The 144,179-nt window shown below is 44.9% G+C and overlaps 1 long non-coding RNA gene across 1 annotated transcript; it reads right to left on the bottom strand.

Moving 5' to 3' along the window:
• Positions 1-41,551: 41,551 nt before the first annotated feature.
• LOC138516652 (uncharacterized) lies at positions 41,552-100,869 on the bottom strand. The gene is made up of 2 exons (XR_011282295.1): positions 100,720-100,869; positions 41,552-43,502 (listed from the first exon to the last, which is right to left on the bottom strand). It is a non-coding gene; the product is annotated as an uncharacterized lncRNA (long non-coding RNA).
• Positions 100,870-144,179: the final 43,310 nt, after the last annotated feature.

Genomic DNA, 144,179 nt, shown 5'->3' with positions numbered 1-144,179 from the left:
TCCCTGTGTGCTTCTTTGTTCCCCACTTACCATTGAAACCCATGATCAGGACGGTTTGCTTAATTAATGTTTTTACTGCTCAATCCACTCAGTTCACCTCATAATTTAAATCTATGCAAACTCAATACAGAGGTTTGTTTTTACCACCGGAACGGGCATCCTTATGAATTCCACCATACACCCTTAGCTGCCCTACCGCCCCTCTCTGTGCACCATCTCCAGGGGCATACCAGACCCTGAGACTCACTTCAACTATATATCCTACACTTTGTGCAGGACCCAATCCCGCACAGCAGACGCAAGATACATGCTCTGCGGTCTCTGACATGAGACTTGTGACTTTGTCACACCAATGATTGGGACTGGCACTCACCTCAGGGGTGAAAGACATTAAGCAGAAATCCCTAAACTACATACAGACCCAATCTCCATTTGGGGTCAGCCACACAACACTGGTGACCTCACCTTACACATTCATTAGCACGGCCCAAACAGCCCCATATCTCTGTCTGAGACATACCCATCCCAAGCATGCCTGGTAATTGACACAAGGCAATTGCCCAGATATCAATGACCACAGGGACTCACAGGCATACGGCACCTGACCAACTGCATATGTTGTAACGATTAAATCGGCTCCGCACTCAGGCATCCCTTAAACTTAGCTGCTTCCACCTACAGGCTATACAGCAACAACCAACTCCATGGGATAACCACTTCTCAAATAAATAGGGACTTCCCCAAGCACAGTACATGTATGCATGTGCAGTGACATCATTAATCGGTAAGTATCACCCTCCATGTTCAATTTAAGACCAATTGGTTGCCTCCATCCGGGTAGCCATATCAACCAAGTAATATTACTTATGCTCTCACTCTCCCTCTTCCCTCCCTTCTTTCCCTCAAAACAACCTTAAAACAACCTATCATTGTAACTATATGAATGACTATGGTTTTGATATGTACCATTTTTACACAACTGACTGGAATTACTCTGACTTGAAATGCATGTAACACACGACTTGCCAATAATGACCAATCTTCATTGGTATATCCATCACAACGTAATCACTAATGGGAAACAACACACTTTTGGGTTATTCACTCTATAACAAAATGTCTGTAATTGTCAATGTTTAGTCTTGAAAATTACCCCTGAGGGTCAAAACACGTTCGACTACACAATTAAACATGTGTTACACACCTCAACCAATGATTTCCGACTGATTAATAAGTGCTCCTCAGTGCCCACCCACTACCGCCCCACCATCACAGTCCCCTTTCTGTTGAAAATAATAGACATAATTGTGTATACACAAATCTAAGCACATCTGGAAGTTAATAACTTACTAGGAACCAGACAGTCTGGCTTCCAGGCCCAATCATAGCACGGAAACAGCATTACTGGATCTTAAAATCCAAATGGATACCATCAAGGATTCAGGCTACCTCTGTATTCTACTTCTATTAAACCTGCCTTTGACTTGGTGGACCATGTCAAGCTATGCACCACACTGGCAGAAGCTTCCATCTCTCTCATGATGCTACAGCATGGGTGAAGTCAGCAGACCGAACATCCAGAGTCACAATAGGCAAAGTTTCAGCAGATCCAATCCCAGTTCCTATCACAGTTCCACAAGGCTCTTGCCTGTCACCCACACTATACAACACCTATACCAAACTTCTCTTTGCTGCCCTGGACACAATGGGTGTCATCTATACAAACTTTGCTGAGGACACCCAGATCCTAATGCCTATCTCAGGGAACCACGAGCAAGACACAATCTTAGTAAACAAAATCTATGATATAATACTTAAGTGGATGGATATCAACAGTCTCAGCCTCAATGATGAATAGACGGAGATCCTCATTATTGGCTCTCCCTCCAAAATCAACTCACTCCCCACTGAATACTCCGCCATTACCATTGACGGCACTCCCATCCCCATCCTCAACCAGACCAAAACCCTGGGGGTGTACCTCGACTCAAACATTACTATGACAAAAGACATTAATGCACTCTCCTCATCTACTGCCTACACAACTAAGCTAATTTCACTTAGTCGACAATTTCTGCCCCCTCAAAATTGCAATACCCTCACCTGTGCACTAATTCTGCCTTAACTGGATTAGTGTAATGTACTAGTCCTAGGCGTGTCCAAAGCCAATCTGGATAAATTACAACTTCTACAAAATAAAAATCACAATCATATCTCAAAAACCAGAAAGGAAGACCACTGGCTACCTATGAAATTGAGAATCCTATTCAAAATGAGGTGCATCACGCATAAATGCCTATCTCAAACTGCACCTATCTACCTAACTAACTCAGTGACTGCCAAGAAGTCGACAAGAACACTAAGATCGAATTGCAATTCCCAACTTCATGTCCCATGTTTCAAACTCTCTAAAGTGGGAGGATCAAGCTTTCAGGTCCCAGCACCGAAAACATAGAACTCCCCCCCACCCCCCAGTGCCACTGAGAGGGAACTGTGCACTCAAGCTTTAAAAAATCACTAAAGACATGGCTCTTTAACAAAGAGTAGGATTAAATCGCTCCCCTATCCGACACTGATGCAGATATTGATGCAGATATAACCAATTGCCATCAACATTTAGGGTAGAGCTCTAAATAATAATTCTCCCCAGAACACTGCCCTTGATCAATATATATGTATCCCTGCCTAGTCTTGTAAACTGTTCTTGAATATCCATAGCTGTAGTTTTGATCTCATGTGTGTAACTTTTCCTCCAATGTAACCAGAAATGTTATTTTCAAATGTAGTTTACGTCGTGGTACCCAAAGGTTTGGGCGTATAATACATGTTAATAAATAAAGGAGCAATACACTGCTTGCAAAATTAAACCTTGCATTCGTGAAAAATAGGCATATTCTATGAACATTTATGGCTGAGGGTAACCGGTTGTATGCACTAAATACTGTACATGATCGTGTGTCTACACATGTTTTTACAGATATTGGTGCACGTTCTTCTATCTTTAAAAATTCATTATTTGAACAAAGAAATATTACGCCTGCCATCAGAACTCCAATTTATACTAAAACTAGTTCAGAAGCAGATGTTTAATTATAGATCTGATGGTTCCCAAGTACGCATTGGTGGAATTACTGAGGTCAACATTCAGATTGGCATTCACATAATAAAACAATGAGTGTTAGTCGGTGCTGTGAATAGCATTAGAGAACGAATTTTGGAATATTGTAATTTGTGATTTATAACAATCTGATTGTGTGCTGGTTAGTGAAGAAATCACTCAAGCTGAAAGCCTTTTGCATTGACAAGAACACACAGTATTGCCATATGATTGACAAAAGAAATAGACACCATAGAAACAATGTATATTCCCAAAATGTACAACGTTCAGACATGGCCTCCACAAAGTTTTCAATGAAAGTGTGTAACACAAGTGGACCAGAAGACAGTTTGAATTCAACATTATTTTGATGAACTTGAAGGTGCTTCAGAGTTAGTTAAAACAATAAATCATAGCTCAAATTAAGGATAATCACCTAGACCTGTCAATTTAAACACATATAAATGTTACTAAAGAACACACATTCATAATAAAATCAATAGTTTTTCCGCAGAAATCCACCATTCGAGAAATCCAAACTAACTACTCAAGGATAAGTGGGTTACCTCTCACAATTAATCAAACTGAAGACTCCCCCTCATATGGAGTTGCATGTTAACACATTAACACTGTTAAACAGTTCCTCTTCATTAGGAAAACATGCCCATGGTTCATTATGATATGATATGAGTGTTTCAAGGTGCGACGAGGCAAGCGAGGGGGATCAGAGGGAAGATAGACAATGATCCTACTAGGCCAGGTGTCATTCAGATCGGGCAAGTGCATGGGAAGGGGGAAAAGGGGAAAGTTCGGAGGGGAGGGAACAGTGCAGTACATGGGATACAAGAATAAATAACAATAAGTAGAAGTACTGACAGAAGGTGGCAAGTGCAAGGGTAAGTGCAGGCATCAGGTGTAAGTGCAGGTAGTGGGACTGTATGGATCGAGAAACAGTCCCCAAGTTAGGGGTTTGCCAGGAAGGCAGTGCGGGTGTTTGACTGGAGGGTGAGGGTACTTGGGCCCGCGATCAGAGGGTGGCCTGGTAACCAGTCCAGTTTCAGTTTCAGCCAGGAGGTCAACAGGGGAGAGGAGGAGAACAAGCAAAAGCAAAGCAAAAGGTTTTGAGGTGTTTCGGGAATCGGGGATGATTCTCCTCAAGTTTAAGGGAGGCAGGGAAGCTGTTCCAGAGGGAGGCACCAGCCGAGGAAAGAGATCTACCACCAACTCGTTGCTTGTAGAAGAGACTGACACTGAGGGATTGGAGGCAGATGAGCGAAGAGCTTGAGAAGGAAGATATTTAGGAAGAGAGAGTTGGAGGTATTGAGGCCCTAGGCCCCAGAAGGCCTTGTGGAGGATGCAGAGGGTTTTGAATTTAATCCTCGCAGCCCCTGGGAGACATTGCAGAGATTTCAGTCCTGGAGAGATACGATCCCTGGGCTTGAGGCCAAGGACAAGTCTTGCAGTCCTGTTCTGGATGAGTTGCAAAGGGCGAAGAGTAGAGGCAGGCAGATTTAGAAAGAGGCTGTTGCAGTAATCCAGCCTTGAGAGATGCAGGGCTCTGGAGACAGTGAGCTTCTGGGGGAGGGAGAGAAAAGGAAGAATACCTCTGAGGAGGTGCAGTTGGTAGTGTGACTTCTTAGAGACGTCAGAGATGTGAAGAGAGAAGGAGAGTGTGGATTCGAAGATGACCCCAAGGTTTTTAGCCTTGCAGGTGGGAGCAGGAAGAGGGCCAAGAGAGGCCGGCCAGAGAGCTACAGGAAAGGAGGGAGCGGGTGTGCCGATGAGGAGAATCACAGCCTTACTGGCATTAAGGCAGAGGTCATTGGCAGCACACTACTCCTGGATAGCAGACAGACAGTCAGAGATGAGGGAAGTAGAGGTGGAGGCTGAGGGTAGCCTGAAAATGAGCTGGGTGTCATTCGCATAGCATTGAAATTTTGGGCAGAGAGCGGTGATGTAGTGGGCAAGGAGTGCCAGGTATTGGTTGAACAGCCAGGGAAAGAGGTTGGACCCCTCGGGGACGCCACAGGTAGAGAAAAAGATATAGGAGAGGAAGGACCCAAGTTGGACCTGAGAGGGATGTCAGAGAGGAAAGAAGTCAGCCACGCCGAAGCCTGACCGGTGATACCCAGAATATCACGTTGATGGTTGAGCAGGATGGCATGGTTGACAGTGTCAAGGGCAGAAGAGAGATGAAGTAGGATGAGGACGCAAGGGGCATTAGAGTCAAGGTTGGAGAGCAGGTCTTCATGAATGTTCAGGAGAGCAGTTTCCGTGCTTCTGGCAGCTCAGAAGCCAGACTGATGGTCATGAAGACAACCAACAGATTCAGTGTGGAGATTAACCCGGGAGATGGCCAGTTTCTCCAGGAGCTTGCCCAGGAAGGGAGTGATCGAGATTGGGCGATAGGTAGCCGGGCAGGAGGGGTTGGCAGAGGGTTTCTTAATAAGAGGGTAGACAAGGGAGTGCTTTAGTGGGATGGGAAGACTCCAGTTGCGAAGGAGTGATTGCAGAAATCAGCCAGGGCAGGAGCCAGGGAGTCGATGTGGTCCTTGATAGTTTTGGAGGAACAGGGTTGAGCCAGTTTTGACAAGACTTTCATAGATCGGACTTGTCTAGAAACCTCATATGCAGAGAACAGGGGAGGAGAGGTAGCTGTAGAAGGGCCAGAGGAAGAGCAGGAGTAGAGGGAGGGATGGGATAGGAGGAGAGTGAGGACAGGCTGTCCTGAGTTTTAGAGATGAAGTGAGAAGCCAGTGCCGTGCAGAGGGCCTGGGAAAGGACAGGAGAGGTAAAGACGGCAGCAGGATTGGCTAGTTCCTTGTAGATTTTAAAGAGTTCAGCTGAGTTGTTAGATGCCACAGATATGCAGGCTTGGGTATGAGCTCTCTTCTTGGTTAGGACAGAGAGCCAGTATTGCCTTTGGAGCAGGCGGTAGGCCAGTTTGTCAGAGGATATACATGAAGCACGCCATTTCCTCTCGGCCACCCTGCACTTGCGTTTTATGGTGACGAGGTCTGAGTCGTACCAGGAGTTGCACTTGGCTTTGGGCTTCAAGCGGATTCTCATGACAAGGGCAATGATATCAAGAGTATCAGATATAGCAGAGTGGAGCCTGGAGAGGGCTTTGTCAGGGTGAGAGTCAGCCAGAGGAGGAGGAGGGGTGATAAGGTGGCGGCGAAAGCATCAACTGACAAGTGCTTCATAGGACGGATGAACGAGAAGGTGGGTGGCAGTGATGGAAGTGGCTTGGCCTGAGGGGTAGGGAGGGTGAGGTGGGTGGAGAGGAGAAAGTGATCACTCCAGGAGAGAGGTATGGAGAGAGGGAAAGAAGGGGGAAGGTCTGAGGAGATCAGAACATCCAGAGTGGGCCCTGCAAGTGAGTCAGACCAGAGGGGAGAATAGTGAGTGAGAGAGAGTCACAGGGGTCGCAAAAGAGTCCAGTCCAGAATACTCCAATAGGGCAAAATATATGAACTTTGAAAGATGCCAAGTAGGCAAAGTAAAGAGAATAAGAAACTACCAGTACCAAGAAGCATTGGTGTTGTGAGGTAATGAAGATTGTTGATTGATAAATGGTTTAAAGAAAGGTCGAAGTGTTCATGCAGAGGTCTACGTAAAATTCTTGCAGTTTCAAAAGTCTTTGATTGTAAAAAGCTGGATAAAAGAAGCATTGGGAAGGGAACCCCCACAAATAGAAAAGACAGGTTAAAGCCCGGTTAGGTAAGCCTGTGGTGAAGTGAAAGTTAAGTGTGAAAAGAAAGATAGGCTTGAGCCCGGCAGAGGGATGCCTGTTCTGAACTGTGGTAAAGTGAATATTAAAATATGAAAAGAATGACAGGCTCGAGCACAGCATAGAGACGCCTATGTTGAATGTGATAAAGTAAAAGTCACGAGTAGAACTGTGCCTTTGTGGCAAGGAAGACAAAGCCTAAACACATATTGAACTGTCAAAACCCTTAAGCGCAAGCCTGAACTGTTGAATTGTACCATTAAGCCAAAGTGTACAAGACTGATAGAACTTTGCCATTCACCTATACTTTTAAGAAACTCTGGAGACCGAATGCTTCTGAACGTGGGGAAGGGAGTTGTTACCTAAGCCATTCTGGTATTTCTTTTAAGACACTATTTTTCCTTTTTATATCCCCTTTGCACATTTGTCATTTGAGAAGGCGGGCAAGGTTATGTTTTTTTAGCATAGGACTTTTTTCTTTTGACTAGACTGACTTAGACTTGTTTGTTATTTGTTTCATTGTTGAGATTACTCCCATTCTAGAGTTAGGGTGTGTTAGAAATTCTCCCAATCTTACTTAAATCCAAAGTAAAGGTTTTTAAAACTTGCATCTATTGCGTCTGTGTCTACTGTTGATACCGTGCCTTCCGTACACAGTATCAACTCCTCAAAACTGCCTAAAATCTTTAAACCATGCTCCTGTTTATTCCATTATGCCTAGCCCTGCATCCAGACCCTCCTTGCAAACATCCATGTCTATGATAAGCCTGTTCTTGTAGACTTACAGGGCAGCAATGTGATTGTGTTTCTGTGGGCCGCGGGCTGGAGGCAGGAAGACGTTCTATCGGAGTGTGAAGGGGGACTTACAGTATGTCCTTTTCCTTTCCTCTAACAATGACAGAGCATAGTGCGTGACCACACAGGGAGGTCCTTTCCTTCAACCCACCCGTCGCGCACTGGATTAACGTTGTGGGATGGAATAGAACTTTGTGTATAAAAAGAAGGAGAAGAAACAGGTGGTTTTTCTTGCACCGGTCCTATTTCGCAAGTGCTGGGAACTTGATTTATTCAGTTCAGTCTTTCCTTATCACGCTTTAGGTACTTATGAACATTGATCTCTAGGGGCTAGGCTATTGCTCCCCTGTGCCCATGTGATTCCGACCATTATCTCCATGGATCTGTTACCTACGTCCCCCTTGCAAGGGTTCTGATCGTACAGGTAAGAACATTTTTTACCACACAGTATATGTTCTAGGGTATATCACTAGTGTTCATGCTGTGTCTCTCTACTTCTTGAGGCAGATCCTGATCCTGCTATTCAATATATTAGGGTGTGTGTTTCGTAGCACACCTGCCTTGGGGGACCTGGCACACAGAGTTGTTAGTTTCAGCCTGTGGGGCTTTTCTTTTGGGGTTTGGCGCATAGTGCATCTTTGTCTCCCGAGGTCTTGTGCTCGTCTGCAAACACCAAGAAGCTACCAGCTTCAAAGGATCAAAATCCAGACAAACACCCTGCAAGTATGAGCCTCTTTTGTGAACTAGGAGATCCTAGGAAACAGATTGTCTAAGTTAATTTGAAGCGACATGACAAATTGGGCCAAAAAGGATCTGATTGTCTGAGCGATGGTGACAAACCAATGACTGGGCCTGAGATCCGAGACTCCAGAAACACGAATGAATCCATGCCCACAACCTGAAAGTCTGCTACGAGTTCAACCCAGGATTCATTGGTAATAAAACCTGTCCCATTCCCACACAGGCCCACTCATTTTTTAAAGCTCATCCAGGCCTCCAAATCATTTTGGGCCTATCTATCTTCATTAGTTGATGGTGAACATTTGATTTTCCTTTCTTCATAATGAAATATCCTATAGAACTAAGAAAGCTGAATAGCTAACAATACAACATGCCAAGACGTATAACTACGAGCTATGTATCTCTTGAGCTGAGAAGGAATTCTTAAATACTATAAAACCAATAAAGAATGTAAAATTATTAAAAGAAAATTGATAAAACTCGAGTATGGACAAGATTAATTCCACTCCAAGGTAACACCATATAAAGGCCTACTTACACAAATAACGTAAATGGACAATTAAGAAACATATACAGATATTAGGCCTGTCGCTTGGATTTCTAGACTATCCTAACGCATTGTTGTGATCAAATAAAGGTGATATATCTGAGGAATTTGGGGATATTAATTAAATTACTAATCAAATGCCACCTAAAGTTTGCACTTAACATTACAAATGCAATTTGAAAACGAACATTGTATTTATAATGCTCACGTTAACGTACTTGCACCATGTTCACTAATCAGACACTTGAAACCATACTAATGTTTAGTGAAACTTAATTCAAAGGCAGACTTCTGAATGGTGAAATGTAAAGAAATGCTGCGCACCGACTGATACATATCAACGCAATCTTTTCACAGCTCATGCCTGGGACGTCTGTTTTAATCTTGCCAGGAGGGCGTGGACACCTGCCTTCTGCACCGTCCAAAGGAACGGAGAGGTCATGCCAAGCTGATGACATATCAGAAATGCATGCGTGGGACTTGTCCGGAAAATTCTTTATTCTGCAGCGAATGGTGCTATGTGCGAGTGAGAAAACCGTTTTTTTTTTAATTTTTTTTACAAATTAGCATTGGCAAACCTTGCTCGAGATGGATCTTCAGAGCCAGACTCCATTTTGTGGACATGCTTACAAACTGGATTGAAATTGCATAACAGAAGAAACGCTAACAGTGTTCTCATTTACAGGGACGTCATTTGGGGGTCGCCAGAGGTCTCCACTGCGACCTCTGTGGTCTCCCTTGCTCCTGGGCTGTGGCCAGCACCGTGTGGCTCTTTAATTCTGGAGTGGCTAGCTTTCTTGTTCAGGCCCCTTAAAAAAGAAGAAAAATAAGAACAGGAGTGCCACAAGTCTAACACTTTCAGCACTGAACCTAAATAAGAAAGAATAGGAATACCAAATACCAGATAATGTGTCTTTCTGGAATTCTATACAATAATTGCTAGACTCAATAAAGGTTTATTTCAGGCACACTTCAGGGGGTGAGTCACTGATTTAGTGTGTTCTCAAACGCCTCAAATCAGCCTTTCATCCTTCTGAGGTGATAAATGGGAACCAACACAGGTTGGGTGATATTGGGTGTATATTTCTTCTATGTGAAGCGCTTAAGCGTAAGTGCTATATAATAACACGTCATTATCATTTGGTCATGGACGTCTGCTTGCAATCACAGTAATTTAGTAATATGGGCCTATACAGACTGATGTTAACAATACATATGGCGTTTCATTCAGGTATGAAATTTACATCACATTATAGTGATATTGTAACCATATGTTTCCTAGTGTACAATGCTATGCGATACCACTTCCTGTTTTGTCAACGGGTGAAAGGTTGTGTTCCATCGCTTCCCACGATATCACTTTGGGTGGGGTCAAATGACATCACTTCCTGTGATGTCATCAGGGGGTCAAGGGTCGTGTGATGTCACTTCCACTACCCTTGGCATTTTGGTGAAATGATGTCCCTGCTCATTTACAATATTTAATGCATTGATTTTGAGCTGGGCACCATTGTATGTTGCACAGGAACTGAACAAAGTTTGAAATGAGCCATGGCATGCTATGAAACACGCAGTATGCGCGCATCATCACAAGCTCAGGATTTAAGACATTCCTCGCAGAGAAACTTTAATTGCAACGCCTTAAACTTCCCATTTTATTTGAGAAAAAAGCTCATTTTTCAACATGTGTATTGTCATCCGTCTCTAACATCTGCATGGCATACTGCCGATTAACAAGCCATCCTCTTAGTGCTGATGCTTTAAAGATTAGGGCACTTGGAAAACATTTTTACTAACATGCAGCATGGGCAGCACCATTTTTATTTTTAAAGTATCGATCAAGGGATGACCTCACGTGTCAAAGGACATACTATCCACCTTCGATCAGGACTGGATATGAATATCGAGGACTATAAGAAATGAATTAGAGGCAGATTAAAGGCTCGGACAGTCTGTATCTGAAACAAAGGCGCCAACGAACCCAACAAAGATGTTCACAGGTCAATATTTCTATAATCCATGAGACTCGTTTCTATCTAGTTAGTGACATCTCACAGCTTCCTGAGGTGCCACTCTCAAATAAGGATAAAACAAATGTTTCACAATGAAAACAAAGCGGATTAATTAAAATGTACATCTTTGGGGGTTTGGACCGGGCAATTGATCTTATTTTCACTGGAGGATTTCAGAGATTAGGACCCAAAGTGAGTCAGTGGGCCTCATTACACGGTAGGCGGTAGGGGATTACCGGCACCGGTAAGGGCACCGGTGCCGGTAATCCCTTACCGCCCTACTATGAGGTACCTCAGCGGTTCCCGTCCTTAACGTGTGGTCAGATCACACGTTAAGGAAGGGACCAGCTGAGGGACTTCAGAGCAAATAACGGTACCGCTAAAAGCGGTACCGTTATTAGTTCTTTCCCGATTCCCATTGAGCCCTATGGGGGCTCGAATGGGAATGGGGAATCGTAATTGGCATGGGGATTTACCGGGTCCTCAAGGGTCTGAATGACCCGGTAAGTCCCCATACCGCCTACCCGGACCCAGAAGGCAGTAGGGGGTAGCCATGGCGCTAATTGCGCCATGGTTATCTCCTACCGTGTAATGAGGGCCAGTGTGTAGTACTACATTGTCGGAATTGGGCTTGAAAACACACCCACCAGTGCCAGAATCGCTGACTAGGAATAACAACTTGCCAACGCGTCGCCATTGGCAGACAGCCGTCTATTTCACCCCGCTTCCGCAACATGCATGACATCACAGTTCTGGCGTGTGGTACACTGGCACGGATTTCAAACCACTCGCCATGGAACGCACACTCAACAAATGACAGATATCCTGTGTTTTACAATGAAAAAACTGAACGTCTATGAAGTGCAATAATCAATATTGACGGTGCCGACGGGCATAGACTTTACTGAAACTTGGCCTATGTTTGGCAAGGAACAGATGAATACAATGCGCAATGTGTAGTACAGCTGGCACATGGCGTGCATCAAACAAATTCTTATACCCCGATATGCCCATATCATGCCGATATGATGATTTGTTCATAGGATGCACAACGACCTCTTTGCAAGATGCTGACACCGACCTGCCCAACATCCTGTTTGCATTATGACCACACACCAACGTTCTCACAGGATACCCACACACCAACCTGATCGCAACACAGCGACACAGTGATCTGCTCAGAAGATACCCATCCACGCCCTATTCACTGGATGCCTTCATGCTGACCTGTTGCCAGGATACCCACACACTGACCTGCTTATTGGATTGTGAAAACATAAAAATTGATATGAGGCTGGGAAGCCCAAAAGAAACACACCAACACAGGTTACAAAGGACATACAACAGTTACCAAAGTCAATTGACGAACGGATAGCTATTCGGCTCTCAGAGTAACGTAACAAACTTCAACGAGGGTTCGATGCATTAGTAGAGAGACCGTACATTTGGAATACTTGGGCTTTTATATCCTTTATCGAGCCCTTGGCCAACCCCCTCGCGGATTAATCATTCTTGGGATCAGGCCTAGGGTTCCTTGCCAGGTCAATCCTATAATGTATGCATTTTGATCAGTTCCGCTGATACAGTTGTTCATTTACACATAGGTCAGTAATAGGACAAGGTCTCAGTTCACGACCCCGACAAGTGGCCTGCAGGCATATTAATTATTCGTGTGTGCGGAGTTCACAACGGCCAGAATCTCACTCAGAATGTCATTCAGCCTTCATTTTGATGTTCAGGGTGACTTCCACATTACAAGAGAACCTAAAATGGCGGCTGAATCCAAGATGGCGACATACATTACTTTTCGTTAAGGTCAAGACCTTACCGCGGAGTCTATTTACATGATATTTTAGACAACTTGTCGTAGGCCAATTCACATTCAATTACTGCAATAGGAGGCATAATATTATTTTGATTCCAACAGGATGCCAACACATCAACCTGCTCTGAAGATGCCCACGCACTGACCTGCACACAGTATACCCACACACCTACCTGCAAACAAAATACCAACACACTGAAAGCTCTCAGGGTGCCCACACACTGACCTACTAACAGGATGCCAACACACCAGCCTGCACTGGAGAGGCACACACTGGCCTGAACACAGGATAACCACAAGCTGACCTGCTCATATGACACCAACATACTGACTTGCTCTTCAGATGCCAACACGCCAAACTGCCTGTGCGACACCCACTTCAGACTCGCTCGTATGGTGCCAAGGCAGCATTACAGGACCTTTTCAATAGTGAGTGAGGTTTTGTCTGGTATTAGCACTAGTACAAAAAATACACTAGTTAATAATTCGTATGTTTTCAATGTATGTTTGCACTATGACAAGCATTTCCCTTTTGCAAAGCTGCCCTGAAAAAATAGCTTCCTCGCACTACGGAAGTTTTTGCGTTGGTGCAAATATCGAGTAAAATTGCACCAGTACAGTGTTTCTGTAATCTGGCCCCTGGTCATAAGGCCCCCATCTGCTGGTTTGCTCGCAACACGTGAGCACACCAACCGGCTGGCATGGCACCTCATGCTGGCTTGCTTATTGATGTTCTTGCACCAATAGGCAAAGGCTTTACGTTTCCTCTATGTTTAAATAAATGTTTTGAAAAAAAAATAATCATAAATAAATCGCATCAATTTATCAATTTCGATGAGACGTCTGAAATGCGCTCTGAAGAAGTTTGCTATGTTTATCTACACACGTATGCCACTTTCTCGGTTACTTTCTCATCAAACGTCATGGACAGTTTGACAGAAGATTAAGAGCGGGACTCCCTCTGGATTCACGTCAGCATCCGAATGGTTCCAAGGTTTTGCAAGCTGAACAAGCACTTATGTCAAAACATCCGTCAGTTCATGTACATATTATAATAAACCCTGCTCTTTGAGGACCAGGGTCATGCAACATTAGAATATCTGGCACCATGTCGCCCTGTATAACTCCAGTAGGATTATGTGGAGTCAGTGTGAAGTGTGAGGTGGGGGCGACAATGAACACTATACAGGGCCATACGTCCTAGAATAGAGAGTGCAATGGGTACTCGAGATAATCAGCCTAAGAATCTGTCCCAACTCCGAGAAGCACCATTGTCTACCCTGACGGAGACAATTAAATCGCGGCCCTGCTGAGACTGCACATTTGCAAGTCACCCTGTGTTTTCTATGACTCGATGTTTTCTCTGCTATCATTTGTTGCCGTCTGTATGTTAACAGATTAGGAAAGAGTCAATGATTGTGCATTTAAATTGCTTAAAATACCCAGTAAATGTATGTGTAGGAATAAGTCATGTTTGTGTGGGTTTGACAGCAAATTGCACTTTCTTTCTTTCTTTCTTTCTTTCTTTCTTTCTTTCTTTCTTTCTTTCTTTCTTTCTTTCTTTCTTTCTTTCTTTCTTTCTTTCTTTCTTTCTTTCTTTCTTTCTTTCTTTCTTTCTTTCCGTTATTTTATAAGGCTTCAGCAGCAAACATAGTTACTTCATAGCACCTAATGGGAATAGTTTGGGAGAAGACATGGGGGAGTTTGAAAGGAGGGAAGTGAACGTTGAAACCCTTGGACCATTCAGCAACAGTTAAGTGCCACGGGTGAGAGGACATGTAGAATACAAAACAGTGAACATACCATTATATATTTGTACATGCAAATAAGCGCAGCATGTGTGGCAAGAGTCCTCATTGAAATCCAGTGGATCATGAGGAAAGGGAGATATTAAAGAGGAATAGCATTAGCTCTTCCCAACACTTTCAATTTGATAGGGAAGTCATTCCATTATTGACCAGTTAGTCGGATTAGTAATGATGGAGCAGACACGAATTGGGTAAGAGGGGAAGCTTATTTTTATTCATTAATGAATTACTTTTACTTTAAATCTAAGGATATGCCAAGGGAGCCCTGCTTTCAACAGTGGTGGTCTTCTTCGCCCCTTTCAATAGTCTCTAGGCAAACACTATCAAATACTCTGTACCACCTTCCAGCTGGGTCATTGCAGCCACAAAACCCACAGTGTTCACATCATTCATGATGACTGTGGCTCTTATAGCTCTGCAACGTGGGGGCTTTAACTAAAGCGTCTTTTATGAGTGTGAACTCCTCCTTGCAGGCATCAATCCACACAAATCCTTCTTTGCTTTTGAGTAACTCTCTCATGTTAACAAAATTGTTAATGAATTATGGATAATATTTGGCCATTCCCAAGAATGGCTACAACTGTTCTTGGCCAGTTGGTGCAGACATTCCTTCAATAGCATCGGACAAATTCGTCTGAGGACAAATGCGTTCCTTCGAAATTACATGGCCAAGATATTCAATTTCACTTCTCTTCATTTTGCACTTCTCCCTACTGAGGATCATTCCTGTCTTCTGCAAATTTTGTAACACAACCTCAAGTTTCTTGCTGTGTCCTTCTAGACTGACCGCATAGACCAGTTTGTCATCCTGTAAGAAGAGGACACCTGGATCTCTATCCTAATTTTGATACATGATATTCTGAAAGACAGAGGCTTCAGAGATGAGCTCAGAAGGTTTTTGCTCATACTGATTTAGACCCTCCAGCGTTATGAAAGCAGTCAAATGTCTAGACTTTCTACATCATTTCACTTGGTGATAGGACGATGATAGGACGAAGTGAGGTCTAATGTGGAGAAAAAACCTGCTGACTCCATTGTGGTGATTATTTCTTGGATGTTGGGCAGTGATTGTCTTTCGGGCACATTGCATTTGTTCATTTCTCTCATATTTACACAAATCTGTATCTTCCCTTAACATTTCCTCACCAGGACCAATGGAGAGACCTATTCTGAAGCATCAATACTTTAAATTATGTCCTGTTCCACAAACTTCTTCAAGTCCAACTTGACTTCATCTCTCTTTGAGAGAGGTATGTCACGATTTCTTTGCACGACTGGTGTCCAGTTATCTCTGGGTCTGATTTAGTGTAGAAACTCCTGTAAACATCCAACCTTGTCCTGTGAAATGACTTCCATTATATGTGTTCCTTTTGATGACCTGCCCACTTACAGGACTACATCCTCTGCATTAAGGTCAAGATTGACCAAAAGCTTATTTTGGTGTGTCCCGCTTAGTAGTGGCATAGCTCCCTTCTTTAAAACATAAACCTTTCCAGTAGTATTCCTTCCTTTGAAAGTCAGCATTGCATTGAACCAACCCACTAAGTCGATGGTCGCTCCACCATAGGCCCTGGGGCATATGTCGACTTCATTTAGATACGCGGGTCCCCTCTTTTCCCAGAATTTTTTGGGACATTAGTGTGTACTTGGCACCTGAGTCAAACATCCACATTGTAGAGACTCCATTTAGGAAAAGAGTTGCCGCCGTCTATCCAGCTCTTTGTCTTAATCAACTAGCAAATGAACACACTCTTCCTCTCTTCCTTCACTGTGATCACTTCCAATCCAACTGTTGTTTTATTTGACCCGGCAGCATCTCGCTAAGTGACCTTTCCCTTTTCAAATCCTGTAAATGATCCTTAGAGCAGAGCATTCTGGGTCTTTCACCCAGTGAGATGCGCCATCACACCTGAAACATCTCCTCATGTCACCACTGCCCCTTCCTCGGTAGCTGAACCTTCCTTTCCCTCTTAAGTTTCTTCTTCCTCTGTACGGTCTCTCATTGAGGAACCTTGTCCTCTGTGCAGAAATGCTACCACTCATAGTAGCAATTGCATCTGTCGAAATCACTGGAGTGGTTGCCTGTTTGGGTGTCTCGGATTTCACGGCTGACTCGTCCAATCCGGTCACCAGCACCTTAACACACTGTTCAGGGTGCTTTACTTCTTTCACAATTTGTTTTTCCAAATGTGTAGCGTTCCAAGATAGTACTTACATTTTTTTCTATTTTCTTGACAGATTTCTCATACTTATTTCTCCTGCCCTGCCAAACCCAGACAATGTAGAAGAAGTGACTTCCCGCTCACCACAATAAAATATACACCACACACCACATTGGCGAAATGCTCAAAAAATATAATTCACCTTCTCCATGGTACAGCCGGTTCCGCAACTTCAGGTAAAAAGAAAGGAGGTGGCACAACACTGTTGAAAGCCATGTCTCCTGCCGCCCTCAACAACAGTCTATTTGCAGGCTTATGGGAATGATGTACGTGGGTTAGTAATATTCTTTAAGCTTCCATACATGTTCTTTAACTGGTAATATGCCTTATTTTTCTTCAACTGTTCTTTAACTGTGTAAGAGTTGCACATGTGAAATGATTTATTCTTGTGGTCAAGGTCAAGGCAATGCCCATTAGCAAGTAACCTGGCTGGTTCAAACACTTCTGCAATGCAACCTGGTACTGGGATGAAGCAGATCTGCATGGCAGCAGCCCTACTGTGAGCATGTAAGTCCTTTCCTCTAATGCGGACCTGGGGCTGAGATACGCGCGCATACACGGGCTGCTGCTTCTAGGCTGGAACACAACATAGCACAATGTAGCCGCAATATGGATAATTGGCAAAAGCAGTGCTCATGGAAGAATCAGGGTGTGGGAGCACACACCTGAAAAAGCTGCTCCTAGAGTCACACGACGATGCAGGGCTCCCACGACCAGGTTGCTCATCACCAATTTGTAATGCCGGAAAGTGGAAATGGATCGGGTAAGAGGGGAAGTTTATTTGTATTTATTAAAGAATTACTTTTTCCTTAAAATTTAAAGAGACCTCAATGGAGCCCTGCTGGCACCAGCCACACAGTCTCTTTTCAAGCGTCGACCACCAGCGTTCCAACCGCAAGCCTCACGACTCTTGCAGGGCTCACGAGACCTCAGGAGTAGCTCACAAGGAAGCCATCTCTTCAGATTACTGGTGAGAGACTAGGCAATCCATCATAGGCTACAGAAGATGGTGGCTAGAGAACGTGGATGCTGATCAGAGGAATGAAATCCTGTGCTACACCGTTAAGGACAGAACCTTTTGAGGACCACCAGTAAAACCTGTGCAAACAATGAAAGCTAACTATATAATTTAAATCTAGAGAAAACTAACCTCACTTGATCTTGAAACATGATTAAACCGTGTATGCCCTAATCCGTTGTGTTCTGCTTTGTCCAGGAAAATAGGAAGATTCATCCAAATGGGATCGCTGCATACACATGTATTTCAGAGTGATCATTCTGGCGTTTAGTTGACAAGAATATAGGTCAGATTCGGATTATACGTATACGAAGAATAAATAATTTTTTTTCTTATGAAAGTGATTTTTTCTTAATTTGCAACTTTTTTTCCTAATGGAAAGTATTTACTATAGCATATTAACATTTAGAATCCAATATCGAATTGAAATGTCATGTTTTCATCGGGCATGCTATATGATTTTACAATTATAAATATATACTTCATTAAAACACAATGGCTATATTTTCAATACAATATGTTTCTGATGCATTGTTCAAGGTACTTGAGAGAATATTTACTATAGTGTGGAGTAAGGACTCCACTGGGGATGTATGTGTTCAGTATTTCCATGAATTTCAATGCATTTCCAGTTGACCAAAACCTGCAATGGTTATACCCCTCAATAAGAGCTTCCCATTTCTGTTCCTCTTTTAACTAAAGTCCTTTAACATACGTCTCCAAACAAATATTGACTTGTCTAAAGGTTCATAACTTCCGTGTTGCCAAAAACATTTTATTAAAATAGATTTTCCGAATCCAAGTGCCAATGTTTAACCATTCTTAGGTTTTTCCGTTGCGTATAAACAATATTAGATAGGTTTTAATTTGAATAAAGTACAGTTATTTTGGAAACAAAGCAGGGCGTGAGTGGATGTGTTTCTTCCACTTTGATGGACTGCCTCCATTTGACTCATAGGCAGTACTTGTGTCTGAAGTTACTAAGGAAGGCACTGAGAACTAAAGATTAATTGGAATGTGTAGATTATTCATTGTGAGGAATAATAGTACAAATTACTTACACATTACTTAAAGACATTCCGTTGGGTGTTGGACACACCTAAAATCTTTGAGTAACACTAATCATAGCCCACACTTTTAGGCAAATACATTTGACATTTTCTTTGTGGAGGACTTGTCTCAGATTTATTTTACTCAGCAATTCAATAAAGGTGATGGCTGGAAGTTTTACAATTAATTTTAACCTCTGGCATAGCTCTGAGCAACGTTTCACGCCATTGTTTACAGCCTGCAATGCCATTACAGAAAAGTGAAATAGCATATGTAATTCATGCATTGTCCCACCCCACAGGGGCCATCTAGCCCATGCTCCTTGTTCACGTCAATTCTGCATTGGACTACAATCAACCTCTGACATGTTTCAGCCTCATTGAGTGTCATCATTGAGGTGTAGCTTGGGTCTTTAGGCTCAGCAGGGACCCACCTCTGCACATACCGATTCTACTCTGGATGACATCAATAAAACAAAATTGTTGATGTCTGGAAGGTTTAGAATTAATATTGCGCTCCGGTACAGCTCTGATCCCTCCAGGCCATTCTTCTTCCGCCTGCAAAGGCATTATAGAAAGGGGAAGACCATATTCAAATTAGGTTTGGTCCCACACCAAAGGGGCAGTCCAGCCAGAGCTGCCTGATCACATCCCTTCTGCATGAGACCACAAGAAACCCAGACATGGACATCATCAGTGAGGTGTAGCTCCGTTCTTATCCTTCTGGTTTCGACACAGTCAATAATGCCACCTCGAGTAATCGCCTCTGTGACACCCTTGGCATCACAGGCCTTGTACTGGATTGGTGGATGTCCTTCCTCTCCTAATGTCCCTCTCAGGTTCAACTGGGCCCTTTAATTTTCCCTATCACCCTCCCACCCTTGGATTTTCCCCAAGGCTCTGTCATTTCACCTTGCCTTTTCAAGATCTACATTGGCCCTTTCCTCCTTCTCTCTTCACTTCCAGTGTTATTCAGATTATACGCAGCTCTCCTTCAAGCTTCCTTCTACTGCCTCCTTTTCCTCCTCTCTCATCCCTGACTGTTGGACTGCTTTTAGGTCATGGTGTGTTTCCAATGATCTCTGCCTTAATACCAGTAAGATTGAGATCCTTCTCATCGGGACACCAGCACCCACCTTCCCTCCCACCCTCGGGCAAACCCTCTATGGCTCCCTTCCACTCACCTTCTTGTGATCCAAAAATCATTGATGTCATCTTTGTTTCCTCTTTCGCCTTCTCTCCTCACATCGTGGACCTTGCCAAGAAGACCTACTATCAGTTTCACCTCATCAAAGGCACTCTCTCTTTCCTCACCTTCATCCCAGAAACTCAATGTCTCAAGAGCTGTGGTCCTCTATATGCCTGACTATTGCAACAACCTCTTCAATTATCTTATATCCTCCCCTCGCCCCCTTCAACTAATTCAGAATAGAACTGCAAGACTTATCCCTGGCCTCAGGCCCAGGGACCATATCTCTCCAGGCCTAATGTCTCTCCACTGGCTCCTGGCTGCTGATAGGATCAAATTCAAGACCCTCTGCATCATCCACTAGGCGATCCTCTAGGATTCATGGGGCCTGGGACCCCGCTACATCCAACTCTCTCTCCCTAAATACCTTCCTACTAGAGCCCTTCGGTCTGCTTGCTCCAACTATCTGCAGATCAGACAATTCTCTAAGCAGAGAGTGAGGGGTAGATCTCTCCTTCACAGGAACCTCCCCTGGAACGGTCTCCCTGCCCCCCTCAGGCTTGAGCTGGATCTCCTCAATTTCCAGAAGTTCCTCAAGACCCAGCTTTTCTCCTCTTATTTCCCTCTCCCCTTATAACTCCTCCTCTGCCGCAATGACTGGCTGCTTGGTTCCCTCTGAGTTCTAAAGGGCTACATGCCCCCCTGCCCAGTCTACCCCCTTACTCGCACTTAGCATGTGAGCCCAACCACTGCAATCCCCGGCACTTCCTTCCTAGCCTACCCTGAGGACTTGCAACTGCTCCTCTTTGCTCTGCCTTTCTGTCCTACCTTTGTACTTTGTGTATTGCGCAGACTGGCTCTCCTGCCACCCCCTCCCTCACTCTTGTTCTGCACTTGCATGATGCAAATGTCACAAGGCCTAGTCGGACCATTAGTGTATCTTTATCCCTTGTCACCCCACTCCTTTTTGTCTTGTGGCTCCTTGAAACACCATTTGTTGTATAGGCACCTTCACATAGCCAATACAATAAACAAATAAAATAAAATAGCTTAGGTCTCTAGGCTGAGTAGGCTTGGAGTCCACATCTGGGCATGCCAGACCCAGTCAGAGTGGTATCAGCAAACCAAAAGAGGTGATGGCTGGAATATTTAGAATGAATCTTAACCCCATGCAACGCTCTGGGAAACCCTCTTCGTTGCCAAAATCTACTTATAGGTACTGGTCAACAGGCAGGAGCTACTGGCAAAAACTTCTGGTGTGGGGATGTCCAGGAGTATGATAATTTGTGCCAATAATGTTTTGGGTGTTTTCTTTGCTCTTTATATGAAAGAAAAATGAATTTTCCATGATATTAACAACTTCAAAATAATCTTTATTTAATTATATTTTATTTCTAGCTGTCTCCTAAAAATTGTCAAGCATGTCAGAATGTAGGGAACCAATTGCGAAATTCAATGTGAAGGATGGCACTGCATGTTAGCAACCAGTGCTCAGTATTCTGGTGTGTAGCTTGAAACAGGAACAGCACTTAGGTGCTGTCAATCAGGATCAATGTTTTGTTTGTTTGTTTGTTTAATTTATTTGTAGGGTGCACCGAACCCAGAGGTAACTGGGCACAACAAATGCATAAGTACATTTATAACTTAGTCACAGGCAAAGGCAGGTTACTTATAAGTACAACCTATAGTCAATGTGCATCTTAGTTGTAGGCAAATGCAAGTTACATTTAAGTACAAGGAATCAGTGACAGGTACAGGTTAAACAAAGATATAGAACATAGTAAGGATAAGCAGAACTAGCTACTTTGCATTATTACTGTCAGTGCAGATTGGAGATTGTAGGTGGGCTGGGTGAAGAGGGACAGATCAGATGTCATTTGAGTGCAGGCAGTTCAAGGTTTTACGCCTGAAGCTGGAGAGGGATTGGTCAGCTCTGAGAGCGATAGGTAGTGCATTCCAAGATTGGGCAGTTTTCACTGGGAAGCTGATTCCTCCAGATCTTTTAAATTTAAATCTGGGAATGTTAAGGCAGAAGGCATTGATTGTTCTAGAAGGGCGGGTAGAGGTTTTTCTTAAAATTCTGTCTGTTAGGTAAGGGGGTGCTGCCTTGTTTAGGCGCTTGAAGGTCAATGTCACTGTTTTGAGCATGATTCTATCATTTATATTCAGTCAGCTGTTTTCCCTTCTGAAATGTGACAGGTGCTCTCTATTAGCAATGTTCGAGGCTGTTCTTAACGCATTGTTTTGTAAGATTTGGAGTTTATCTAAAATGTACTTGTTAGCACCCAGGTAGAGGGCGTTGCAGTAATCTAGTTTTGACAATACTAATGCGTTTGCGAGAATAATACAGCTAGCTTTCGATAAAAAAGGCCTACATGCCCTCATTAGTTTGCATGTGTAAGCACAAGAGGAAGCCAGGGAGTTTACCTGTTTGCCAAAGGTTAACACAGAGTCAAGGTAGAGCCAAGAGTTTTTACTTCTTTCATGACCTTGATTGTGTTTCCATCTATATTGTCGGCAGCGCAGTTGTTCAGTTATTTTAGTTTGGCAGTCGAGCCCAGGATCAGGATCTCTGTTTTATCGTCATTCAGGCATAGGCCATGGGTTTCCATCCATGCCTGAATGTGGAGTTAGATTTCATTTACCAAGGGTAAGTCATCGCCATAATTGCCTGAAAGGGGGATGAGGATCTGGGTGTCATCTGCATAGTTAGTGTAGGTGACACCCAGCCTGTCCAATTTGTCGAACAGAAGCGTGGCAAATATATTGTACATGGTCGGTGAGACACAAAATCTTCGTGGCACGCCGCATGCAGTGAAGATGGAATCTGCAGATGCCGATGGGGAGAAAACTCTCACTTTTCTATTATATAAGAACGATTGGACTCAGGCAATAGCATCTTCAGAGAAATTGGCAGCCGATGCCAGATGTCTGCACAGCCCTTCGTGGTCCACCAAATTGAAGGTGGCTGACAGGTCAAGGAGGAGTAGCAAGGCAGTTCTTTTCCTTATCCTTGAGCTCATCGATTTGGCTTTTTAGGTCGATTAATGCCGTTTCCATGCCATGTTGTGGCCTGAAGCCGGATTGGCGTGAGCCTAGGAGGTGGTTAGCTTCAAGGTGGACTGTATTTGGAAATATGAAACTTTGTCGATTATTTTAAGGAGAAAGGGCACTATGGTAATTGGCCTGTAATTCGTTGGGATGGCAGGATCTACAGTCTGTTTTTTTTAGTAATGGTAGGACCCAGGATTCTTTTAAATTACTAGGGACAGTGTTGTTTGCAAAAGAGGCATTGATAAGTTAAGAGATGAAGGGGGCAAGGTCTCTCGCGGCCTCTTTGATTATTTGTGCGGGACAGTTGTCAACTTGACAATTGGAAGGTTTTAGAGAAGAAAATATTTTTTTAGTTTCCAGCATTAAGGTGTGCACACTGTTTGCTGTTGCGCAATTTGAGAGGTGCAATGGTGTCTAACGCCTTAGATATGGTGTTAATGTATACTTCAACCATGAGGTTGGGGTCGGAAGTATTTGGGATTGTATTAAGTGAAGGAAGGATGTGAGGGAGTAGACTTTCTAGGATAATATCCGTTTTACTTCTAGTAGGAAGAGGAGGTGCCATGGCGTTATTTTTAGGTCGTTGGTTAGGAGTGGCTAATGTGATGGTGATCAGATGGTGATCAGTCCAGTGTTGTGGGGTGACCTTATTAATGGAGGTTTTGCAGTTTTGGTCTGCTACTCAGTCTAAGGGCCTCATTACACGGATGGTGAAGAACCATGGCGCTATTAGCGCCATGGTTCATGCCGGTAAAATACCGACACCGCCTTGGCGGAAAGGGGAATTACCGCCCCATTCCAAGGTTGGCGGGGCAGTAATTCCCCCTTCCCCCATTGCCCTTCCCCATTCCCATTTTTGCCCCAAAGGGCTTAATGGGAATGGGGAAGGCGCTAATTACAAATTGCGGTACTGTAATTAGCTCCCTGGGTCCCTTTGCGGGTTGGTTTTTAACGCCTGCAAAAAGCAGGCGTTAAATCCCCCAACCCGCAAAGGGACCTCGTAGTAAGGCGGTAAGGATCAATAAAAGTGCATTTGTTTTTCATCAAATAATTAGCAACTTTAAAGGATGAATTTGTAAAAGCATTTGCATTGCAGCGTTTAGTTCACCTACTTTTAGGATCTCAGACAGCTTACTTTGGGAAAATTATTATCATCATTTGCATATATATTATTGCAAATGCCTCTCAACATTACTTTAGTTCTCACTGTTCCTTGTGCACTGTACTTTAAGATGCACATTTTTACGCTGGAAGAAAAATAATGTTTCCCACTCTGGATGGAAATGGTACATCGTTTGCCTTTTGTTGGATGGTGCGTCTGCAGCTGCATCCAGGCAGGGTAATTTATGTGTTTGTTTTGTCGCGGAATGTGCAAAAACAATCTGAGGAGTATTTCAATCAATGTGTTATGCGGTTCAAAAGAAATGCAGCATATACAATGTTCTGTTTAATAATAAAAAAAAAATCTACAGCAACTTTAGCATATCCCCAGTTCATGCACATTTAGCATGTCCCAGGTCACAGAATTCAGACATGTAAAATGAAGCCAAAGCTCCTTTGTGGACTACCCTTAAAGGTGTTTGTGAAAGGTAATTACAAGATTTTAAAAAAATGAACACGTGAAATCCATGTGATCAAGCTATATGCAAAAAAGTGTAAATCATAGGGCTAAATTAACATTCAGTTTTATAGTGATCACTGCAAACATGCACCAATTATATAACAAGCCAACCCGACAATATATGGTTTGTTATATTAAAATGATGGGTAAATACAGTTTGCATGTTGTGAGGAGTGACTTATTCAGAGTGTGTGGTTACCTGCAACCATCTGCCCTTTGTGAAGGAGGCAGTATCACAAAGAACAGCTCTCCCTACAGGACACATGCAGGTCATTCTGGGGCATGAGCAAATGGGCTTGCACATCCAGGTTTCTCAGACATATTGAGGGCTCTAGCATCACATATGACATATTGTTTGCAAAGGCAAAGGCATCAACAGGCAGTGCTGGCATATCCCGTGCATTGCTGGTGACCCGGCATCTATTGGGATTGTTAGAGAATTAATTGCACATTATATGGTGTTTTGCCAAATTTATATTTAAAAAAAAACATTGCTAATAAATTGCACGATTTCAGCCAAGTATTGAAAGGCTGAAAATCCCCTGCCATGATTGGACATTGTCATACAGGTTCCCCACAGATCTCGCTAGAACTCTGTGTTTGTGTAAATAGGCAAAGGGGATCAATCCCTGTCTCACACTTAGAAACTGGTCTCTGGCATTTTATAAAAGAAAAATGATAATTATAAATATAAGAATAATTATAATTATAATTGTTCTCCCATTCAATGGCTCTCCTCAATGTTCTCACCCTGTATTCACCACTCTGTTTTGTACAGTGCTCTGTTACTTAGTAACTAGGTTTAAACTATATTAATAATCCTACATATCAAAATATACAGATACAAACCACTGCTCACTTTTCTACCCTAATTACTTCATTATTCGTACCTGTGTTTAATAAAACATAAGCTGATATTGAATGCTCAAATATTATTTTTATGTCCTGGCATTGGTGGCACATGCCATATTACATTTCTCTTTAGTTTTAAAAATGTAAGTGGACAAGCACCAGAATGTAGTGCAAATAGCAGTTTTCTGCATTTACTTAAATGTTAAATTGCTGTTAGTGCTTACATTCCTGTACTGGACACACATACGGGAGAGATCCTCCATATCACGTCATCTTCCATCTTCACCTTTGATACACTTGGGCCTTAATAAAATAGATCACAGTTGTTCTATAAACAGAAACTTGTAACTCTAGATTTACCTATTTTCTTGCAAGCTGGGACTTACACGGATTGTCATTTGGTTTTTCACTGAGACATATGCTGAGCAAAAAACAATTGTAGCTGTAGCTTTAAAAAATTCTTTCTTCACATTGTGATTGAAAGCCTACAGTTACCAGCATACAAAGTAATGCTTTGAAATAAATCTAAAGAAACAGTGAGACAGAAACAATCACAGCCCCAGCTTTGTTTCACATGGAATGTAGATGTATGCCCCCCTTCCTTTCTAATCAGCCATCATTTGCACCTGTTGATGGATCAAAGACTGGAATTAAGGCATCCAACCATATACACGCCAGTCACTAGGATCCAAAGTCAAATTTATTAATTCAGTATTAGCATTTGATCAAATGGATATCAGCACCCCACAATATAAAGGAGACAACGAGGAGAGAGAGAGAGAGCACAAGTACAAAAGCACATATATAGCAAACTTCGCAGCATTACAAGGAATTGCCTGCCCCCCTTTGCCCAGACATCATCAGGCTAGGGTTCAAGGGGTTACTGCGTAATTCATTATACCTAAACATTCTACATTCTTACTGCCAGTGCCAAGATAATTTACTATCTGAGAACTGGGTGCATCTGGATGGAGGAAAACATATCATGTTCCCTATGATGAGGTGGCATTCCTTGTCTTGCCATCCAATGTTATCTCTCTGTGCTTTGGTCAGACAGTTCTCAAGCAGAAATGAATAACAACTCCCGTGGGGGAGCATATACAGCCATGTATAATTCTTTCTAGCTGCCTGCTATAATTGCTTAACTAGACAGAACGGCACCTGGTTTTGCAGATTATTCATGCTTATGTACAGCTTCAAAGTTATCTCATTATAAGACAAAACAAATCATGTGGCAGCCTGGCATTCCTAACTATGTAACCAATCGAATTTAGACACCATGTACACCTAGTGTGTAAGATAATTATAGTTAGTAGAGAAAAGGTTTACATTTCCATGTAGTTAAGGTGTACTTATGTGATTCAAGGTGCAGGGGAGAAAAGAAAGAACCCTGGCATGTGGGTTGTCAATACAATAGAACCAAAATAAGTTCCCTATTTGGGGAATAGGGAACTTACTGTTGTATGTTTTATTCCCTACTCCACCTAACCAGCTTACATGCCTTCTTTAACTCTTCTCGAGGTAGAGACTATATCTATCTATAACTTTTGGAATTTTAGCTGATAAATCAGTTGAAATTGACTGAATATCTAAAAATGTCTGAATATACTTATCTCATTCGAGGTCCTACAAATGAGGGAACTAAGGTGTCACACATGCTTAATCACTTAGAGAAGGCTAGGTGAATAAGAGTGTACCATGTCCTACCATCATATTTACCGATGTAGATTGATATGTTAAATTTGCAAATATTTTTAATTTATGCTACTTAAATTGATTGATTTATATGTTTGTATTTCTTTCTTGAATTTATAGATTTGAGAAAATAGAATGAAATTAACAGTCCCTGATGAAGAGAACTAATCTCGAAACGTGTTGGGCATATATGTTTGGAATAAACCATCTTGAAAAAAATTGAAAAAATATTGTGAATTTTCCATTAATGTTCTTTCCTTAAATATAAATACTGTGACTTCACAAAGCATTCTTCCTCTTATAAGGATTGCAAAAATGATGACCTAATCTTTATTGAAGAATTCATTTGAACAATTTCAAAATTACTGGGCTTGTCTAGCCATAGATAGTGTGTAGGCGACGGAAGTTCCCAAATAGGGAACTTATTTTGGTTCTATTCCTAACTATGTAAGCAACTCAAGGTTCAGGAAGCAGCCGATTACTGTGCTCAAGCTGAAAACCAGAATATATGTATGCAGTGAGCAGAGAGCAGAACAAACTCAAAATGGCCTCCTTACACAAAATGGTTTCTCAAGCAATGATTTTCGGGATCACATGTTGCAAAATTGTTTCATGTTGTGAAAAGTGATACAAGTGGCCTAGGCCAACATATAATCAGAAGGCATAGTTGCATTTATATTTCTACAAAGCCTCCTTTTGGCCTAAGCCAAGAGAATCACCCAAACACTGCATCTTCCTCAGACCAAGTGTCTGGGCTGCTGTCATCGGAACAACCTGAATCATCCTCACCGAAAATGTCAATGGACATGAATTCTTTAATTGTGACATCTTGTGCTACCATTGCATTGTTGGTGATTTGGAACAGTTTGGGTTTGAGCTTGATCTTTGGGACAGCATGCGCGCAGCTCCCCCCTATCATGGTGCAAATTTGCGGTTAGACACTGCACGCAGCAACAACAGAATAGTATTATACTAAGTATTATGGCCAAGAATGAGAATATCTTCCAACCCCAGGATCTTAGCATATACCAGACCCAGCCACCAATGTTCCAATCACCCTTGGGGACATGAATTTCTGTACTTAGTAAATGCAGCCTTTTTATTGCTTTAAATATTGTGGGGGAGTAGTCGGGTACGAAAACACAACACACGTACCCCACTCATTTGCATTCACCACCATGCTCCGCCAGGATGACGTCAAGCACCATCCTATTTTGAAGGGCCACCAGCCTGATTGCCTTTTGCGCTAATGTCATATTATACATTATGTCTGTTGTTTCATTGATCGTCTTCTCCAGGACTCTGGCCAATCTCCTAATGTTGTATGTGTTGATTGCCTGTTCCCAGAAGGGTACAAAAGATTTTGCCACATCCCCAAAAATTTCCCAGGCTGTATCACCATCTGTCTGCCGCCTGGGGCATGCTTTGGAAATTTCAGAAGTAGTTGCAAGATGAACTCCTGGCAAGAGTATCCCCAAGTAGCAGGTACCTCCCCAATCCCTGGGTAACCATGGGTATGCCTCATCCCCGCATAAGAAATAAAAGGGACCCCTTATGTACAATGGTCTGACTTCATGCCCTAATACAGCAGGATCTACGCACTGATCAAAGTTGCCCATTTGGCGAGTGCCATTTTTTCTCATACAAAATGGAACAGAGCGTGGGCTATGGTTTATTGTGTAGGAGGGTGATATGGCATCACTGTTGCCCACAGGAGCCATCTTGAAAGTGATCATAGATTGATAGGGTCTGGAAAGCGGATTGACAGGTCTGGTGGATGCAATGTTTGGTTTGCTTTTGTCTGAAAATATCGAACAGCCCAATGGTGTCAATACAAGTCTCTCAAAATCATTAATGTTAGTACCATCAAAGTTCCCTGTAGCACTATCATTCCATCTTGCGAAAAATAGCGCCCTAAGAGAGGAATAACAGGCAGTAGTCAGTGGGAGAGGATGTATGTACCAACCCAGCCCTCTTTCCCCATGCTGTAGTAGATGTGAGCAAACCCAGCAGTTTGTTTTGTTCAGGATGGCATGTGTGGCATTCATTATCAGCAAGCGGGTGTTGTTGTCATAACCCCCTCTATGTTTAATGTCCCGAGGATGGAGAGTATGAGAAAGGACGTGCGGGGTAACCATAAATGGAACAGGATCACATTATCCCCTTTTTTGTACACCGGAAGAATCAGACTATTACACACAATCCCTGCAATTTCTTCAATAACTCCTCTATGCACCAAATCAGAGACAATGCTTTTCAAGGCCTGCTCACCTTCAACCGAGATTTTATACCACAGGATACATGGCAAGGAATCACCTGGTTTCAAGGTAATGTGGACTGGCTCTACTTGCAAGACACCAACATCATTGTCATTCATAGCCATATACATGCTGGTACTGTACTTAATTCAGTTGGCAATGGCATGGATACAAACTGAAAAACGGGATTTTGTTGCAGTAAAATCGTCAAATACACTCAATCCGGAGAACAGTAAATCAAAGCATTCAATTTCTTCAACAGATTTAACCCCAACAAATTCTCGCCACAATTCTTGGTCAATAGGAATGGACACTGCTCAGTGAATGGACCTAATGTAATGGGCACCGGCTTTGAAACCGGGCAGATTACTGGTGTACCTGAGAACCCTACGGAAACATTGCTTTGCCCTGACAGTGGTATATCTGGAGCCCGCTGATGGTCAATTGAGCATTTCTCTGTGCCTGTGTCTACTAAGAATACATGCTCACTATTCCCAATTCTCATCTCTACGTAGGGCCCTTTTTGATAAATGCGAATAGGTATTGGTTCCAGACCCTGTTTTGTGCTGTCCTATGGGAAAAGTATATCATCAAATGTAAAGTCTTCAGTGTAATATGCATTGGAGGGATTATCGAATATGTTCCTGCCACCTGTATTCTGTTGTTAGTTCCCTTGGCCTTCTTGGGGTGTGTCTGTGGCTGTGATTGTGAATTATTTGCATAATTATTCCTTCCGGGGCCCCCTAGGCCTGGACATCCCCGTGATCACCTACATAGGGTACCATTCGCTCTCTGCTGGAGAATTTGGAATTGTGCGCGCCAATGGCCTTCTTGTCTACAGTATGCACATTGGTTAATGGGTGGGGGACCAAATTGGGCCTGGCCCTGTGTTGCGTACTGTCCTCTAAACTTTGTGTTTCCCCCTATCTAGCTCCCCTTGCCACTTGCTTAAGCAAAACCCTTGTTTTCAATTCACCTTTCTTTTTCTCCATCTTATCCTTCTCTGCATTCACTCTATATTCATAATACTGAGCAATGTGCAGAACCTTAGATTGCGACTTTGCTTGCCATGCGCTTTCAGACGTCATAATCAGTGTCTGTATATCGGGCAACAAACCTCGCACAAACTTGTTGACAAACAATCTTTTACCTAGCTCCGTACTCAGATCCTGTCCATTGAAATCCGAAAACACTTCCTCAAACCTATTAAAATATTCTGTAGCACCTTATGACTTGTTTTGCATGCAAGCAGTGAGTTTGTCCCAAATAATCCTTTTCTCTGTGACAATTGTTTTCAATTTAGTCACAATGTTCATATGCAATGTTAAGATAATATGCGGTGGCCACTCACCTGCTCACCTGCCTTCCTATCCCTTTCTGCTTGTGTCATGTTAACCCATATGTCGCCTAATCCTCGCGCGTCATCCACAGACCTGATCTGTTTCCATATGTCAGCAGGTAAAATCACAGGCAATAGCAAATCAATATCGCCCCAATGCAAGCACTGATGAATGCAAAACAGATTCAATTTCCTTATAGAATACAGAGGGATTCTTTATAATATCTGGAATCGATTGCTTATGCGTATTTACTTCTTGCAGGGAAAATGGGACATGTACAAACTGGGAAATGTAATGTGTTTCAATCGTGCGTGCATCACCTCCATTTATGGCTGGAATTTCAACCTTAGGTACAAATGTTGGCGGAACCTCTCTCATGGGTGACTGCATAGTAGGCAGGTTAATCATTGGAAGGTCTAGACGTCTATTCAACAATAGGGCCAGATCAATAGACAATGCAGTCAACAGGGTTTCTGGTGAAAAAGCTCTTTTATAAATCAGCATAAAATCAGCCGGACAACATGCGTTACGCTTCATACAATCGTCCTACAAATATTCAACCATCATCTGCAACACTTTCCTTTGCATTGTAGCTGTGTATTGACAAAATGTATCATGAATTTCAATCAGGGAAATAGTGGCATCTGAAATCCACCAAAGGGCATCTCACACACAAATACGCATCTCTTCACTAACCGGTTTTGAAGGAGGGAAATACCACTTCTGAACATACAATGTCTGCGAGTTATGCTGGTCTATGAGTGATTTGTGTAAACGATCAAGTTCTCTTTTGAAGACAAATATTCTACTGAAATTATTTTTCATTTTTGCATGCTACTACAAGTCTGGGCAAGGACCACCTGGTCACGCAAGTCTTGCGGCGCAACTTCATCCGTTAAAGCCATTCTTTCAAACAGTACCTTTTGATCGGTAAAATCCCCATGATCGGATAAAGAGGCCAAAGTAGCACATTAATCGCCCCCTTCAACATATGTTTCAGCCCACTGGTGCAATTCCCTTTGTTTTTTTATAACTGTACTTTGGGTCTCTCTGTAATTATCATAGGCTTCCGACAGCGGAGCAGAACCACTCGGGTGAAAATCTGCCTCGCTAGGTGGTGGAGGAAATGACGCTGACGGCCCAGATGTGAGATAGGGAGTAGCGACCGCACCAACTGGCACTGGTGCCCACACAGGACGGGGCGTGAGCAGAGGAGCAGCTGGAGGTGGTACATAGGGATGTGGTGCAGTGGAATCATCAATTGGGTCAGACCTTCGCTCATTCAAAATCTTATTTATCAATTCGTCTGACGCATGCATATCTTGAGAGGGATATATCTTCTGTATCTCTAACTTGAATGCCCTGTCTAAACCCCTGATGCTATCTTCTTGTCTCTGTTGGTCATGCTCTAATGCTTTTTCAGCATTAGTCTTATGTTTGCGCGCATGCTTTTATCTACTGCACAAGCGTTGTGTTGCTTCCTTCCTCCAGTTCCTGATAGTGTCAAATGCCTTGATGCCTGGCCTTTTTGCGTAACAATACAGTTTCTAAATGTGCTATGTGGGCTAGCTCAAAACTACCGTAATTCGGCCTTTGAAGTTCAGGTTCATGCCTAGTTTGTCTGTGCCAAATCGTATTAAAAACTATTGCTTCTAGTCCATATTTTACATACATTTCAGATGCCGGCGACCCTTCGGGTGGCGCCGGTTGGCCATAGTCCAAAGATCAACTTCCGCAATGTAAAAATCTAGCAAAGCAGGATGCCAATTTCCCAGGCATAGTTACAACCCATACTCTCTTTACCTGGGCGTTTGCTTCTTGCAAGGCAACTCTCAACAACAAATATCAGGGATATCGGGTATCGGGGCACGACTCACCTGATTTCAACAATCGCCTTGAAAGACGCAGTCGTCATGTCTGGCGTGTCCTAGCCCAAACTGCCTCGATTCCGGGACCCTCGCCGCCATGCTCGCAAGACTCGGTCTGCCGGCTAGAGAAGGGCTGTGCGCAGATCTGCGGAGGAATCACTTCTCCCTTTGCATAGGGGCCCCATAAGGCACATGCCGATCTCGGTCCGGTCACCTCGTCCTCGCTCGACTCCACGATGGGGCATCAGTGGGAGGGTCCCTATTCGGGTGCCATCTTGATGGATCAAAGACCGGAATTAAGGCATCCAACCATATACTAATGACATGCCAGTCACAAGGATCCAAAGTAAAATATATGTATTCAATATTAGCATTTTATCAAATGGATCTCAGCGCCTCACAATGTAAAGGACACAGTGAGGAGAGAGAGAGAGCACAAGTACAACAGCACATATATAGCGAACTTTGCAGCATTAGAAGGCATTGCCCGGCCCTCTTTGTCCAGGCATCATTAGGCTAGGGTTCAAGGGATAACTGTGTAATTCATTATACCTAAACATTCTACATTCTTGCTACCAGTGCCAAGACAATTTACTATCTGGGAACTGGGTGCATTTGGATGTAGGAAAACATATCATGTTCTCTATAATGAGGAGGCATCCTTGTTTTGCCATCCAATGTTATCTCTCTGTGCTAAGGTCAGACAGTTCTCAAGCAGAAATGAATAACAACTCCCGCGGGGGAGCACACACAGCAATGTATAATTCTTTCTAGCTGCCTGCTATAATGTATTACCTAGACAGAACAGCACCCTGTTTTGCAGATTATTCATGCTTATGTACAGCTTCAAGGTTCTCTCATTATAAGACAAAACAAATCATGTTGCAGTCTAGCATTCCTAACTATGTAAGCAACTCAAGGTTTTGGCAGCAATTGGTTACTGCGGTCAAGCTGAAAACCAGAATATTTTTTAAAACATTTTTTTATTTTGGTTGGCTGAAAAAAATCAACCTTTCAAAATGGGAACTAAATTCAAACACAAAATGAGTGAAAAATACACAATTTTACATTAATTTGTTTAGCATTAAAGTATACAATTTGTACAAGCATAAAACTTCATTCGCTTTAACATGCAGGAGGCAATGGGATCATGAAACAGACAATAGATGAAAAGAGAAAAATAATAAAATAATGCATGATCCCTGGAATTGCATAGACATTCGATTTAAAAACAAAAAACAATCCAATTGCAAGCCAGTGATTTGCAGGTTACCATTATCAGCGAGATGCTAGGAGTACAAGGGACCTCTTTGAAGTTGAGTTTTAAGTGCTTGGTTGTACTGGCTGGAAAAATGGCATCTAAGAAATGAAATTAGAGAAAGAAAGGGTTTGCTCTCAAACTGCGCACACACATAGAGATAATAATTTACTGAAAATTCATTCGTGCAACTGCAAAATAATGGGAGCCCACGCCTAACTTTGTCAGATTACTCAACTTCTACCTTTGTATTCAAAATACACACTAGCCAAGATTAAGCCTCAGTAGAAGAGCGGGAAGCTCGAAACACGTGTCAGGCTGCACCAATTCTGATTAAAACCACTCATTTAATTTGCAATTGCTTATTATTCTATGTGTGTGCGCAGTTTGAGAGCAAACCCTTTCTTTCTCTAATTCCAATTTCCAGTGGGAATTTGGCAGGCTCCTACTCAAGCTCTCAGCCGCAGCCCTATCACAGCCACATAAGTTACCGTTCTATGCGCTGTATCCTGCTGGCCTTTTCTGCCACTTTTTCTTCATCTAAGAAATGAACTATGGCAATTTTGACAGCGATCCTAGGGTTGTTAAAAAGAATCTGCCATATGAGGTTATAATCTCGGGGACAGAAAATGGATATGACATTTTTGAAGTGTTTACTACGCACCTACTCTAAAGCTGGACAATCTATAATCAGAGGTTGAAGGGTTTCTTGTTGGAGATTGTCCATGCAGAATCTACAAAACTTGTGGTCACTTGGAAGAAGTCCCCATCTGACCAAAATTACCACAGTCGGCCATAAATTAAGCCTAAATCAAAGAAATTTGTGATGAAGATAGGGGGCGTAGCACTTGATTAAATAGTCGGCCATATGCCATAATTGTTTGTGGCCAAACGATGCTTTGTTGAAATCGTGTAAAAATGTATATTTAACACGATTGGTTCTCCAGTCGTGATCAAACAATTTATTTTTTGCCCGAAGAGGATTTTGAAGTAGAAGATCCAATGAAATCGAGGGATCAGATAGAGCGTCTAGGACGTGAAGCCTCCATCTGATAGGAAAACGATGGTCAGACACAAGCAGATAATGGGAAACCATGCTCAGTATGTTATTTGTAATGAGCCCAACAGGCATTTTTGAAAGAACAAGACCATTTTCCAAAGAACGTGTGCATATCGAGAAAGAAAGAAACCAGAATATATATATGCAGTGAGCAGAGAGCAGAACAAACTCAAAAAGGCCTCCTTACACAAAATGGCTTCTCAAGCAATGATTTTCAGGTTCACATGTTGCGACATTGTTTCTTGATGCGAAAAGTGATACGAGTGGCCTAGGCCAACATATAATTAGACGGCATAGTTGCATTTATATTTGTACACTGTTGCTGACAATGGCCACAATGAACATTTTCAATTTACTTTTCATATTGATAGTTATCCCATTGTTGGGACACTGCCCAATGCATCCCATCCTATGCACACAGCTTTTGATTGCTGTGCAGCAAGAGGAGAAGGGGTGCACAGTGGAAGAAGCCCAAGGACTTCAGACACCAAAGTAAACACACATTGCTCCTTTGTATTCTGATGCAAAGACCTAAAGGGAAGCCCTGGCAAGCTACCAGTTGCTCGCAATCTGTTTGCAGACCCCTGCTCTAGACAATCATTCTTCAGTTCGTCAAGCCATTACAGATTTATTTCAATGGCAAGTGGGTCTTTTAAGAAACTCTGTCACAGGTATCCAGAACTTGCAGCCCTTAAAATAATTCTTAGCCCTGAAGGCTGATTACAAATTAAGCATGATTAAACTGTGCTGATAGTGATCTGTTGCTTCCTAGCTAGGTTTTAAAATTGAAGCGTGATTACAACTGCACCCATAGTGATCACTTACTCCGTAGCTAGGTTTGCACTACATAACCCAGAACACAACAGAAACACACAACATACAAATATGCATCACCTGCATGAAATAACCTAAGGATCTGTCACCAGACTATGAATATAGAGCTATATTAAACCAGTGCTCTTCCTTTAACATGTAACGGTTTACTGAGAGGCCAACTTGAACACTGGGAGTTCCTTCCCTTCCCTTCCCTTCCTAAGCCAAGTGTTACACAATAAATGTTTAATTTTAGTTCATTTATTCGGCCATATCTGCAATTCTTCTAAAACACCTTGAATCCCTCCACATGAGCTACGAATCAGCCAAGAACCAGGCTGATCATTTGATAATTTTGGGTTTCAGACCCCCCCCCAACCCCAGCCACTTAAAATCCTGTGTTGGGGAAGCTGGATGGCAAAAATTGGGATGATTTGGGAATTTGGGATTTCAGATGCCCCCCTTCACTTAAAGGCTTGTTTTGGGGAAGCTGAACACACAGGATTAACCAACTGAATTACCGTCTATAGTCTTCAGCACACACTCGGAATGGGCTTTGTTAATTTCAAATTTTAACAAAAATCACCCTGTGGTGTTCTGCCAAGGGGAATTAATTAAATGAATATTGTTTAATTAAATAGGCTTAGGGACTACACAGTTTTGACAGCAGCCTGCTATAAAGGAAAATGATTTAAGACCAGCAGATCCCCCCACCTTTTGGTTGAAAAGGGTTCAATTCTACTTACATAGAAAACCTTTTTTTAAAGTACAGGAAAGCCTGCTGCATGTCAGGACCTTCTGAAAGAACAGAGCAGGGGTCTGGCCACTCGACTCTCAAGGCTGGTCCCCAGCTCTCCACCAGATGCCCCAGTCAGCTTTTAGGCTTTCCCACAAATAGAAGCTCCACCCAGAGGCAATCTCTGCAAAGACTCCTTTTGGTGTTTCCTGGCAGCTGTCAGATGGTAATTTTCAGCAGCTCTCCCTGATGGTTAATTTCAGCAGCTCTGTACCTTCTTCATAGTGCACCCACTTAATATAGTAGTGATGAAACCATCAAGGTTACAATCTTGGGGAGTACCCTGCAAACCCTTCTCTCTCCCCCCAACTCCAGCTGCTCTCTAATGATTGATTTAGGACTCTGGAGCAGGCATATGTCTATTCCGTTTACAATCTCCTTTATTCTCATGTCAAATCTTTGGCAAAAACTAGTTATGTGGCAAAACTTCATTATAGGGGGGGTCCCAAAATTTATTTTTTTCCCCATAGACTGAATGGGGAAAAAACTTTGCGCACGCCTACAGCCGAAACCACTGGATGGATTTTCACCAAATTTGCGGCAGGAGCAGCGGCTTGGTCCCAAAAGCGTGTTTTTATTAATTTGGTGAAAATCCATCCAGTAGTTTTCTTTAAAACAATCAAAAAGTAGGTCTAAAAAAATGTGTGATATCTATGTCTGCTCTGCGGACACACTTCCCTGTTTACTCCACGGACAGGATATCGATTGGCTAATTGGCTCGCGTCATGTCCGCAGAAATGTGACATGTTCGCTGATTGGATGGTGAAGAGCGTGAAGTGCGTCAGATTGTTTCGATGCGCCCGTCATCATGGATCTGTGTTTGGCACCAAATATTTTCAAGATAGGGTACACTGGAGACATCTTGGCATTTAAATATTTCTCTCCCATCTTCCTATACTCTTGCCCACCCAATGAGGTCAGGCCCATCTCCTGGCACAGCAATTCCATGGTGATCGATCGTCTAAATTTCAATAACTTCTCCAAAAGACTCCCTCAAAACAATGTAGCCGCCTCAAATCCTTCATTGTCAGCGCCTCAAGGTCATATAAAATAGCCAGACAGAAGCACTCTTTGTAAAGGATTAATATGCCCTCAAAGGAATATCCTGCCATTTGATGGGCAAATAAACTGAAGAGGTGAGTCAGCAGGTTAGCTTTCATCTTCTTATTGGCAATACTATGATGTAGTTATTCTCAGTGCTCATTTCCCGCCCAAGGAAAGGGTCATGGTTTACATAAGCGAGATTCCCCAAGTTGGAATTGAGTTTCACTCTATTTACCTTCTTCCTAGTGATCAGTAGTTTTTTCAATGTTGACTGCAAGGTCATTCTCCTTCGTGTAATCGGCCAAATCGGCCAGCATAAGTCTGCAACCAGTAAGAGTGTGGTCAATAATGAAGAGGTCATCAGCATATAACAGGCTAGCAATTCCCATCCATCCAATCCTGGGGTGGGGGGGTCAGTTTGAGTTGGTCAACATCCTCTCAGGAAGATCAGAGATGTGTAAGTTAAACAGCAGGGGAGCTAGCACACAACGTTGCTTGACTCCCCTACTGAGCTGCACTGATGATGTCACCCTTCCATGCTGGCGATTCCCATCCATCCAATCCTGGGGGTGGGGGCGCAGTTTGAGTTGGTCAACATCCTCTCGGGAATATGAAATGTGTATAAGTTAAACAGCATGGTAGCCAGCACACAATGTTGCTTGACTCCCCTACTGAGCTGCAATGATGATGTCGCCCCTCCATGATGGTGATTCCCATCCATCCAATCCTGGGGGAGGGGGAAGCAGTTTGAGTTGGTCAACATCCTCTCAGGAATATCAAATATGTATAAGTTAAACAGCATGGTAGCCAGCACACAACGTTGCTTGACTCCCGTACTGAGCTGCACTGATGATGTCACCTCTCCATTGTTCTCTAGTCAGACTCTGACACCCTTCTGAATTATAGACAAAAGCCACCCCGGGTACCCCATAAACTTCCTTTTTTCCCAAATTCTGGCTCTGTTAAAAAGATCAAAAATCAGACCTGAAGTATATATATAACACTGGTGCTTCCTTTAGGAATGACTCAAGGATGAAACGATCTAGCATACGTATGTTCTTCATAGTAGAAGAGTCAGGCTGAAAACCTGTCTTAAAATCATAAAGAATGTTTTTGGAAATGACCCAGGCCTGGATCTCCTTCAAGACCAAGCCTGAGAACAGATTACCAGTCACGTCCAACATAGGCATCACTCTGTTGTTCTCCGTCAAAATCCTGTCTCCCTTCTTATAGACGGTCACAAGTACACACTGCCGCCATGTGGCCAGAATGGTGTGCTCACTAGAGACCCAGTGAAATTGAGCCTGCAGATAATGGGCCCACCCTGAGGGCTCCCTTTTAAGAACCACATTGATGAGCCCATTAGTGTCTGGTGCCCTTGTGGACTTTAGATTTTTAATAGCTGCCACTATGGTCTCAATTGAAGTATTGAGTGGCCAGTGGTCACCCTTCCCAGTGTCACATGGGATCAGGGAATCTAGTGTGGGTTCATCTTTCCACCAATGTAGTCCAGCTATACCTGCTCCCTAGTGGGATTCAGAATCTGTTGTTCCCTCGGACCTTTGACAGCAGATAATTGCTGCCATATTGAACTTGTGTTTCTTCCACATAGGACACCTATCATCCGCTGCCACTGTATGTTTCGTACAGAGTGCTTCCAATTTTTCTGCCACCTTCGGTATCGTTTTTTCATCTTATTTTGTATTGAAGTTCTGGACCATGTGAAACATTCTTTGTCATGTCATGTACTTCCCTACACATCGCTTGTTTAGAGTTACGGACTTGAATGTCAAATGTCTTCCTGATGACATTGCTGACAACCAAAGGTCGGCCAGAACCGACAGACTCCACGTCAGATGCTAGAGCACTAATACAGTGCTTCATCTCGTCTGCAGTGAAAGCTACATACGCTTGTCAGCATACCATCCTGAGATTGATTACCACTGACATGGCCCTATCTAGTCCACTAAAAGCGATTGCCTGAATGGCTTGGTGTAAGATCTTTAAGCTTTGAGTCAGGAACATTTTTTACTGGGAGCTGCAGTGTTCATCTGATAGTCCAAAGTTGCCCAACTTCAACCACTTATCAGAGTCCCTCTCCCTGGTGTATCACCTCTAGCTCGTCCATTAAGGAGTACCAGTTCCCATTCCTTAGGAAAGTTGACCCTAAGCCACCGAGGATCATTGTCTTTCCGCTGTAAAAGCATAGACTCACGGCTGATGTTCTCAAAGGAACTACTAGGGTCATTATCCAAACACTGGGCATTTAGATTGCCTCCTACCAAGATCAGCCCATGATCGACCAAAACCCCCCAATCAACAAATACTTCATCAATGCATGAAAAGCTATCATCAGTGCAGTTACCCACTGGGGGGTCATACACATTTATCAAACACATGTTTGTGCTTTTATCCTCACACCGCAAATCAATTTAACATCAATGACATTATCTTCATAGGTAGTGATAGCTGACAACTCAGAACACAAGGTTTGCCAGACCCCAATCAAAAGTCTGATATATCACAAACCCATCAATGTAGACCTTATCAGTTATCCAGATCTCACGGCATAATATACTATCATGGGCCAACTATAGTGACAAAGAAGCTGACGATATCTTCTAGTGTTCCAACTAAGCAACTTTAGCCTCATTTAGAGGAAGGACACTGCTGGGGAAGGAAGCCTTTTAACCATTCCCATCCTTGAGAGTTTACAGTGGTTCTGGGAGTTTCTCGTATACAGCAGTCATTGCTTCTGTCATCCTGTTCCATTCTTTTGTTCACCCATCATAGCAAGGAGGTGAATGCACTTCAAAGGACTTGGTGTCAAGTTCATAGCCAAGGGAGCCAAAGGTCAATTTTTTTAGCGTATCAGGGCAGCTGCGCCTGCTAAACAGCAGTGAAGTCTTATTGCATGCCCTCATTTAACTTTTATTTTTTCAATAAAATCAAAGTCTGAGGTGTTAAATATCCTTAATGTAGGTATCTTGGCAAGTAACCGCAACACTGCACATCGGTTTAGGTGTTTCAAATTACATGCTGGTTTTACTGATGCGATCGTCAAGAGTAATGGATCCAAACCAGTTAGTGATACCAGGCTGGGCCGTTGTGCACCCTTAACAGAAACAATAACAATGGGTGTCCCATTAAATAAATCTTGCTCATCAGAACTGGTCTCTTTATTTAAAGCGGTAATCAGAGGTGGGGATTGTGTGACAGATAATACATTTGCACTGGCTACCAGGACCGTTGGCGCCTCCTTAACTAGCCAACCAGTTAAGGTGCCCACACTTTTCTGTTTTCTTGCTTTCTGGCGCATCTCCTTACTCTTCTGTTTTTTGTTTTTTTCTGAATTTGCTTCTATTGTAGAGTTCAAAGGAGTGACAGCTTCACCAGTCCCAGATATTTGAAATATGGAAACAGGATTTGTCCTTACCTGTGCAGCTCGCCTTGATCTGTGCCATTCTTTGTATGTGTTGTAGGTGAGGGGGCGGGTTTCAAGATTGTGACCTGACAAAAATGCTTCAAGCCCATACCGTGACCCTCCAGCCTCACTTTCGTAGAGATTCCTGTTGGCTCCAGAGTTGGCAGCCGATGGTGTCTGCTTGGCAGCAGACTAGTGCTGCTCCAAATGAGACATCAACAGCTGAACGGTAGCACCCTTTTGTTTCAGGTCCTCATGTATACGGCCACAAACTTTCAAAAGGAATTTAACTGAAAAATGTAGTGCATCGAAGTAAAGGTCCATCCACTGCGGTACTCCCAGTACTTGCATTTGCTGTACTTGTGTATCGGGAGTCGCTGCATAAAACTCACCAAAAACGTACACAAATATTCAAAAAGGAGTGTACGCCAGTGCAAGAAGTAAAACCATTTTATTCAGGGCCCCAACGCAGCTGGGACAGCAAATTCAAACAGATCGCATAACAGAACTGCGTGATAAGGTGCTGTCAAAGAAACGCCCCAAAGGTTATAACTTTTATCCAATGCAAGTAACTAGAATTTGTGATTGTGCGACACAAAAAAGATCTCCTCACACAAATCTGATAGGACTCCACACTTTGAACCCTTATATAAAAGCAAACATTGTTATCAATAATTGGATCCACAAACCTTCCCACACCACCCTCTTTTACACCCTGTGATGTCACAATCCACCTTCAATTCCCACAGCACAAAGGTAAGTGATTGAAACATTTGAGATGATCAGCAGAACTTTAATCAACTGCCTTAATCTCTTGATCCTGATTCTCATGAGAATTGCTTTCCAACATGATACCACTAGAGTCTTTTCATAAATGATTTTGAATTATTAAATGGTCATGTATTCCTTATTCATTGGCAAAACCTGTGAGCTCTGATCTGTGACCTCATAAAATAACAACCATGATGTACTACTCTCAGCGCTGGCCTGGTATCGCAGACTCAGCACTAAATAACTGCCACAGCAGGCTTAGCCACGCACAAAATGCTAACACAGATTTAAAGTAAAAGCAAGCTTTTAAGTCTATTTACCGCATTTTGTCCTGCCACTACATTTGATTATACTTACCTGTGCCCCTGTATTGGATTTGTTTTATTAAGGATTTTATTTCACAGGTATCAGAAAGAGCCTCCTCCCTTTTGCAGTGCTACTCTCACAGCTGATATGTGCGTTTCTTTATACCGCGTTGAACTTGCATCTTTATTACATTATTCCCTCTTTTATTAATGTATCAATAACTGCATCTTTTTGAGCCTCTCTTTCCTTTTTAGCTACTTCATCTTTATGTATGCACATAGTTTCCAACTTTGTCATGTCTCCCCAAGTCTCCTCCTAACCATTTAAATGTACCCCCACCCATACAAACTCTGTGCCATTTTTTAATCATTGAATCCAGAACTCTTTGTCATTTTCAACATCTGCAGGCTGTGTAAAAACCAACCCATCAGGATCCTCCTCTTCATATTTCCCCATTATTTTGTTTCCTATCTTCATTTCAAAACAATTATTGTCAACACTCAAGGGTACCATCAAAAGTCCAATTGTTTGTTAAAATATCATTTTAAAAAGTTCTTAAAAATGCAGAAGGTGATAAGAATGAGCACTAGCACAGGGACAGCCACTCGAAACAATATGCATAGCCAGGTGGGTACCCATGTGAAGAGATTGTCCAGCTAGTCTTTTGCTTGTACTCCATTGACCTTGCTTGTTATCTTTCCTAAGAGTGTCCATATCTCTTGCATAGTTGCATTTAGAGTTCCATTAGAGGCCTCACTATCAGGTATGGCCGTGCAGCAACTTGTCCGAAACTTGCCACATACAACTCCTTCGATGGCTGTTAGGAGGTCCAGGACAAACTGATTTTGGAAGGGCCACCAAGCGCAAGGCCTCATCGCCTCTTTAATTGTGTTCAAACATTTTGCTGTTGAGTTTGCCAGTTGCATTAACTCATATCGAGTCCGCTGCAGTCACTTTGAATAAACAGTATTCATCTGGGATAGCAGCCAGGTTCTCAGCACTCTTTTTTGAGAAGTAATTGCTTTCCCGTTTTCTCCTCATAATATTTTCTGCTCATTTTGTTGTGCCATTTTTCCCTGCAGTGAATTCTTCATTGCAGTGATAATCTGAGGCTCCACACATGCAGGGTTGTAAAAAGTGACGAGAGCACAAACTCTACTCTAGTCAGGAGGGAGCTGGTCACATTCTTTGGATCAGCATGCCCACGAAATATCCATCACTGCTGCTGTTCCCCGCATCAGTGCTTACATTCTTCATCACCTTGGCACAGTCCAAATTAGTCAGCTGGAAAATTGACCAACTTGACCTGAAACACAAAGGGAATCGTGTAAGGCTCCGTATGCCAACTGGTTGATGTTTTTCATGTAACCAAGTTAGAACATGAACATATTTTTCCCAAGTTGCTCGGCAGCTGTTATTATCCTTGGCTTACACATTTTGCTCAAAGCCCACCAATCCTTCAGCATGGCACTGCACTATTCCTCCCTCCCATTCATCCCCATACCATACTGCTCCTTCTACTCCCATCAGTGGCCTTGAGTGACATCAGTGGACACTTTGCCCTTCTGTAGTTGTGAATTGCAATCTTTTATGGTCTCATATTTGTAATTCCCTTTGTTTTTGGCCCTCAGTGACATACTCCACCACTGTATGCCGGTGTTCCTTATTTTGAAGCATTTTAATTGCTATTTTGTTCCCCTGGAATACATTTACTCGTAGGACACAGCTTGGGGCAGCAAACGCTTGAACAACACTTCACCTACGTGTGGAATGAGAGAGCACATGTGGCATGTGCCATTTACTCTCTCTCTCTTCCCACACACATCATTTCATCATATCAATTGTTTCCTGTTAATGAATTATGCTCCTCTTCAGTGCCATGGTGGAAGCCCTCCTCATTCATCACATTTCTCATTCATATTTTTCTTTTTCCCTTCATTTGTGTTTCATGTATTTCTTTAAACAACAAACAAAAGTATTAATACTACAATAAGACATATTAACATAATTGCCCTCCAGAAACCTGCAAATATCTTTTTCTTTCTCACACATTTAGCAGTATGAGTTTCTTGAACACCCTCTTTTGCTGGCTTTTTATACATTCTAAGGGCTGTTAGAAAATGAAAAGAAGGTTCGGTCATACACCCCATTATGTTGTGTTTTGGGAGATGGTGCTTTTGTCTCTGGGGACATCCTTTATGTGGACACATCTGCTTTGTCCTTCGAGCTTGATAACAGTTGGTGTTGAATATATGTTGGTGTGTGGGCCAGTGAAGCACTCCTCGTTCCACTTCCTGACGTGGTTCTGCACGAGGACATTGTTATCTGGAAAAAGAGGTGCTGCTTGTGGGAAATGTCGGTTTGGATCACCTGATTGTCCAGATTGGTTTTTAGGCCTCCTCTGCAAGGAGATATATTTAAGGGACTTGGTAAGTTCTTTAAGTTAAGCATCAAATTCCACCCCCCAAAGAATAGCAGAGGTATAGTGAGTGTCAGATATTGTACGTGATGGTGGAATTGGCACATGCATTCTCACCATGTGACAATCTCATAAGGAGCCAAATGATAATCTCATCCAGGCATATGTCTTAACATAAACAAAGAGGCAAGCCGTGTACCCATGATTTTTCAAGCATTTGCATATGTTTAGCCAATCACATTTTCAGCAGGCCATTCATCATTTCTACCAAACCGTTGGCTTGAGGATGGTAAACTGTGCCTAGTTTATGCTTTATCCCCGGGAGTGTTGTTATTTGCTTCATCGAATCGTTGGTAAAGGGCTACCCATTATCAGAATGAATTTCATCTAGAATCCCCCACCCCGGGAATATCTCCCTCCCCATATATTTATCCACAGATCAGGCATCATTGTGGGCACAGGGACCTGCCTCAAGCCGACGTGAGAATGGACACACAACTACAAGCAGGTACTTGTAAGAAGTACACCTTTCTTGCATATCAACATAATCAATATGCAAGTGCTGGAAGGAGCCTTCCAGATGTGGCAATGTTCCCTGTAAAAGTCTCAATGTGTTACCTGGCAGAAACCTCTGGCAGTTAATGCAGTTATTTACATATTCAGTTACATGTCCAAACAGGTTTGGCACAAATAAGTCTACACTTATCCCTGCAGCCACATGTTCTTTCGATACATGGGTGGGATAGTGAAACTGTTCCAATGCCAATTGTAATAATTTCTTTGGTATGACAACCTTTCCTATGCAATCATGTTACCAAACCAAGTCAGTTGGGGAGATAGAACATCCTCTCTTTTTCCACAGCTCTTTTTCAGCATCTGATGCTTCTCCCTGCAATTTAATGATCTGCCATATTGGGGTTGAATTAAAATTCTCTGGCAATTCATCTTTATCTTTGCACACTTTCAATACTGCTATTAGGGGTATTGTTTCTTCTTCACCAGAGAACAGCACATGTGATCCCTCTGGCCTATATGCTGTTTCTTTTGCAGGTCTGTCTGCTCATTTGTTTCTTATTGAGATAAAATGGTGCCTTCCTGTATGAGCTTTGCACTTTATTAATGCTCCCTCTACTGGGGGTGGTAACATGTCTAGAAGTTCACATGGGAGTGCCATAATTTCTTTTAAACCCTCTCCTTTCCCACCTTGCTAATCCTGAGTGCACTGTAGAGGTTACATAGACTGAATCAGAGAAGATATCCACTGCTTGGCCTTCTGACATGTTTAGTGCTTCAATGAAGGCAACTCGCTCTGCTGCTTTTGCAGATAAATGGTTTGGTTGTCGTGTCTGTGAGTACACTATCAACAACTCCCCTTTGTGTACTCCTTGTCTATACCATACCACTGTGCACCCTGAATGCCTTTGCCCCAGTGTCTGGTCAAGGCTGGAACATCTGTCAATGAAAATGAAATGTTGCGCCCCCTTCGATCACTTCTTCCTTAACTAGGGGGTTAACTTTGCCCCTGTCAATGCAATCTACACAGTCATGCACATAATCCCCTTCTTCTATTTTCTCTGCAATGAACTCTGCTGGGTTGGTTAGTATTGACACATTGTCCAACGCAAGTTCTCAATTTATTTGGATGATCAATTGTGTGTCTTTCTTTTGTTTACATTAGTGACATAATTTGATCAAATCTGCTATCAACAGCTTTTTCCTGGATGACCTCATCATCTATGATTCCTCAAGGCTCCCCCAGTATCGTTGAAGTGTTTCTGGAGTTGCCTGTTAAGCCCAGCCTGAGAGCGAGTCACATTTTAGCATCCGAAGAGCAGGAAATGGAGACAGCAGAGGACTATGAGAGCCTGTACCGATGCATGAGCAATGGACACCAAGCCATGCAGCGTAATGTTAAATCACCCTGAAGAGGCACTGAGTTATTGAAAGCCCAGTGCTTTTGCTATGTCCTACACTAGCACTAGATGGGTGTTCGAGGATTCAGACTTGAGGGTGATCTGAAGATGCCTTGATTTCCCTTCCAGGTGATTGTATGGTCACCTTAGGTGTGGACACTACAAATCCTCATTGTAAAAAAAGTAAGGGGAACAGTGACAAATAATGGTGACAATGATTGGTAAGAACATCGCAGACTTTATAATGTTAGAAAAAATGCAGAGCTGCAGACTAGGTAGGATCTGTGGTGTTGTGACTGCCAATAATATGCCAGACAACCAGGCACTGATTGCCCTAATGTATTCTCAATGTTCATACACATTTCTATCACAAATTATACAACTGCCCTTTTACCAACTTTTGAGAAAATGGTTTCATAGGCCTTTCCGGGCTGTTTGTCAAGTGTAATGTTCTTTTCTGCTGCAAAAATATGGTAAACCAATTCAGGAGAATCCCTGCTTCAGAATCTGGAAGAGCAGACTCATATTCATGCCTTGTAGTCCTCATGATCAGGGTACATCCACCTATGGTAGGCACAGGCTGATAGAGCTTCCTATCTCCAAGTAATGCCATCATTAGTCCAGGTATATCCTTCTATGCTAGGTAGTGCCAGATGAAGATGTGTATCCCGGAATAATGTCACTGTTAGTCCAGGTATTGCCCCCAATGTCTATGCCCAGCATAAAGTCAACATTTCCGAGCTTTTTTCCTTGTTCTGATGTGGGAACCCAGTCTTTTATTGAATGACATTTGCCCCTGGTCGCCTAGGATGAAAAATAAATAATGTCTAATGTTATACCTCAACATATATGTTAGCATTACTATAATAGGAATATATTGAAAAAAAGAGTCTTAAAAGTAGCACAACAACATGTATGTAATAAGATGTACAACTACACAATTCCTTTTCACTTTGTTTTTCTTCTGCCAATCTGTCTCTTACTCTTGTGTCTTGCTTTGTTTTTCTCTGCATGTGTCTCTCTGCCAGTCTCCCTCCCAACATCTCTGTGCCTCTAGAATCCAATTTAGTGTGAGTGGTTTGGGGTGGAGCCCCACATCTTCAAATTCTGGAACCAATGATCAGCAAATTGATATAATCTCCTGTGCTAAAGAAGAGTTTGGGAATGCACTCATAACCCTACCCCATCACTGGCCTCTTACTATAGCCAGGGAACTTTACTCTGCCTTGCTCTGTTTTGTTGTGTTATTTGTGTGAGCCGCAGCATTACTGAAATGTACTACACATCTTGAAGAATAGTGAACTATTCACCTGATGACGCAGTACTGAAAAGCATAAATGGCAAATACAGTGCCCTTCAATCCTGATCCACATCACATATTCGATGGTAGTTTGGCCACATGTCGACTGTGACACCCTCAATGAGTCAGGAACTGTATAACTATTAGCTATTTACATTCCAGCATGTGTAGTTTAGTTTTAGTATTGCAAATGTGGTATTATAGTATAGTTTAGTTTATTATTTATAGAGCGCGCCAGACCCTGGGGCATCAGGGCGCACACGACAAGAATATGCTCAGCTTAGTTACAGGTACATGGTAAGTAGGAACATTACATGGTCATCAGACAATTTACATTAGGCAGATATATACAAGACAGGATCTGGGTCCAGAACAAAGTTTTACATGTGCAGGTATTCTTGAGAGGAATATGGTCAAAAGAGCAAATCAAAATGCAATTAATTTTGGAGCTCATTTTGCTCCACAAAGTAATTTGATAGCAGGTACTTGGTACATTTGTACTCAGGCTTAGCCAGGTCTCTGCCAAATTTGTGCATTTAGGCCACCTTTTTCCCTGCATTTTTGCACTCCGCTGTGTACCTGCCACTTTTAATTGGGAATGACATGGCAGTCAGTGTTCACAATTACAATGAAATGCTGCCCGGCATGCTCGCACGGCAGGCACCATGTACAAATGGATCTCTATGGGGTCTGCCTGCTCTATGCATAGATATCTCCAGCATGTGCGCTGGCATGAAAATCCATGGAGCATTTGTATGGCAGAGAGGAAGGAGGCAGAAATGCAAGTTGCGGTCTGCCCCTCCTCTCCACCATACAAACGACTGAGAATGTGGCATGGTGTGAATGAAAGACGTAAGACGCCTTTAATTCACACTATGCCACAATCCAAAATGAACTCCATTATGTTAAATGCTTTAGCTCCTTTAAATGGGCATTTGCCACCATGCAATTTCAATAATTTGCCTACGATTTTGGAGGTTGTCTTTTTAGTTGTTTGCCACTTCAAACCGAAATATCTTACAACAAAGTAAGTGTTTGGTTTGAAAATCTCAGGGCTCTCCATCTTGACCTTGAGCAATGACGGTCTGGGGAGGATGATGCACTTGCCATTTGCTTTGTAAACATAGAGCATACGATTTGCATAAAGTCATATATGTTGGCTTTGCTAATGCTTGTTTTGATTGGCTTGGCACTTGCGTGAAACTATTCCCCTAGGCGCGTGGCCTATGTAGGGTTTTTGTTGGTTTGTGAGACAGTCACTCCACACCATTCTGCACAAGCGTTGATTGGTTAATGTACTAGTAAAAGCTTTCTTTAGAAGCTGCTTTATTAGCATATCAGCTTCGTTGACAAAATTATTGCAAAACCACATACTATTCTGAAATGCACAGCATAATCTAAGAAAAATATAATTGTTTGCAAAAGAAATAGAGACAGTGTTAGTAAGCAGTATCATAAAATGCCATGTGCATGTTCACTTCAATGGTTGTTTTCACAGAATGGCTTAATATCAGCGACGTGTTGATAAGCTATTGTTCTCGTGTTGCCACCTTTGAAAGGGTGTAAATGAGTGTGGACCTGCTGAGATTCAAAACCATGCCACAACTTCAAAAATAAGGCCATCCGATGGACACGTTAATCCAGTGAGCGACACACCTGGTTTCCTCACTGGCAGGTCTCAAAGGTGTAAACACTGATTAATGGCTGTCATCGGCAGGGTTGAAGAGGGAACCAAAAAGGCCCAGGAAATATTGTTCAAAGTGGCCCAATATTACACCTTTTAAGCAAGCCTCACCCTTTTCATATGGGAGCATTTTGAAAAAGTATAGGGTACCAGGGAAAAGAGGCCCAGGATGCAGAGGATGCAGAGGTCTAGCGGGAAATCTCCAGAGTTCCCTGTAGGCCAGTCCCCCCTGGTGATAAGGGATGGTGGATTGTGGATGTCAACAGTGGCATCCCGCTAGCCTAGCTTGGGCAAAGCGAGCAAGATGGTCGGCTGCACCTTAATGAAGGTTAACTCATGCTTAAAGATGATCAACAGAATACATGTGCACATAAATATGATGAGGCAAAGTTGCCAGGTCAGAGGTTCCGGTATCTACTCTTACTTTTTGAGACTTAATGTGATATTAGTATTTCACACTGGCTCGGCTATTTTGAGCAGCGATGTTGTTTGCCAAAAGCTGCATATTACTTGTTCCAACCTGACCTATATTACACTCAGGGAAATAAAATTAAAATGCACCTGCATGCTTTTTTTGAATCGTATCGGTGCATGAAAGAAATGGACCATTTCCATCTGTCTTCGCACGCACCTCGTGTGGCAATTAGATAGCAAAGTTGTCAGCCATGTTTTGCTTTGTCATCACTTTTTTCTGCAGAAAATATGGAAAGCAATATCACTGTTGATCCTGCTATTCTTTTCAAAGAACCCATGGGCTTTACTGTGCCATGCTGACATCATTATTAATTTCGAGATCTCGAATCAGGATATATTAGACAATTCGAATAGCCATGTTATTAAAATGTAACATCTAGTAAGCAATGTACATTTTAAAATGCAAAAATGATCCAACCACAGGTATCTAACGCTACAAGTGAATTAGCGGAACACTGATACATTAAGACGGCATCTAATGAAACCTGGGATTAAATAATGAAACAAACAGACGCCTTTCTAAAAAATAAAACAAAAAGCAGTACAAAATGACAAGGAAAACTGCAATTTTTGACGGCTTGATGCCGAGGGAAAAGCCTAGCATCGGTGCAACAAGCTAACTGAATACGTCGAATGTTTGTGTATTCGTCATAGTGTAGACACTTGCCATACAAATAACTACAAGGCACTAACACACATTCAGAAACAGAGCATACATAACAACATACAACAATCACACTAATACAGATGATGCCCCAATATTCATATGACGGAACCACTCTACTTTGTAAGCATAAAACAGTCGAAACTACTGAGCCTGATGCCACAGTACAAATGTGTCCAGCAAAATATGTTCTAAAAACGTAATGATAAATGCACGTTGCCCACATGTGAGAAATGTATGATTAATAAATAAGACCCAGATTAATAACCCAACAAACAAAAACAGTCGAACAAAGATCATATGCTTATCGCCTATCTGCTATTGTACATTACCTCATCACTTCAGATTGCCACATATGCTGCACCTGTCAGTGTGCAAGGTAATATGTGTTTTATGTGTCTGTTTGCAGCCCTCAAGCCTAAACTGATGGACCAACTGCAGTAATTGTCATTAGAGTTGGGAATTGTAGCAATGGTCTGAGTAGCCATCAAGTTGTGTATTCCTTTGATCCAGCCCACCCACCCATTCCCCTACTTACAAAATGAAACATCTCATATATCCGTTTGTCAACTACTGATCTTAGATTAATGAGTTTGCTGCTTAAACAGTGAAATGGTAATCCCTAACCAAATCAGTGCCTCGAAGGCAGGGATATATTGCTCATCCATGAGAAAAGGGTGAAATAACAAAGCACAGAGATGCCAGGGTGAAAACATTGTTGAAAACAATGTACACTCCCTATAGGTGACCAATGGAATGCTGACAAGGAATGAACAATGGACAGGTCTTCCCTGTCCAGGAACAAGGTACTGTCAGATCTCTGGAGGAGAGAAGGCCTGTTAAAAAATAAATTATGAGAATAAAGGTTGAAAGAAGAGAAAGGACAAGCAGATACATTATCTGGTATGAGTCTCCTGGGATGATGTGGATGTTTCACATTGGAAATTGCACGAGCACTGCAAATACAAATGTCTTTATCTTCTCAGGAAGATGATAGCGTTTCTGTCTTTTGTTTGCTGAATTGCTCATGCCAGCTTTCTTTTTACTCAACCGAACTGGCCCGAGGATATTTAGTAAGATGTATTTTCTTTTGTGTTTGATCTCAGCACTTTATCTGTAGTTGTGAGTATTGGCTGTGCAGAATCAACCTCCACCAATTAAAGGTACTGCCAGCAATAGCCATACTCTTCAAACATCTGCAGCACTTTAACACTCTAAAAGAGTGATTAGAAATGGTAGAAAGGAGGCTTTATTTTTTTAGGCATTGTCTTTTTAGAGTTGTCATTTTTTTTGTGACCAGTTGGACATTTGAACATGTCTTAACATGAGAATAGCTGCAGTAGGGATGCATTTTTACAGTAGATTCTTTTGTGCAGATTATAGGCTATGCGTTAAAAGGGAGGCATAGGATATTCAGAGCACGTTGTGCAAGAAAACACTAAGATGTGGCCGTTCTAATGTTCACTCAGAAATATTGGGAACATGAATTTTGATAAATCATCTCCCCTGGGATGATGTGGATGTTGTGTTTTGTTAAATGAATGTGCATCACAAAAGAAAAATGCTTGGGGCTCATATGTTACGTGTATGGAAATTGGCACCACGTCAAGTAGGTGATTCCACCAGTGCGACGCCAACAACAGTTGATGAACACTCGACTTTGGTAGCAGTGTCAACTTGACATGTTCTTTTTTTTACTGTCTGCTAAAGTCTACGTTATGAGAGTTATCTGTGATCTATGCCACCAATGGGTAGCAGTGGGAGTTGGTATAACTGAGGATTGGAACAAGTTAAATCCACAATACTGATTCTTTACTTTTTTTTCTTTATCTTCTCTGGAAGATGATAGTTTTTCTGCTTTTTCTTTGCTGGATTGCTCATGTCAGGTTTCTTTTTACTCAACAGAGCTGTGTGAGAAAATTTTGTATGATGTATATTTTGTATCCTTGATGTCAGCGCTTTATCTGTACTAGAATTGTGAGTAGTGGCTGTGCAGAATCAACCTCCACTCATTAAATGTGCTGCCAGTAGTAGCCAGAGTCTTCAAACACCTGCAGGAGTATAACACTCTATAAGTAGAGTCCTAGAAAATGCTAGAGAGGTTCAGAGAGGAGGCTTTATTGTTTGTGGCATTATCTTTTTAGAGTTGCAATTTTAGTTTTTTAAATTTTCCTTACCAGTTGTACATGTTAACGTGTCTAATCATGAGATCAGCAGCAGCAGCGATGACAATGGCATGTGTGTCCCCAATCCATCACCACCCAGGAAGAAAGCCACAGGAATAAAAATCCATATAGACATTCGAAGATAATTAAGGTGAAAGAACAGTGCTGAAAAGGGAGGCAGAGGATGTTCAGTGCACATTGTTCAAGAAAACAATAAGACTTGGCCATTCTAATGTTCCATCGCAAAGCCTGGGATCATCAATCATGATAAATCATTTGGTGCGAGTCTACTGGGATGATGTGGAGGATGAGTATTGGAAATTGGATGAGCACCAACAAATTTAAATGCATGGGGATCATCTATTATGTGCATGGAAATTGGCACTGTGTTCAGCACCTGATTCCACCAATGCGATGCAACTGACACTGAATGTACCCTTGACTTCATCAGCAGTGTCAACGCCATATGTTCCGATTTTACTGGCTTACAATGTCTAAGTTATGTGAGTCATCTGTGATCCATGCCAGCAATGGGTAGCTGTGGCAGGTGCCACAAGTAGGGATTGGGACAAGTTAATAGCTGAATACCAGTTTAGTTGTTAGCGTTATTTTTTTTAAAGTGGCAATTTTTACGCACCTTCTTTAGAAGAAGAAAAAGATTATTTGTATGCAGATTAAACACTCATGGCATTAGACATAATGTTATTTATAAGTTTGCTTATACACCTTTTGAATTTTGTAATAACAATGTAGGGTATGATTGCAGAAGTCACATTGTGGACATGCTTACTCTGTTTCTGATCTTAACATGTGTGGATCCTTTGGATAGAAAGTGGAAACTCTGAGAGTGCATTTGTTGTGTTATTTAGAGGTTGTTTGTGATAAACCATTATTTACCATCTTACAGATTTCTATTTGCATATTTAAGAAGTCTATGGCCCTCATTACGAGTTCGGCGGTAGCCATGCCACTATTGGCGGCATGGCTGCCGCCGAAATCGGATCCGGGTCCTCAGAATGAGGAATAACCAGGCCATTCTGAGTTCGGAAGGCCTGGTAATTCCTCCCTCCAAGGACCCGGACCCGGTCCTTCCCCATTCCCATTTCAGCCCCCGTAGGGCTGAAGGGGAATGGGAGAGGGAGCAAACAACGGGCCATTACGAGTTGGCCCGTTGTTTGGTCCCTCTTCCCCTCGCGGAACCCGGCAAGCACGCCTGGTTTGACCAGGCGTTGCTTCCTGGGTCCCGCGAGGGGACCTCGTAATGAGGTGGTACGGGATAAACGGCGCCTGCAACTTTTACGGCGGCGTTTACCCCATACCGCCAGGGTCGTAATGAGGCCCAATATGTTTAACTCTTTTTTTTACGCATATTACTTTTTTTTTTTATATATAGTTACAAAGTAACTTTTACAAAAAGAAATGGTCTTTGGTTTCCGATCATATCCCTACGAACATAAAACTAGTAAAACATTTCATTACATTAAATAAAAAAAGAAAACATGTAAAGAAATCAATGTATAAACGGTTTTGGGGAATTATGAGCTTTTCAGTCTAAATGTGTACTATATTGCACATCTGTGTTGGTGAAAATACTTATTTAACGGTATACCCTAAACTGAGGGGCATTACCGCATCAGGTAATGCCCCAGGGTTTTTGTTGAGGCCATCAGTTTGGTCTGGCTAACCATGTCAATTAATTATGTATGAAGCTCCACCCATTAAATGTGCTGCCAGCAACAGCCAGAGGGCCTCATTACATTTTTGGCGGTCCGGAAATGAGGGTGCAGGTAGCAACATACCAGACCCTTTCCAGACCCTCAAACAAAGAGTTTTCTGGTTGGGGACAGAACGGCCAGCAGGCCTGATCTGCCGGGATTTCCGAGTCCTACTGACAGTGTTTTCACTAAAGCACCAACACTGTTAGCAACGGGCTGGTGATTCAGTGACTCCATTACTGTGGACTCCATGGGAAAGGCCATTTACCATTTCCGCCACCTGCCATAATATCCAGGTGCCACCGGGAAGTCAGTCGGCGGAAAAGGTGTTACAGCATTGCTGGTAATTTTCCGCTTACTGGCAACTGGTTTGACTGGCAACTCTGTAATGAGGTGTAGATTCTTGACACAACTGCAGCACTGAAGCACTCTATTTCAAGAGTCTTTAGAAATGCTAGAGAGGTTCGGAGAGGAGGATTTTCACAAAGTGTGTACTGACATACTGCTCCTATCTCCAGCAGTACCACTTGGATGAGCGAGAGGCCTTCCCAGGAACTTTTTTTTATGGTGCAATGCATCTGCCGGAAGTCTTCATCCACTTCACCCCGGGGTTATAATAGTATCTTTATTCGGTTACAACACATTCCTGCATTTCGCAAATAAAAAAAAAATGTCTGCCATGGAATGGGATTTGAAGTCTGTTCACCCTTTCAATGGTGGCTATTTAAAATGGTAACAAATATAAACAAAGAAGATTGCCACCATGGAACAGGAGAAGAGTCTACCTATAGTCTCTTCTCTCTCTCTCTCCATGTTGGCCATAACAAGATAGATGAAAAAAAATAAAGAAAATAACCGCTAATTAAAGGGAGAAGGGAGTACATGTAGTTCCTTTTATCTTTCCATGGCATCCACTGAAAGAACACACACCAAGCAGGGCCATTTTAAGCACTTTTGGGGCCCTGGGCATGGGCATCTTTGGGGTGCCCCTCCACCAAACCAAAGGAATTAAGGGATCAAGAATAGTGGTTGCACCGCCCACCCCTACCCGTTGTGCTCACAACCTATAGGTTGATAGGCTGTCTCGCAGCATAATAAGCACGTTTACTCCCTTTAAGTCCCCTTACCCTCTTCATTCAGAATGATAAAGAAGTAGCATTTGAAGACAAAGATTAGCAGTCTACAAAGAGGTTACTGTTCTAGTACATACAGGATACTTTGTATCGATAACATCCAGGAAGGTATCAGCCTGTAGTATTAATTGAGGGCCATATGTAAAAGGTACATGTAACCCATTATAGACAGATAACTCACATTAGCTACCTCACAGAATGCTAAAGTGCTCATGAATGGATAGAGAACCCCAATTGGAAGGAAGGAGAATGCTACACATACCTTAGCATGGATAGTGGAGCAGATTAGAGGCTACCAGGAAGGTGTCTTTATCCAGACAGACTGAGATTAGAAGTGGGATACAGTTTTCAAATAGTGTTACCATAAGATATCAAAGTAACAAATGCCTTTGGTGTGTGATATAAATATGCTCACTATTAACACAGTGAAACCATGAATAATGCTTTTATGAAGATTATACCATGAGAAGGAAATCACTCTGAAGGGCCGATAATTTTTAAAGGTTTAGGGACTGGCAATATTGAGAGGTTAAGCAATACAAGATTACATGCGATGCCCAGGATCACACATTGGTTAAGGGGCGAAGGGGTGAAGCTGGGATTTGTGCCAACTCTGCAATTTCTGCATTTGAACACTTTCTTTTTCAGTTCTTACCATGAAGCAAAACAATCTAATTTTATGAAGAACTGACTAGGAAAGTACACAAATCACATTACCAAACATGACCATTTTTGAACAAAATATTATAGAAGGTTGTTATGCAAAATGGGAATGATTCTAGCTTCATTCTCTCCATCATCAAGGAAATTATATAAGAACCAGCATACCAATGGATGTGATTTAGCAAATTTAATCGTGGTTTGTCTTTTGTGTTTTAAAGCTTTCAATACTTTTAAAACAATGGCTTGTGACATTTTCATTAATAAACGTGCATACATACCTTTGACTTTTACCAAAAAGCAAACCGTTTTTTGTGTCAAATAAGCAGACCTTAAAATGTGCTTGCCTGAGGCCTTTAAAATATGGTCCCCTCTCTTTGGTCTACCATCCCTTCCATCCAAATGGCCTGCATAAGAAGAAAGATCAAGTAATGGGATAAACGATACCAGCAGCATGAACGCTTTTGTTCCATAGTCTTGAATTTGGATACGTATACACCTCTTGGATTTACAGTTTATGCCATTGTTGGACGCGATTGCCTATGTTTTACAACACAAACCAATTTCTAGACCTTCATTATACGGATGATATGTTTTAATATTAACCCCTATCTGGTGCAGGTACATTGCTGGTAATAGCAGATGTTGTTCTGCAAACCCACATACATGTGCAGGCAGGTTTATAAACCTCAGAAATAGGAAAGGATCAGCCATCCTTTCTGAAATGTGATATTCTAATTGTACATATGAACACATAGCTCTGCAATAGGTGCTTCACACACTAAGCTAACTTCTGAACCATTTTAGCACTCAATTTATCTATATGCATTGCCCATTGCACATGATCACCACCATTTCACCAATCTGCACCAAACTTTGCACAGTCACATGTTCGGACCCTCTTGACATTACTGGCTACATGACATCTGGGCACCCCACCCCTTTCCCCCAGATTTCGGTAAAAGTGAAAATGTGGGTATGGGTTTGTGGGTATGTGGCTTTGCATATGGTCCATATACAATTCAGACTGTTTCACTAACCTGTACCAAATTTTGCACAGCCACATGTTAGTATGCTCCAGACATCAGTCGCTATATGACATTTGCATTTCAAAAGCATCATTGCACTACTATAGATGTAGTTAAATACCAGTTGGCGTATTCTAACTATTGATAGTTTTATAGTTCTGAAGGGTATTATTTTAAGCAGTTAGATACCTGTTGGTGTATTCTAACTATTCTGATATTCAAAAGTAATATTGCAGTATTATGAATGCAGTTATATACCAGTTGGTGTATTCTAACTGTTAATATTTTTGTAGTTCTGAAGGGAATTTTTTGAAGCAGTTCGATACCTGTTGGTGTATTCTAACTATTTTGGTATTCAAAAGTAGCATTGCTGTACTATGGATGCAGTTAGATACCAGTTGGCGTATTCTAACTGTTGCTAGTTCTACAGGTCAGTGACAAAACATTTTAGACCCTCATAATCAGTACATTCTAAGTAGTATGTTTGAAACAACATTACTGTGTGTTGTGCAGAGTTGTTTCTGTTTGCATAATCATTGGGTCATTAGGAAAAAAATCTATACAACATTAAAAGAAAACATACTACATTTATGTGAGTTTAACTTTCACAGTAAGTTTGTTTGAAGTGTGCAGTACTTAAAGGAATGATTAAAGTGCACTAACCATTGATAGTTTCACAGGTCAGTGACTAAATTTAGGTTTAAGGAATATTAAGTAGGCATTTGGTAGATTTGCTGGTAATCTCTGTTTTTAGAGTAATGGAAGTATTGTTGCATTCAAACAAATATAACGACCTGCATTGGTTGTGGAACCAGTGTGGTAGATTACGCCTACTGTAGTGAAGGTGTTCTTGCCAAGACATACTTGCCCGTATGTGAAGCTAGTAAGCTTGCAGTTATTTTCTGTACCATCTGCATTGTACCTTAAAAGCATCGGTATTAGATATTGGCTATGTGAGTTTATGTGCAAGGTGGAATGATTGCCTGAATAGCAAAAAGTGCATAATATGCCATGATTTGTATTTTGCACCATATGATGAAATTGGAATGGTTTCACAATTTGGTACAGCTACAGACACAAATCATTCATTAGGGATGTGCTCTTGTGCAACATGGTTGCAGAGACTGCATGTATGTTTCCAGGTATATGAAATATGTAAGATTTCATTCATATGTATGCTTTGGTTTCCAGTACTTGCAGTAAGTACATTAGACATTCTGGTGGCTCTTCCTGTGTGTTTATGGTGAATATTACCATTCCGGCACAGTAGTCCAATTCCTGCCTTATTCCTGAGACACTGTAAGTGTTGTCAGGATTATTTGTGGCATTTCTATGAAGGACAAGCATTTGTTAATACAACTGGTCTGAACCATTCAAGTAAATGTTTTGAACAATAGGTGGCAATTGGAACAGAAGATTGATTGCAACATTTGCATAGCAATTTACACCAGCAGTGTTGGAAAATTTAAATGGAAAATGTAAATGGACCAGAGAGTTCCGCCTCTGTGTCATTTGCTGGCCATCCACTTGTTTTTTTTAGAAGAAATATGTATCTTTATATCTGCTGATGGATGTGCAGTTGTGTTTGCATTAGATAGTTTTGTTGTTGTACTACTTGATGAAGTAGCAGATTTTTTTGTTTCTTTGGTGGTATTGTTGGGAGATGATAAGTTCTGTTTGCATTAATTTTCTTTTCAAAATGTTACCTTTTGAGGAACAGGGTACGTATCTAGATGGGGTGTGTAGAGTGCACAGTGTCTGTTGTACTCTGGGATGGAAGGAATGTCAGCCTTGACTTTGTTGGCATCAATATTTACTGGAAAGTCTTTTAAGTGTATCTTTAAAGACTGTGCTGCCATTTTCAATCTATGCCTGACCTAGGCTTAGAACTTGCGATTTGTGAATAGTGATTGCATATGCAAGACACAGAGAGAATTGCTCTTTGTATACATACATGTCTTTGAAAAAGAAGGAATTATGCTGTTGAGCGTCCTATCCTCTTAACTTCTGAAAGTTTGTCAAAGTGGATGTTGATAAACTGAATGTTGTTGTAGCGTGGATACATCTGGAAGCCAACAACTGTTTCGGAGTGCTCCATTAACTCAACCTTGCTCCACGTCAAACTTACATTTCAGAATTACTCCACAGTTTAAACACAGTGTTAGCATTTTCTCCGAACCAGCTGTGTTGGGGATACCGTTTTCTAAGCTATTCAGTCGTGCTGTTGCTTGTTGACACATAGGGAGTGTCATGCCATGCACTTCCAGTTTGTCTGTGGAGCTAATATGCACTATTTGTTGCATTTCTTTTTTAACATTATCTCATTGAATTGAGTACAGCTTGCTAGGGTTGGCATTATAGACATACATTTTACATTTGTTTGTGCTAATTGTGCCATGACATCAGGAACAGATGTGTCACACAAACACTCCTTCGCCACTGGAGTTTTCCCATCCGCCCTGAAGCACTCCCTGTGCACCCCCTACTGTTACGCTCACCTGGTCTATGTGGGGGCATTGGGGCACGGTTGGTGCCCTCCCTCGACTTGGCTCCTCTGGATCGCCTCCCTCTCCCGGTTGCTGCAGAGCCTGCTGTTCTGGATGCTGGTATTGCCCCTGAGAGAAGATGAGAGCTAATAAGAATGGTGTGGGGGTGTCGTGACTTCCCTCGAACCTATCGTGCCAAAATGAAGTGTGGAAGCGTTTTCCCATGCAAGCTCACCTGTTGTGTTGTAATGTTGAGCTATCCGTCCTGCTTATCGTAGCAGGGGCGCATAGAGCGGACCGAGTTGCTTCACTGGTCCATGGAAGTGTTGATCCAGACCGGCTGCAACCAATCTACTCAGAAGGTAAGTCTTTTGGTAGTGATTATAGTTTGTTTATTATAATGTTTTTGTCTTGTTCAATGATACATTTTTATTTTTTATTTTTTTATTGTAACATTAGTTTTAATACAAAAAGAAAAACTTTAAGTTACAGTTCATCCAACCATAAAATATAAAACAATATCTTATGATTAATTCTTTCAAGACTTTACACCCATTATGATTGTCCTTTTACTTCCCTAAAATTGAGACTTTACTGCTCCTTATTATTTAGCATCAGGGCATCCAGAAAGTTAATTGTGGCGCATATTAACTGAGTATTACCTCCTCCAATCAAATAGCTCCACCATGCATCCATATTACCAGATAGAGGTGCAAATTGAGCTAAATGCAAGGAGCGCTGACTTGTAATCGTCACGCATTTGGTGATTATATATCTCACAGATTCTACTTCCTGTTTGCAAAACCGGCACCATGAGTCATGTACACCGGGGTCTCGTTTCAACATTTGGATATCTTTGGTGTACTAGAGGTTAAGACGTAACCGAAGGAACATATCTCGATGATACCTAGATGGAAATTGCTTCAAATATTTAGGGAGCAAATCAAGTTGGTTCAAGACACTACCCAAATCGAGCGATGTTGCGAGCTTCATCCGCTTTTCTTTGTTTGCTATCCAGTTTCCCAACCGCAATTTCCGTTTTGCTTCTTGCGGTCTTAACAACACTGATTCTATGGTGACATCCACTTTATCCAAAGCATACATCAGTCTTGCTTTCCACTCATTCAACAAACGAGCCGAGGGGTGCGATGAAACTCTATGCAAGATTTCATAAGGTTTAGCAACTGGATTCAACCGCATTTTTCTTAGGGTGGAAACAGATTTCCACTGAACAACCCCATAAAGTGATTCAATACATAACTCATACCGTATTGCAGAAATTGACACGTTTTTTGGTAATCTTAAAACCTTGCACCAGAATTTGCCTTCTAACCTATCCCACAATTCATGGGAGATGTTCCAACCTGATTCACTACCGAATGTTATTGCTGGCACCACTTTTTGAAGGTAAAATGATAACACTGGCCCAAGGGTAAATTTTCCAAACTCTACGTGCAATTTTACTCCCTGCAACGGAAACATCTGCATACGGGCCAACAGATCTTGGGTCCAATCCCATTCCCGTATTGAAGTATTGAAAAGTACCCCTAGATACCGAATGTTATTTGACACCTCAAGAAGTTCATCTGCTATTCTCCAAGAGAAATTATTAGATTTATTTGAGCTGCAATTGCCCATCACAATGATCTTTGACTTTTTTGTGTTGATCCGTAAATCATTATGTATACAATATTCTTTAAATGCATTAAGCAAACGCTGGAGTCCAATTGGGGTAGAGTCTATTAGCACAATGTCATCTGCGTAAATGGCCCAACTTAATTGATGCCCATTTACTAACGGTGGAAACACCCTTTGACCATTTAAGGACAACGATAGGGCTGAGATGAATAACTTGAATAGTTGTGCCGCCTGAGGCAACCTTGTTTCACTCCTCTTTTAGTAAAGATTTAATCAGATAAGTCACCTTTCTCATTTAGCCGTACTCTAATTGAAGTCTTTGTGTGGAGCGCAATCAGCGGAGACAACAACTCACTAGGGCATTTCCAGTCGTATAATTTCCTCCATAGTAGATTACGGTTTATGCTGTCAAACGCCTGACTTAGATCTATGAAGGCGAAGAACAAGCTTCTTTTTTGCATCAAGGAGTCAAGCTTCAGACTGTTCAAGAGGACCAAATTGAGCTCTACACCCACTGCTCTCGTGAATCCTGTTTGACGTACGTCAACCGCTCCCACATCATTGGCCCATGTCGCAAGCCGTTTCTGAAGGAAAGATGAAAATACCTTGCCGATTGTATCCAAAAGGGCAATCGGGCGATAGTTGTTAGGATCGTTCCGATTGCCCTTTTTAAAAATGGGCACCACAACCGCTTTTAGCCAAGACTCAGGTAGCACTTTCTCGCCAGCAATTCGTTCAAAGAGGATGGCCATGAAATTTGCCCACAAGGCACTTTGGGTTTTTAATGTCACATTAGAGACGCCATCAGGACCAACTGCTCGTGTTGACTTTAATCTTTGGATTGCCCACTCAATATCCTCTTCAGAGTCGGCCACGTTCCACCTCGATGTATTCAAGATCAAATTTGGAACATCAATGCAATTGTGGTCGTCAAATACCCTAGAGAAGTGTTCCACCCATGTAACTCCGTTCACACCATTTGACAATGCGTAAGAATGTTTTACGCCACCTGTATTGATGATCTCCCAGATGTGTCTACTATCTTTTTGTAAGATTAGCTTTAACATTTGTTCAGCCTGTTCTTGAATTCTGATCGTTTTGAAGGATTGTATCCAATTACGGTGTTGCTGTCGCCGAGATTGAATTAATTCCAGGATGTTGCTGGGGCGGGTTTGCTTCAGGTCACATAGATCCTCTCGTAGTTCTTTCTTTGCTCTCCCTATTGCCGCACTATAAGGGTGGTTCAATTCTGTCACATTAACATTGTGAATTTTAGTCATCACCTTATATTGATGCAGCAAAATGGGATAGTTTATCCTTGAGAGGGATGAATTTGACTGTAGAAAAGTCGATGTCATCTGGGCTAACTGAGGAGCATTCATTTGTAATCGATTAGTTTGATTATTTACTGTGATGTTGGCACTGTACTTAATATTTTGTTTTTTTGGTTCCTTTAGCCAAGACAACACCAGCGCATCATGATCTCTATTTTCAGTTTCTAGTATTTTTAGACTTATGATCAGATCTAGAAATTTTCTGGACGCCCAGATATAATCAAGTGTCTTCTTACTCATTCCCCGTTTCCAGGTAAACCCTGGGGGGATGTCGCCTCATGTACATCCATTCAACATTGAGCAACCTCTCCGGGACATTTTGTTTATCCATCAGGTACCTAGGCCTATTGATATAGTTCCTGATTTCCAATCAGATGTTTTACTCTTTATCAATTGGTTGTTAAGCCAAGCATAATTGAAGTCTCCGCATATCAAAATTGTCGGGTCACTAAAAGACAATAGACACTCGTCAACTGCAGTCATAACCGCCGCAATGAAAGCAATTTGTGAAATCATTGCCGGGTTCCAATACAAGTTAATTATCAATAGCACTTGATCATGTGTGCTTATGAACTGACTCTTTTGGATCGTTGTGACTTGCACAAACATATTCGTGTTTTTGGAGGAAAGAATCTTCCATTCCAGACTGTTTTTAACCAGTGTTATAAGACCTGAAAAAGGGCGCCCAAACAAGTTCTTGCCTGCAGGATTCAGCAAAACAGTAAAGCCATTGCATGCTGGACATTCACGTAGCCAAGTCTCCTGCATGCACAATATGGGAACGTGGTCCGGGAAATGCCATTGGTCTTGAAAAAGATGCACAAATCCGCGAGTGTTCCACGACAGTAGCTGATGAAAGGCGTCAGTCTTATTTTCCTTTTGCTAGTTGCCGTTATAGGATGGAGCCTTCCTGCTCGGTGTACGATTAAAGCTCATCTGGGCCCATAACTATTTCCTTCTTGATTCATTCGCAGTTAGTTCCACTGGAGAACAGTGCTCTCTTTCATCATCTTGTTCGTCCTCACAGTGAACTTCAAAGCCAAAAAACAGAAGATCCTCGGCGGCTTCCTTTATAGCCGACAGTAAGGGCCATGATTTGAGGTGAAGCCTCACCCAGTCCAGATGATCCTCGGACATGTATTCAACCACTACAATATCCTCCGATTTTGTCGCACGCAGAGTTGGAATACAATAAAGCAGATTTAAAATATTGCGCCGATTCAAATTTGCTTCTTTTTGTTCCGGCCAGATGTTTTTAAATTGGACTCGCCACAACCCATGATTTAATGATGAGTGATGTTTTATGATCTTATCACTTGAGCTCCGTTCAAGTTTTTCAACCTGAGCTCTCGTCTTTTTCGGATTAAGTATTTCACACAGAACATTAGCACGGGAGGATGAGATTCTCACCTCTCCACTCTGTATCTTTGCATCCTTGACAACCAATGACGAGGAGAGCGGCATCATTTTCTGCTTTTTTACCAGACCGCCCCCTTGAGGAATGGCACCCTGCACATCTGCAGCCACGGGCATGATACTCTTAGCTTTATCTAATGCAATAGATAAGCCTTCCACCACAGTGACTGTAGCAACCTCGACATCGTCATCAATTGAGTACGTGGAGTACTCGCATGGCTCTAGCGAGTCTTCAGAGATTGCCTCATCTTCATCTTCAAAGGTATCTCTATTTCTTTTGGCACAGATCTGTGGAGAGATTAGTGTTTTAGGAATATTAATAGAACTTCTTGGTGCCTCATTTAATTTCTCGGCTTGAGAAACTAACTTTGGGTGAGGAGGAGTAGTGAGATTCCTTAAAACATTTTTAACACCACTTGTCCGTGCTCGTTTTGCCACCTGTTTCAGTATTGGATGTCGTTGGTGGACGTTTGGACGGCCATTCTTGTGATGTAGTTGATGAGCAGTCGCCTGCACTGGTGTGGTTGACTTATTAAAAATGCCAAATGATGGTTTCTTTGTTAAGGAATCTGGCTCCACGACAACCACCCTCGGCTCAGGCAGCTTATTGCTGCTTTCAATGCTCTGCGCGGTTGAGGCAGGTAATGATCCATCCGTTCTTATTATGTCACTGTCAGGCTGCGTTGGCATATCATGAGTGGTGCCAGGAAGCTTATGCTTGGGTCCATTTTTTTTCTCATTGAGCTGCCATTTTTCAGGCTAGAAGTTGCTTTTAAGGGAGCTGTTGATTTGCTCTTCGTACTCACTGGACACACTCCACCAATTGGTACACCATCCATCGGACAATCCATGTTAGTTGCCTTATGAGCCACAGCAGAAATCCCATTTGGAGCATCTGTGGGTCTTACAAGAGCTTCATGAGTGTCATGTTCAACTCGCTTTTTTGTAGTGGTGTTGAAGCGCATCCATTTAGTACATTCGATGACCGCTTCCATTAGGGCTGCTTGATCTCCATGCGACTGCCGAGCAAGATCACACAATCTATTTTGCCATTTTAGGGAGGTTTCAACTTCGTAATCCAGTATTTGCGTATTGTTTTCCGAAAAGCCTTCTAGGCTTGAGATCTTGTTATTGATGGAAACTAGCATAGCCGTTTGATCGCGAATAGCATCATGTAGGGATTCATAAAGCTTCATGAAGGGCAATGAAGCAATTGAAGTTGCAGCAAGCACAGTATTATGTATTTGAATACCAGCAGCCGTAGATACGGAGCTTTTGGAAAGTATGTCAGTTTTTGCCTCCTCTGAGGCCACTTTATCCTGTGTGCTGCTAGTAGAGAGCTCAGGCGTTAAGCCTGCCACGTTGGGGTCTTTCGCTGTGGCTCGCTTCTCAACTTCCATGACAATTTTGGCCTCCCTGTCTCCACATAGTCTGGTGTGCAATGCCGTTTTTGATGTATTCTAAGACAAAGGCACAAATGCCTTGTCACCTGGGGTCGCTGGAGAGCTACTCCTTCTGTGCGCCATTATTTTTGCTGGTGTCTGATAATTCTGCAAGAAGCTGTCATTTAGACGTTCATACATAGCCAAAAAATCTGCTTTTAATCTGGCTGTTAGCTGTACTTCACGCGCTGACATTTCAGTATTAACGTCATCTGGGAGGGTCATTCCAGATGACATGTCCATGGAGGTAGTCTTTAAACTATGAGGCAGCATCTGATTCAAGTCAGTCTCTGGCACCACAATGACATTAGCCTTATTGGGCACTACCATGTCATGCGCTGTGCTTTTAACCAGTCCAGCGTTTTGGGGAACACTGTGTCTCCCCTCCCCATGTCTCTTTTCGGGTGATGGGACTATATTATCTGCCATACTCGTCACATACAGCAATGGCAAACCCACTGTTGTCAACTTTCTTGGGGTGAAGGAAGAACATAATACATGAGGCTCAGGCAGCACCTCCAAGCTATGTGAGTTACTCAACTTCGGAGGTAATGGCACTGTACAAATACTTCCACCTGGCCCAAGACATTCGGGAGATTAATAGCAAGCAGATCAGAGTCGGTTAGCTCAAAAGGAGAAACCTGTGCCACATCACTAGCATCAACATACACAGACGGAGACGGCAGAACGGCCAACTCCTCCTCACTCCCAGCGCCTCTGCCGCCATGGTGGATCTTTGAGTCAAATGATGTCGAGGGTATGTGGCCGATGGCACCCAATGATGTTAAAGACAGTGAGGCTAAGGAAGGAACCACTCCCCCCACCGTCTCTGCGCCATCCTCAAGGTCAATCAAATCAACTTGTCTTACCTCCTTTAAGGATTTCAGCGGTTGTTTCCGACGGGAAAGGAGGGATTTGAACCGTGTCTGAGGACCGTATTTTGAGCTGTCGGGCATCATGCCGCCAAGTGCCAATCATTGTGAGCAGACTGTTTTTCCTCAAACCCAAAAAAAAAAAAAATATATATATATATATATATATATATATATATATATATATATATATATATAAAGAAAAGAGAGTCCATTGCTGCAGCTCCTCTCTTAAAGTGAACAACCAAAGTTCCTCTGTAAACTGAACTCGTCCCCAAGCTTTTCCTTTACTCAATGCCGGGATCAAAGAGGGGATACCTCTGCAGTCTCCCGTTCACTGGTCATGCCGTCAGCGCCAAACAGCAGCACAACAGCCGGTGGGCTTGGCTCCTAAGGGCTTAACGCCGCAAGGGTGGTAGCCTCTGTGTTATGAAGGCCCCTCGAAATCACGTGATCAGGACACGTGACAGGTAAGGCCCCGCCTCCTCGAGGAAGCGCGGCGGAACGATGATGCCGGCAGGAACCCAATGGATGCTCGCAATGCCGGGTAAGCAGTCACAGCTTTCACTTCAATAGGGGAACTCTTTCCAGCACAGCGCACTGATAATTCTTGCAATGTCTATTCTCATCATTAAAAGTATGAAGAAGCAGATCGGAGTCGTGGAGCGAATCCGGGGAGTTCCTTGAGCCTAATGGAACTGGTAAATTGGCCTTTATAATCGAACTCTAGGCACTGGTATGGCGGCCAAGCCTTTGTTATTGTTATGAATTCTAACCTGTTGTTCTCCCTTTTCTCTTGCAGGAGAAGGCCGACGGTGAAGAACAAAGTCTGGATGCTCGATGCAGCTCTGCGGTTGCAGGATGAAGGCGTTGGGAAGAAAAGGAACAAAGTGGAGCTCTGGTTAGCTGGACGACCGGATCAGGTGAGAAGAAGGCCCTGACTCCGGTATTGATGGGATGCAGGTAAGAGGCGCACACAACGATGGAGCGTCTGGGAGCAGGTAGGAGCGCCTTCTATGATGGAGTAACTGGATTCAGGTAAGAGGCATGGACAGCAATGGTGTAGCTGGATTCATGTAAGAGGTGCTCACAGCGACGGAGTAGCTGGATTCAGGTAAGAGGGGCACACAGCGATGGAGTGGCTGGAATCAGGTAAGAAGTGCCATCAGCGGTGTAGATGCTCGAATCTGGTAAGATGTCTTCAGAGATGAAGCAGCTGGAATCAAGTGTATGCGCAGGTAAGAACAGCAGTAAGCGTTACACTACAAAAGCAGAACAACGCGAAGCAGAGGCATGTGTATGGGTTGACCTTATATAGGCTGGCCCTGGCCCCTCCCTTTAGCCCCGGCTAGTGGCTCCACCTTGCCCCACCCAGGGACTCCTGCACTTGCCTTCCAATGTTGTTCTATGGCCACGCTGCATGTGCCTTAGGCACAGAATGTGCTAGGCACACTTTTACATGAGCCTGGCGCCAGAGGCGCCAGGACTGGGTCCATTTTGACCCTGGGGATGAGGGTGGACTGGCCCTGAGTTCTGTAGTCGAGGTGCATGAATAAATTCCACTGTTTCCCAAGTGAGATCTTGAAGTCCATAACCCTTCCAATTGATTAAGTAGTACAATTTTGATTGTACCATTTTAGAATCTAGAATGTCCTTAACCTCGTACTCAGGTTCTCCTCCGATAATTTCAGGCTCCAGTGGTTTTTTGATTCTAGTCTCAGGCTTCACTTGTTTCAAGAGAAAAACTTGAAATGCTGGATGAATTGGCATATTGTTGGGTAGATCTAGTTTTACTGCGGCAGGGTTGATGATGGCCTTGATGGGATAAGGTCCTAGATATCTGGGACGGAAGACTCGAGGTCCTTTGAGTGGTATATTTCGGGCAGCCAACCATACTTTATCTCCAATTTGGGAATGTGAAGCTTCCCTTCTATGCCTGCCAGCTAACTTCTTTTGCTGTTCTGTGGCTTTAGTTAGATTCTCGGTTGCTTCCTTGAGGGTTTGAGTAATAGTCTTATGTAGTGAAGTGATTGCCGGCATTTCTAGCTCATCAAGTGGGTCAAATGAGGACGTCTGAGGATGCCGACCATTCATGATATAGAATGGGGTCTGTCGTGTACTTGTGTGGATAGAGTTATTGTAAGCAAACTCAGTTAACCAAAGAACATCTTCCAGGATCCTTCTGTCTGCTGCAGCATACATCTCAGGTATTGCTCTAACGTCTGATTAGTCCTCTCAGTTTGACCATCAGTCTGGGGCAGTGACTGGTGGATAGGCGAAGGTCAATCTGCGCAATTTTGCAACAACTCCTCCAGAAGGCTGAGACGAATTGTGTTCCTCGATCAGAAATCAATACTGAAGGGAAACCATGTAATCTGATCACTTGTTCTAGGAACACGGTGGCCAGAGTTTCAGCAGTAGGAAGTCCTTTTAGTGGAATAAAGTGTGCATCTTGGAGAACAAATCCACCACCACTAAAATTGTGTTGAAGCCATCGCAAGGACATAAATCTGTAATGAAGTCCATGGATAACATATGCCAAGGGATGGGTGGTATACTTAGTGAATGCAATAAACCTGTGGGACTAGACTTTTGGGATTTCTGGTGTGAGCAAATTCCGCAGGTTGCAATAAAGTGGGCCACGTTTTTTCTCCAGGTTGGCCACCAGTAATTCTTTCTGATTTTGGCTCATGTTTTAGTAATCCTGGGGTATCCCTCCACTAATGATTTGTGGTAATTGGCTATCATCTTGTTTTGAGTTTCTTTATCTCTAATGTATAGTCTCCCTTGGAAATAGGGTAAATTGTCCATGATGGAGTACTGGTCTCCTTTGTTCAACCATTCTTGTTGGGCGGTTTGATCCATTTGAGACTGGAGGTCGACCTTTAAATCTTCCCAGCAGGCGGTGACTGCGATACGATTCTGAATTCATTCCTCCGGAATGATGGCTACTGGTTCTGATGGTATAAATGCGTCTTTGTCTTCTCCCATTCATGACAGAGTGTCTACTTTTCCATTACGCACACCTGGTTGGTATGTGATTACAAAATCATACTCTGTGAAGAAGGGAGCCCAGCGAAGCTGACGAGAAGACTGGACCTTGGATGTTTTCAGATATTGCAAATTACAGTGATCCGTGATAACGGTGACAGTATGTCTAGCCCCCAGGAGGTAGTGTCTCCAGTTTCTAAGGGCACCTTTGATCTCCAATAATTCTTTGTCGCTAGCGGTGTGCTCAGCTGAAGTTTAATTAGGATGATGAGGAGTATGTGGTGGGTGTTAGTATGAGAACAGCTATACTGAATGTGTCATAGTATCGCTGTGTACTAGTTGTGTGTTGGTGTATAGGAGAGAGTAAGCGTGGTTGTGTAATATGGTGGTTATCAGTTCCATCCACTCCATCTGTTCCATGCACTCCATCTGTTCCGTCCACTCCATGTGCTCCATCTACTCCATCTGTTCTGTCCACTCTATCTACTCCATCTGTTCCGTCCGTTCCATCCGTTCCATCAACTTCATCCATTCCATCCACTTCATCCGTTCCATCCGTTCTGTAGGTTGCAGGTTCAAGTCATGGTAAGGCCAACTCAGCCTTTCATCCTTTTCAGGTCGATAAAGGAGTACCATTTTGGTGATAAATATGTTCTATGTATAGCGCTTTGTCAAAAGTGCTATATATATAACCACTCCTTCCCCTTGCGCTTCCTCCCGGTTCCGCTCTTTCCAACTTCTTGCTCCTCTGCATTGGAACTCTCTCCCCCTCTCAATCCGCTCTTCCACTACCCTCATCTCATTTCGCACTTCCCTTAAATCCTTCCTCCTCCATTCCCCACCTTGAAGCCCCCCCTGCCCTCTCTACTCCCCCGTCTTTCCCCTCTTCTAATCCCTCCCCTCCCTTTCAACCTTCCCTTTTCTATTTTACACTCTCTCTCCCTTCCTTCTACTCTCACTCAATCCTTCCCCACCCCTCCCTTCACTCTCCTGTTCGCACTCCACTTCTCCCCCCTCTCAGTCAATTGCTCTTTGCACTGTTTTGTTGTTGAATGATTCAAGTTGCCACTTTGCTCACATTGTTATTTGTTGTTATTACTCTGTATTTTGTTGTTCCATTGTACAGCGCCTTGGTGTAAATCGCTCTATAAATAAATAAATAAATAAATAAATAAATAAATAAATAAATAAATCAATATTAGGTGTAGAATTTAGCATTGAGTCCTTGCCTCTCAGCACTGTTGTATCATAACATTGGCATTCCATTAGGTAGTAATAGTTGCAGGAAATGAAGACTTTCATTAAACATCAAAAGACAATTCTCCTATCAAACATCAAAACACACAATACAATTCATGTTTGCTTTACTGTGTAATTGGCTAGGTTTTTGGGTTTTCAACATTTAAATATATACAGGGGAGATGAAATGGCCAGACCTTAAATAATGAAATGTGTATTCTGTTGCGATGCAAAAATCTGCCGCATGGTTATGATTTCCATACATGTTTTGCACACGTCAGCTGCATGTCAAATACACTCTACTTTTTCAAAAGAAAAGTGTCATTTTTATTCTTGAAATCACATTTACTCTCAAAGTTTAAAAATGGAGAGTAAAATACTCCCACCTCAAAATCTTATCTGGAACACTGCATATTACACAATATTATCATATTAAATGACAATACTGACCTAGCTGGGAGAGATCTCAGTTGCATATTTACTCCGATGTTTCTTTTCTGTGAAATATGATCTCATCTTGTTTGTTTGATTTATTTCTATAGCACACCTGACCCTGGGGTATCTGGGCGCATTAGAGCAAGAAGTACAGTTATTACATACATAGTCAAAAATATTAGGTTACAGATTACAATTGTTACAGAGCGGCATATGACACATTACAGCTTACATTGAGAAAATGAACATTTCTAGGAGAAAGAGACACATGGGAAATTACAGCAAATAGTTAATTGCATACAGTGGTTAGTTCTTACTAATTAGCCAGGAAATTGACTTTCTCCTGAAGTTAGTGAAAGACTCGGGCAGCTTAAGGGCAGGTGGAAGTCTGTTCCACAACTGGGCTGCTATGGCGGTGAAGCTACACCCCCCGCCTGATTTTTTACATTTATGTCTTGGGACTACCAGGCAGGATGTGTTAGTCGACCTGGTAACCTGTGTAGAGGATCTGATGGTGAATTTTTCAGTTAGATAAGGTGGGGCTGCATGATTCAAGGATTTGAATGTGAGAGGCATGGTTTTTAACTCAATGTTTTCCTTGATAGCGAGCCAATTGTGTGGTCTTCTTATTGCTGAGATATGTTCTCTCCTTGGGATACTCTGTGCCGCTCTAAGTGCATTATTTTGCAAGATTTGTAGTTTGTTGAGCATGAATTTACTGGCACCCAAGTAGAGACTGTTACAATAGTCCAGTTTGGACAAGATGAGTGGTCTGGCTAATGTGAGGCAACTTTCCGTGGAGAGCAGTAGTTTGCCTGTATATGCAGTAGCTGAAGCTGTAGCGTTGACTCGTTTGTGTAAGTTTGAGGTGGAGTCGAGGGAAAAGCCAAGTGTTTTTACCACTTTGGCCACTAAAATGTTGTTCCCAAATATATTGAAAGAGACATAGTTTGGCTTGAGTTTGTTCAAGTTGGCTGAGGAGCCTAAGATCAGGAGCTCTGTTTTATCGTCATTCAGGTAGAGGCCATGGTTGGCCATCCATGTCTGAATGATCAGATACATTTTATTCACAAGCCTTACATCGGAATCATAGACACGTTAAAGGGAGGAGGATCTGGGAGTCATCTGCGTAGTTCGTGTAGGTGATACTCAGACGGTCAAGATCATTGATTAGCGGCTTTGTGAAGATGTTTTACATGGTCGGGGATACACAGGAACCCTGAGGTACTCCACATGTGCGTGGCATGCTTGCCAGTGTCCATAGGACAGGGGTGGAGTCCCAACAGGCGCAGTGTCCTGAGGCACAGTGAGATCAGGTGCGCATGTGTGCCATTGTCCACAGGACAGGGGCAGAGTCCCCGAGATAATTACAAGTGTGACACAACAGAGCAGACATGTCCAGACAGGTGCAGTGTCCGGGGGCACCCCCATTTTGGTTACGGACAGCCCGGACAGTCGCGCAGTCCGCGGACTCCAAATTGGGCTTTTGCAGCCAAAATGCAGCAATAGTACACACATGCATATTTATTGAAAACAAAAACATACATTCAATTAGGAACGAGATGGGGAATCAGAATGGTAAACATATATGGAAGGATTGGGATTTCCTACACAATGTTCATGAGGGTGAATGGGCATAGGTACAAGTCGGGCAGTGATATCGAACATCTTCCTTCACATGATTTTTCACAAACGTCATCAATTGCATGCAATTATTATTTGGTTCATCAATTTTTGCTGATAAGTTAATCCGTTTATTCTGTGCATTTGAAGTAGGGTCTCTCTGCGCTCATCTTCAGGTTAACTCAACTGTAATTTGGGCCTTGTTTCGGTATTTCCACTATATGCTGTTAAAAAGAAAACCATGTTTTAGTGATATCAAAAAAAATTACTTCACTGTTTCTGCTTTCAAAAAAGCATTCTGTGCCATTACAACTGTTTTCTTCAAACATGTCGTCATGGAGGAAATGTTCCTCTGACCATTCCAGTGTGCTTGCTATTTCTATTCAAAGAAAACAATACTGCTATTTCTTACAAGTTATGTACACGTAATACATTTTAATTTTTTATTTGTATTGTTGTCACATTCTATTTGCACTCCTGGATTTTAGTATACATGAGTCTTGGTTGCTGTGTGCATATTGGTTGACTGAAAGCTATTCACTGTGTGATTTTGTGCACATTTCCCTTGCCCTATTCACTACCTTTGTCCTCACCTGACACCATGGCTTGAGTTGTTTCAACCCCAGGCTCACTGTAGCTGTTAAAATATATATGTATATATATATATTTATATAGTAGTTGTGCCCAGTGTGACATACAATGTTCTACCAAATCTTATTGTTCAGTAATTCATAGGGTCACTTCTTAAATATCGGAATTACCACTGATCACTCCTAGGAAGGGGGCGTAGGTCCTTGCAATTTATTAATGGTCATTGGAAAGGCTAAACATATTAGATGGAATGAGAGGTATGCGCAGTATAATGACAGTATCTAACTTCCATCAATTACACAGGCCTCGATGATGTGAATGATAGCTGCAGTTGAAGAGGGTGCCCTTTGCCATTTGGACAGCAGAGGGCAACCTAATACTGAGAAATTGCATAAGCTGAGTATGTAAACACACCTAAGTGTTTTATATATACAGAATTTTTGTAACTTTTTCCCCACAACCGTGGGTATGATAACTATGTACTACAGATAGCCATGGTTATGTGTATTTGTTATCGGAAAACACAAAGAAAAAAATTCATACATGGTTTCTCTGCCCCCCATGCATTCACCAAGTGCCCACTTATCTGTGCCTGCTCTCCCCACTGCCCTCAAGGCTTCCTCACCACCCCAGCCCTCTCCCGTTCCCCCAACACTCATTGTTTCCATGTGATGCACTTTCATTCCTGCTCACCTTTTCTTCTCTAGCCAAGGTTATCCTTCTGAAAACAGCAGCTACAGGAAATCGTTTGTGCTCTTAACTTGGTCCCTGGCCCCCTTCCATCTCGCCAATTTCACATGGTGCCCCTCCCCCCGCCTATAGATGTATTCCATTTGGTCATTTTTCCTGATTTCCATATTAGTGTAGCCGCGGGTATACCCGCGGTTATCTCTTGCATCAAAACAAAAGGCGGCAGCTTTTTCATTTCTGAAAGCTTCTATCCTGCAAAGCACCATGGAAGATATCTTTAGAATTTTGGGAGAAGTGGCTATTCGCTTCTTCATCAAATATTTGAAAAAAGTACTGAATGCTATAACTCCAGACCCCAAAGGATTGTGAGTCAATGCTTTCTGCCAAAGCTGTTTGGTACCTGGTCCAATTCCGTCCATCGTTTTTCTCTGTGTTTTTTAGCACAAATGTGGGTGTTTCATATATGGGAAAATTAATGGGGATTAGATCGAAATGTCTTTATTTTTTAACAGATCTTTCCCAAAATGCACAGTCTGTTATGTCCTGTGCGTTCAATTTTGCTTGCGGAATTGCAGTTAAATTTGTCATATGACTCAAAAGTTATTAGCAATTCATTTTTTCAATTTCCTATGGTACTCTAAATGTAACTTAACTACAGTCAGGCAACTGCTGCACTATGATATATTCAGTGAAAAAAATAGGTGATCAGATTTAGTGTGACAAATACATAGCAACAAATCCCTTGCCATTCAGTGAAAAAAGACGGTTAGAAACGAGAGAACCATGGGACAAATACATAACTATTGTTTATCGTATTTGATACCACAGACTTCCTGATGCAGTGCAAAGACAATTGAAAAAGATTGTGATAATGGAAGCAAAGCCGTGGGCGGAGATACAACTGACAATTATTCAAAATTGTCTGTTAAAGCAAGAGAAAGATAGAAATAAGGTTGCAGACATGCAGATTGATTAAGTAACTTTAGTTCATAAGAAAATGTCAAAATACTTAGTGGAAGGGGAAGTACTGACAAGTGGAGGTGAACGTTTTAATGCACAATGGACACAGCAGGTGTGCCAGCAGCAAATAGACATTTTTCAGGAAGGAGAGAGTATCATTATTTTCCATGAGGGTGAGGGGTTGCACCAGGGGGCACAGGGTTTGGAATTCAAGCTCCACAAGGAGGAGGCACCCTAGATTTGGCAGACAGCCACAGCAATGTTGGATATTTTACACATATGCACAAGAAGGGGAGGGATGCAACAGAACTGGCAAGCAACAGATCCAAGAGGGGTCAGCATAACCCCTACCATATAACGCAGAGCCATCTGACTATTATGCCCAAGATCACATGCAGTATCAGGAACAAGTGCCACAAATAAAACCGATGCAACAGGGGATGCCACCAAAAACATAACAAGCACTGATGAAAACATAGCAAGCCCCAATGTACATACAAATACCAGTGCAGACACAGGCATTAGCACAACAGAATGCAGTGACATCATGGAATGTGAACATATTGCCACATATTGCCACAAACACCTGCACCTAGAATACTGTGTGTGACAATAGTGGAAAGGAAACTTTCACTGGCACAGGACTATACATGTATCCACAATAGGATAGCCTACATAAGACATAATGTGATTTATACTATTGATTACACCAGACCCACAAGAGGAACCGAGGGTTGGGCTGACCACAGGTGATAAAACAGTGTCCTTCTTAGCAGATACGGGGGCGACTCGATCTTGTGTTAAAGAGGGAAGGTTCCCAATATAAGGCACTGCCATGAATGCACAAGAATTTTCTGGGGCGACAACTACGCTCTTTTTGCAGATGCTTTACCCCTTACCATAGGAGAACACGACATGTCCGTGCCATTATTATATTCCCACAAGCACCTGTTAACATATTGGGGAGATATTTGATGAGCAAATAAAACATGACAATATCATTTACGGACCAGGGGATATATGTTCTACCCTAGGGATTCATAACAGCATTGCATGGTCAGGAAGCATAAAGAGGAGTGCCATTGAACCCAGAAGTATTTATTTACAGAGTACAGATATTGTTAGCAGGTTTTCCAAGAATACAGGACAGACTATTGCGGATAGCCCCAGAATTTTATTTTTCCCAGAAGTTTCCATGGATGTGGAGGAAGGGCAGCTATTTACAACTGAGTTGGAAGCAGCAATAGTGAGGGAAGACAGAGTAATTTCAACAGAGTTAATGAGGAAGGGAGAAACTGGAGAACAGTGATAGTGCTTGATGAAGGACATAGATTGACCAAACAAACAGATGAAAGCTTGTTTATAGATGATGAAGTGATGGTAAAGACTTACACTAGTAAAAAAGGTACTGTCCTTTATCCAGGAAGATTTGGCATACATGCCAAGCACATTGTGGACCAGCAGTCCATTTGCAGTTGGTCTATTGAAAGGAGTGGGGGCAGTCAAAATTAATTTGAAGCAAGGAGCTATTTTACCATGAGTAAGACAATGGGCCTTCCGGAAGCTGGATGCACATGCACCATTATGAAGGGTGCCGGTGCATCTGACATGCTGTGCTCAAGGGTGCCGCTTGGCAGGCAGAAAGGACCCGCAAGCTCAACTCGTAGTTTGCCGTTCTGGGACCTACGGTACCGGCAAGCTTAGCGATACCCTAGTGCATTGACCGGCAAACATATAATGAGGCCCAATATCCCTTGCCAAAAGAAGCTGACAACGGTATGTATTACACTATTGCCGCCTTAGTGCGACAAAGGGTATTATTGCCTTCAGGGTCCCAACATAACACAGCTTTGTACCCAGTGACAACAGCAATCAGGGGGCTATGGAGATTTGGTCAGGACTCATGCCCTCTGAACTATATTGTTGAGGCAGAGCTGCCATTAGTTCCAAACCCAGCGACAACATTATAAACATCCCATCCAAAGCTAAATATTTTGCTGTGATTGATTTAAAAAATGCTTTCTTGTCCATCCTCAGGCATGAAGAGTCACAGTATTTGACCCTGTTCACTTACCACCATATTAAACTAAAACATACTCAGTTACCCCAGGGGTATTGTAAATCCCCCTTGGATTTTAACCGAGTGCTGCAGATGTAAAACATGACAGCAATATGTTGATGACATTTCAGTGTGCAGCAACACAGAGGAAGACTGCTGGAGAGACACAGTAAAGCTGATTGCAATATTGGCTGAGAATGGCTACAAAGTTGGCAAAGGGAGAATTCAATATTTCCAGGAAGAAGTACTATATTTTGGCCAACTGTTATCAAATGAAGGAAGAAAGGTGACAACTGAAAGAGCAGAAGCAATCATGAAGACACCCAAACCAGAGACAGTGAAAGGGTAACAGACATTTCTAGGCCTTTGCAATGATTGCAGGGTGTGGGTTTTCGACTACAGTACACATGTGAGGCCACATTTAAAAGGACTGAAAGAGACTCAAAAAGATAACAGCAATGTAGCCTGGACAGGCAAGATGATAGACAAATTTAATGATTTGAAGCTAGCAATTAGCACATCTCCTGTGTTAGGGATCCCTGACTTCAATGAAGAATGTGTTTTATTCTCTCATTCAAATGGAGTAGTGATGACTGCTGTCCTCGCCCTGAAAATTACCATTGGACACAAACCACTAGCATTCCACAGTGGGATTTTAGATCCAGTCATTAGAGGTCATTATCCCTCTGAGCAAACATTGGTGGCAGCAGCCTTTAAGATTGTGCCCTGAGATGCTCATTTACAATATACATTGAGTATGCCCAATTTGTCATACATTAAAAGCCCAAAAGCACATTGACCACACAGATAGCCTCTGGTTATGAAGTAATTATATCAAACCCATTTATTCAAATTGTCAGGTGGTGAGTGGTAAATCCTGCAGAACCAGTAAAGGATAGAGATAACGTGCATGATTGGACTAAGTACACTGAATATTATCATGAAATACCACAAGTCAAAGAAAATGCCCTATGATTGACGGGCCATCGCAAATAGATCAGAGCACTGGCAAATGGCACAGGGGCACAGCAGAAGTGAAAGCAAAAGAGAATGACAGGTTTGACACAGTGACAAGTGTAAGATTGCCTGTGCATTTCTCAGCACAAACGGCAGAATTGGTAGTGCTTATTTTGGCACTTGAAGCACATCAGGAAGAGGCAGTAATGCTGTATTCCAACTCTGCCTATGTGATGTGAACAGTACACACAGGACTGTCATGTTGGAAAAGGAGGGATTTCTCTTGCAAAGATAACACACCACTGCAGCATGCACTGCTATTGGACAGACTCATAGACACTCCCAAACTCCCATCGGCCAATGCTATGGTGAAGTGTGCAGTGCACACCAGAGGTTCGGATTTCATACCTCATGGCAATGAGGCTGCTGACATTGAAGCAAAAAGAGCAGCATATTTTCCCAAAATATCTGACATTGAGACTGCACCAAACAAGTACACACTTGCAGGCAACATGGTGATGAAGGAGGGTTTTAATATGCTACCCATAGCACAGATTACCGAACTACAGACAAAAAGTACCACAAGAAGAGCAAGAGTTATGGAAACAAAGGGGATGCTCATTGTCCCCCACAGATGTAAGGTAGTAGCATGACAGCATCGGAAAACCAGTCATGCCTCTAGGGCTGCTTGCAGTAGCTCTCGACCAAATGTATTACCCAGCACACACATCAAGAGAGATTCTTGCAGTACTGATTTCAGAGGACTGTTTTTTTCTGGAATTTTGCAGTACACCTCACTGGTTTTATTGTAAATTGCTTAACATGCCAAAAGTTCACTGGTGGGCATACTCTCTGAACAGTGAGAGGAGCAATACCCCATCCTACTGGACCATTTCACTATTTGCATTTTGACTCTGTAGATATGGCCCAAATGTGTTATGGCTACAGGTTAATACAAGTGCTTGTATACCCCTTTTCCCCATAGATCAAAGCAGGTCAATGCACACATCTGGATGACACATGTGCTGCAAAGCTCCTCATATGAGAAGTGTTTACAAGATGGGGAGTGTGCGAAGTGCTCCGGTCTGACAATGGACCACACTTTGTAAATGAGGTGTTTGAGCCCATCACCATCTTGTTGGGTATAAAGCATACATTCATGGCATCCTATCACCCACAAACAAACATCATTTTTGAGTGTCTCAACGGCCTCCTAAAGGAGTGAATTGCCAAACTAAAAGAGACATTGAAAAAAGGTTGGCTCCATTGCCTTCCTCTAGCCATATTTGTGTTAAACATTCAGCCCGGCTCTGACCATCACCTGACTCCACATGGGCTGGTAACAGGACACCAAATACACACACCCCTTGCTCCTCCCACTCAAGCTCAAACTGATACAGGGAATGCTGCTGTTGTATTAGGAAGCAAAAATGCATGATTACTTGACAGCTATGATGGAATCTCCTAAATGTATGTCTTGACAGGTATGAATGCAGTAGGGGGATAAAAAAAGACTGAGGAAGTCTACGAGTAAGTTGATCAAGATGTACTATTGAAACTCCTTATGCTGTTTCCAGGGGATAAGGCCCTGTGTAGGAATTTCTCACAATGGGGGTACAAGCCCCACTTCGAGGGACCGTTCATTGTACAGACGGTTACACAGACTGCAATGAAAGATCAAGGAAGGCGTGCATGGTCGCATGTCAGTGAAATCAAACTCTACAAAGGAGAGACCCCCTGATGCCAACATTGAGCACAATGGTGAAGAGGATGTGAAAAGAGTCCAGACAAAGTCTGTGATGAGGTCCAATCAGCAGCAAGAAGAATAAAAAAATGTGTTTTCTATAGATATATAGACAAGTCAGGTCAACAACCCTTAAACAACGCTTTCCTAAATAAATCATGACACTTCTACAGTAAAAGGAAAACAGATGTTCCCTATAACAATTTTATTTTTCTTGGTCCTATCCTTTTTAAGAACACTTAACCCTTTTTAGAAGCTTGGAACCTCTGCATAACAATATAACTATTCAATCTAAAGGCTTACGTAGTGTTGGAAAGACATTTTCTCTCAAAAGTGATTACATTTTTCTCGTGAACAGTTGTTTTCTAAGGATACAAAAGAAACATATATCCTGATATAAGAATGTATAAATTCAATAAAATAACATATTTTCTCTAGAAGAGAGTTTACTTGCAGAAATGTGCAAAAAGTAGACACCCTAGCAATAATTAAAATAGCAATGTCTTTTACATTTTTAGTCTTCATATAATTCTTTTTTATTGCAGCAAGTAAATGATTATTGCTAACACTGCTAGACCGGTAAACATGAGCATAAGCAGTGTAACAATGATAAAGAAATTGGCACCAGAAGAAGTCCCTATAGTAAACACCTATATAAGGAGACTAAAAAGAAGTTTGCAAGGCAATTCATTCAGGCAATTCAGCCCCCCTGACAAAATATATCAGAGAGTAAGCCCATGTGACTAACAATATGTGGTATAAGCACATGAGCAAAGTTGGGACACAGATATCTGATGAGAGTTGTTTTATGTGTTCCCTCATCCCCTACTCCATGAGTGCTTCCAGAATGTTCATAGCCACTGTGAATGCGGCACATTGCATCACACCTTGCACTATGTATGACCCGAAGACAATTCATCGCCTCCATAGAGTGGGGGACAAAAGCATATTCCTGACATAAATTAGTTTGTTTGAAAACCAAGAAGCCCTAATTAATAAAATAATGTATTGGATTAGGCACACAAGGGGTTGTCTGCCAGTGACAGGGATGACATCATTCACTGTGTATGGGGACAGATGCCATCCAATAGTGAGGATTTTATTAGGATTTACCATGGGAACAGTTCTCAGAGAGATGTGCTCTTGGCTATTGAAAGTCGAACATTTCCCCCGCCTGGGACATACATCAGTATCATTGAGGGTGCATGTGTAAGGCTGTATTAAAGGGATTTGCTCTCAGATCTAGACAGGGAAACCCCCAAATAGCCTGTGAGCCCCAAGTGGTGGATGACAATGGGCTAGATAGGAGGATTGACTAAGTCTTCTTGGTGGAAAAGATACCATTTCCAGTGTTGAGAACACTAATCCAACAGTTCAGAATATAGTTAAAGGTGGAGTTGCTAGATGAGGCCGTATGTAAAATACTGGTGTGGATTATTGCCGAGGTAGGGAAGTGCTAATGATGGAGATTGGTGCAGTTGTGTAAAAGGCTTCAATTTGGTCTGTTTTCAGGAAACTGGTCCATGAACTTGCATTCAAGGAATATAGTACCTTCGATGTACCAGCCCACAAAGGCCCAAAGGGTAGGCCAAGAGGAGAATTGCTCACATTCAGGCCTCAGTTGTGCCTTTGAAAGACATGAGACGGGGTCCACCGTTCACCAGCTTTTAATAGTGAAAATCCAAGCTAACCAACATCTCCTGATTTTAATGCTTATAATGGACCACATGGAAACTCCCCTTCTGGGACATTAATTCTAATGCAGGAGTTAATCCAACACTGGAAGCAGATCTCTACACTCTTGTTGTAGGTTATTTTAATATCCTAAGATTTTTATATGGGGTCTGGGATGACAAAGGTTATGTTTGGAAAATCCCATCCCTCTGATAACCCCTCCAGAACTCACAGAAATGTTTTTGATACAGCCAGAATTGTTTATGTCTAAGATTTGAGGGCGTGCAATGGGCGCATAGCTCCTGATCTTTCAGCGCAGAAAACCTATGGTGGTCATGATGGTTAATCTCATATAGATTATTTATTCATTCTTGCCAGGGACTGAGGCCTAGTCAAAACTTTTGAAGTGCTTGATCACCAGGAGAGCGATCATAGACATCTTACTGTTACCTTTCACAATTCTCTGGGGTTTTCCAAGTGTAAAATATTGGCACAGGATTCCTCTGATGTGGCGATCACAGGCCATGCTCGTTGCACTGTTTAATGGGCCAAGATTGATCTCCCCTAAAATAAAACAACAAATCTATAGTACCACTCTCCTTGACATTGAGAATACATGTGATTCTTCAACCCCCTTCTTGACTCGTAAGGCTGGCTAAGTTAAAAACTCAGCAATCTTAAGAGATGGGTGGTATGATGAGGATTTCATGGCATCTAAAAGAGAAATAATGGCTTGCCTTGCGGATAGAACAATTGTAGATAGGCAGTGGTTACAGATACTTCACACAAGATATAAATTGATGATTAGGCATAAGAAAAGATCCTTTGAGCATGCTCACTGGGATTAGGGATTGGACGCAGTGAAAGGGGGTGATTCTTCAACATTCTGGAAACTGGTATCGGGGAAGGAAGTGAATGGTGCAGAGGTGCCGAAATGTAGCATTGAACAACAACTATGGGAGGAACATTTTAGAGAGTTGTATAAGGCCCCGGAAGTAACACTTATTGAATCTTTATCTTTGCTTCTGATGGTGAAAATGCTATTTTATTAAGTCCAGGGAATAACATTCTTACTTCAGTTGAAATTAGAGAGACTCTGGATTCCATATGATCCCAGAAAGCCTCTGGCCCAGATCATGTCTCTGCATATCTTTTTTAGTATGAGCCTCTAGTGTGGGTACCAGTTTTGTGTAGACATTTTGATGCTGTGATAAGTGTCATACCCTCTTCATGGTGCTGGGCAGTTATCGTACCGATTTATAAAAAGTGTGGCAGAGATTTACCAAGCAAATACACCCAATATCCCTATTGATTGCAGCAGCCAAAATTTTTGGCAAAGTCATCCTTAACCATCTCCAGGTATGGGTGAACTCCAATGGGATAATTAGCCATCTTCAAATGGCGTTTCAACTGGGAATGAGCATTATTGATTAGAGTTTATGCTTCTTCCAAATTTTACAATGTTTCAATGTCCTGAAGAGGGTAAATGTTTATGCGGTCTTTGTAGACCTTAACACTGCATTCAATAGTATCCCCTGAAATGTAATGGGACTGGTACTTAGGTATAAGGGTGTTCCGGATCATCCGCTGTCTATTGTTAGACAGTTGTATAAGGATATGAGGGCAGATGTACGCTGTGGTTTAGGGGGAGAGACGACAGATACATTTAATGTTGTAAGAGGAGTAAGGCAGGGATGTGTCCTTGCCCCGCTCCTCTTCAACATTTATATTAATGAGGTAATTAAGGAGCTTACTCTGAATTGTCTCGATCCTCCTAAGTTAGGCATGGGGAGATACTCAGGGTTATTCTTTGCAGACGATGATGTCCCACTTGCCACCACCCCAATGGGATTGAAGTATACTTTGGCCTGCTTTGCTGCCAAGTGCGATCAATCGGGGCTATGGTTCTTAGAAGTAAGACAAAGATAATGGTTTACCAAAGCATTCACAAACTCTTCGGTTGATTGTGGATGAAGGAGGCCAAATATTGGACAGGTTAGAAACTATGATTATCTGGGGATTTGATTCCTGTAGGACAGCCACTGGCAAGAGCAACTGAGAAAAGCATGTGTCTCAGTGGTGAAAAACAGTGGGAGAGTCAGGAAATTTGCAGCTAGATATGGTAATGGTTCTATAACTCTGGTTTTGTAGATTTATAATGCACAAGCTATTTCATCTGCTATTTATGAAGCTGACATTTGTAGGTATTTAAACTGTCATTCCATGCCAGTAATTGAGAACACATTCTTAAAAATGCTGCTGAGGTTTCCAAATAGCTTTCCAAATGTTCCCCTTTATTTGAGATTGGATTCATCCCAATATTGAATTTGGTACTGCTTAGGCAAGTACTGCTCTGGGTAAGAACCTGGGCAACCCTCGATCTGTCCGTGTTTAAGGAGGCACTTTTGCATGTCTTGAATATTCAGGGGGGATACTCCCTCCCGTGGGTAAGACATGTTAAGAGGTGCCTGTTGGCCCTTGATTTGGAGTATTTGTGGAAAAACCTGACTACTATCGATTTATGTGATACATTTTTGGGTTTGCAGCAATTTGTAAGTCTGGATACCATTTGAATCAATGGTTGCTACACAATCTATTGGGATTGATATGTTAACAGTATCAGTGTGGTCCTTTGTCCGCCTCCATGACTGAATAATTTGGATTCATCCATTCTTATTAATATTTGTTTAAAACAACACTTTTGCAATTTAGCCTTAGACTTCGAAATGGTAGCAGGTGTTGTTTGTATTAGATACTTGTAACAGAGGCATTTTACAGGCCAGAAAACACCTTTCACGCACTTTTGCAAGTGCAATGTTTATGAATGCAAATGATCCATGCTGTCAGATGTTGCAGTCTGACATCACGTTCACTATTTGAAGGTCTGGAATCCAAAATGCTGCCAAGCAGAACGCTGCAATCTGTTGCCTGTGAGAAACTTAGTGGCTAGTCTAAGCTGGACAGATGAAAATATTAAAAGAATACCTATTCTTGGAATATAGTCTTGGAATACATGATTGGTTGTAAGTGAATGGAATAACGAGTATGCATTGGACAACGTTAAGATTAACCCACAATTAGCGGTGCGTGTATGTACGAGATAGTAATAGCAATTTTAAATAAGTTGAATGAAGACGATGTTGCCATACATAGTGACATTTTATATCAGGAAACATAATGTACTTAGTTGTGCTTAAAGGTGTGATTGTCCTTGTCTATTACAAAACGTCTATTGAAATAAGTAAATGTTTTCAGGATATCTGTTGCTGGGATTTAACCGCTTGAAATAACACCATTATATGAGTAGTGGATTGGTGTGGAGCTATTAGGTAAGAGCATGTGCAGATCAACAATGTTACATTTGTTGGCTCCCTTGGTGAAGGACTGGGATACGTGTCCCAAATGGATATGATTAGACACTATTTTTATGTTTTAAACAGGTAGAAGAATTTGGATATATTAGTGAGGCATTGACTATGGAATTTTAAGAATACATTAGGTCAGCTGCTTGAGGAATCGCATTGGTAACAATTATGGACATTACAAGTAAAGTGGAATCTCTGGATAAGGAAAGGCTTAACATCTTTTGAACTTTGTCAGGTTCACCCAAAGGAATACTGAAGGAAAATTGATATTAGGAATCGTTAAAAATACAGTGAATGTGAGCAGCACACACTGTAAACAGTTTACACTAGGTCACAGCAGGGCTCAGGTCCCCTTTAACTCAATACTCGTAGGATTTTCATGTATCCAATTTCTCGGGTTAACGGGCTCGAACTAATCTAATTCACTCTCACACAAACTTGCTTTAACCCAAAGCTTTCAATTGATCTCCCTTGTTCGGGCTCGGGCCACCATTATCTACTTTTTCGTCAACTTTCTTAGCAGTATCAACATCGAAGACTTTCAACTGTGCACAGGTTTTTCCTTAATCCACCACAGTTCTTTGCCACTCTTTCAGCTTTGTCAACTCAGTGGAATACCTTACAGAGAGTTTCGATTGAGCATGCACGCAGTGCCGGACCACTCTGTCAAAGGTATTGTATCTTGGTTTCAAAGTTCAAACACTCATCTGTTGTTTGATTTTACTCACGTTGGTTATCACATGCGTTTCATACACTGTTTGATTCAGCGTTCACCATACAATGATACCGCTTGCATCCTTGGCTTTAACACAGACCAGTCTGGTATCGGTCTCCCCAACTGACTGGCTGCTTTGATTTCACTGGTGCTGCATTGTTGTAGGAGCCAAGGACAGTACCACATCAGCAGGCAATTCTTCCCGCCTTGATTATCGATGCGTGATGGCCCCTGGAACCTCTGACTGGTTTCGTTGTCTTACACTTTCTATTGTCAAGGTTTTGTGAAAGTAACGTTTCCTTGTTGAAAAAGTCAAGGGCATTTCTCTCCTTGCGATCCCATTCTGATTCGCCATCTTTCTCCTTGTGTTAAACTGCCATCTTGGAACTGTTGTTTCCTTGTGTGCTTTGTCTCCAATTTTATCTGTTTAGGGAAGTGGAATGGAAGTCAGGAGTGTGTGATGGTTAGTAATTGCCTGATCCTGCCTTACCATTGTATTGGGACATGTCAGAAATACGGCTTGGATGTTAGTCTGTTTTCTCTCATAGCGAGCTGTCCATGAGAAAGTGTTCATGTTGTGAAAAGGGGGTTGAGTTCCTAAGTATCCTACCTGGTAGGATGGGGTAAAGGTGTTACGGGGAAGGGGATACCATGTCTCGTCATCTGGTGTCCCGTGCCCAATCCCTGTAGATCCCTCACTCAGGTGATTCTCCCACACTGGTCCACCCCCAGGAACTGGATCCAAAAGTGATGGCTGTGTCTTGGTCACCTGGATGACAGATCCCCGGGGACTAGCGGTTGAGAAGCCTTCAGGTTTCTGACAATATCCCTTATTGTTCCTTTTTTCTTTCTTTCTTTGTTCTTCTCTTCCTCCTCATGTGACATATCTCTGGCGATCTGCTCGTTTGTATTTTTAAATCTTGATTTTGGATTGGTTCTTGAATGTTGTGTACATTGTGTAATTGTGTTATGACATGATAGCCCTGAAGAAGACCTTAGGTTAGAAGGTCAAACACGTGTTGGCAAAGGCTGAACAGCAGTGAAAATTAAAGAATAATTGTGTATTTAACAAATAACACACCATTGATTATTATTGGGTTTGCCATATCTATTGTGGGGCGCATTGGTCAGACAGTAAAGTTTATTGTATTAATTTAAGTGATTTGTTGGGCCTGGAATCACAATCAGAAACTGATGCTGCCTAGCCACATGGATTAAAATAAGGTAATTAGAGTGAAACAGTAAATTGCAGTTCAAAGATTGATTATTTAAGGCGGTAGCACAGTGGATTATAACTAACCAGGGGTATGTTTACCCTAGCTTCAAATTCTTGTATGCATCCAATTGTATCACATAAATATTGCATTGCCAATACATATAGGGATACAATGAACCTCATTCATGATCTCTTGCTAACTAGAGGTATATGTACCCTGGCTTCTAACCAACACAATGCATGTTATCAATTCAGGGCCCCAATGGCAGGTTTGTCCAGGAAACTGCCATGGACAAACCAGTATGTCAATATTATTATTCTTGCATCTTTGATTTGTCAAACTATTTACATATCCACATGTGAGAAGTGGTCCGAAGATCACTCTTCTTGCACCTCTCCAGCTGAGGCCTTGGCCTTTTGCAGACCAACGGTTGATTTAAATAGCTCTTATTTTAGAAGGAAGTTCATTCACGGAGCATGGTTGATTCGTAACCGATCAATTACATGTTGATTGTAACATTGACTTTAACTGTTTTATCTCAACAAACATGTAATCCCCTTTATTTCTGCCTGCCCTAGAGAAATGAAGAAATTAGTCAAGATCAAGCCTGAGTGGTTTGACATTGATTGTCACAAGGCTAAAAGGGATATTGAATTTTGTGTAGGAGCCCCATTGGGGTAGATAAACCTAAATTACTCTCCCTAAGACCTAGATATAAAGGGATAATTACCTACAAAAAAGAGATTTTGGTAAAGAGGAGTGGTGTTTATTACACAATACCCTGCAAATGGGGTTTTTTTGTCTTTCCTGAAACTGGTATCAGATAAAGAGACAAATGGGAACAATTAGATATATTGCACCATTGGTAAAAATGTTTGGTGGTGTCATTTCTCTAGGCTATAGTTGTATTTATTTATTTGTAATGCACAGACAGCCCACAGGCATCAAGGCTCAACAAAAACACAAAAGGACAACAGAAAAGCAGATGATCAAGACAGTGGACAACAGATAAGCTAACCGTACAAATTATTTGGGGTCGGTGGGGACATAACTGAATGCCATGGAGTTTACCTGAAAAGATACGTTTTCAGGGTTTTTCTGAAAATCCTCAGGTTAGACTTAGCTTTAATGATGAGAGGAAGGGCATTCCAAAAAGAGGACACAATTGCCAAAGAGGACCTACCTAGATCCCTGGATCTTGTGAACCTGACTCCCTGCAGCTGTGCAAGAGAGGAAGATCACAGATTTCTGGAGGGTTGGTAAGGTGGAACCAGGGCTTTAAGATATTTTGGGGCCTTACCGTAAAGAGAATGATGTACTAACGTCCCAAATTTGAACTGAATACGCTCCTGCACTGGGAGCCAGTGGAGATCTTTCCTAAAATTGGATATTTGCGACCTTCTAGGAATGTTCAAGGTCACGCAGACTGCGTCATTCTGAATGATTTTGGCAGGCCTGGATGTTGGATTTTGTGGCTCCACATAACATGGTGTTACAAAAGTCCAGCCTTGACAAAATAGTGGCTCGAGTATTGGTCACTGAGTTCTTTTCATTAATATAGGGCTGAATGGTCCAGAGAAGTCTAAGATGGAAATAACAGGTCCTACATATATTTTGCACCTGGGCATCTGAATTCAGCGAGGCCTCCAGGTAAATCCCCAAAGGTTTTGACATTCGAGTGGGTCATGATATTGTTACCTTCTATCAAGACATTATCATATAAGGAGTCCAATTTAGAACAAGCCTGAGGAGATCCGAACATAAGGAGCTCGGTTTTGTTGCCATTAAGACACAGTCAGTTCATGGACATCCATCCCTCGATGGATTTATAGATGTTTTTCACTATCAATGAGTCCTAGGAGTGGTCCCCACACAGCCCGATGACCAGCTGTGTGTCATCGGTGTAGTTGGTAAAAAATACTACCAGGTCTTCAAATAATGAACATAAGGAACACACATAAAGATTTAAAAGAAGAGGCGAGATGGAGGCTCCCTGGGGGTCACCTTATTCAATAGGGGAGACAGGGGAGGAGGCTGAGCCACATTGGATATTTGACTCATGATTGGTCACAACAGACTGAGGAACAAGCACGATGGTGCTTTAGGCACAGACGAAAATGATTGTAGTCGACAAGGTCAAAAGCCGCAGACAGGTCTAGAAGTATCAGTATCCCGGCTTTCCCTTTCTCCAAGATTTTCAGTATGTGGGATTGGAGATCCATTATGGCAGTTTTCGTGCTGAAAGAAGGGCGGAACCCTGATTGTCGGCTGTGGAGGTTGTTGTTAAGTTCCGTAAAAGGTTTGCAATTGGGCAGTAGCAACCCTATCCAGAATTTTCAATAGAAATTTGCTGTTGGTAATTTGCCTTAGGTTACTAGGATCAGTAAGGTCCGGGTTTGGCTTTGTTGGAATCGGAGTGATAGTAACTTTCTTAAGTTCTGTGAGTCTCTAAACAAAGTATTGACAAATTGAGTAAAGAAAGGTGCAAACAGGTGTTTATGCTCCAAGATGAGTTTAGGAGGCAGAAGATTGAAGTGACAGGAAGTTGAATGCATGGACGAGAGCATGGTAGTCATATCCGCAAGTGAACACAGAATGGGATGGGGATTAAATGCTTATTTAGATATAATCTCCCTGCCTTTTGAGATATCCCTGTATTTGCATTTTAGACTTGCCATTCTGCATGTAGCCTCCTTTACCTCATCTTGAAGGGATGACAAAATTGCAAAGTGCCCCCCATGTGGATCCTCAAAAGAAACTCTGTTACATTTTATGTTAATTTGTGTGAAAACTTCCTGCCTGAGATATTTGTATTTGAGGCCAATACTGAAGGCTCTATCATTCACCATGTAGTTCCTATTTTGTTGTTTATAAGCCAGTGCCTACTTTTAAATGCTATTTTTGCAACCACACATTACATATTTAGAGCATGGCTGCAGAGAACCAAAGCTTTGAAACAAATTGATATTAAGATTAGGGCCAGTGGTAAAAGGGAGATGATGAAGTTGAACCTGTATTTTGTATTGTTTGTTGCTATTTCATATTTAAAGTCTGTATTTGTATGGTCATATGAATCCTTTTATCTGTATATTTTGTATCAGTTTAATTCATCTGTATTGTGTATATGTTGTTATGCTTGAAGGTCAATACCGAATACATGTCATGAATATAGCACTTATTCACAGTATTAGTATACGTGAAAGGATACAGGTCAATGACCACAATAAAGGATACAATGATAAGGACAGTATCCGCTTCTTGAAAATCCCCAGAGAACGGCTTGATGAAAGCGAACTGGCGAAAGAAGACCTTCCAATTGATGACACTCTATGACTGGATGATTAACACATTCAGTGGGAGGAATCAATGGAAAGGGCAGGAAAGGGCAGGATACACTCAAGGCTGTGAGAGCTAGAATAGACTTGTCAGTGATGTTCAGACTATATTATTCTACTACTATGAACTAGCAATTTAACCACTAACATGTTAGTATATGAACTACACAGCAAATCCGTAATGGAACACCAAAACTCCAAAACGAAACAACGACAGGAAAGGGAATTTAGTATAGGAAACTAATCCCGAATGGCACAAGGGTAACGCTGGTGCTGGTTTGGTAAACAACTGGAGAGCATCCAAATAGTCACGTGCAAAAGTAAACACAGTGAAGTGGGAGAGTCAAATGGAGAGTAGGAACTCTGGATTGTAGCAAATATCAATGCCCTTGCAACAGAAATAAACAGTTCCCAGGAGTATCCAAATGGGAGAAAAGTGATGCCCTTGACAGAAATAAACAGTTCCCAGGGGTATCCAAGTAGAAAACCAAAGAGAGTTAATATAAGGATAATGTTACCATAAGCAATGCAGTTGCTCACGCTGTGTAAATATGGTTGTATACTGAAGTTGGAGCAACCACTGTGTCTGCGTGGCTGGGAACTGGTTGGAGACAGCAGCCAGGTCATGCAACTGTGTCGGCGAGTAAAGGACAGTCGTCCAGTCAGCGTAGCAGTATTGGAAGAGGGAAGCAACCGCTGTGTAAGACGGTAATCAAGCGTGGACCGCTATAACCAGGAACCGGATGCTTAAGGAATTAGACCTTCCTTTCGGGACCATTGAAGAGAGTACCACATGCAATCAGCATAGGAAGTCCAAATAGAAATCCGGAGCCGCAGAGGTAAGAAAAATTAGAATCTGCATGGTACCGGAACAAAACGTAGCTTCAGGAAGCAGAGTAGCCGAAAACAACTCAATCAGAAGCAGCAAGCAGATTTCCAAACGCTGCTAAATAGTACGTAGCGATTCACGTGACCAGAACCAACACATGATCTCAACGGCGAGAAAATAGTAAACGCTGCTTTCCTGGCAAGGAATCGGATAATTTCCAGTTTGTGTAGAATGGTCTAGCCAGTCTATGAGCAAAATGATTCCCTTGATGGTGTACGGTCTTGGATGAACGGGCAACAGGATTGACAGGCGTGACAATAAAAGCCAAATGACTTTCTGACTGTTGTATCTACAATTGTTTCAATGTACTATATACTGAACTGTTTTACTTGTATTGGTTGTAGTTTTGAACATTTTAATAGGTTTTGTACTGTTTTTAACACTGTGCGAAAGACTAACATTGAATAAAGCTGGATTGAACTGAATTGAACAAAGACTCCACAGTAACATAATAGTTTTATTAAACAAAAGAACGCCATGATAAAAGCTGATACACAACACAACGTAATAAAATACCTTCTGGTAGACATGCATGAGTGAGGGATTAAAATAGAAGAACATAAAATGCTGCAGTGTAATGATGCACAAGGAACATAACTATCTGGATGGTTGAACAGAGGACAGTCACAAATAAAAGGGCACATACTTACGGCATATGGATGGGGGAAGCATTAATAGACTGCAAAGCATTAGCACTCCTAAAACAACCTGACAAAGTTAAACAATATGCTAATAAAGTATGCCTCGAGGAATGTCCCAAAAATGCTAAATTGAGAACTTGGGTGGAAGATGAAAAGAAGACCAGTTCCCATAACACCTTGAAATATGCCACCCTGTGCTTCAAAAATAATGGCACAGTGAGTGTTGGACAAACCCAAAGGTATGTGTATTTTCGACGTACCATGCATAAAAGTAAGAACAGCCGTCACAGTGGACCAATATTTGGCCTGCAGTTCCAAAGCCTACAAGCAACTTCCCCCACTTTGGGCAGGCTTGTGTTCCCTGGTAATTATAAGTCCATCAGTCTTGATAGTACCCCAGAGTGAGGTGAAGATTGGTGATTTTCCCAAAATGAACACACACATAAAACCTAAGAGGCCCCTCACACTTGCACGCATGAAAAGGAGCAACTATGACTCAATGAAGAAGACAGATGCATATGATTCGATACCAGATGAACATTAAATTATTAGGTAGAACTGAGATGTTCTTTGCATTTATGTTTACTGCCAGGTTGCAAGCCAACATGAAATCAGAATTGCTACAGATAACACGTTGGAAGTTGTTGCAGACAATAAACACAACAATAAACGACCTGAATGCCATAAAAGAAAAGCTGAGGGCAATACAACTCATGACCCTCCAGAATAGGTACATTTTTTATCTGATACCAGCCATGGAGTTTGCAGTGTGTGTTAGGGGGATTTATCATTTTTATGCTTCATCCCTTCCCCTAATGAGACCCCCAGCACTTGTTGCCGAACTTGTGGACCTTTTTCTTTCAATCCTGAATGAGGAGAGCCTTTTAAGACTCATTCATTCTTCTGGGCTATGTCTTTTGGAACTCTATTCTTTGTATTATATCTGTACTATGGAGTCTGTCTGCTCTATAGCTCTTAAAGGCATCTGTGTTTTTACTACTGCAGCAAACAGCTCCTTATGGGCAGTGTTGCTGGGGATACTTAGGGTCCTTCTTTAAGATTATTTTTCGATATCCTCAAGTAACTACAGTTCTTAAGGATAGAGAGGTACTTAGTATCTCTGCCAAAACTCTATAGTCTGAGAGATTGGCAGACACCACCCTCAGTGGAGTACCAAAGGGATACTGAGTATCCCCCTTTTCCCTAATCCTGTGACTTTTTAATCACATAGAAAATCTCCTAGTTATTTCTGGTGGCAGTGGACATGTTCTACCAACTATTGTGAAATTTGAATACCACAAGCTATGTCCATAGCCTCGGTAGTGCACAATGAGGGCACCTCAGTACCAATATGGGGCTTCCATTCTTTTTTCGCCATTACTAGCATGGTTGCCCTTTGTTAGCCCTTCTTCTACCATTCTGCCAGGGAGATGTCAGTATGTGTGTTTTGACTTTGGCAGGAACCCTTGGGTATCCCTGACTAGGCTCCAGAGTGTCTGGGCAGGCAGGAAGTGGAGGAGGAGCCTTCCACCCCCCTGTCCTTTGTCTGCCAAAGTGCCTGAATAGGACCAGCTCCAACAGTGGGTCTGGCTGTCCTGATTGGACAGCCAAACACCCCCTTTTGTAAAATGATAAGAGAGATTGCAGATGAGTGTGTGCTGGAACTGTATAAAAGGTGAGGTTCCTGAAGTAAAAAGCAAGTTGACCACTGGATGCTGAAGTAACCGAAGAAAAGGATGACCAGAGACACCTGCAGACCCTTTGCAACACCATGGTGTGACCACTGCTGTCCTGACCCCTGTTTTCTGTGCAGCAGATGACTGAAGACGACAAATCCTTCCCTTTGGTCAGTGGGAACAACCAGTCCCAAGACAAACTTTGAATTGAGCCATCTCCTGTGGTCCTAGGAGTTTCCAGAGCTGCAGAACCCCAATACCAGGAGACATGCTGCCCATTTCGAATGCATCATTGTGGAAAGGCGGAATCCGTCCAAGACTTTTACAGGTCTCCCTTGTTACTTGTTAACTTGCTCCTTCTATAACACTAGAGACTGGAAGAAATCCTGTGGAACTCTTTGTATTCTGCTGCTTTTCAAGACTTTGAGCCCTCTCTGAACTGCCTTTAACTAGGGTTGTGTTTTTGGACTTAAAAGACTTGATGTGCAAAGAAACAGTCTCTAGAACCTTAAACCCGTCTAATGTTACACCAGCTAACCATTTTCCTGTGACTTTAAGATATGTGGTTGCAAAGTAAATGTATTACTGTATGAACTGTTACACACTGCATGTGAGCAGGTGCACACAAAAACATGGTCTTTCCCCTTTCTAACGTTGCTACTAGTGTAACCGTGAACAAACACAAAGGTGAAAGTGTCCTTTAAAGTGTATACTCAAGTATTCAGTTGTGTTAACATCTTAAGTATTTTAAGTGATTCTGGTGCATATATAACAAATATATAATTTTATATAAATTATAAGTGTAAGAGTTTCTTTGGTGTGCCTGTCTAGCTAAGGTTCAGTGTACGTATCTACAGCTCACATCTTCCTCTTAAAATAAGCCTGACTGCTCTGCCACTCTACCAAGGTCGTGAGTTAGTACAGACTTATACTTGGAGTTGGGGATCTACTAACCACTGGGATAGCTTACTAACATCTTACTACCAGTCGGACTTGAGGAAAACTCCCCTAACAGTGTGTGTACAAATTGAACCTTCTTTTTGCACATATAGCCACCTGGATAATGGAACCCTCACAGAGGCCATAGACACCTTAACAGTGGTGGAGGAGGTAGACGATTTTGCTGATAATTACTGGTTTAGTTACCTGTTCTCATGGATCCCCTCCTGGTTAGCTAATGCATTCAAAGTACTGATGGCCCTTTTAGCACTAGTACTATTTGGCTTCTGTGTTTTAAGAATTGCAATAAGTCAATACAAAAAGACAGCCAAAAAGTCAATAGGAATGAAAATAGTAATACACATGTATTCTCACATACACAAGTATACCCAAACAGATTACCTCTCCTGTGCCCAAGAAATGGAAAGCCCTATTTCCAGGATCAAAATGTATTTGTCCTCAGGACCCTCACAATTACACCAGCACTGGGTGTATTCTGATTCTAATGGCAAATGTTGATATATGTCTTGAGTGTGGACGAACATGTTAGGCATACAGGCTGCTTGAGGCAGGTGACTAACATATGGATACCCAAAGAGCCCTATGTGGGAGAGAGCAGAAGGATGAGTGTGATGGAGGACACACCCAGAGGGAGGAATGTTGAGAGGCAGATGAATACATCATCCATAGCATCTGTCCATCCCCCAGTTAATGCACAGGTTAGAAACATTACTCACTAAGACAACCATATCAACCTTATCACAGGTGGGTACAGCAGGACATAGACACAGTCTAAAGCTGAAGATGACACGAGTAACAGAACAAACATTGTAACAATACATGTGCATGCATTTGAGTTAGAGTAAATGGGCACGTACCATGAGGAATCCGAACACTAGGTACCACAAACATTATACATGAAAAATATTAACATGACATCCACAAGACATGAAGACTACTAACATAAGCAATGTATACGCTGAATGCAACATGTGTGGCACCCAAATATAGCACACTAAAATGGAAATTCTACAGTAATGGGCAGCCACCTTTTCCAAAATGGAAGCCACAGCATACATCAAAGTAAACGAAAGGCCTCAAGGCTTTGTGAGATATCAAAATGTTGCAATGACAAAATACAGATCTGTCCAGTGCTCAGACAGAAGCTAGCAAACCAAGCCAAGGCTACCATAAATAAAGGAGGATAAGAACGGCAGAGAGAACAAACGAGATATGATTCCCAAGACGCAAACCATATATTCTCAGATTAATTAAAAAACAGCCTTTGTAAGCCAGCTGCAGGACAATGATAAGCCAAATGACTCCATGAAGAATAATCAAGAGTGCCCCCAGTGGTAAAAGAAGCCATAATACTCACATTAATATTAGCTCAAATCTGAATAAATGCAGGGTGAAATAATTCCAAACACGTCCCCTCACACATGACCCATAATTGAAGAACACTGGGCCTCATTACAGGTTGGGCGGTCTGGAAATAACACTGGCGGTAAACCCGCTGCCACTGTTAATTCCAGACCGCCCGATCCCAACTCCTGCAGGCGGGAGGTGATGTTCCCGCCAAGTCTGACCTGGCGGGTTTAACACTGCCCGCCTGCAGGCGGACCTGGAAACACCAGCACCATCATGCCGGTGTTTACACTTTCCCATTCCCATTGAGTCCTTTTGGACTCAATGGGAATGGTGATTTACCGGATTCCACCTCCGGAATTCCCGGGACACCAGGGTCTCCGGAAGTCACGGAGGCGGAATGCTAATACGAGTCTAGCAGTAACCAGGCGGTTTTACCGCCTCGGTTGCCGTCAGACTCGTAATGAGGCCGACTGTCTATTTATTAGCAATGAACACAATTAATTAGCAATGAACACAAGCAAGCCCCCTCATTTTCCCTGTAAGGTTTAATTACAGCCCTAACAAATATAACTAAAGGCCACACAAGGCCCACTGGTGAATGAAAAGCCTGGCTTCAAAAACATCCACACTGCAAATGGTTCTAGTAATGCAGATTGTGTGTAGTTCTGCAAGTAACACAAGGAAGAGCTGTTGAAAAATAATAATGCCATGTGAATGCTCAAGAACGGAAAAGCAAAAAGCCTACCTTTCATTAGCCAGTAAAAGGTTACATTGAAAACACAGCCTTTAAGTCGCAATTGCCAGAGAAAATCAAAGTCCCCTTCTACATGAAAGGCAGCTTTTTCAAATACTGAAACTTGCATGTGCGTTTTGCACTTCTAAAACCTGTCATAAAGACAAATGTTTCTTGCACAAATAAATATATCAGGAAAAAAAGACTCGGAGCGTGTTGGTGAGATGCAATGTATTCACATGCAAAATACCTGCAACGGGATGAAAATGCTAGTTTTCTTTCAGGGGAAATAGTAAAGGCTTTATTTTCTGGAAAGGTGGGACTACAGTTTCTATTCAGAATAATCTCCACCATTAGAGTTGCTTTGTTGTTATCTGAAAGTCAATCTCTATGAGACTCTTGGATCCTGGAAAAGGAGAGCTTTGAGTTTTGATTCCTGAGCAAGTTGCTAGGCCAAACTGACTCTAGTGTCCAAGAGGCTAAAGGTGAACCTGTGGCCTAGGCAGATAAGGATCACTCTTTCAAACTTTGACTGGCGGGATGGGTAAAATGCTTGGAAATACAGAGAATGAGATCAAAGTAGTAATATTACAGGACATAATGGGAGGTGCCAGCATGGCCTCTTGATGTTGGAGGCCATCTGGTGCATGATAAGAAAGGCTGATGGGTTTACCACAGGCTGAACCATCAGTGAGGCCACAGAGACTATGGGCCACTTGTCTTCAGAGAAATGAATCCTTCATGGAGTAATGGGGGTTTAGATTTGCATAACATGTTTGAACTTTTCCATTACTTTAAATGGACTATCATAATAGCTAATTTTCTCAGTAACGTTAAGTCGCACTGGGTCCATTCACATGTCATTTGAAAGCTGATGCTGAGCCTATTGCAATGCCACTAATTTCATGTATATTTGACTTTTGAAAACTGGCAATCTAAAATGTGTGTCTAGCTGCTTCCAGAATTTTGGAAACTTGAAAGTCGGTGAGCTGATGGCTCATTACATTAGGTATGTGGATATTAAATTATATATTTATAACTATTATATTTTTTGTGTAAATGGCAACAAATAATAGCGCACCCGTGCAATGGCGTTCTGACATAAAAATAACTTCTACTGATCCGTCATGAGCAGAGGTATATTAATATCTATATATCATGGCATTCATTAGTAAATTACAACATTTTGCTATGTAGTGACTTTTTGGGCAACAATGGACATGGAAGAAATGTTAATTGAAAAGGGGAGTTGTACGATTTCTCTTCTAGACTCCTGAACTAATCCTTAGAGGAGAAGGGCTGGACTTGGGTGGTGGAGAGAAATGTAAATGGTGGTGGTCAGAAATGTAAATGTGAATGTGCAGAATGATTACTGTGGGATCCACTAGACTCAACTGCTGGCCAGAATCCTATTTTTCCCCAAAATCGAAACACTGCTCAGTCCCATGACAGGCAAGCCCATATATTTCCAAAAGTTCATAGATTGTCCAACAAAATGTCCAACAAAATGTCTGCATCGGGATCTATTTAATTAATCTATTAAGTTGATTAGTGGGTTCAATTACGTTAGTGGGTGGGAGAGGAATTGTGTAGATGCTTAGCATATTTGACTGTATACTAACTTAATTAACTTCCAGATAGATTGACACAGGGGGGAGCTTGGAAGAATTTGAAACTTTCACCCTCTCTCTTAGCGGGAATAATGTTATAGCCACCTAAAGTAATTGGTGTGTCCTTGCCACAAAACTAAATTGGTAATTGTCACTATTCCAAAAACTGGATTTTAAACAAAAGGTAGACTTGTCCTTGCCATAAAAACAAAAATCCCAACTGTCACCACTCCTTAAACATTGTATCTAAACAAACAGGTGTTTTTGCCACCATGACAATCCCAATTATCTCCACTCTTTAAACATTGTATTCAACAAAAGTGTGTCCTTCGCCCCAAAAGCAAAATTCATAGCTGTCCACAATCCCTGACACAGTCCTGTAAGCAAAGGGGAGTCTGAAAATCGAAATTAGTAACCATCCCCATTTTACTGTCCAACTTCCCCAACATGGGCCCTTAAGTGAAGGGGGTTCTGAAAAACATAAGTATACATGTCCACATGCCCCAACACAGGCCTTTAAAGGAAAGGGGTCTGAAAAATTAAATTAATAAATGTCCCAATTTTTTACATTGGCTTTTCAGTCAAGGGGTGCTCTAAGTAACTGACATCCTGGTTTTGGAGTTGGGGCAGAAAGGTGTTTTCTCAGGGTTAAATTGAAGAAAGCTTCTAATTATAAAAGCGCACATTATACGAAAAAAGTGGGTTAAGGTAACAACTGTGAAGCATTGCTGAGAGTGCAGCACCAGTATAAATTCATTTTTACATGTGATCAAGTTGCACCAAACGGCTAGCATTTTAAAGCATGCGAGAAACATCGAAAATGTACAGCACTGCATATGTGAATTGCTTTTGCCCATTGACCAGTGTTGATTATTATTCAAATTGTAATCCACATAAAGTAAAGCATGCAGCTTGTCATGTTGCCGGGTTCTGATGGGCTACAAATTATTAAAAAGTTACCCCTCAGCTAAGAGTTACTGAAGATACTGGTTGAAGGTTTAAAACAATTTGATTTGTGTTCTCCAAACCTGCCTGTTTAATCCATTTATGTAAAAAGAAGGTTAATTGTTAGTCACCATATGGTGACCGATTTATCTAAGCTATACCTTAATTAAATATACTTTCTTTCTGTACACCGGCCTGGTTCTTGGCTCATTATTGACACAGGGGGAGGGATCATAAGGAAGCATTGCTGCAAGAAACGGGGGATGTACTCTACACCTTACATAGTATACTAAGTTAGTGGAGTACCTTACCGTAACTGGGGTTGTCTTGTATGAAATCCAACCCCTAGTTTGGACCATACTCATGCATGGTTCATGTAAAGAAAAGCCACATACACCACAACATTTTCAATATATAAATTGTAATATTTTTGCACTCTCAATAGCATAACAAAAATGCGAACAGAGGTTACAATATGCTCAATACCAAATTTGAACCAAAAAATACTTCTTCAACACAAACAAAATCATAAACATGTATGAAAAAAGGGAAAATTACATCATTTTCCAATAATATTGTTTCAAATAACCAAATGAAAAGACAGTGATAGAGAAAGTAATGAAAGGTGAAAGCTTAAGTAAGCCAAGAACCAGTGCTTGAGAAGGGAAAAGAAGAGGAAAATATCCTCTAGTTAATTCAACGGATAGAGATAAATAAAACTAAACCATTTCATGGGGACAGTTCTGTATATCAAATTGTGGAAAGGTCTGATGATTTCAAAAGAAGGTTATCAAACCCATCAGGTCTTTGATATCCACTACTGTATATTTATGTGCATCTAGTTTTGAAAGAGTCCTAGAGTCTTATATTTATTTGAAAATTCTTTTTTGCAGGACTCTTATGGTGAAACCCCCCACTGGGTTTTCCTATGCATGTAGGGGGAGTAAAGTAGAAAAATCTGGAAGCCAATCCCCCTTATCTTTTTTCACGTTTCGGTGGTTATGTGTTGTCACCTTCATCGGGGCAAATTCATGATACCCTATTGGGAAAAAACACAAAAGAAAAAGACTAAGTTTAAATCTAAAAATGTTGGGCTGCAGTGGTGATAGTGAAGGCTTGAAAATACATATTATGTTACAAAACAAGCTTGCTTAAAAGTCTGAAGGACGATAGGTTCTACCTAGGACACAAAAGTGTTAAAAGACCCCAAAGGTGGGAGTAAATGAAAATATCTATTCCTCACCTAGAGGGGTTGGGTTGAACAGTCTCTGGGAGCGTGAGACTGAGAACTGTGTGCTGGTCTGCGCCGCCTCAGTGACCCTACATCAGGGTTGCTGGAGACACCGGGTGTGTCTGAGTCAATGTGGCATGGATGTATAGATACTACGGTTCAGCGTGAGTGCTTGGAACCTGCAGAAGGATGAATTAAAAAATATTTAATTTAATTTGACAGGCTCTCAGGGGTAGGCGTTTTCCACTAGAGACTGCACTAGACCGCCCAGGTGAATACAGGGTTAAACAGAGGGAGAGTCCACCTACCGGCAATGTTTGAAATGGAAGAAAACCAATCGGTAATGCTGGCTGCAATGTCGGGCATGGATGAATAAATCCTGAAAATCCCATTGTTCGGTGGGTCCAGTTATGAAACAGTGAGGAGCTGAGTAAGAACGGAGGGCAGATTAGTCTCCGTGAAAATGTCACAGCGCTGCACAGTAGTGCAGCATGATATCAAGCACAAAGAGCTGCGCAATATTAAAGAGAAAATGGTGTACTATGCTCACCTTTTGTGGCGGTTGCCGATGGTTCGGCACACCGGCGGCTGCACAGGAAGAACGCTGTGTCATCCGTTCGCAGGTGCGGAAAAAGTGCCTTCATCAGAGGCTTGACTCGCTGAAGCCGGTTGCTAGGTGATAAAGAAAACAAAAGGCGTTGAGTGCTACGTGACCCGGAAGTCTCGGGTTTCCGACACGGGAGTGTCTACCAATCACTGGCAGGAGTAGGACGTTAGGAACGATGGGTGGTGTCCCATGAATTGAAGCTGGTTGGTCTGCCATATGAAGGTATGTACAGAACAATCCCTCCTAGCCAAAGGGGGGGAGAGAGAGATGTAAAGGGCATTACGGTGCAAAAAAGTTATCTGGCTATTTCGTACATGTAAACATGTTGTGTTGTGTCATTATTAGTATTGCCCCTGAGTCAAATCACGTAAGGAAGCATAAGGGAGGTGAAATCACAGATCACAGAGTGGGAGTAGTTTTTAGACACAGCTACTAATGCTGACTGGCACTCGAGCCAACTGCATGCATGCGCATTGGTCTAGCGCCCACATCACGTAGAGAAATGTTAGGCAAGTGAAAACACGGACCACAAACCTAAAACCTCAAAGGTTGACATAAGAAACTCATGTGAATCTTCTTGAAAGGTTTCTGAAAAATAAGGACGTCCAGACTCAGCAGCAATCAGTTGATGAATTGAGGATGTACAATGCATCTCTTCTGGAGCTGCCTTAACTAGTCTTTGCAAAGAAGCTAGACCTCCACATGGAGTAAGCTTCACAAGATTGTGTACTGTTTCTGTTAAAATAAAGCAACGTTTAAGAGTGCAGAAGTAAAACTCTAATTCAGAGATGTACTGGTGATAGTTAGAAGCCGTTCATTCAAGTGCAAAAAGGAAAAGAAAACCCTATATTGCCCTCAAGTGATCCCGCTGCCTCAAATAAAATAACTAGTGTGAGAATGTCCGAAGCAAAAATCCCAATGTCCAATGTCGGAATCTTAACTCTGTCCCTCATATTCTAAGTTTAAACTAAAATTAAAGTAGGGTCTTTTTAACCCAAAGGGGGTGACTCTTTTCCCATGGGCAAAAGACAGATCTGAAATCTTCTAATCCTGAAGTGTTGGGGAATACCTCCCTTCCCTATCCTTGTTCAGGTTATTTGCAAAGTTCAAAAAATTGTTTCGGAAACTTCCATTCCCTTGTTGGCCCTTCCCTGGATTCCTTTTGTAGTGCTGGGTCCCTGACCCCAGATGGCAGACCTAGTGCCTTTTGAGCAGACTCAACAGGCTTTGTGTAAAGTTCAAAATCATTGTTGAGTAAACCTCCATTCCCTTGGTGGGCCTTTTTCAGGCTTCCTTTTATGTCTGTGGGTCCCTGACCCTGGTTGTCAGACCTGGCTCCTCCTGCCAGGATTCTTCCCCCCAGGTACTTCAACAAAGAATAATGGTTTGCGATGTACTCCCCACTCTGTGGTGTTGCATGGAAACTTGGTTTCACCTGCCAGATACTGTATTAATTGGAAGTCATTCACATAGTTCCCTTTATTTGGGTGTGGGCCCCAGTCTTGCACTGCTGATTACCAGAGGAATCCCCCCAAACCTGCTTCACAGCTCTGCCAAGTAATATTCACTTTATGGCTATGGTCTCAGACCCATCAATGTGACTATTTCTGTTCCCGTTGCCCCTGCCACTTTACAGGACCGCTGCCACTTCCCCGTTCACCAGTATATATTGTTTGTGGTCCACAATGTTCCCAAGACGTTACGTGCACCCTTTGTCTGCAGTGGGGCTTATTCTTCCTGTTGTTGGCCAGCGGCTCCACCGTGCCTGCTTCCTTCTTGTAAGCCTGGGACTGCTCCTCTGCAGCTGCAGACCTTCGGGGAAGCCAAAAGCATCTTCACTGCTCTTCACTGCACTGTCCCTGCACACCGAACCAGCTTGACAGTATCCTTCTTGCTTGGCTTCCTGATATGCCTTTCTGCTTCCAGAAACAAACTCGGTTTCAGGGTTCCTCCAGGGTGGGTTTGACACCTGGTGAAGTCCTTCTTCATTTTGATGTGTCTTATTCCATTCGGCTGTTGAGAACCACTACAATGGGCAACGTGGTTCGGGTAGGTATTCTGTATTGCTCAACACCTCCTCCTTATCTATATATATGTCAGTAGCAAATTTAGACTCCTCAAACGCTCTTCAATACAAGCCAACATACTTACATGGATTAATGCCACATAAGACATGCCTTCCTTTAAGGAGTAGGTCCATCAACTTGGGACATAAGCTACTCCTCACTGATGAGGCTCAACAAAGTCGAAACATGTCTGCGGATGCTTTTGGCCCTGTGCAGAAGGGATGTGACCAAGCAGCTTGGGCTGCCCTGCCCTTTTTGGGGTGGGACCAAGCCTGATTTGAATATGGTCTTTCCCCTTTTGAAATAGGTTGGCAGCCGAAGAACGAAGTTCTGGAGTGTTGCCCAGAGCAATACCAGAGGTTATGATTAATTTTAAATCTTCCATCTATCGCCTTTTTGGTTTTGTTTGGATAGGTCCAACAATCACTAGTGCAACATCTAAACTCAAGCCTTAAGATTTATGAACTATGATGACATAGGCAGAACACAGGAAAAACTGAGCTCTTTGGACATACATCTTGTAAAAAAGTTGAAAGAATGTAGTGGTTCTCCCTGCCAATTGTGGGTCTTTGTTGTTGTCAAATTGCACAAGACTGAACTCAACTGAAGTATTCTGGGAATAAGTCATGGAAGCAATTACTCTTCCTATTGCCACGTTGAAAAATACAATCTCCACATTCAAGTTACCTCTCAACATAACCATGCATTTTACACACAATTTTAAATTTGATTCTAATCTTGCTGTTGATGGAAATGACTTATCCTCATCAACTAGATATTCGGTTGCAGTCCTATTTAATTTTAACAGCATTGTGTGGCCTTCCATCAATAGTCATTATTTCTACAGTGACTTGATTCGCCATCATTTCAGAATTAAATTGCTTACATTCTGCAACAGCAGACACAAATAAACACATTGTACTTTATTTTGTTGTACATCTAACAAATCCTCAGTAGCAGTACATCCTTTGTGGTATATGTTAAAAAGTTAAAAAGCAATCTTTACAAGCACCATCATTCAACACTCACATGTGAACATTTATTATACATTTCAGCCTACTTAAGATCTGCCGATTGCCTCATGTTGACAGTAGGTTCATGATACTGGAAGCATTTTGAGAGGTTCACATTCCTATACTGCCAATACCATTTTAAGTATTTTACTATGCATGTTCATAAAAGCGTGCTGCCCTGGACAAGAGTTAATTGCAGGAGATCATCAAAAACAATAATATGTTTTCTTTCAAACAATACCTCATTGTCTGCCTGCAACAACTCCTGCATTCTCAAATGTACAAATGTAAGCGTGGGAGTGAATACCATTCTAACTTCATCTACACTGAGAACTTTCATTTTGTATAGAATCCTACCAACATCATGAGCAGCTTCTCCATAATTTCCTGAACACCAACTTGTCATATTCAACCAGTTACATCAACAGGTAGCACAGGGTAACACCTGTTATGTTAAATGCTGTCAAACCAGGGGAAATCACTGCACAAGATAGAGAACAGAAAGTCTTCTCCTGGAAAAAAGCGTGCAATGCATGCTGTGGTGTTCCATCTTCACTACTAACATTAAGCAACAATTAACATATTTTAAACATGGACTTTTTCTGTCATGTTCAATACCATGAGAAATATTTTCCGTAGCTTCTTTGAAAATTCCTTTCTGCTCTTTGTTTTGACTTTAAACCTGGAACTTGAAGCTCAGAATCCTTTGCTTGTTGTATTTCGTGTACCACTTCTTCTATAGCTGTTTCTTCCTCATTCCATAAAAGTGGATTTCTATTAACATATACGGCCTCATTACACGGTAGGCGGAAAACCATGCTATTAGTGCCATGGTTCATGCCGGTAAAATACCGGCACCGCCTTGGTGGAAAGGGGAGTTACCGCCCCATTCCAAGGTTGGCGGGGCGGTAATTCCCCCTTCCACCAGTGCCCTTCCCAATTCCCATTTTTGCCCCATAGGGCATAATGGGAATGGGTAAGGCGGTAATTACGGCACCGCAAATTGCGGTACCATAATTAGCTCCCTGGGTCCCTTTGCAGGTTTTTTTTTTAATGCCTGCAAAAAGCAGGCGTTAAATTCCCCAACCCGCAAAGGGACCTCGTAGTAAGGCGGTAAGGATTTACCGGTACCGGTAAAATACCAGTACCGGTAAACCCTTATCGCCTACCGTGTAATGAGGCCCATAGACTGTTGTCATCAGACACTTGACTTTCATAAGGTATTTCCTTTTCAATTTCAGCTGCTGTCATGTTTCTCCTCTAGAATAGTTCAGTAACTTTGAATTTTGGGCTATCTACATCCACTTTTATATTCTCAAATGCAGCTTGGCAAGATTCAAAATGACCAACCACCTCTTCCACTCTAGGTTATGGTAAGAATAACTACAAGACATAAAAGTAGAGCAATTTCTTTTTCCTGCAGTTTCACATGACATCTCCATGTGTTTGATGATATATGATTTCTCATGTCTCATTAGTCATCCTTGACATTAATACAACATATAATGTCCTGTTTTACTGCTACCTTCCACATTATGATATGAGTAGTGCTCTGCAACTTCATACAAGCATAGGTCATCAATGACAGTAGCCCTCTTGTGATAATATCTGTCAATCAAATTGTTTTTTTAGTATGTGCTTACTGTAAAACCTTCATTTCATCTATTTTTAAATTTTATTTCAGATAGTGATTTCTGCTCTCTTTTCCTAGAAATAATAGGTTCATGGCTCAACCACAAAATATTGACACCATTGGCCTCATCACGAGTCAGGCGGAATGGGTTAACCGGTGCCGCTAATGGATGCAGACCCGTTAAATCATTCCGCCTGATTACGAGGTCCCCTCACGGGACCCAGTAAGGACACCTGGTAAAACCAAGCGTCGTTACCCGGTCCCGCAAGGGGACCAGGGAGCTAACAACAGGCCGGTCGTAATCGGCCCGTTGTTAGCTCTCTGCAGCCATTCCCATTGAGCCCTATGGGGGCTCGAATGGGAATGGGGAAGGTCCGGGCCCGGGTTCCCTGAGGGAGGAATTACCGGGCCCTCAAACTCAGAATGGCCCGGTAATTCCCCATTCAGGGAACCCGGACCCGGTTTTGGAGGCAGCCATGCCGCCAATAGCGGCATGGCTACCGCCAAAGCCATAATGAGGCCCCATGTCAATAAACAGTAGTGCTTGTAAGTCTGTTACAAGAGAAAACAGAGCATCTTGATACACAACTGAATAGCTTCTGAGTCAAACTCTTATTAGCTGTCAAATCTGCACACACTTCAGTTGCTTCACTCATTTCAGCTTTGTTCAAGTGAGCTTTCATATATCGTGCAACTGCAGTACTGTTTTCTGCTAGATACAAAACATCAATGTTCACACTCAAAAGTAGAGTTATGACAGGATTGTAGTCATTAATGAACTGACAGTATTCATTGCGCTTGAAATTGCAAGTATTTTTGGGTGATTTTCCAGACACATTTTGTCAAACTCAAGACATAACGCTGTCACACTTTGCCAGCTACGCAAGCAGGTTTAGGCAACCAAATATACACTTTGTATAATATTTCCCTTTCCACTTCTATCTTCTTCAGCAATATTTGCCACACTTTTGGAAACGTAAAATCTTCTACCTCAACTCTGCACTGTCAAGTTCTGTTGGAATTTTTACTTGTGTCATATTTCTCCATAAACTCCAAAACAGAGCTTTTATGATCTGACCAAACCTTTGTAGTGTCTCTCACCAATAAAAGCATATGAATTTGAGGCATTCCATTAGCTTGATACTCTTTCCTCCCAAATAAATGTTTGACAAATCCCAAGGGTGCATTCTATTTGCTGCATATGAAATGCACTAATGGTAAAAGAAGCCACTAATACACAACAGGTCAATTACTAAATACTTCCTCAGAGAAAACGCTTGGATTCCTCTACCTGTGTGGTATACTAACATAATATAATATGATAAGTCATTTATAACGCACCTGTACACAAGTATTTCTAGGCGCAACAAGGGAGGGGAGACAAAGGGAGTAAAGACAAACAATCTTACTAGGCCTAGTGTCATTCAGATTGTGCAAGTGCGAGAACGATAAGTGCAAAGGGGAAAACGGGGGAGCGGGGAGACAGGAAGGGGAAAACAGGCCGCATTGCTCTGAGTAAGTGCAGCTAGGGCAGCATTGCTCTGGGCAATTGCAAGGCGGCAGGGCCTGTGGAGGTTAACAGTTATGGCCCCTAATTGCGTAGTAGGCCTCGGGCAGTGCAAGAATGACTGATCAGGAAAGAGCATGGAACCCAGTGAGACACTGAGGGTAGCTAGGCAACCAGTCAGTACAACAGACAGGTAGGTTAGGTGGGTCAACAGGGGAGGGATAGAGAGATGGCAGAGGAGAAGAGCAGAGCTTTGAGCTGCTTCCATAACATCAGATAGTCTGGCTCAAATTTGAGAGGGGCAGGGAGGCTATTCCAGAGTAAGGCACCTGCAGGGGAGAGAGATATACCCCCCACTCTCTGCCTGGAGAAGTGTCTGATCCTAAGAGAGTTGGTGGTAGCTGAGCAAAGGGGTTACGAAGGAAGGTATTTTGTAAGAGAGCGTTGGATGTAGTGGCGGCCCTGCCCCCAGAAATCCTTGTGGACAATGCCAGGAGTCTTGAACTTGATGCTTGCAGCCACTCAGAGTCAGTAGAGAGATTTCAGGTCTGGAGTTATGCTGTCCCTGGGCTTGAGGACAAGGTCAAGTCTCGCAGTCCTGTTCTGTATTAGTTGCAGAGGGCGGAGAGTAGTGGAAAGCAGAAAGAGGAGGTTGCAGTAGTCCAGTCTAGAGAGAACCAGGGCTCTGAAGACAGTGAGATTCTGGGGGAAGGTGAGAAATGGAAGAGTAACTTTGAGGAGGTGCAGTGGGTAGTGGGACTTCTTGGCAACGTCCGTGAGGAGAGAAAGAGAGAGTGGAGTCATAGATGACACCCTGGTTTTTAGCCTCACAGGAAGGTGAGGAAGAGGGCCCAAGGAGGATGGCCACAGTGAGAGAGGGAAAGTGGGGGCACGCATACCAATGAGAAGGATCTCTGTTTTACTGGCATTAAGGAATAATAAAGGGGTACCGGTATATACCATAGGCTCTCCAGGTAAACTTATATAGCACAATAACAAACAATGAGCCTAGGTACAGATGAGGCTAGAGAGAAAGATTTGCAAAAATATAAAAAAAAGTATAATTTCAAAACAGAAAACAATGTCATTTTCATAAGAATACTTTTCAAAAGAATATTACATTTCTTCTGATCAGTCTCTACTCTTTCATACTTTCACTCATACCATCAATATCTCAAATATTTAACAAAAATGTGCATAAGCCAAAATTTATTGCACATAAAATACACAAAAACCAATAGACAGTCCTGTTCTTATCAGTACTATTTTTTTCACAGATATGTGATCAGTTTATGTTCATAGAACAACTATAAATGTTGTCCCAATGAGCTACATATGTTTCGGTCAATCATGGACTATTTGGTCCTTTGTTTTTTCAACCTTCTTCAGGATCTAGGAACCACCATTCCGGGTTCCCACAAGAACTGAATCAGATGTCTTCTGGAGTATAATTTGCTAACCAAAGATGTGTCAGGGGTAGTGTGGTTGTCGGTAATCACTCCACCATGGTTCTGCTTGAAATTTGCAAATTTGAATTTGAAAATGAAATTGTTTTGTGTTTTGAAATTATAATATTAGTATATTTTTGCAATGTTTTCTCTCTAGCCTCATCTGTACCTAGGCTCATTGTTTATTACTGGCATTAAGGCAGAGATCGCTGGAAGCATACCAATCCTAAATCATGGATAGACAGTCACAAATGTGCGAGGGAGGAGAGGATGCTGAGGGGAGCCTGAAAGAGAGCTGAGAGTCGTCCTCATAACACTGAAAGTTAGAGGAGAAGGTAGAGGTCAGGTGGGCCAAAGGGGCAAAGTAGAGGTTGAAAAACCGGGGTGAGACGATAGAGCCCTGTGGAACGCCACAGGTGGAGAGAGAGGTGATGGAGAGAAGGGAACCAAGGGGGAATTGGGGGGTGGGCAGGCCGAGAGCAAGGAGATCAACCACTTCAGGGCCTGACCCGTGATGCAGAGGTTCTCACTGACTCGATTGATCAGGATGACGTGCTTGACCATGTCAAATGCAAAGGATAGACCAATGAGGATGTGGATAGAAGGATTTCTGGAATCAAGGTTATAGTGCAGATCTTCACGGGTGTTCAGCAGAGCATTTGCCATGCCTCTTGCAGCTCTGAAGACAGACTGATGATCATGGAAACAACAAACAGATTCAGTGTGTAGAGTAAGCTGGGAGACGATCAGCTTTTCCAGGAGTTTGTCCAGAAAAGGTGTAATAGAGATCGAGGGATAGTTTGCCGGACAGGTAGGATTGGCAACCGCTTCTTGAGGAGGGGGTGGACAAGGTGGTGCTTGATGAAAGAGGGCAACATTCTAGTGTTGAAAGTGTGATAAAAGAAAACAGGCAAGGCTGAAGCCAGGGTGTCAATATGATCCTTGATGGTTGTGGAGGAGAAGGGGAGCACCTGTTTAGATGATACTTTCATAGATCAGACTTGTCTGGAAACCTTGTCAGGTCTTGTTAGAGAGAAAGGTGAAGGAGGGGGAGAGGGAGAGTTGTAAAAAATAAGGATGGATGAGCCTGACAATTTATCAAAAAAGAAATATGTTTCTAAACTCTACCAATTACTTTCAAAAAGAACTCTCCTGCCCTATGGGCGACCTCCTGTAACTCTCACCTGGTTCCCACGGAGGCGCGGCGTCGAAGGCGCAGAACTCTGAAGATGGACAGGAAGGGCCCCTCTATTCTGGCTTCCCTGGCTCGTTGGATACCCTCCTGTGCGTGAAAAGGGAGTATTACCAACTGTGGAACAATGCTCAAGCCTCCCACTCCCTTCCAACCCTCCACGATCCGTGAAGCCTCAATTTAGGGTTTGGAAGGATGAGCTCTCCATCCTGCTTCTGATGCAGGGGCGCGTTGAAACCCAGTTACTTCACTGGATTGAGGATTGATGGGAGTTCAGGTAAGCTTGACTGTTCAGGTAAGGCACTGTAAAAGTTCTGTTCAAAAGTTCAAGCTTAATAATAATGTTCGTTGTCTAATTGCAGCAAGCGCTAATGCTTATGTCTTTTTCCCCTTAGGGGCCGGGGTTCGGAGTGCCGGAGATATGGCGCCGACCCAAAGTGAAACAGTTCTGGATGAGCGCTCAGGTAATGTCTTTGCATTCGCTCATTCAATGTCTTTGTCTTTTTTCCCCATAGGGGCCGGGGTCCGGAGATGCCAGGAAGCGGCAGGACCCGAAATGCAGTGGGAATAATCCAACAGGTAAGACTTAAAAGGAAACTGAGCTTTCCTTATTCCTTTTCTCCCTCTCACCTTTGTTCTTGTCTTTTTTCCTCTTCTCCCTCTCACCTTTGTTCTTCACTTTTTTCCTCTAGGCGCCGGGGCGTAGCTGAATCCGGAAGATCGCTGCTGAAGATGGAAGCGCCTTGCAAAGGTGAGTAAAATGCAGCGCTGCAGCGATCAAAACGAAATGCCTTTAAAATGATGTCTTCCTTTTCAGGGCCGTTGGAGAAATGACTCCGGGATGCAGATTTAGCAGGTAAGGGCTTTTCTTCTCCTATTCTCTTCCTTTCTCCCCTTGCAGGTGTTCCAGGATGCTGGCAGGCGTGGCTGAAGTCAGGATGCAGGAGCTGACACGGTGAGCGTCCAGCTGCTAGGTGCAGAACAACGCGAAGCATGTGTGGCTGTTTGGGTGGGGTTTAAATAGCCTTGGAAGAGGTTCCTGGTATGTATCCTTCCACCAATCAGGTATGTATCCTTCCCCGACCACACCCGGGTGGTGAAGTAGTCCTACAGGTTAAGTAGTCCCATTCAGGCCTCAAGAGGGCCTGGATGAAGCAGCAAGGTCTGCATCAGGTAAGTGTGCACCCAAGCACTTAAACACATATCCTCTTCTATGAGCCTGGCGCCTAAGGCGCCAGGACTGGGGTCCGCTATGAGCCTGGCGCCTAAGGCGCCAGGACTGAGTCCAAAGGGCCCCGACTTGGGCCCACTGAGACTTCCCTGGGGAAAATGATGTCTGCCTCTGGGGTTGCTGGGCCCGGCCTGGCTCCTTAGAGGTAGGCATCATGACAGTACCCCCCCTCAAGGCCCCTCCCAAGGTCTTTTCCTCCGGGGGTTTTGGTTTGTGCAGGAATCTTCAATGGAATCTTTGAATTAATCGTGGTGCGTGAACATAGTTACTGGGTTCCCAAGATCTTTCCTGAGGTCCATATCCTTTCCAATCAACAAGATAGAAGAGTTTCGACTTAACTATCTTGGAATCTAAAATGTCTTTCACTTCTAATTCTAATTCTCCATCAATTTGGACAGGGCCTGGGGGCTCAGACAGTCTGGTTCCAGGTTGTACTGGTTTTAGAAGAGATGCGTGAAAAACGGGATGAATCCGCATGTTGGATGGTAAATCGAGTTTAAAGGCCACTGGGTTGATAATAGCTTTGATGGGGTAAGGCCCAATGAATCTGGGATTAAAAGTTCGCTGACCCTTGAGGGGTAGATGTTTAGTTGCTAGCCATACCTGATCTCCTACTTGGTAAGGAGGAGTTTTACTTCGGTGCAAATCAGCGTTTGCTTTATACTTTTTCTTGGCTTGCTGTAAGTGGGTTGTAGCTTCTTTGAAGGCTTGGGTTATTGTGGTGGAATGTAGGTGATTTACTGCAGGCATCTCCAGGGTCAGAGGTGGATCTAGGTCAGAGGTCCGAGGATGGTGACCATACAGGGTATAAAAAGGAGTTTGTCCGGTTCCAGAATGCACTGAATTGTTGTATGCATATTCTGCAATCCAAAGGATGTCCTTCCAATTCAACTCGGATTGGTGTAACATGCACCGCAGATATTGCTCGAGAGTCTGATTGGTTCTCTCGGTTTGTCCGTCGGTCTGGGGGTGGTGGCTGGTGGATAACCGCACGTCTATTTGTGCTAGTTGGCAACATTTCTTCCAAAAGTGGGAGATAAATTGACTTCCACGGTCTGAGACTAATATGGAAGGGAAACCATGTAACCGCACTATATTTTCCATAAATTCCTTGGCCAAGGTGGAAGCTGACGGCAATCCTTTTAAAGGGATAAAATGGGCCATTTTGGAGAATAGATCCACTATTACGAGAATCGTGTTGTAACCACCACAAGGAGGCAGGTCAGTTATAAAGTCCATTGACAAGGTGTGCCAAGGTGCTGGTGGAATGTCCAAAGGTTGAAGTAGGCCGGCTGGCCTTTTCTTTTGACTCTTATTTTGGGCACAGATTCGGCAAGACAACACAAATGACTTTATGTCTTTTCCCCAAGAAGGCCACCAGAAGTGGCGTTTGATCTTTTCTTCTGTTTTCGCGATACCGGGGTGTCCTTCCATTAATGATTCATGATGACGGGTAATGACAAGTTCCTGCAATTCTTTACTTGGCAGAAATAACCGCTCTTGGAAGTAGGGTAAATCATCCTTAACGGTGTAGTGAGGACCCTTTTGACTCCATTCCAGTAAGGCAGAAGAGTCAAAAAGTTGTTTTACTTGAGCTTGGATGTCCTCAATGGTTTGCAATGAAGTCAAGCCCAGAATTCTTTGTTCTGGTATGATTGGCACAGGTTCTAAACTCGAATTGGGTTCTTCCATGCCTATCCGGGATAAGGCATCTGCCTTACCATTCTTGCAGCCAGGGCGATAGGTAATTACAAAATCAAATTCCGCAAAGAATAAAGCCCATTGGAGTTGTCGCGAAGATTGAGCTTTGGCCGTCTTTAAATACTGCAAATTTCTGTGGTCCGTAATTACGGTGATGGTGTGTCTTGCACCGAGAAGATAGTGACGCCAAGCCTTGAAAGCTGATTTAATAGCCAGTAGTTCTTTGTCGGTAATTGCGTAATTGAGTTCAGGTGGAGAGAAGTTTCTGGACCAAAAGGCTACAGGGTGTAGTTGGTTAGTTTTTGGGTCTCTTTGAGACAGGACAGCTCCCATGGCCGAACTGGATGCATCGGTTTCCACGATGTAAGGGAGATCTGGGCGCGAGTGCTTCAATACAGGTGCAGAGGTGAATTTGGTTTTCAGGTCCTGAAAGGCTTGTTCAGCCTCAAGAGTCCATTCAAAGCGTTTGTTTTTCTTTAGGAGAGCTGTGATGGGTTGAACAGTTCGAGAAAATTCCGGGATGAACTTTCGATAGAAATTGGCAAAGCCAAGCATGCTTTGCACTCCCTTCACAGAGCTAGGAGATGGCCATTTGAGAATGGCGTCCACTTTCCGCGAGTCCATTCGGATTCCTTGAGGTGTCAGGATGAATCCGAGAAACTCCACTTCTGTGGTATGAAAAACGCATTTTTCGAGCTTGGCAAATAATTTGTGCTGGCGCAATTTCTCAAGAACTGCCCTAACATGGTTTCTGTGATCAGATTCTGAGGAGGAATACACCAGGATGTCGTCAATATAAACGATGACACAAACATCGATAAGTTCCCAGAAGAACATCATTCATGAAGTACTGAAAGGGGGCAGGTGCGTTGCACAAACCGAAGGGCATTACTTGATATTCGAAGAGCCCAAATTTGGTGCGGAATGCAGTCTTCCACTCGTCGCCCTCTTTTATACGTACCAGGTGGTAAGCTCCTCGGAGATCTAGCTTGGTGTACACACGAGCATCTTTTACTTGGTCGATAAGCTCAGGTATCAGGGGCAAAGGGTAACGATTCTTAATCGTTATCTGACTTAGGGCGCGGTAGTCAATACAGGCCCTAAGGTCTCCTTCCTTTTTAGGTACGAAGAACAAAGCGGAAGAGACTGGTGACTTTGATGGGCAAATGAAACTATTGGCCAGGTATTGATCCAAATACTGGCGCAAATGCAGGTTCTCAGGTTCAGTAAGAGCATAAATCCTACTACAAGGTAGTTGTGCATTGGGTACCAAGTCGATTTGGCAATCGTAAGATCGATGGGGAGGTAAGGTGTTAGCCTGCTCTTTCTGAAAAACGTCTTGGAATTCTTGGTATTCAGATGGTAGCTGTACAGGGGTGGAAGTTACAGAGGCTAGACCCATAGCTGGATTCTTTGGGTAACAGGTTGGTTCACAATCAGGAAAAGTTATCTTCTTTGCTCGCCAGTCTATTCTCGGATTATGTGTTTCTAACCAAGGGATTCCAAGAAGTACTTGAAATTGTGGGGACTTGATCACATCAAACACGATTGCTTCCCGATGTCCGTCCTGACCCACCAGAGTGATTTCAACTGTGGAATGCGTTACAGGCCCTGAGGCTATTTCGGTTCCATCAACTGTAGTAATTACATCTTGGGTTACTTTCGGGCGGAGAGGAAGCTTAATCCTGGAAGCCAATTCACGGTCTATGTAATTTCCAATAGCTCCACTGTCTATGTATGCTTTTATAGCATGCAACTGCTGAGGCTGTTTTGGGTTCACAAGCACCATTGGCATGACAAAATGCGAGGTCAAAGAGTTTGTTTTCAAGCTCGGCAAGCGGACCCCTACGCTTGTCGGGCTAGGTCGTTTCCCGAACCAGGTGTCAATAACTCGTTATCAGTGGCTCCAACCACCTTCTTGGGTGGTTTAACTGGACAACTTTGAAGAAAGTGACCGGAAGTTCCGCAATACAGACAAAGTTGCATTTGTCGCCTTCTCTCTCGTTCCTTCTGCGTTAATGGTCCTTTAACACTGCCAATTTGCATAGGTTCGGAAACGTCAGTACTCTTGGAGTTAACGTGGGTCTTGATAGGTACTCTGGTTTCATACTTGAGCCGATCTGCTTTTCTATTTTGAAGTCTGTGATCAAGTTGAACCACTAAGTCTATGTAGTCTGTGCAGGCCTGGGGTGGATCTACTATCTGAGCTATAACATCTTTAAGCTCTCCGCGCAGGCCTCGATAAAACAATGTGATCCTTTTATTTTCAGGCCATCCGGTTTCCACAACTAGTCTATTAAAGGTGGCGATATAGGACAAAAGATCCTGATTACCTTGTCGTAAGGATAGCAGTTCGTTGTCAAGGGCCTGTCCCTGCGAGTGTCGAGCGAACAATCTTTCCATGCTGGCCTGGAAGCCCTGGAAATCCCGGAGAATGGGATCATCCTGATTTACCAATGGAATAGACCAATCGGCAGCACAGCCACTGAGGTAAGATAGTACAAAGGCTACTTTGGTCTGGTCGTTGGGGAAGGCCCCAGGCCTGCATAAAATGTGTAAACGGCATTGGTTCATAAAAACGGCATATTTCTTGGGATCCCCCGCAAAACGTTCTGGCGGGGCCAAAGGCATGTGTCCAGGTAGATTGATTTGTACCGGGTTATTCAAACCCATTGTTGTAGAAATATCTCCGGAAACAGGTAAAGGAGTGTGCTCTGCCTGGCCCTGCAATAACCTTTTGGCCAGATCATCAGTTCTTTCCTTGGATAGGATTAGTTCCCTTCTGAGAGCATTAGTCTCCTGGCGGGCTGAGTGCACTTCTGCCCGTAATTCCCCTAAAAGATGGGCCAGCTGATCTGTCTCGGAAGTCTCCATAGCGCCCAGGTGGGAAATTGTGGTAAGGCTTCGCGTTCTGTAACGCTCACCTGGTTCCCACGGAGGCGCGGCGTCGAAGGCGCAGAACTCTGAAGATGGACAGGAAGGGCCCCTCTATTCTGGCTTCCCTGGCTCGTTGGATACCCTCCTGTGCGTGAAAAGGGAGTATTACCAACTTTGGAACAATGCTCAAGCCTCCCACTCCCGTCCAACCCTCCACGATCCGTGAAGCCTCACCTTAGGGTTTGGAAGGATGAGCTCTCCATCCTGCTTCTGATGCAGGGGCGCGTTGAAACCCAGTTACTTCACTGGATTGAGGATTGATGGGAGTTCAGGTAAGCTTGACTGTTCAGGTAAGGCACTGTAAACGTTCTGTTCAAAAGTTCAAGCTTAATAATAATGTTCGTTGTCTAATTGCAGCAAGCGCTAATGCTTATGTCTTTTTCCCCTTAGGGGCCGGGGTTCGGAGTGCCGGAGATATGGCGCGGACCCAAAGTGAAACAGTTCTGGATGAGCGCTCAGGTAATGTCTTTGCATTCGCTCATTCAATGTCTTTGTCTTTTTTCCCCATAGGGGCCGGGGTCCGGAGATGCCAGGAAGCGGCAGGACCCGAAATGCAGTGGGAATAATCCAACAGGTAAGACTTAAAAGGAAAATGAGCTTTCCTTATTCCTTTTCTCCCTCTCACCTTTGTTCTTGTCTTTTTTCCTCTTCTCCCTCTCACCTTTGTTCTTGTATTTTTTCCTCTAGGCGCCGGGGCGTAGCTGAATCCGGAAGATCGCTGCTGAAGATGGAAGCGCCTTGCAAAGGTGAGTAAAATGCAGCGCTGCAGCGATCGAAACGAAATGCCTTTAAAATGATGTCTTCCTTTTCAGGGCCGTTGGAGAAATGACTCCGGGATGCAGATTTAGCAGGTAAGGGCTTTTCTTCTCCTATTCTCTTCCTTTCTCCCCTTGCAGGTGTTCCAGGATGCTGGCAGGCGTGGCTGAAGTCAGGATGCAGGAGCTGACACGGTGAGCGTCCAGCTGCTAGGTGCAGAACAACGCGAAGCATGTGTGGCTGTTTGGGTGGGGTTTAAATAGCCTTGGAAGAGGTTCCTGGTATGTATCCTTCCACCAATCAGGTATGTATCCTTCCCCGACCACACCCGGGTGGTGCAGTAGTCCTACAGGTTAAGTAGTCCCATTCAGGCCTCAAGAGGGCCTGGATGAAGCAGCAAGGTCTGCATCAGGTAAGTGTGCACCCAAGCACTTAAACACATATCCTCTTCTATGAGCCTGGCGCCTAAGGCGCCAGGACTGGGGTCCGCTATGAGCCTGGCGCCTAAGGCGCCAGGACTGAGTCCAAAGGGCCCCGACTTGGGCCCGCTGAGACTTCCCTGGGGAAAATGATGTCTGCCTCTGGGGTTGCTGGGCCCGGCCTGGCTCCTTAGAGGTAGGCATCATGACACCTCCTCCAGGTTAAGCTGGTGCACTGCCTATTTAATAGGGATAGCAAGGAGGGAAATCGCCCTACTCATAAATTACGCAAAGAAATTATAAAAAAGTTATGCTTATTACCTTCTGCACAACTGAGTCAGACAACTGGTATTTTATGAAATGATACCATCAATAAAGGTATTAATTGCAACATTTATTCTGCCTCTTGCTCGAAATTGTATAACAAATTGAATGAATGAAAACACCAATCAGCCGTGCCACAAGATCATAGCACCCCTTTTGACATGCCAGTTTTCAGCAACATATACCTATAATTTAAAAAGGCTAACTATTATTATGGTTGGTGGACCAGTTTCTGTGGGCAAGCTTGTTGATGCCACCTACTTCAGCACCTATAAATGGAGATCATCTCCCCACCATCCCCGAATTCTCTTAGAGTAACACACAGAATTATACACTGCCACCTGATGCTCTCTATTGACCTACAATTGTACCAAAACACAAATGGGACAAGGGACTTACTAAACACTGTCAGGGTAATTCATAGAATTTTGCAGAAAAGTGTCGCAAGCGGCTGGTGCAGAGTGTCCGCGTGCGATTGTCTGCGCCAGGCACGTGCGCTAAAACCGATTTCCGCGCACAGCGTATTCATGGATTTTAGGCTCCCAAACCAGCCGTGGCGCAGAGAATCGCAGCGACCCTGCAGCAGCGCCAGTAACACCCCCAAGAACGCCCTCGTGCAAGGAAAAGCCATCAAAATCGCTAAATCATTGCAAAGGGTTGTGCGAACCCCGGACCAGTTCACCGGGCTAGCAAACAGCAAACGCCAAGCGGGGAACGTGTATTTCAGGGGTGCGCGGGAGGTTTCACACGCGATTGGCCCCGTGCAAGCAGGGTACATGTATTTCAGGGGTGCGCGGGAAGTTCCACACGCGATTTAATCAGGGTACGTGTATTTCAGGGGTGCGCGGGAAGTTCCACACGCGATTGGCCCAGTGCGAGCAGGGTACGTGCATTTCCGGGGTGCACGGGAAGTTCCACACGCGATTGGCCCTGTGCAAGCAGGGTACGTGTATTCCAGGGGTGCGCGGGAAGTTCCACACGCGATTTCAGCAGGGTACGTGTATTTCAGGGGTGCGCGGGAAGTTCCACACGCGATTAGCCCAGTGCGAGCAGGGTACGTGTATTCCATGGGTGCGCGGGAAGTTCCACACGCGATTTCATCAGGGTACGTGTATTTCAGGGGTGCGCGGGAAGTTCCACACGCGATTGGCCCAGTGCGAGCAGGGTACGTGCATTTCTGGGGTGCACGGGAAGTTCCACACGCGATTGGCCCTGTGCAAGCAGGGTACGTGTATTCCAGGGGTGCGCGGGAAGTTCCACACGCGATTTCAGCAGGGTACGTGTATTTCAGGGGTGCGCGGGAAGTTCCACACGCGATTAGCCCAGTGCGAGCAGGGTACGTGTATTCCATGGGTGCGCGGGAAGTTCCACACGCGATTTCATCAGGGTACGTGTATTTCAGGGGTGCGCGGGAAGTTCCACACGCGATTGGCCCAGTGCGAGCAGGGTACGTGCATTTCCGGGGTGCACGGGAAGTTCCACACGCGATTGGCCCTGTGCAAGCAGGGTACGTGTATTCCAGGGGTGCGCGGGAAGTTCCACACGCGATTTCAGCAGGGTACGTGTATTTCAGGGGTGCGCGGGAAGTTCCACACGCGATTGGCCCAGTGCGAGCAGGGTACGTGTATTCCATGGGTGCGCGGGAAGTTCCACACGCGATTGGGCCAGTGCGAGCAGGGTACGTGTATTTCAGGGATGCGCGGGAAGTTCCACACGCGATTGGCCCCGTGCAAGCAGGGTACGTGTATTTCAGGGGTGCGCGGGAAGTTCCACACGCGATTGGCCCAGTGCGAGCAGGGTACGTGTATTCCATGGGTGCGCGGGAAGTTCCACACGCGATTGGGCCAGTGCGAGCAGGGTACGTGTATTTCAGGGATGCGCGGGAAGTTCCACACGCGATTGGCCCCGTGCAAGCAGGGTACGTGTATTTCAGGGGTGCGCGGGAAGTTCCACACGCGATTGGCCCAGTGCGAGCAGGGTACGTGTATTCCATGGGTGCGCGGGAAGTTCCACACGCGATTTCATCAGGGTACGTGTATTTCAGGGGTGCGCGGGAAGTTCCACACGCGATTGGCCCAGTGCGAGCAGGGTACGTGTATTTCAGGGGTGCGCGGGAAGTTCCACACGCGATTGGCCCCGTGCAAGCAGGGTACGTCTATTTCAGGGGTGCGCAGGAAGTTCCACACGCGATTGGCCAAGTGCGAGCAGGGTACGTGTATTCCATGGGTGCGCGGGAAGTTCCACACGCGATTTCAGCAGGGTACGTGTATTCCAGGGGTGCGCGGGAAGTTCCACACGCGATTTCAGCCGAGTACGTGTATTTCAGGGGTGCGTGGGAAGTTCCACACGCGATTTCAGCAGGGTATGTGTATTTCAGGGGTTCTGGGGAGTACTACACGTGAATTGGCCGTGTGGGTCCTCCCAGGTGTACGCTCCACAACCTCCACGGCCCCTGCGGCAGCCCACACCACGGGGGACTACCCTGCACCCCTGCTCATGTCCCGCAGGCAGCCCATCCACCATGGGCATGCCCCCCAGCCAACCCACATGTCACCTTGCACTACTGATCAACAATGCATGTCTCCCACCACCCCCAGCCCCCAGCAGTGCAGGGGCAGCCTCCACCAGGCCCCCACTCATGTCTCCCACCACCCCCACCCCCCAGCAGTGCAGGGGCAGCCTCCACCAGGCCCCCACTCATGTGAACCACCATACCCCCCCCCCCAGCAGTGCAGGGGCACCCTCCACCAGGCCCCCACCCATGTCTCCCACCACCCCCACCCCCCAGCCACCATGGGCAGCCCCCACCAGGCCCCCACTCATGTCTCCCACCCACCCCCACACCCCAGCCACCATGGGCAGCCCCCACCAGGCCCCCACTCATGACCCCCTGCACCCCCACCCGCCAGCATCCAGGGGCACCCTCCACGAGGCCCCCACTCATGTCTCCCACCACCCCCACCCCCCAGCCACCAGGGGCACCCTCCACCAGGCCCCCACTCATGTCTCCAACCCACCCCACCCCCCAGCCACCATGGGCAGCCCCCACCCGGCCCCCACTCATGTCCCCCTGCACCCCCACCCCCCAGCAGTGCAGGGGCAGCCCCCACCAGGCCCCCCCTCATGTCCCCCTGCACCCCCACCCCCCAGCAGTGCAGGGGCAGCCTCCACCAGGCCCCCACTCATGTCTCCCACCACCCCCACCCCCCAGCAGTGCAGGGGCAGCTTCCACCAGGCCCCCACTCATGTCTCCCACCACCCCCACCCCCCAGCAGTGCAGGGGCAGCCTCCACCAGGCCCCCACTCATGTCAACCACCACCCCCACTCCCCAGCCATCAGGGGCACCCTCCACCAGGCCCCCACCCATGTCTCCCACCACCCCCACCCCCCAGCCACCAGGGGCACCCTCCACCAGGCCCCCACTCATGTCTCCCACCCACCCCCACCCCCCAGCCACCATGGGCAGCCCCCACCAGGCCCCCACTCATGTCCCCCTGCACCCCTCCAGCATCCAGGGGCACCCTCCACCAGACCCCCACTCATGTCTCCCACCACCCCCACCCCCAGCCACTAGGGGCACCCTCCACCAGGCCCCCACTCATGTCTCCCACCCACCCCCAACCCCCAGCCACCATGGGCAGCCCCCACCAGGCCCCCACTCATGTCTCCCACCCACCCCCACCCCCCAGCCACCATGGGCAGCCCCCACCAGGCCCCCACTCATGTCCCCCTGCACCCCCACCCCCCAGCCACCAGGGGCACCCTCTACCAGGCCCACACTCATGTCTCCCACCACCCCCACCCCCCAGCAGTGCAGGGGCAGCCTCCACCAGGCCCCCACTCATGTCAACCACCACCCCCACCCCCCAGCCATCAGGGGCACCCTCCACCAGGCCCCCACTCATGTCTCCCACCCACCCCCACCCCCCAGCCACCATGGGCAGCCCCCACCAGGCCCCCACTCATGTCTCCCACCCACCCCCACCCCCCAGCCACCATGGGCAGCCCCCACCAGGCCCCCACTCATGTCCCCCTGCACCCCCACTCCCCAGCCACCAGGGGCACCCTCCACCAGGCTCACACTCATGTCTCCCACCACCCCCACCCCCCAGCAGTGCAGGGCAGTCTCCACCAGGCCCCCACTCATGTCTCCCACCACCCCCACCCCCCAGCAGTGCAGGGGCAGCCTCCATCAGGCCCCACTCATGTCTCCCACCCACCTCCACCCCCCAGCCACCATGGGCAGCCTCCACCAGGCCCCCACTCATGTCTCCCACCCACCCCCACCCCCCAGCCACAATGGGCACCCTCCACCAGGCCCCCACTCATGTCTCCCACCACCCCCACCCCCAGCCACCAGGGGCACCCTCCACCAGGCCCCCACTCATGTCTCCCACCCACCCCCACCCCCCAGCCACCATGGGCAGCCCCCACCAGGCCCCCACGCATGTCCCCCTGCACCCCCACCCCCCAGCAGTGCAGGGGCAGCCCCCACCAGGCCCCCACTCATGTCCCCCTGCACCCCCACCCCCCAGCAGTGCAGGGGCAGCCTCCACCAGGCCCCCACTCATGCCTCCCACCACCCCCACCCCCCAGCAGTGCAGGGGCAGCCTCCACCAGGCCCCCACTCATGTCAACCACCACCCCCACCCCCCAGCCATCAGAGGCACCCTCCACCAGGCCCCCACCCATGTCTCCCACCACCCCCACCCCCCAGCCACCAGGGGCACCCTCCACCAGGCCCCCACTCATGTCTCCCACCCACCCCCACCCCCAGCCACCATGGGCAGCCCCCACCAGCCCCCCCCTCATGTCCCCCTGCACCCCCACCCCCCAGCATCCAGAGGCACCCTCCACCAGGCCCCCACTCATGTCTCCCACCACCCCCACCCCCCAGCCACCAGGGGCACCCTCCACCAGGCCCCCACTCATGTCTCCCACCCACCCCCACCCCCCAGCAGTGCAGGGGCACCCTCCACCAGGCCCCCACTCATGTCTCCCACTTCCCCCACCCCCCAGCAGTGCAGGGGCACCCTCCACCAGGCCCCCACCCATGTCTCCCACCACCCCCACCCCCCAGCCACCAGGGGCACCCTCCACCAGGCTCCCACTCATGTCTCCCACCCACCCCCACTCCCCAGCCACCATGGGCAGCCCCCACCAGGCCCCCACTCATGTCTCCCACCCACCCCCACCCCCCAGCCACCATGGGCAGCCCCCACCAGGCCCCCACTCATGTCCCCCTGCACCCCCACCCACCAGCCACCAGGGGCACCCTCCACCAGGCCCACACTCATGTCTCCCACCACCCCCACCCCCCAGCAGTGCAGGGGCAGCCTCCACCAGGCCCCCTCTCATGTCTCCCACCACCCCCACCCCCCAGCCACCATGGGCAGCCTCCACCAGGTCCTCACAATCCCCAAACATGTGCGTTATGGTCAGCCTCCACAGCCAAAAAGCCCTACCAAGTAACCCATTCACCCACATGGAAATGGAAATTACATGTTACACCCCCAATGTTCATAAAGCTAATGAACCCATGTCCGTCACACACAATGGTTGCAATGGAATGTGAAAACACCCAACATGACATGCATGAATCAATGAGATGATACCACACAGTGAAGTATGAAAACAAAATTGTATTAAAAAAAAAATGCAAAAGAAATGAAACAAACTCCAATGGCAATGAAAAAAAGATAAGCTGCATGTCCGTTTAAAATAAATAAAAACACCAAATCCTAATCCAAAAAAATGTTGTTCAAAGTCAAATGAAAAATAAAATCAATCCAATGAAGAACTATGTACAAAACATCCAAGGGTCCATGAGCCCAACTGAACAAAGGAAACCTACAAAAAACTAAAATGCAACTATATACAAAAAGTGGAGCAGTGTCCGTCGACTCCAAATCATAAGAACAAACAAAGGAAACCTAAAACTAAAGAATTATATACAAAGGCGGCGGGCAAGTCCAGCGGCTCACTCCGTGGTGTTCCGGGCCAGGGCATCATCGAACTCCTGTTCGATGTCCCGGAGGCGGTCCTGTTCCATGGCCCTGAGGGTCCGCAGGGACAACGCCGTGTCCTCCTCCAACCCCCTGCGGATTGCCTCGAGGCACTCGGCACGCCTCAGGGCCCTCCGCATGGAGTTCTCCGCCCTGACCATTGTGAGCCGCGCCTCTTCCGCCTGCCGCTGCTCCGCACCTATCTGCTGGCCCAACCGCTGCCACACAGAAGACACACCCCGTCCTGGGTCAACCTGCCCTCCGGCCGATGCCTGCCCCTCCGATGTTGAAGGCCCCGAGCCTTCATGGCTCCCACCACGTTGCTGCTGCTGCTGTGCCTCTGCCCATGCACTGCCTCCTGCTGCCTGCACATCCTCCGCCGGCTGGGGTGCAGTTGTTGATGTGGCCACCCATGCTGGATGTCCGACTCCCGACTGTGGCAGGGATGCCTCCTCCACCAGCCTGGCCGCACTGTCAGAGGCAGCTCCACAGGGCACCCAGGTGACTGATGGGTGGGAAGATGGCACAGAGGATGACTGGCGCGTAGGGGGTCCAGTTGAGGAGGGGGTCGGAGCAAGCCCCATCAGACGGAGGAATCCGGCCTGGGTGACCTGTCCCAGCAGGCTGACGTGGTCAACGAGCCATTCAAGATGACGTGCAGTCTCTCCATGAAAAGACTGCAGGTCACCTCGCATGGCCCGTTGACGCAACGCCACACCATGCAGGACAGGCTCAACCCGGACCTGGATAGCCACGTCCGCAGGCAGAGGAAGGCCAGTTGACGTCAGCTCATCCCCTGCCTGAAAACGGGTCTGGACGTAGGCATCCCTGCTGGGGCAAGATGATGCAGGGACAGGATCGGGGACAGGATTGCACACAGGCACCTCCGCGTCGGCCTGTGCTGCCTCCTGTCCCTGGTCCTGCACTGCACCACTAGCACCAGTGGGATCCCCACCTCCAGACCCCGTCTCTGGTGCTTGCACGGCCTCCTCCTCCACCAAACCCCCCACCAACCTGGATGACTCTGTGTCATCTTCCCCTGTTGGGCCCTGTGGGGTCCCAGCTGCCCCTTCTGCTGCGGAGGAGTCCAAATCCAACCTCCGCCTCTTGGACCTCCCCCCTGCAGCTGCGGCCTGGGACGCGGCACCGGACTCCTCACTCCCCGATGAGATGACAACACGGGAGAGGAGCCGGGCCTTCCGTCTCCGGCTGGCGGTGGGATCCCCGCCGCTGTGCTCCACAGCACCTTCTCTGCCCTCTTCATCAGTTGACGCTGCAGACAGGGAGAAACAAAACACAGGCATCAGGGCACTGTACAATGGACACATACACACATGACAGTTGCACATGAGTGGCATTGGCAAACCTCAGACATCTCATCACAATCCCCAACACACATGTCATTACAACTCGCACACATGAGCCATACCACAGCCATATCGCAACTGCCACCACCATCCCTACACATACAACAGCATGAGCAGCCAAAGGTGAGACAGACATCACATGCAACACAGGAAATGCACCACACATGTACACACACCACCACACTTGCATGCATGTGTACACCTCTGCCAAGTGTCGCACTGTTCAGACGGGCATCCATGTCACATCTGCCAATCAGGCTTCCACATACCGCTGTCACATGCATCCATGTTGCATCACTGTTGCACCCTTGTCAAATACACACACATGGACATGTACACAGTGCTCATACATGCAGCCGAAAACAACATACATGCGTGACATCACGGACATGTCTACTTACATACACATTCATCCAAACATGTGTGCCCACACAACTGCATTTGGCATGCAAGCCTACACACACAAGCACCATCTATGTCTCACACATTACAGCCCTCGCGTGTGTCAGCCCCACGGCCCTGTACACCCCCACCCATACTCGACCCCATACAAACAGATCTGCAACCTGCACACTACCGAATAATCACCACACGCACTGCTCACAATCAGGATGCATGTACACTCACCGCTCGACTCCAGACGGGTATGCTTCTCCAGGACCTGGACGTGGAGCGCTGGGGATATGCGTTCCAGGACCCTCATCTGTTCTTCCGACAAGTGGCCCCGGCGCCCCTTGGCATCCGCTGCCTTCAAGAGGCGCCGGGCCTTGTTCAGGGTCCTGGACCTGAAGTCCTCCCAGCGCTTTCTGACATGTTGTAAGTCGCGGACTGCCACCCCCTCCGCGTTGATGGCAGTCACGATGTCAGTCCAGATCCGAGTACGTCCTTCCTTTTCGGCGCGGGAACTTCCGAGGAGGGCATCATACTGCCCCAGGACTTGCTCCACCAGGACACCAACTTCGGTGGCACTGAAGCTGGTGCCCCTCTGCCTCTCTGGCCGGGGGTTGTCAGTGGTCCCAGATGGTGTTTGCCCCGACATGACAACCCCAGAGGCAGGAGTGGGTGGGCAACTGGGTCCTGGGGCTGGGCTGTGGAGCGATGGAATCCCAGTCGGGAGTCTTCGGTTCCAGCAGGGGTGGTCACAGCAACAGCACCCCTGGCTGATGTGCAGGCAGCAAATGGCAGTGCACGTGGGCAGCAGGCAGTCAGGCAGCAGCAGATGGCAGGTGGGAGCATGCTCGGGGCTCTGGGGGGCAGTAGTTCGGCCTTCTGGGCAGGAGCGTGGTCTTCCGTGTGCTTACGCGTGGCCAGCTTGATACGGAGTGATTTGGCACGTGAAAAATCCAACATGTCTGCGTGTAATTCGAGGAAAGGCCCTTAGCGCGTAAACGCGTCGCCAGCGTAGGCGCGTCTATGAAGTCACGTGCACGTTGAATTGGGCACACGTTTGAAAATGTTGCGTGTGAAAAAAATGAAAGACACGTCCGAGTGTCAAAGCGTGTAATTGGTGGGAATGGGCCTAGCGCGTACACGCGGCAGTGACAAAGCGTGTACTTGGTGGAAATGGCCCTACACGCAGAAGTGACAAAGCGTGTAATTGGTGGAAATGGCCCTACAGGCAGAAGTGACAACGCGTGTAATTGGTGGAAATGGCCCTAGCGCGTACACGCCGCGTAAGTGACGCTGGACGTGTGGGCCTGTATAAAAGGTACGTGTAGAACACCATTTCCTTGCACGTGCTTTTCGTGGAGAGCGAGTAGGTGAATTCTGTACTTCTTGTCATTTCACACGCGATTTACTTCACAGCGTTTCAAGTTCGTATTCCCTGTTACCTCTGACAGCTTTTTCTCTTTTTTCTCTTTTACTGGTTTACCTGGGCCTGTTCCCTCAAACAGTGTTCCCTTCTACTGTTGTCCTGTCTCCTCAGACAGCGTGCAAATCTTCTTTTGGCGGGGGTGTTGCCAACCAAACGCGCTCCTTTTTCACGCTCTTTTACCTGGCAGACGGTGAGTCACGCACGTATCTAACATCTGTGCTTGCCACGTGTGTAGCCTACCCCTTCAGAGGTCATTCTAGGCTGCGTGTGACACGCATACGTTCATTCTTGTGTTACTGGGTGCCACAGCGTAGTGCAGGTTTTTCTTTCTGCACACGTGGTCTAGGCGGGGTTGCGTGCACGTCATCTCCCTTTTTTGGGGCTCCTGTGCGTAGCGTGACCCGTCATCTTTCCCCAGGGTTACATTCAGCCTTGCTAGAGCACTAGGATACAATTACCATCTGGTACCCAACCCCTTTGACCCCCAATTGCCCAGGACAATAGTTTACAGCCACTCCCATACGCACATTAACATCAGTGCCATGGCTGGGAGGCGAGGATTCCGTAAGGGTGGCAAAGGTGGAAGAGCCACAAGTGGTAGCCGTGGTGGATCCGGTAGGGGACGTGGTCATTACTTGCAGGGTGAGCCTGTCCCCCCATGTGTGGAGGACCAGTCAAGGGCACCCATAATCCCCCCCCGCTCCCGTTGAGGCTGATGTGGCTGACACCATCCATGCTCAGCCATTGTTGGACCAGCCCATTGTGGCACCAGACCTGGCTGACTCCATGGCTGACTTCCAGGTCAGCAGGCCTATGACACGTGCGCTGGTGCACGTTGATGTCATCATGCCACGTGCATCTGGGGCAGCAAGGTCATCTGCTGCCCCAAGTAGACAGGGCGGAGAGGCTGCAGGGGCAGCTGCGGCTCCATCCACCCCAGCTCTTACACACCCAGCCAGTACAGTGTCGGTCCTAGTCCATCCTGCTGACATTCCCCCTGACACCATTACACTTGAGCCAATGCCTGCACCAACTCCCATGCTGAGTGCGCAATCCCACACTCCGGATACAGAGTCCACCAGGGCTCCTGCCCCTAGTGTCCAGAGCGGCGCAGGACACTCAGGATCACCACCACCTTCCAAGCGGAAGAGGAAGAGTGCTCGTCCAGCACAGGCTGATGCCCCAGACACGGCTACACAGTCCGGCCCATCGAGGAAGCCCAGCTTCACGGATGTCGAACTGAATGCACTTGTCGAGTATGTGTCCGCACATGATAACGAGATGGTCATTGTTGCAGGATCCAAGACCACACCTGCACAACGCCAGGCACACTGGCAGACCATTGCGGACATCGTAATGGAATCGTGAGGCGCACAGCCAATGATTGCTATAAGCGCTGGAATGACCTAAAGCGCAGGGCAAAGATTAAGCTGGCCTCAAGTCATGCCGCATCTCTAGTGACTGGAGGTGGGTCTCCAGTAGTAGACATGGAACTCACTCCACATGAGTCAGTCGCTGGGACCTACGTCACGGAGGAACAGATCCAAGGCGTGGGAGATCTGCCTGATTACGAGGCATTGTCCGGTGAGTGTACATGCATGTGTGTGTCACATGCATGTGTGTGTCATCCATGTGCATGGTGTGTGTGTGAGGGCTTCTGTTTGTGTGCCAGGTGAGAGTGTGTGCGCCTGAGTCTTATGGGTCAGCCATGTGCTTCATGCAATACATCCTGCGCAGCTGCATTTGGCCATAGCAGTATCCCTTCTGCCAAAAGTAGACATCTAGCCCAACTGCACGCCAGTTGCCCTTGAAGTGTCACCTTGCCACAACATTGTTGCTTATTTTTCACTGTTCATTCAGTCAGATTGTTTGCATTCCACCACTTTTACTAGGCATTTCGCAGTCCTCTAGTCACATATCTGACATGGCTATGGTAAAGTGGAGTGACTTTGTTACCTGGATATCATTTGTTCACACATGTCCCTGTGCAATTGGACCATTTTGGACTGGCAGCTCCAGGTGAAAAATCTGACCTGTTTGAATTAGAAAAGCTATTACATGCGGGAACTGGACTGAATGAATAGGTGCTGCCCTCCTCTCCATCTTCACTCAATAGCAATGGTACATGCCATCTGTGTGATGGCATGTGTGTTTCACCTGGCAATCACAGGCCAATGTGTGATGCCACTGCCAGGCAGCATGCAGAAAATGTGTTCATCTTCCATCTTGGTGTCATCAGTGTGTGCCATTTGCCTGCCCTTCATATGCAGTGAGGGTGCATGCATGGGAGGGTTTTAGTCATGTGGGACATGTGTCAATCAAGTACTGGTTCTCTTGCTTCTCAGCCCTCATTGTGTGCCATGGTGCTAATGCCTGTTTCCATTTCTTTGTTTTTATGTCTTTGCAGGGGAAGACGTACCTGATACTGCTGGGGTTGTGGAGATGGTGCAGACCCAGGAGGGGTCCGAGGGCGGACCAACCACCAGTGAGGGACGTGGTGTGGTGGTGGGTGAGAACCCACAAGTGCTGCAGGTCGTGCTCTCAAGGGATGTCTCTGGCTGCACCTCCCCCGAGCTGTACTCAGGTGTTGATTCGGATGATGAGACCTACGTGCCGTCGCAGGTGAGTGTTCCAGGGAGGGATTCTGTTCTGCACCCACCTGCACCAGGGTCAGAACCCTCAATGGGGATGTCGGTGTTGGCAGCTACGCCTTTGGTGGTTACGGATGCAGGGTCACACTCCGCGACATCTGATCCTGTTCCTGGGCCAGCAGATCAGAGGGGGAATGCAGTCCTGCAGCCTCAGGCAGTGCCGGCACAGCAAGGCGCAGTTCGCCTTGCCCCAGACAGGTGTGGTGCCCACCGACGTGGTGGCCGTACGCCACCTGGCAATACCGCATGGGAGCAATCCATTTACGGTATGGCAACCCAACAGGCAGCATCATCCGAGATGATGGCTCAGGCCATGGATAGGGTGGCCACTTCCATTGTCCCCCCTGAAAGGCTGATGGAGCGACTACAGCAGGCAACCGACTCCATCTGCCAGTCACACAGGGAGGACATGTTGGCGTCCAACAGGGACAGGCGGGCGGCACTGGCGACTCTGCAGGAGGCCATCTCCATAGAGTCCCAGGGCCACAGGGAAGCCCTGAGGCAGGAGCTCCTTCACCTCAGGACGACTCTTGTTGAGCTTGAGGCTTCAACACACCAAAGGACAGAACAGCAGCTGGAGCGTCTCACCCGTACGCTCTCAGCTGAGATGCAGGCAACGAGGGCGGAGGTCCGGGCATCCCGTGAGTTGTTGCATGGGGACCTCCGCACACTCATCCTCCAGAACGAGACCTACCACACCCGCATGCTTGCAGCCATGGAGGAGCAGACTAGGGCCTTGCGTGGGCTGCCTCCCATAGTGCAACCACCTCCGGATGCAGCTGCACCGGGTGATAATAGCAACAGCAGTGATACTCCCACAATAGGGTAGCCGTGTGGGCCATGAGCCCATGGAGTTGTTTTTTTTCCCAGGATCCACACAGGTGGGTTTTGGTGTGCACCCTGTCCTCGGACCTCCTGGGTGGCCTCCCCAACCCCCCCGGGCCCATCAATGGCCTTTTTTGATTTTTTTTATTTTCATTTTTATTTTAATTTTAATTTTTATTTTTAATTATTTTTTTCCCAATTTTTTTGGGACAATTTGTTGCCTTCCGTGGTTCCTGTGGGCATACGCTGCATTGTAGCTGGGCACATGCAGGCTTGTTATGTATTTGGTTCAGATGCTTGGGTTTGAGTCACACACACCCCTCCTGCTTCCCGTTTCCATGGGCTTGCAAAGGGTGTGCCCAAGTGACAGTGACGTACATGGTGACATTGGACTCCCACTACATGTGTGGGTAGTCTAGTCAATACTGTGTATACATTCCTAGTGCATATTGCTGTTGTGTTGTACACTGCATGTTGCATTGATGTGTAACTCATCATCTGTGTCTACCTCCCAATTTGCAGGTCCCTTCCTCATGTCTACACAAGGCCCTCTAGTTTGGAGATGGGGTCCAGGTTGGCAGCAGTGCACCTACAACTCTACATGGCGCCAACACTGCACAGTTGGTAGTGGTGGGAGTGCAGGCATTTCCAGGTGGTGAGACTACTAATTTATTACATTTGTGATGTCATGTTAATGGTAGTACCTGCTCAAGTTTGTTGTTGGTCCTGCATTACTGTGAGCATTTCAGGTGTTGCAAGTTTCAATTAGGGACACTGTACATTGTGACACTAGTGTCATGTTGTGGGGATTACTTTGTTTACCTGCAAATAGCATGACATGGCACGGTGTGTCGTGTGGCGGTGCTGGGGATGGGTTGGCTGACATGGCACTGTCCTCTTGTTGCATTTTGCAAGTGGGTATTCATTTTAGCTGCTTGAATGTTTTTCTTCACAAAACTGCATTGGTGGTGTCTGTGTGGGTAGGGATGCACACATTGTAACACTTCCAGGTGAACAATCTCAGGCTGATATGGTTTTCACGGTTGATTCTCCATACATTCAGGATCAGTGTCAGGTTGAGTCATCATTGATTGTCAGATGGAATGTGCCAGGGCAGTGTGCACTCCACAGGGGTGTGATATCTATGTGAAGTCATTAGCCACTAGCTGTGTACGTGCTGCCTCCCCCCGTGCCCTTTCCCCTCCCATGCGCAGCGGCTGTGCATGTGGTTGGGGATGTGGGGCCACCACCATGTCCACGGCCAGGCCCCGGCGTGTTGCAACGTTGTGCAGGACACATGCTGCCACTATGATCCTGCACACTACTGGGGGAGCGTACAACAGCTGCCCGCCAGAACGGTCAAGGGAGCGAAAGCGTGACTTTAGCACTCCGAATGTGCGCTCCACTATGCCCCGGGTTGTAATGTGGCTGTGTTATATCTTACCTGGGGTGGCGTGGTGGGGTTCCGAATTGGCGTCATCATGTGGGGGCTGAGAGGGTAGGCGCTGTCCCCTGTGGAGGTGGTGATTGGTATCATTGGTGGGGTTGTGACCTTGCTCAGTATCTCACATGCATGCATGTGCTGTGGCATTCATACTCACCAAGCAGCCATGTATCGCCATGCCGCCCAGCTTCTAGGTCCCGGCTTAGGGTGGACATTCGGTAAATGAAGCTGTCGTGGGTGGACCCGGGATAGTTGGCATATACTGAGGTGATGATTCCCTTGGCATTACATACTACCTGCACGTTGATGGAATGCCAATGCTTGCGGTTCCTATAGATGTGCTCTGATGCCCTGGGGGGACGTAGAGCCACATGGGTGCAGTCGATGGCACCTAGCACTTTGGGGAATCGTGCCACACCGTAAAAATCCAGGGCGGCAGCATGCCTTTCTGCAGGTGTTCTGGACAGGTATATGTGCCTGCGGACTGATGGGCGTGCAGTGATGATGTTCAAGACCTGGTGTAGGCAGCGTGACTGGGTGGCCTGTGATACCCCACCCACTATGGCACTTGTCCGCTGAAATGATCCAGTGGCTAAGAAGTGCAGTACATTGAGGACCTTCTCCAGGGGGCTGAGTGCTTGGGAGTACAGGGTGGGTGATGTGAGGTCATCCTCCCACTCACTCACCAGGTCCAGTATTATGTGTGGTGGAAACCTGTACCTCCCATACACCTGGTCATCAGGCATCCCGAAAAGGCTGGTTCTGGGTGTGAATATTCTGGCCCTGACTATTCTCCTCTTCCTCCTTTGGTAGCCCACGCCCACTGCTGCTAGGAACGGTATGTTCATCCTGGGTCTGAGCTTGTTATTTTGTTAGCGCGCAAATTTATGCGCTGCGCGTGTTGTAGGCGAGCGTGTGACCCGCGCACCCCTGAAATCAAGTACCCAGTCCAATAGCGTGTGGAAATTCCCACGCACCCCGGGATACAGGTGCGCTGACGTACTTGCGTGTGTAAGTGCCCGCGCACCCCTGATATACACGTACATAGGCCAATCGCGTGTATGCGCACTTTTGTCCAATTACACGCAATGACACTCTGACGTGCTGTCCAATTACACGCGATGACACTCTGACGTGCAGTCTTTCCACGTGTGCTCTGTCATCACGTGCTGTGTGGGAAACACCCCTGCGGGTCACGTCACAGACGCGCTTACGCGCTGAGGGCCTTTGGTCCAATAGAATCGCGTATGCGTGCTGACGCGCTTACGCGCTAAGGGCCTTTCCTCGAATTTCACGCTGACGTGCAGGATTTTCACGTGCCAAATCACTCTGTATCAAGCTGGCCACGCGAAAACACACGGAAGACCACGCTCCTGCCCAGAAGGCCGAATTACTGCCCCCCAGTACCCCGAGCAGCCTCCCACGTGCCATCTGCTGCTGCCTGCCTGCCTGCTGCCACCGTGCCCTGCCATTTGGTGCCTGCACATCAGCCATCTGCAGGGGTCCAGTTGCTGTGTCCACCCCTGCTGGAACTGAAGACTCCCGACTGGGATTACATCGCTCCACAGCCCAGCCCCAGGACCCAGTTGCCCACCCACACCTGCCTCTGGGGTTGCCATGTCGGGCACTTCCACATCTGGCACCAGTGGCAACCCCAGGCCAGAGGGGCAAAGGGGCACCAGCTTCACTGCCACCGAAGTTGGTGTCCTGGTGGAGCATGTCCTGGGGCAGTATGATGCCCTCTTTGGATCGTCCCGCGCCAGCAAGGAAGGACGGGAGAGCATCTGGGCCGACTGTGTGGTTGCCATCAACGCGGAGGGGGTCAGGGCAGGTCCACAGGGGGCCCTGGTGGCATCTGGGCCGGAAGACGGCAAGGAGAAAGACTGGTGTATAGCCTCCACAGAGGAGGAGAGGGCCGCCAGATTGGCCGACACATGCAGGAAACCCCCGAACATGGAAGATCCCAATTGGGCCACGTCGGCACGGTGCTCTTTGTGATGATGTGCGTGCTCCTCCCGGGAAGCACGCACGTCATCACGAATTGCACCCACGCGCATCGCAAGCCCAATCAGGACCTTCTCCATACGGACACGGGTCCCCTCATCAGGCAGGGCACGTGCACGACGGCGTCGGTGGATTCCATCAGCCTGGATGCCGTCGTGCTGGCAGAGGCAGTTGCGTCGGAGGCAGCAGCAGAGTCAACGTGGGAGGCATCATGGCTCGGGCCATCAACATCGAAGGGGCAGGCATCGGCCGGAGGGCAGGAGGACCCAGGACAGGAAGTGTCTTCCGTGTGGCTGCGGTTGGGCCAGCAGATAGGTGCGGAGCGGCGGCGGGCGGGAGAGGAGCGGCTCACGATGGTCAGGGCGGAGAACTCCATGCGGAGGGCCCTGAGGCGGGCCGAGTGCCTCGAGGCAATCCGCAGGGGGTTGGAGGAGCAGATGGTGTTGTCCCTGCGGACCCTCGGGGCCATGGAACAGGACCGCCTCCGGGACATAGACGAGGAGTTTGATGATGCCCTGGCCCGGAACACTACGGAGTGAGCCGCTGGACTTGCCCGCTGCCTTTGTATATAGTTCTTTAGTTTTAGGTTTCATTTGTTTATTCTTATGATTTGGAGTCGACGGACACAGCTCCACTTTTTGTATATAGTTGCATTTTTGTTAGGGTTTTTTGTAGGTTTCCTTTGTTCAGTTGGGCTCATGGACCCTTGGATATTTTGTACATAGTTCTTCATTGGATTGTTTTATTTTTTAATTTTATTTTTTCTTCTCCATGGAGCAATGGTGTTTGGATTTTATTTTTTTTCTGTCGGATTGATTTAATTTTTAATGTGACTTTGGAGTACATTTTTTTTGGATTTGGTGTTTTTCATTTTTTGGGACGGACATGCACCTTTTCTTTTTTTCATTGGCATTGTAGTTTGTTTCATTTCATTTGCATTCATATTTTTTTAATACATTTTTGTTTTCATACTTCACTGTGTGGTATCATCTCATTGGTTTCATGCATGTCATGTTGGGTGTTTTTAAATTCATTTTCAACCATTGTGTGTGACAGACATGGGTTCATTTGCTTTATGTACGTTGAGGGTGTAACATGTAATTTTCATTTCCATGTGGGTGAATGGGTTACTTGGTAGGGCCTTTTGGCTGTGGAGGCTGACCATTACGCACATGGTTGGTGATTGTGAGGACCTGGGTGCAGGGGGACATGGGTGGGGGCCTGGTGGAGGCTGCCCCTGGTGGCGGGGGGTGGGGGTGATAGGGGCCATGAGTGGGGGCCTGGTGGAGGGTGCCTCTGCACTGCTGGGGGGTGGGGGTGGTGGGAGACATGAGTGGGGGCCTGGTGGAGGGTGCCCCTGGATGCTGGGGGGTGGGGGTGGGTGGGAGACATGAGTGGGGGCCTGGTGGAGGCTGCCCCTGGTGGCTGGGGGTTCGGGGTGGTGGGAGACATGAGTGGGGGCCTGGTGGAGGCTGCCCCTGCACTGCTGGGGGGTGGGGGTGGTGGGAGACATGAGTGGGGGCCTGGTGGAGGCTGCCCCTGCACTGCTGGGGGGTGGGGGTGGTGGGAGACATGAGTGGGGGCCTGGTGGAGGCTGCCCCTGCACTGCGGGGGGGTGGGGGTGATGGGGGACATGAGTGGGGGCCTGGTGGGGGCTGCCCATGGTGGCTGGGGGGTGGGGGTGGGTGGGAGACATGAGTGGGGCCTGGTGGAGGCTGCACCTGTTGGCTGGGGGGTGGGGGTGGTGGGAGACATAAGTGGGGGCCTGGTGGAGGCTGCCCCTGCACTGCTGGGGGGTGGGGGTGGTGGGAGACATGAGTGGGGGCCTGGTGGAGGGTGCCCCTGCACTGCTGGGGGGTGGGGGTGATAGGGGACATGAGTGGGGGCCTGGTGGGGGCTGCCCATGGTGGCTGGGGGTGGGTGGTAGACATGAGTGGGGGCCTGGTGGAGGCTGCCCCTGGTGGCTGGGGGGTGGGGGTGGTGGGAGACATGAGTGGTGGCCTGGTGGAGGCTGCCCCTGCACTGCTGGGGGGTGGGGGTGGTGGGCGACATGAGTGGGGGCCTGGTGGAGGGTGCCCCTGGATGCTGGGGGTGGTGGTGCAGGGGGACATGAGTGGGGGCCTGGTGGAGGGTGCCCCTGGATACTGGGGGGTGGGGGTGCAGGGGGACATGAGTGGGGGCCTGGTGGAGGGTGCCCCTGGATGCTGGGGGGTGGGGGTGCAGGGGGACATGAGTGGGGGCCTGGTGGGGGCTGCCCATGGTGGCTGGGGGGTGGGGGTGCCGGGGGTCATGAGTGGGGGCCTGGTGGGGGCTGCCAATGGTGGCTGGGGGGTGGGGTGGGTGGGAGACATGAGTGGGGGCCTGGTGGGGTCTGCCCATGGTGGCTGGGGGGTGGGGGTGGTGGGAGACATGAGTGGGGGTCTGGTGGGGGCTGCCCATGGTGGCTGGGGGGTGGGGGTGGTGGGAGACATGAGTGGGGGCCAGTTGGAGGGTGCCCCTGGATGCTGGGGGGTGGGGGGGTGGTAGACATGAGTGGGGGCCTGGTGGAGGGTGCCCCTGCACTGCTGGGGGGTGGGGGTGGTGGGAGACATGGATGGGGGCCTGGTGGAGGCTGCCCCTGGTGGCTGAGGGGTGGAGGGGTGGGAGACATGAGTGGGGGCCTGTTGGAGGCTGCCCCTGGTGGCTGGGGAGTGGAGGGTGGTGGGAGACATGAGTGGGGGCCTGGTGGAGGGTGCCCCTGCACTGCTGGGGGTGGGGGTGGTGGGAGACATGAGTGGGGGCCTGGTGGAGGGTTCCCCTGGTGGCTGGGGGGTGGGGGTGCAAGGAGACATGAGTGGGGGCCTGGTGGAGGCTGCCCCTGGTGGCTGGGGGGTGGGGATGATAGGGGCCATGAGTGGGGGCCTGGTGGAGGGTGCCCCTGCACTGCTGGGGGGTGGGGGTGGTGGGAGACATGAGTGGGGGCCTGGTGGAGGCTGCCCCTGCACCGCTGGGGAGTGGGGGTGCTGGGTGACATGAGCAGGTGTGCAGGGTAGTCCCCTGTGGTGTGTGCTGCCTGCAGGGGCTGTGGAGGGTGTACAGGGAATACCTGGGAGCACACAGCCAAATCGCGTGTAGAATTTCCCGCGCACCACTGAAATCCACGTACCCTGAAAAATCGCGTGTGGAACTTCCTGCGCACCCCTGAAATCCACGTACCCGGCCAAATCGCATGTGGTACTTCCCGCGCACCCCTGAAATCCACGTACACGGCCAAATCGCGTGTGGAACTTCCCGCGCACCACTGAAATCCACGTACCCTGACAAATCGCGTGTGGAACTTCCCGCGCACCCCTGAAATCCACGTACCCGGCCAATTCGCGTGTGGAACTTCCTGCGCACCCCTGAAATCCATGTACAGGGCCAAATCAAGTGTGTAACTTCCTGCGCACCCGTGTAATCCACGTACCCTGACAAACCGCTTGTGGAACTTCCCGCAAACCCCTGGAATTCACATGCCCTGCCAATTCGCGTGTGAGACTTCCCGCGCACCCCGGTATACACGCACACGTATTTTTTGTCAGCGGGTGTCCGTGTTTGTGGGTACCCCTTTGCACGTCATTTGTCCTGGAGGACCACAGTATGGGACATTCATCATGGCAGTATATAGGTGCTATTTTTTGGCGCACCTTTTGGCGCACATTTCTTACAGACGCAGAGACGCTACCACCTGCTTTCTTGTGGCGGTCGTGTTTGTGCCTTGCGCTGGTTTGAGCGTGCACTTTTTTTCCCTATTCTATTCCATGAATACGTGTTTTAGGCGAGCGTGTGGGCGTTCCGCGCACTTGTACCCTGTACTTCCCCCGTGACGCCCACATTTTGGCAAGTTGTTCCCCATTCCGAGTGTTACGCCCCGTGTTCCGCCTACTTTTGTTGCGTGCGCCGCGCTATGTGCGATTTTCGCTGTGGCCTGTGCGATTTTCGCTGTGACCTGGCGCACGCAGTTAGATGGCCTGTGCGCCAATGTGCGCCGCACACTTTTTTATCGCACATCCGATGGTTTTCTCGCGCACAGCCTTCCATGAATCGATGTGCGCTGCTTTTCGTGCGATTTTCGCACTTGCACTGCGATTTTTGCTATTCCACTGCGATTCGCACGTTTTTGGCCACTTGCGCCGCGCTAATTATTCCATGAATCGGCCTCTGTGTTAGGCAGAATCACATGCAGTACCCTTTGGGAACACTAGACATATTTAAGACCACAAGTGTAAGTACAATTTCACCTTTGGTACAAGCCTGTAATAAACAGTAATGTGGTAGCAGTGGCTGAGCAACCAGACATATCTCAAGAGTAATGTGAGCAGTACAAGAGGTTACAATCACAGTGCTTCAAACAAACACTTACTCAAGGTTTCTTGGTGATAGAATAAACATTTATTTATAGAGTCATTTGGATAACATTCCACTAGTAAGATCATCTCAATATCACAATCTAATATACTACAATACACAACCAATCAGTTCCTGAACAAGTTCAGCTCCCCTGAAGTGGGAGCAAAATGGCACTTCAGTTACTTTAAAAAGGGGTCAAAATAAAAGGTTATAAGAATCAAAAGCACAAATACTTCCAGGTAGGACAAATAGTTTCAGTTCACTACAATCAGCAATTAATTTCAATAGGCCTGGGCCAAAGTCAATGGGTCGGAGTCTCGTATAGGTTAGTACAGTTCTGGTAGTAAACGGTTAAGTCTTTGCCCCGGTTTTTAGAAGGATTTGATCAGACGAAAATTTAGATGTTGGTTTAGGGAAGGACAAGCCTTCAAAGTTGCGAACGTTTTACAAACTTTCACCGCGGCCGAACGGAGTTCTAAATCGCACTTGCACAGTACCTTTTTAAGTGAAGAAAAGCTGTAGCTGAGGCAGTTGTTTCTGGCAGTTCCTGCAGATCTCGCTGTTCCTGAGCTTCAGTCATGGGGACAAGAAAGAAGACATCGGGAGGTTCCTGCACTGCCCAGGCACGAGGCCACAAGTTTGGCAAAATGTTGGTTTAAGGTGTCACACCAGAGTGCATTCAGGTCTCCTAGGAGACTAAGCACAGAGAGTTTCGGGCACCTGCCTCACATCCTGTCCACCCCAGACACTCAGGGGCCAGAGGAGGGCTTCAGTACTGAAGCCCGCCAAAGGGCAAAGAACAACAGGACCAAACCGGGTTTGGGGTACAGAGTTAAACACAAGAAGGACCTTTCCAAAAAGAAACAGCAAAAAAAGTTGACCGGAGTCTGTTTTTACAGATAGGTCTTGGGCGCAATATTGAAAAACATGGCTGACCCGATTTTTAGCTACCGTTGTTCGTGGTCAGGAAAAATCATGCTAGTTTAATCTAAACCACTGCCACCAGCCATTTCAAGTGGGAAAGGGTAACATTTGACTGTTACATGAGGGTTTAGACTATAGGCAACCCCTCCAGCATTCGATAGGAAGATAGTGTGTTTGGTCTGTAAATGTAAAAAGACTAGTAAAGTCAATTTAACTTTACATGCTCTGGGAGACAGAAGTCAGTCCCAGAGAATGTATTTAAACCTTGGGGAGTCTGAAAGACACCCCTGTGCCACTGCACTAAAGGTGCTGTGTGACACACAAGAACAAGATGATGCCTATGAAGTTGTTTTAAAACTCCATATCCTAAGAACGCAAAAGTAAAACACACATCAAAATACATGAAAGAGTGGGAAAAAAGGCTCACACTCTTTCCAGGTAAAAATTAAAATCCTAGAAATCCAGCAAAGTTGCTGGGGGTCTCAAAAGGTAAGGGAAATTAGCACATTCTTGAGAATTCTCCCTAACACACCCTGACTGGGTATTTCTTCTTTGTTATCACTCAAAGATGACCCCAGGCAAAAAAGGGTATTGCGTCACCCGGTGAGAGGAGCCTGTGTCTGAAAAAACCTTGGTAAAGCAAGAAAAAGTGTGCTGTGCCAGTAACCAGTGCAAAGTAGAAGCAGAGAGTGCACAGGATTAACCAGGGCAAAGAAGAAGCAGAGAGTGTGCAGCATTAACCAGGGCAAAGAAGAAGCAGAGAGTGCACAGGATTAACCAGGGCAAAGAAGAAGCAGAGGGTGCACAGGATTAGCCAGGGCAAAGAAGAAGCAGAGAGTGCAAAGGATTAGGAAATGTCTCCCCAAGCTAAGCCCACAGGAAATTAAATGTTGGTGTTGCACAAATATATGACGCTGCCTACTGCATGGATGCCAGCGATTGAAGGGCATTGACTCACCCAGCACTTGTGCTTGTTGGGCAGGAAAGGAGTCACCATCTATTGATTCGCCCTGAAATATGTGAGGCCACCTACAGCATGGATAACTGGGACTGCAGGCAATGGACTCACCCAGCGTCATCGTTGATGGTTGCTGGAAGGAGCTCCAAGGTCCTCAGTAGATGAGGAAGGAATGGTGATTTCATGAGGGCACTGACGATGCTTGCGATCATGTAGAACTTGATCACTGTCATGGAGCATAGGACTACTGAAGTTATGGAGGTTGCAACAAAGGAAGGCGGTGCAAATAAATAGGACCTCACAACATGCCTGATGTGTGGTGACGCTAGGGGGAAGAGCGCAGTGTGGGAAGAGTTCCAGAGATTGTAATCTGAAAGAGAAACCAGAGTTGAATGGTGGTGCCTCTGTTATGTGCTGACACGATGGTAAAACCGACGCTGTTGAGAGCGGGGGCGAGAGAGGTTCAGTGGCTGCATTGACAAGTGCAGTATTTACCAAAAGGAGGTTCTGGTCAACTCTTAATGTGCACTTCTGTGATGCATTTGGGGGATGCAGTTTCTATGCTGCAGCCGCAAATGGAGACTTTGGGAAATGAGGCAAAGGAATGTTTTCACATGGATTTGCGCATGGTTGTAGGACGTTATTTGGCATGTTTTGGCACATTAGGTAACATGTTGTCAAGCAAGGTAGAAAGGCTATCGTGAGTAGTACGCGCGCGCGCCTGTGTGTGTGGAATGGTGACTTGGTATGGTCACTGTGGAAGGTTGACAAAGCATTGCAGGAGATTCAATGTTTGTTTTACCTTCCTGTGTTAAATGCATTGGGTGTGTGTAAAGGAATGATTAAGTTTGCTATACCATTGCAGGACATGCAGAACTTAAAATGTATTTGTGTTTGAGAACCTCAAAAGTGGGGAAGTCTTTAAGAAGAATTAACCTTTTTGAGAATTTGCAGGTGTAGAGCTGTGCTGTCAGCAATGGACTTTTAGCATGTTTTGTCCAAAATGATAATTGTCATAATGTGGGGGTTGTAGAATATATCTAATATTGTGTGTGAATATTGAATATTGCCCAGAAACGTGTACTAGTACTGACATGCTCTTGTCGAATGTAAGTAACTGCACCAGGCATCTGTGTGCAGTGTGTTCGAGAGATCCTGCGCTCTTTGAAGTCCACATGTGAGTGCATGTGGTACCTCGAGAGCATGGTCATGTTTGAAGGCCCTTAGGAAGTCCCAATCCGGTTCAAATTCAATGGTCGTAGCACACCTTGGAAGGTGTACTCTCTGTGTGACAATTAGGCATAGAGTGAATGGGGGAGTCCTGGAGGAGAACTTGCTGGCCTTCAGGTCCGGTGCAAATTTTCGATCCTGCAATCCAGCTACAATGGCAACTCCCTTCACAAAAATGTGACTAAATAAGCACACCACACATCCTATTAACTTGTCAAGGGGCACATGCCAGGCTTGTTCCCATTATTCCATATCCCATATTGCTCCCATCTTCATGTTCGCTCTGGAGCCACTGATGCGCAACATCAGGGCAAACACACAGATTCAAGGAATAGCAGGAATTTTCCCCTGAAATGGTCAAACAATGCCATAGAATATATGGGGGTGCACATTTCTCCACTCAGTTGTAACTCTTTTAAAAAACAACTTCACACCTCTCCTGAAGTGCTCAATGCATGCCTGGAACGGTGGCTCCCTCTAGAAATCTCAAGGGTGGGTTGGATCAATTCCTTAAACATGAATATCCTCCTGAGTCTCTTATACCTCTCAAGCATCCTCTCGATCTGGATACACAAAACATCACCATTTAAGATATAAAGAAACATATACAGCTTCACCTGGGGGTGGTGGGGCAAGCACCTCTGGATCCCCACAGGGTTTTATTATGGCTGGCGGCGTTGGGAGGTCTAGGGGGTCACCAATGTGTGGCGGCAGCCCAGCTAGCTGAAGTGGGCAAATGGAACAGGCATTCCACAGGCTCAGGATGGCCACAGTTAAAACAATCCTTCATCTGCTTCCCCTTATGCTCAGTTTATTTAGTTGCATACTGAACAGCTTACAGGGAGGTACAATGCTGGATTTAATGTTTGCCTCCCTGCCCTACAAGGATGCGGAACACAGTCTTTCGGTCATTAGACCGGGATTCGACCCCTTTTCACCAGTCCTGTGGAACTGGGCTTTTTTCCGGGCTATTCTCAAGTGCCTTCAGCCACTACTTTAGGGGTGGCCCAGAGCTCCTTAGGGACTGATACTCCCAACGTCAACCACACGTGTATGAATATTTTAAATCCAAGTTTTCCTTGCCAGAAATGGACAGAATGTGTTATTGCCAGATAAGGCACTGGATCTCCTCGGCAGATCCCTGAAATTTCGTCTTAGCGACTTGCCGGCTAAGGGCAAAATCTCACAGATGTACAAGCTTTTGGACAGATCTGATCCAGAATAAAAACGTCCATACATTCTGGCCTGGGAAGCAGAGGCAGTGGGACCTGAAACGAATGTAGTTGGACCCACTGCAGTGACATAACATCTGTAAATGCCCACACAGGGCTGCTGAGTGGGCATTTACAGATTTTAGATGGGCCTTACCTGCTCAGTCCCTACCTTGTTTACACTTCTCCTAGGAAGGGACCTTCAGCAGGAAAGCACGGCTACTCCTATGGTCAAGGGCGCAAAGAAATTACAAGCACCCCCTCAATAAGGAAAAATCATGCACATTGATGTTGAAATGGTATTATACCCCATATCATCTCCACATGAGCTCAGTAGGGTACTTGCTTTTGTGCTGCAGGGGATGCAGATAGGCACATATATACAAATGTGCTGGTTGTGTACGCACTCACAGTACTATTGAGCAGTAGATTCTCTGCAACATCAGAGGAATCATTGGTCAGAGGATTCAATTGAACCCACTTACACTCTTTTAAGGTAATGTAGACAATGAGGGACATAGCATTCTTTCCCCAAAACTGAAATTGACAGATGTGCCCATGTTCAAACTATGGCGGGGTAAGATATGGCAATATGGGAATCTGAAAAGCTACCCTTAGTAGCTCCCTTCTGAAGTTCTACAGAACCTGTCTGCTTGTCTTCTTGGGTAACCTATTGTGGGGACTCTCTTCACTTTCCCCCCAACCCCACAACTTGCGTCATCTTTCCTCATTTTAAGCCTCCATGGTGCCTCGACTATAGGGTGCGGGGACATGGCTGGGATGGGCATGAGCAAACTTGCTGACTTGTTTCCTTGTGCACTGTCACCTCTGCAGACATGTGCCTGTCTAATATACGCTGGCACTTATACTTCCTCAGCTTTTCCGGAACCTGCCTTTTGCCCTTTGTTTTTAATCCACTCCTATGTTTTCCCCCTGAATCTCCTTGAAAGCATTAGTTGTAGCATGTATCTCTTTTGATATCTATTATATGTAAGCTGTAATTCAGAACCATGAATAAAGTTCAGTAAAGAATATATTGCAACTAATTTACTCTTTATAACTTCAAATAATACAAAATTGATGCTATTGATCACTGTTCTGTACTATTATATATTCATCTGAGACGATATTGTTGTTATGCTATATTAAACATTCATATTGTTGTCATGTGTCCTTGAACATTCTAACAAAGCTTTACAATGTAAAAAAGATTACTTTTACACTACCAGTGACCTGTTCGAAAAGAAGTTAGTAACGGCCTTATAATGAGTCTGGTGGTAAATGCAATAAAATGAGGTATTTAAATAAATCCTACTTTTAAAAAATACCACCTAACTATGAGTTGTTATAACATCGTATATTCCTACAGAGGAGTAGAAAAAGAGTACTGCAAAGAAGGCATATCAGTTATTTGGCCCTCATGTACTTTCTATTTACCCCATGCTGTAAATATCCTATGGGATCCCAACTCATAATTATGTGATGCTTTGAAAATAAGAGTTATTCGAATAGTATTCTTATTTGCTACAAGAGGAAGATACAAAACAACACCCACAAGGTGGGTAACTTTGTTTCTGATAGTGCAACAGTGTACTTGACTAAATGTCCCTAAGTACATCAACACATACAAAAAATTGTTCAGATGTTTACTCTCAAACTCAGAGGGTAATACAAATTCTTAATGAATATAGGCGTCAGTATGCAGCATCCCTGGCATGTCAGTTAACTTGATTTGTTCACTGTGTCACAGTGTCTGCCCATCTTCATTTCCCTTTGTCTCTTTTGCAATGGAAAACATCTCCAGGTGTTATCTTTGGTGTTATCTTCGACTCCACCCTCTTTTTCTAGCCTCACATCTCTGACATCTCTAAGAAGTCAAACTATCAGCTGCACCTCCTCAGAGGGAGTCTTCCTTTTCTCACTATACCCCAGCAGCTCACTGTCTCCAGAGCTCTGGTCCTCTCTAGGCTGCACTATTGCAAAAGCTTCTTTCTAAATCTTCCTGCCTCTACCCTTTGACCATTACAACTTATCCAGAACAGGACTGCAAGACTTGTCCTAGCCCACAAGGCCAGGGATCGTTTCTCCTCAGCTCTGAAATCTCTTCACTGGCTCCCCGTGGCTATAAGGATCAAGTTCAAGACCATCTGCATCTTCCACAAGGCTTTCTGGTGCCTGGGAATGCTCTACCTCCAACTTTCTCCTGCACAACATCTTCCTTCTTGAGCTCTTGGCTTATCCACCTCCAACTCCCTCAGGGTCAGTCTTTTCTCCAAGCAACAAGCTGGGGGCAGATCTCTTTCCTCTGCTGGGGCCACCCTCTGGAACAGCCTCACAGCCTCTCTGAAACTTGAGGCCCCACCCGAAGAAGA

The sequence above is a fragment of the Ambystoma mexicanum genome, chromosome 6q (assembly GCF_040938575.1).
Source record: "Ambystoma mexicanum isolate Mex_15411 chromosome 6q, UKY_AmexF1_1, whole genome shotgun sequence".
In the NCBI taxonomy this organism is placed as follows: domain Eukaryota; kingdom Metazoa; phylum Chordata; class Amphibia; order Caudata; family Ambystomatidae; genus Ambystoma; species Ambystoma mexicanum.
The sequence above is the reverse complement of the archived record's forward strand: the minus strand, read 5'-3'. Positions and strand labels throughout refer to the sequence as shown.